The sequence below is a fragment of the Porites lutea genome, chromosome 4 (genome assembly GCF_958299795.1).
Source record: "Porites lutea chromosome 4, jaPorLute2.1, whole genome shotgun sequence".
In the NCBI taxonomy this organism is placed as follows: Eukaryota; Metazoa; Cnidaria; class Anthozoa; order Scleractinia; family Poritidae; genus Porites; species Porites lutea.
The window spans coordinates 27,977,313-28,121,491 of record NC_133204.1 but is presented as its reverse complement, the minus strand read 5'-3'; the positions used below and the strand labels follow the sequence as shown (position 1 = coordinate 28,121,491).

At 38.5% G+C, this 144,179-nt stretch overlaps 7 protein-coding genes across 7 annotated transcripts in view; 3 read left to right on the top strand and 4 right to left on the bottom strand.

The window, feature by feature from the left end:
• Positions 1–23,367: 23,367 nt before the first annotated feature.
• LOC140934493 (neurogenic differentiation factor 4-like) lies at positions 23,368–23,955 on the top strand. The gene has a single exon (XM_073384108.1). The coding sequence runs from the start codon at positions 23,368–23,370 to the stop codon at positions 23,953–23,955; it is 588 nt and encodes a 195-aa protein (XP_073240209.1).
• Positions 23,956–28,810: 4,855 nt separating this feature from the next.
• On the bottom strand, positions 28,811–39,923 carry LOC140933188 (RCC1 domain-containing protein 1-like). Its single transcript, XM_073382700.1, has 7 exons — positions 39,616–39,923; positions 37,407–37,661; positions 36,803–36,989; positions 34,002–34,123; positions 31,944–32,147; positions 31,074–31,103; positions 28,811–29,045 (listed from the first exon to the last, which is right to left on the bottom strand). Exons 1-7 carry the CDS (start codon positions 39,860–39,862, stop codon positions 28,906–28,908), a joined length of 1,185 nt encoding a protein of 394 aa, XP_073238801.1. The 5' UTR covers positions 39,863–39,923; the 3' UTR covers positions 28,811–28,905.
• A 22,220-nt stretch (positions 39,924–62,143) lies between these two features.
• LOC140933186 (uncharacterized) lies at positions 62,144–71,696 on the top strand. The gene is made up of 7 exons (XM_073382698.1): positions 62,144–62,715; positions 63,395–64,738; positions 66,030–66,421; positions 67,419–67,702; positions 68,534–68,722; positions 69,548–69,674; positions 70,152–71,696. Exons 1-7 carry the CDS (start codon positions 62,337–62,339, stop codon positions 70,155–70,157), a joined length of 2,721 nt encoding a protein of 906 aa, XP_073238799.1. The 5' UTR covers positions 62,144–62,336; the 3' UTR covers positions 70,158–71,696.
• Positions 71,697–72,483: 787 nt separating this feature from the next.
• On the bottom strand, positions 72,484–92,937 carry LOC140933185 (uncharacterized). The gene is made up of 11 exons (XM_073382697.1): positions 92,823–92,937; positions 92,301–92,344; positions 88,357–89,688; positions 84,326–84,450; positions 83,016–83,270; positions 81,212–81,637; positions 79,843–80,064; positions 77,921–78,049; positions 76,237–76,323; positions 76,059–76,130; positions 72,484–73,170 (listed from the first exon to the last, which is right to left on the bottom strand). Exons 1-11 carry the CDS (start codon positions 92,858–92,860, stop codon positions 73,027–73,029), a joined length of 2,874 nt encoding a protein of 957 aa, XP_073238798.1. The 5' UTR covers positions 92,861–92,937; the 3' UTR covers positions 72,484–73,026.
• Positions 92,938–97,969: 5,032 nt separating this feature from the next.
• Positions 97,970–144,179, bottom strand: part of LOC140934491 (hemicentin-1-like) — an 89,108-nt gene continuing 42,898 nt past the window's right edge. The window contains exons 9-13 of the mRNA XM_073384107.1: positions 104,317–104,355; positions 103,931–104,221; positions 101,913–102,287; positions 99,428–99,481; positions 97,970–99,286 (exon numbers count right to left, since the gene is read on the bottom strand). Coding sequence (XP_073240208.1) covers positions 99,039–99,286; positions 99,428–99,481; positions 101,913–102,287; positions 103,931–104,221; positions 104,317–104,355 — 1,007 coding nt within the window. The 3' untranslated portion in view covers positions 97,970–99,038. The remainder of the gene's footprint in view (positions 99,287–99,427; positions 99,482–101,912; positions 102,288–103,930; positions 104,222–104,316; positions 104,356–144,179) is intronic.
• Positions 134,042–135,045, top strand: LOC140935243 (uncharacterized). The gene has a single exon (XM_073384785.1). It carries the CDS (start codon positions 134,364–134,366, stop codon positions 135,036–135,038), a length of 675 nt encoding a protein of 224 aa, XP_073240886.1. The 5' UTR covers positions 134,042–134,363; the 3' UTR covers positions 135,039–135,045.
• The window catches only part of LOC140932902 (fibroblast growth factor receptor-like 1), a 16,332-nt gene continuing 8,444 nt past the window's right edge, over positions 136,292–144,179 (bottom strand). The window contains exons 3-6 of the mRNA XM_073382399.1: positions 141,916–142,206; positions 139,135–139,425; positions 137,761–138,135; positions 136,292–136,377 (exon numbers count right to left, since the gene is read on the bottom strand). Of these exons, the coding sequence (XP_073238500.1) occupies positions 136,292–136,377; positions 137,761–138,135; positions 139,135–139,425; positions 141,916–142,206 (1,043 nt within the window). The remainder of the gene's footprint in view (positions 136,378–137,760; positions 138,136–139,134; positions 139,426–141,915; positions 142,207–144,179) is intronic.

Here is a 144,179-nt window from a genome sequence, read left to right as displayed (position 1 = left end):
TGAGGAGATTGAAGTTGATCTGAGGCTCTCCTTTATCAAGCCTTTACACGCGACCTGGCTCATAAACTTGTATAACCATCCCTTCGCGATATGGCGCTTCCCCTCGCGGCTGGTGAGGTGCTGTAGGCATATACCAAATCATTTTTGTGATGAAGTCTTCCACAAACACTATGTTTCCGCGCAATTCAGTTAAACAATGGCTTCAGAGAGAAGTTAAATTAACCGATCCCCCCTAACACTCACACCACGATGCTGGACGAGTGGGCACCTTTCACAGACTCGGTCAATGCTGTAAGAACGGTGGTTGATTTGAAGTTTGATTTGGTGCACGATCTTTATCAAAAGGAAGGATGCATGCTGGATTATCGCTTCTAAAATAAGATAGCTAAATTCTTTATCTACACGCGTTGATCTTATTTTGAAATCTAACGACCAAACAAAGATAGCGACATAAGCTGCGGCTGTGATCAGAATCACACAAGAAAATAGACTTCACCAGTCTTTTGTTTTCTTTACTAGCTGATAACATTAATTGTGGATGTTATTAACTGGGGAAACGGGCGACAAGAAAATGAAAACTGGAAACAACATGGAATATTGGATAATGAAGCTACTGCTGGGGTTTGGGTTTAAGTTAGGGTTATTCTCATTTTTTTATGTTAGAAGATGGCTTAGAACACAACCACATTACGGTTAAAGTTGATAGGTAGAGAAAATTTAAGTTGTTAGGAACTTGGATGAGTGAAGACCTTTTAAAACTGGACAGAACATGTGAATGAGGTCACATCATCATGCTATAACTAAAACTGCTAGTCACTCTGAGGAAGATCAAGAATATGACACCACAAGAGACTACGAAGTATCTTGTTCAAAGCCTCGTGCTATCCAAACCTAACTTTAATGACTCCTTCACTTATCCACTTCCCGCATTTCTGCAGAAAAGGGTACCTACCACGCGTTCAGAATGCTGATGCTGGTTTTGAATTGAATTGCTTCTGCTAAGAAAGGAACGTCCTTGAGCGCGACTGTCTACCTACACTAGAAATTAAAATAGTCAAGTAATCGAGTTCTTTTTAGTGAAGCTTGACCCGAATACTTGCAACTGCCTAGGCACAATCCCCAACGTACTCTGCGCTCTAGTAATACGCCTGTAATAGAAATTTCTTTAGTTAAGGGTACTTTCCATGACTCGTTAGCGACTCTATTCAATCCCCTACCTGTAATTGTAAGGCGGTACCAGTCCAGACTTAAATACTTTTAAAAATAACTGCTTTACAATTTTAAAGAGTAGGGCTAGCATGCGCTTAAGTTGAACCTCATAAGTTGTCCTGACAAGGCTTCTTACTTATGGTTACTCATAGTATTTATAGTATTTTAGATTTTACAGTTTAAAAAGTTTTTAAGTGCATTATAAAAATACGATAGCTTTTTATTAGAATTCATTATGTAAGTACCTTAAAATTCCGAAAATAAGCCCCGGGGCTTATATTGTTCCAAGCCCCTTTTTGAGGGGCTTAGTTTTGGAGGGGGTTATATTCGGAGGGGCTTATCTACGGAGAGAAATCTGCGTTTCGAAATCGATTGGGCTAGCCTTATAGTTGGAAGTAAATTTACCGTTTTTGCTTTGTTTTACTTCGTATTTGAGGGCAATTTTCCAAGTACATACCCCCGGGGGGCTTATATTTGGAGGGGCGATTTAACGGAGGGTCTTTCGCGTTACCGGTTTGGGGGGCTTATATTTGGAGGGGCTTTTTTTCGGAATTTTACAATAACTAGCCTCTAATTAGTATGACGGATGTAAAGCTACAGGAAAAATACGGTCAATAAATCGTTATTATTATTATTATTATTATTATTATTATCATTATTATTATTTTATTATTATCATTATCATTATTATTATATACAATAGTGTAATTAATTAAATTTCAGTTATCATTATTAGTGCAATAAAGCATGAGCTAGATATCCGGAAATATACATGAGCCGATGACAATAGGCCATTTGCACTAAGACGTCATGTGACATCGTTTTTATGAAAATGAAAATTATATGATTTTGCCCTCGAAAAACGATTAGTGGGTCATATCTTAAACAAAATTTTAGTGATTTGGTTTTTCAAACCCGCACCATTTTCTTAAAATGAGTAAGTTCGTAGCTGGTCCGTGATCAAAATGTGATTTTTTTTAAAATTTTGAACTACCTCTTCCTGAACCCAAATTTTGCACTGAAACTTCTAGGAAAATGGTGAAAAGATGATGTGGTAACGTTTACAGCACATCTGAGCGTAACTATAAAACGTTTAACAAGATATAAGCAAAAAGTAGTTTTGGCCGCCATGTTAGAGGGCAAGAGTATGCCCTCCAACATGGTGGCCAATACCAATCATACTTCTTTGTTGAAAAATCAAAGTGCCATAAAATATCTCCCTTAAAGGTGTTTCCTCTCAAATCTCGGGTGTAAGATAATTTTTATGTGTTCTGTCAATTTTTGGCATCAGCAAGATTCCAACTCATTGTTTAAAGGAAGCATTGGTTACGTGACCTTTTAGTGCAAGTGGCCTATTGTCTGATTGATTAATATCATATTAAATTCCCAAATTTCTTGCTCAAAAACCGTATTTGCCATGCGAAATTCTTTGGTTGGCCATTGTTTCAAGAAGGGCCAAAGTAGGTTGTTAGGGATCCTTAATTTGGCTTATTTCCAGCACAAAGGGGAGCAAGATTCAAGACTGGAAACGCAAACAGGCCACAAGACTTTTGAAAAAATCGACATGATCCGCCGAGTGAAGCAGCCCGGCTTAATCCAAATAAACAAAAACAATCAAAACTTTAGTCTGACACAGACATGGCGTAATGGAACACAAGCATCCGATTGGACTCTATTTTGTTGTGAGTTCGATTTTGCTCCATTTTTTTTTCTCAAGACCGAACCTAATTGATTAAAGTCAAACTTCATAGGCTCGATTACGTCGGAGAAACGAATGGTACTGTAGTGAATAGAACCATGACCAATTTTAAGGGGGAATTTCATTTAGAACGGGAAGTTTTCATAGGCCTCTTTTGTCTCCCGTTTCGGGAGATTTATTTGAATGATCACACCATAGGATTTCGTCTGCAGACTCAAAGAGTTAGAACTACATACTAAATAAATAGAACCATGTGAATGTACTGCTGAAGAGGTAGTACCATTAGAAAATACATAACATATATTAGTACATAGACAGATTGTGAAAGCGAGAAACAAGTTATAAGATTTAAGACACGTAAAAACATCAGTAAGTTTTTTTTAAATTGATACTCCGGCATACCAAGAGCCATATTATGGCTCTTGTCCATAGCTGGTTGCAAGACTACTATTTTTGAACATGGTTTAGTAACTGCTTACGTAATGAAACAGTATTTGTATGCGTTAACTATCAAGAAAGAACGACTTGTTCTGTTAATTTACACATTCGACTTGGGACCAAATGTCTGAGACAACCGAAAAGTTGTTATTCAGAGGACATATTATTCGCAAACATGTTCGATCCGAATTTCATTTGCTTTCATCTGTGTTTGGCGGCTGTACCTCTAACCGCTTGGTCTGCTCGAGTGAACTCAACAGTCTCGGATGGGAAAGTGATAATTTCAAGGAATCATAACGAAGCTGTTTTCATCCACGGATAAAAATAACAAAATTGCGGTCACTTTCTAGATTCTCGACACAACAAATATATATTGAACAGAAACATAAAAAGAAAAAAATACTTGGCTATACGGCTTCAACGCTACTCGTATGGTAAGAAAGTTAAATTAGAGTTCGGATTTATAACAATCTGGAATATTTTCTAGATAAGAGCCACTAGGATTTATGATGTTTTCATCGGACATAGACAATTGATATATAAAAATAGTGCCTTTCAAGACGTATTCGTAAAATTACTGTTTATCGAGTATAGACTCTCCAAGAAGATATCCCTTGTATGAGAAAGTGATGAGTGTGTACATTTCAACAAATAGTGGAATTCATCAACAATGTCGAATCCCGGCGGGTGGGGACTCCGCATATGAAAGGGGTGGGAATGCTCGTTGGAAAGTTTGAATTAAACCCCTGAAGGGGACTGATCTGGGCGTGGCCCAACCTTTTTTTGACCCCTAAAAGAGACCATGTTAAAACACAGACAAATGAGAAAACTTGGATTATATGAATGGAGTAAATAAAACAAATTAAAAATGTACATATCAAATAGTTATTTTTATATTTTTTTTGCGTGCAACCCTAAACGAGACCTTCACGGCTAAATATAATGGCGTTTTGCCAAGACCACCCTAAGTGAGACCAAAATCCGAAATTGACACACAGTAAGGGAGACGACGAACATGCCCACCCCTTTCATATGCGGAGTTCCCCCCGGGTTTCGAGTCTATTACAAAGGGAGCAAAGCTCTGTGTATCTTCTTGTAGCGAACAGTTTCTTTAAACCTGTACTAGGGGTTATCCCTCAACCCAATTCTTAAAAAATCTCTGCCCAAATAAGTGAATCAGAATGTACTCCGGCCCCAAAATTAGATATTAATCTTGATAATCATCCAAAACAAAATCCTTCTTTCTTTCCTCTACAGATCACTAATTACCAATTCTCTCCGAGAGGAAATAAGACAAATAAGATGCGACAACGGTGAAATTAATTCATTTTTCTAACGAGAAAAAGAAATATCAATACGGACCAAAACGTTGGAGATTACAACGAATAAAGTGCGGTGAATAAAGACTGTTTGAGGTACATCTAGCCAACGTTTATTCCTCAGTGTTTCAGCTGTCAAATATCCATGGTGCGAATTCAAATTCAACAAACAAAGTGCTAGTCAGACGTGACTACAGTGACAACAATGTCAGTAATCATACATGTGACATTAGAAAATTCACAAGGTTTTGAGATATATATTAGTGACCGGCAAAGGTACGCAATCAAGGCGGCGGAATCATTTTGTTTCAACCGGCCTTGATAAAAGCCCCATCATTAATTATGCTTGTTTATTCAGCAATCTTATACTATTTTATACGAATAGACTTGAAACGTGTATGCATAATAACCGTATTTGGCTGTGCGGAAATTTCGCCAACCCTTTAATTTCTACTTCCGTCACGTTTGTAGGTTCCTTAGTGCCTTTTACACGCTGGCTTTATTGCTTGCACTCAGCCACGGCGGATTGCTTGCATTTCATTGGCCAGAAGAGTAGGATATGAAACATTGAATGAGTATGGATCACAAGTAGGATATCAGGTTAGAGAACATGAACTGAAGCTTGTAGTAGCAGTACTAGCATCTTGTAGTATGATTCAAGCTACGACTAACTTTTCTGGTTAGCTTTTCCTGCCGACACGATAGGATATTTGGTACAGTCATGAACAGCAACGGCACAGAACTAGAAGAAGTCATTCATGCGCATCAAACATCTTACTGGATCGGTCTGATGGTCACTTCATACTTCATACTTTTCCAACTTTTTTCAAAATTTTTAACATTCTCCCTAATTTTTACACATTAAAAACATTCCGCAATCATCCAGAAATTCTCAATAGATTATTGAACGAAGGACTCCGTCTCAATTTAGTAAATTTTTGATTCAATGAAATCTGGCTAGATATTTAAGAAAAAGGGTGGAGATCAACAAAAAACAATGCTTTTAACCAGCCAGCGAATAAATAGTCCCGACCGGTGAGTAATTTTATTACAAACCGACCATTACTTAGAGGGGGGAGGGGAAGGCTTGAGCAAATGGAGGACCTAACTCCTCCTTGTGAAGCACACTTTATTCATATTTTCTTCCCATCTTATCCCTTCCCGGCATCCTTTTGACTATTTTTACAAAAGCAACTAGACTGCCCTCCTCCCGAGCTTTACGTAATTCATTACTGGCACTGACTCACAAATTGAGCCATATTTAAAACTCTGAATTGCACAATTTCATAAAATTCCAGTTTATTTGCTTTAGAAACTGCTGTTGTGCGGCCTTATTTGAATGCAATGCTAACAATCCGAAGGCGACAAGGCAACATTTGCATTTCTGCATTTGCATCTGCATTTCTTTTAGAGGAGAGGATCCTGAAAGGACCAGTAAAATGTCGAATAATGAAGAACTTTACGTGAAGGTAAAATTCATTCCGCGTACATAAGCAGACTTTCAAGTAAAGGGGCATGAGCCCATGGATATGGCGTAATAATAAATGCTTTTATTGTTATTATAATTATTATTATTATAGCAGAGTTCTAAACTGGTTGCTAAAAACTTTTTTCTGACCCAAAATGAAATCTGCTTTGTGTAAAAATTAGTTTTTTTAGCTGCCTTACTGACTTGAACAGAGTAAAACCTCAGGAGGATCAAAAATTCTTTTGTTTTGAATTTGATGACGGCATGTGAATACCAGCAATAAAGAATCTGAAATTTTTTAAGTTAATGCGTGCGTGACGTGGTTAGAGCGGTTCACTCCGATGAAGATGGTAAATTCATTTTATCAGTTTGGTTGATCAACTTTCTTCAGCGATCACTTGGCCTTTTCTCCACGATAATTAGATGAAGTTCGAAAGGACTTAACACGTACAGATTCTAGAGCCATTTTTAACTTTATTCCTGGAATCACTTGAAAGCCTATACATTCAAACTAAGGTGCCCAATCAATTCTCCTGGCTCGTAACACCCTCATAGTAGTCATATTAAGACACTTTAGTCAACTTCTCGGTATAAGTCAAATCACAGGTGCTTTAATTCAATGTTTCAAATTTTCCCAGTGCTGCCTTAAATTCACTGCCAGAGTGTTTCAATTCATGTTCCCTAATTAAACAATTTTAAAAGCACAATTACAATACATTTTTCAATCTTACTGGTATTTTAAACCAAGTAGGTTTTTCTTTTAGGGTTTTCTGAATTTGTTGTATTTATTTTCATTATTCAAGACCTTTACGGATTATCAGGGCTCCAAACTGTGATTCGGCCATACACAAACTTAGATGGTCTAATATAAAATAAGAAACGGGTGAGCACAAACTGTATGATAGTAATCTTCACGGGCGGATCCGGGATTTTTTTTAGGAGGGGGTGCACTCGTCTCTTGCTCTATTTCAACACTAATAAACCACATAGTTTTTTTTTTTGCAGAATACCAGTTGTATTAGAAAACCGCAGGTCACCTCAATGGGGGGGGGGGGGGGGTGCGCACCCCCTGCACCCTCCCCCTAGATCCGCCCCTGATCTTGTTATGTCTATTGCGTACAGCACATGAAGTATGTCTGTTACATACAGAACGTACAGAATGACTATTGATGACTACGTGATTACACACTACGTACAAATAGTAATTAGGTAATCACGAAGTCAAGTTGAGATAATTTATAAACGGAAGAGAAACAAAAAAAGCTGATTTTCAATCTAATTGAGCTGTGCTTGTGAAATTTATACGGGAGATTTTCCTCAACTTTTGATGGAAATTGAGCCCGCACATTAGAACGTTTTCGGCAGGCTATATTTTGTAGCCTAGATATTAATTGAGATTATTTTACGTTTGCCCCCCTTCTTCGATTCTGGCCAATTACTTGCTTATTAGTACAGTTGTATTACGGCAAACAGATACAATACTGGCATATCTAAGCTACACAGCTAGAAGATAGAAATAGAGGCTACGTAATCAAACACAAGACCATAAGTCCATAGGTCATCAGCCTCAATGCGATTTTTACTGATCCTCTTCAGCTTCTTTTGCAGGGTACGCTTTTATGTTTTCAATCTCATGAAAGTCTTCAACTCGGGGTATTTTGCAAAATATACAGTTGGTCAACCACCGAATGTTTTCTTAGGTAAAAATATCTTTTTGTAATGTTCAAGTTTGTTTTGATAAAAGGTGTTTTCTTATTGCGGAAGGCTAGATATTAGTTAATAAGAAAATCATATATAGATTTCGAAATTAAACGCGTTACAAAATCATGCTCTAGTGGAGAATTTGAGTGACTTAGTGGCAGTGGCTGGACCCAGTATTTCTGAGGCACACCGTCCATCCTTGAATCTCTTATATAAAAAGAAATTGATCATAGAACACATCTATTACACATAGGCTAAACTTTAGTTTGATATCAGTTTTAGGGAGATTGGAATAAATGTCACATGATAATGACGTCACACGTCAATTATAGTCAGTGGCAGTTTTTATAGTAAGGACTCATTATCCGTCGAGCAAAACAGTCCTGGCTTGCGTGAGTCGCCGGAGAAAGCGGTTCCGACCCGACGAAAATTGCTCATTATGGTCACCGCTACATCAGTATATAAACGACCAACAACCTCATAAATTCATAAACAATAACTGTCTTTTCCGGCGACGTCCACACAAACCTGCGAGCTGTGATGCCTTTGTTTGGATCCAACGTGGACACGCCACGAGAAAAGAGGTTCTAAGTGGGTTCAAACATTACATGTTTGGCCGCCAACATTTGAATTTTGAGAGGGCGTTTGACATATTCAAGCACAATGTAGGCACACCTGTCACTGTCAAGAATTTTCCCGAAACCGGAAACCTCGCAGAAAAGTCTCTGAAATCCGGGTTAGCTGTTCGCACAGCTAAAGAAAAAGAAAGACGAAATGCAGTTTGAAACTCTCAACAATAATTCTTAAAAGCAAGTGTCCTGTTTCTGAATGAGAAATATTCCTGGAAATGACGAAAAAATATCTTACACATTTGGACAAACAACTTGAAGCCAGCCGCTTTTTAAAGCTTTTTTGCCTTTGGTTTTCACGGTGTGTCAGTATTCAATATTCGTTACTTTAAATGAGGCTACCAGCCTTCAGAAAGTCTCAATCTTTTATCTCAAAGTGAAATTTTGACTCCAATACTGCAATACTTTCTAAATGAAATTCATTCCTAAATATCAATGAGCTGAACCCGGTAATAAAAAACATGTCAACCACTTAAACCTTTGCTATAACAGCTGCCAAACTTCAATTGGCGGCAAAAGATGTCACGTTTACGTGAAATAGACCACGCAGGTCACGGAAACAGACAAAAATAACCTTCGCCGCAAACGCGCGAACTTTGAATAGATTTCAAATAATTATCACAAGGCACAGGGATTCGGTCTCTTAGCTCATTCTCTCTTGTGATAGATTGTAGCACTGAAAACTTCTAAAGAAAGGCTATCAAAAAATTTTGGTTTAATCGATGTTTTCGTGAAAGTAGCCTTAAAAATTACACAAAGAACTACAGCATTGGTTTTTACCCTGATTCACATTTTTTTACGTTTTTTGAAATCGCGCAAGTCTACTTGCGCGCATGCTTTAGCGGTTAGATTAGAAGGGTCACTTGCAAAACGAATGATTGATAAAAACCTTTCGGAAACAGCCGAGAGGAAGCAAATTTTTTCTTATTACTTACTTATTTATTGCTTATTACACCTCTAGTGTTTTCGAGTTGTCAGAGAAAAGTCATTTATCATTCACACGCATCCACTTTTGGATAAATTTGGACAATTTAATCCAATTCTCTTCCCCTTCCATCCCTGACATTTTATGGGCCTCCCCCCGAGCTTCGCGAGGTTCTGCTATACACGTATTTCTAGTTTGCAGAGTGTAAAAGGGTCATTTGCAAAACGAATGAGTGATAAAAACTCTTCGGAAACAGCCAAGAAGAAGACAATTTGTTTATGCATAATTTATAACCTTTTCCTTTTACAGATTTTTTGTGAAACTTCCCACAGCAGACAAGCACTCAAAGTATACGAAGCGTAAAGCATTTCCAAAAATGTTGATAGGGGTTAAAACTCGAGTTAGAGCTAAAACTGACGTAATTGTCACATGATATATATTCCGATCTCCCAAAATAACATCATGATATAGTTTAGTCCATGTGTAATACGTGTGTTATAATGGTTTTACAATAAAGATAAATTTGTTTAAGCATAAGAGATTCAAAGATGGAAGGTGTGCCCACAAAAATACTGGGTGGAGCCACCTTGATCTCTCATTGATACTCAGCATTATGCCAAACAATCGAAAGATCCAGTTCCAATGCACCCTTTATTTATTTTAGTAAGCTTTGGTAACCATTGCAAACGTCACGTGTGAAAGAGGGTGGTGGGGGTCATTGTTTGTACGCATGAAAAAACCTGCAAAGTTATTTTCTGTAGTTGAAAATTCAGTCATAATTTATTAAACAATATCGGTACAATCTAAATCAGGGAAACTAAAATAAATTAAGAGTCACTGTGCAAGAACTAACTTCGAAGTTATTTTCTGTAGTTGATAATCATGTGCATCGTAAAGATCGCTCACGTTGTGGTGGAGGAGTATTGCTAGCCTGTTCTCAGAAAATCAGCAGCATCAGAAGATCGGAGCTTGAAACTGATTGTGAAATTATGTGGTGCGAGATTGTAATTTCAAACCCATATTCTCGTATAATGGTTGGGGTTTTTTACAGACCTCCTTCTACAGATGTTTCGTATTTGCTGGAATTGGAAAAATCGTTATGCCTGTTAGAGAGAAGTGGTAACACCTTAACTACTTTATTACTCGGAGATTTCAATCTACCCAATATTGTCTGGTCCAATCCGTCTTGTCCGGTTGGTTCAGATACGTTATCCTCGACGTTCTGCTCCATATTTCAAGATTATTTTTTCCATCAGATGGTCTTGAATCCTACAAGGGGCAACAATATTTTGGATTTGGTGTTATCTACGGCTCCTGATCTGTTGTTTGACCTTAGTGTTAATGAAGGACTTGGCAGCTCTGATCATAGTTCCATTGAATTTAACTTGAGGCTCAAGATCTTAAGACCTAAGCAAAGTCCTAGGATTGTTTATAACTTTGGCTCTGCCAATTGGAATAATCTACAAGATGATTTCTCAAATATACCTTGGAATACTGCTTTCTTAATGGATGATATAAATGATGTTTGGGATGCTTGGAAAGCTCTGTTCATGGAGGCAGTTGATCGTAATATTCCAACAAAGTCACTGAAGCATAAAAGGAATGCACCATGGTTTAATTCTGAATTAAGAATCCTAGTTTTGAAGAAACGGCGTTTGTGGAGGAAAGCAAAATCCTCAAGGGACCCTGTTAAATGGGCTCAATACAAGTCCTTTAGCAATAAGGTGAAGGATAGTTTGAACAAAGCGTACCGGAATTATGTTGCTAATCTAACAGCATCCTTGCCTTCCAAGCCGAAAAAATTTTGGTCCTTTGTAAAATCACGCACTGGTAATGCTAGTATTCCCAGCTGTGTTCAATATGATGGTCAGTCTGCCTTTACGCCAAAAGGGAAAGCTGATTTGTTCAATAAATTTTTTCATAGTGTATTTAGTGAAAGATTTGGAGAGATGGCTTATGAGGATTTTACACCTTTCACTGAGGACACAGTTGATGTCTTGTTATGTTCGGTGGCTGATGTTTATAAAGTTCTTAGTTCCCTTGATGTAAACAAGGCGATTGGTCCTGATGCAATTTCACCTAGAATTCTGAAGGAATGTGCTGCTGAGTTGGCACCATCAATATCACAGCTGTTCAATTTTTCATTAAATCATGGCAAGTTACCAAGTGTCTGGAAATCTGCCAATGTTGTTCCAATCCATAAATCTGGTGAACGAACTTTGGCTGAAAATTATAGACCAGTTTCTCTTACAAGTATTTTAGTGAAGTGTTTGGAGCGTATCATCCATAAACATATTATGAAGTTCTAAACACATCATGGGCTGCTGAGTGAGAGCCAGCATGGTTTTAGAGAAGCTCGTTCATGTGTCACTCAACTTCTTCAGCTGCTACACTCATGGTACAGTTCTCTTGAGAAAGGTGACTCAGTCGACGTGATCTTTCTGGACTTTGCAAAAGCCTTTGACAAGGTTTCTTACTAAGTTGCAGTGTTATGGCATTCGGGGTCATTTGTTTTCCTGGTTTCATGACTATCTGTCAGACCGTACACAAAGAGTCATTATTGGAGGTCACTCATCAGAATGGATGGAGGTGTCCTCTGGTGTTCCTCAAGGGAGTATATTAGGGCCACTTCTTTTCCTGCTGTATATAAATGACTTCCCCCTTAGTGTAAGCTATAGCACAGAGCTTTTTGCTGATGACAGTGTACTCTATCGTAAGATCGCATCTGTAGATGATTGTGTCGAGTTTCAAGATGACCTCTTGTCTGCCGCCTCCTGGTGTAACTTGTGGAAGATCAAGCTGAAGTCGGAAAAGTGTAAGGCTCTACATGTTACCAAGTCCAATTGTCCTTTAGTTCATCAGTATGTGTTAAATGATAATAATCTGTCGGCTGTTGATAAACATAAGCACTTGGGCATTTGGATTGAATCTTCTTTAAGGTGGGACGCTCATATCAATTACATTGTTGGTAAGGCAAATCGAGTATTGGGTCTAATAAGGAGAACGTTTGGATCTAAGGATCCTGTGCCAATCAAAACAGCTTTTATCGCTTTAGTTCGTCCTATTCTGGAATATACCTGCCCAGTGTGGAATCCATATTTGGTTAAACACATACACAGTATTGAATCCATTCAGCGTCGTGCTACTCGATTGATATGTGGATCTCATAATTCTTACACTGAAAGGCTCACTGAACTAAACTGGTCAACATTGGAGCTAAGAAGAAAATACCTTTGCCTCGTTCAACTTTACAAGATAATTCATGGCTATTCTGATATTGATTATACCACATACGTGGATCTGACTGGCCCGACAAGAACTAGGAGAAACCATGACTTTGAAATCAGGCCTAGAGCAGCAAGGACAAACTATTTTAAATTTTCATTTTTTAATCGTTATGTTAATGACTGGAACTCTTTACCAAACTCCGTCATGTCTGCTTCCAGCTTGAACTCTTTTAAAACTTTATTACTTAATTATCTTTGTAAATAGTCATATCTTTATTATTTCCTACTGAATCTGGATTTTCTTTTTTATTTAATATCTAAGTATTAGTATTTTATTGAATATCTAAGTAGTTTATTAAAGAAAAGGGGAAGGGGAGAGGGAAAAAACAAAAACAAAAACAAAACAACTAAATTTTGTTTTCTTTGTTTGTTTGTTTGTTTTTGTTTTTGTTTTTCTCTTAGTATCACATGATGTATAGTTATGTATAAGTTTTCTATTCTTAATTGTTTTATCTTTTCGTTTTGGAGGGCAGTTTTTATATGGGAATTCAGTTTCCCCCTACTGCTTTCCTTTACCTATTGTACTTTTATATATGTATATATATTTTTATTTTGTACATTGGTAAAAAGAATTATTAAACTTAAACTAAACATAATTCAGTCATAATTTATTAAACAATATCGGTACAATCTAAATCAGAGAAACTGAAATAAATTAAGAGTTACTGTGCAAGAACTAACTTCGAACTACTTTACCGAAGTATGTTTTCGCAAAAAGTTACAAGTTGAAATCTATCAGGCTGGAAATTCACACTGTTTTTATTTTAAACTAAATTACGTTATTACAAAAGAGAGTGTTATAATCATTCTTTCTGGGTTATTATAAAGACTAGCTTCTCCAAGGGAGGGTCTCTGTTTAGCTTCAGTTATCTTCGTGGTACAGGATGGATGACGCATTCTGTTTGGAGAAAAACTAGATAATTTTTTTTTAACGGGGCAACTTAAAACACTGTCTTAAATCTGATTAAAAACCAAGGTGAGGACAAAGCCTGATAAATGAATGTCCCTGACATTTTTCAGGGGTGAAGCCATCAGTGTTCTCTGGAAAAATGAGTTTACAAACGATAGTTGATAATCAAGAGCAGTTTCTTATTACACGTCTAGTGTTTTCAAGTCTAAAAAAAAGTTATTTATTATTCAGTCGCATCCACTTTAAGTTAAACATGGACAGATCCTGCTTGTTTGAATTGTAAAACAAATTGCAGACGGTATACTTTAGAGCAACATTAAATGATAATGCATCATGTGACAATGACAAGTAGCTCTCAAAGTTTCAAAGTAAATAGTTCTGTCTTCCATCACATGTTACAAAAACAAAACACAACCGTGAAGTGGAAAAGAGACACTTCACAACCTTTACTCCGCTAACCTTTTCTTCAGTCTTTTTTTTTTCAGTCAAGAGGGATCGAGATTAACCCATTCTTCCATGCGTTAGTGGAATATCATTGGGTCAAAATCTTTCATGCCTACAGCTACAGACTAATTAACGAATGGGTATTTGTTGAATTCAGGTCTTTATCTCACTGAGCTAGTTATAACTATCTACCTGTAGATGGTAAAGGAAATCCCCATCGAAATGCGAATCGTTGAGACTACTGGCACCTAGAGGCTGTAGAAATCATGGGTTGAGTTTTCAGGACTTTCTGCCTCGGGGCTCATCATCGATCTAGAAAACTGGTGTCTGCTGGAGCTTGATTGGTGAGCACCGATGTGACGTAGTTTGAGTTGGGACGGTGGAAGAGGGGTAACTGGAGACAAAGGTGGGCACGGATACTCTGAAATCCGTTGCCCCAGTTTAGAGGTTCCGTTATCATGATATTCCATTTCAAGGCTCAGCGGGTACATCAGTTGATTCATCGAGGAGTTGTAGCCGCTATTAATGATGCTTTGATGGTGCTTTTTTAGTGTTTGGATGTAGTTTGTAGCTATACGCAACAGCTCCAGTTTCGTTTTAACTCGGGTTTCTTCGTAGTTCGGAATCGTGCTTCGTAATTCTTCGTAGGCGTTGTTCATTTTTTGGACCCTTTCTCTCTCATGGCGATTCGCAAGGAGACGCTTCTCTTTTGACATCTGCCGTTTGCGCGGATTCTTTGCTCGGTCGTCTATAAAAGCTTCCATTACGTACTAAACAGGAAAACGACGAAAAAGTGGTTAATTTTGAGGTGTTTCAGTATTACTCCCAGAAATTGAAAACGGTCTCTTTCAGGAATAGTCACTGCATTGAACAAACTTTTCTTAGATGTAAAGCTTCCGAGGTCAAAAAATAGCTAAAATTCTATCGAATAAGTTGCCTAGTCAGAAAGTCATAAATTGAAGCAAACACAGGGTTCATACAAAAAACTGCAATCATTTTTCAAGGACCTTTCAAGAACTACATTAGATTTTCAAGGACCAGCTACTAGGAATATAATTTCACAGATTGTACAAAAATGCGCATTCCCATCTATACTAATAAGACTTTAAGGCTTGAACTGTTTGCTTCACCATCTTCTCTACATTTTTCAGTTGATTATTCTATAAAACATACAGCACTTTATGTAAATAACCTTTAAATTCTCTGACCTATGATTTATATTCTGTCTTGGACAATCAAAAGGCGTCAAACAAATCTTTCCAGGCCACTACATTCAAAGTTGAAGAAAATTCAAGGACTTTTTAAGGACTTTTGCACAGAAATTTAGGGACTTTTCCAGGAAAAATAGAATTCAAGGACTTTTCAAGGATTTCCCCTAAAATTCAAGGACTTTTCAAGACTGTGCGAGCCCTAAAACAGTTAAGGGTAATCACTGTTATCGTATGTTTAAGTAATGTGCTCTGTCCCTTATCAATATTTCCAATAGGATATGTCATAGACTGATCGGCCAGTTTCTTTGAGGCTAGAAAATGGTCTATTTGCGACGATACAGACAAGTTAATTCCATAGTCCTTTTTCATCTTACCTTTTAAATGTGCTAGATGTCGGTTAAAAGTCTATCAAGAATCCATTACTGGCATACGCTGGGAAACTGTTTGGTAATCTTCAGTCCAGCCGAAGAACTCGTTTGATCAACCTCACTGTTTACGAGCGGCGCCAACCGCTTTTATCTCCCCCGTTCACGTTTTCGCACAGACTTTTTCACGTTCACGTTTTCGCACAGTGCTGTATGCTTTATAAAAAGCATAAAGCACTCAAGATTGAATAAAAGTAATACGAAATCGCCTGACGCCCCAGCTGGTGTTTGCAATTATTTTGAAATACCAAAGGCGGTATTAATAGTGTATTCGAAAATATTTACCTCGCCCGCTTACGATCAGGAGCTACCGTAAAGCCGACATTACCTCACCATTTTTTTTTACATATTACACAGTAATTTTTAGGGAGTTATGATAACTCCAAAAATGAAGTAAAAATTTTAGGTACAGGATAATCGCTTTTTTGGGGGTTACTAATTAACTCCTCAATTAATAACTCCAAATCTGGGGTAATTTTTATTCCTGAAAGAGAGTTCTTCACACTCCTTTTTAGAGTTAAAATAACTAAAAAAAAAACTCCGCTGTAAGGAGTTAATTTAACCCCACTAGAGGAGTTATTATAACTCCTTGAAAATTACTGTGCAGATCTGAGGTACCTACTAGTGCAAAATAGCTACAAGTATTTATCCTATACCGTTCATCGAACTGACATCAGCACTGAAGGACCTCAACATTTGGCTATAACTAATGCGGATTTCTTCGTTTTATTAGGTAGTTTTGCTGTGAGAGGGAGCAATAATTTGATACGGTTAAGTAAAAACATATTTTCCAGATTTTTATCGCTCAAAATAATCATCCTTATCGAAATCTCAGTCTCGGGTTTGTTCTTAAAATATTCTTGAAAATTTTACAAATTTTTGAGCCTCGATTTTCTTATAAAATATGTTCTTATAGAAAAAAAAAGAGGGTATCTTGCTTAGCGTAATAAGGAAACGCCTTTTATCAAAGCAAACTTTCTAAGCAATTCGCCACTTATGCATCTCCCATAATGCACCTTATTTGCCCCCCCAAAATTTTGCATAAGCATTGTTTTCAATTTCTCTTGGGACGACTGTAATACCCAGGAGAAATGAAAAACTGCTATCTGGGTAATCCCAGCTCGCTAATCATTAAGATGGACATTCCTGGTCTCTCCTCTCTATTTATATTCTATTATACTGTCGATGTTGATTTTTTTGTCGGAATTCTCTGTGAAGACTAGTCTGCTACTCCTCCCCACAAAACGACTGCTGAGAATCGAACCACATTCCTTTCCCTTTGTGTTTGTGGTCTAACGAACAAACCAATCATGTATAAGAAATTTGACCATACGAGAGCCACAGGGTGCGAGGAAGGGAACGCGCTTCACAATTTTCGACAAATCAATCTCTCGTCGCTGAATTTGGACGGGCTCTGTGTCTGCTTGTGGGAAGGGACGAAAAAAGAGATGCCCGAAAAACGCCTGCGTAGGAGGCTATGGTCTGTAAAGGTTCATTTGTTTCAAGCGGTTAACAAAGGTTTGATCGGCCTACGAGACTCTTACCAGGATCGGTTGGCTCTTTTTTAAAACGTGCATATGCACGCTGAATTTCAAGTGCCGGATGTGCTCATTGTGTTGCTGTACATGTGAAGACTAAACTCTCAAGGATACTAACTCAAACAAAATACAATCTTACAGCTATGAATTATCGATGAGCGATTCCCGAAACTATACTCGGCAACTCTATAACTTCTAATAAATGATAGACTCAGCGCGGCAAAAGTGAGATTTAGTCAGATTTTAGAATACTCCGTGCATTGCATAACCTAAGTTAAGCAAGGAAAAGAAGGAGAAAGGTAACTCAAAGGTCACGTTTTTAACACTATCACGAGTTTATGAGTTGGTTTAACCTGTCAACACTTTATTTCAAAACTGTTGATTGGTCACTTACCACGCGAATAAAACAATGGGAAAAAAAAAAAGGTTGCTCTCGGTTGAGCAGGCATTTTTAACGAACTTTAAGTTTTATTTCCATTTTTCTTTTAGCCCCTGGAGAAGGTTTGTTTTCAAACCGAAATATTGGGCAATTTGTTTAAATATATATGTATTTTTGTTTTATTTTTTTGTTTACTTCTTCATCGCTTTACCGTAAGGATCAATTTGCCGTTTCATATATTTGTGGAGAGGGACGAAGTACGAGCTCCCCTAAAAACGCCTGCGTGAGAGGCTAAACTATACCCGGCAACTTCTTATGCACATTCATGTTGTACATCGCATTTGCTCGACTTACTTGCTGCTGCTGCTTATCTCATAAATTTTGAATATACTCGACTACGACAACACTACTTTAGCTTATTCCTTGTTTTCACGTGACGGCTTTGATTGTTCTGTCGTTTACATATGGGACACCGATAAAAGCAAAGCTGTGATTGGAGGAATCACCGTACTGCAAACGTCTCGAGAACACTTTCCAGAAAATGGGAGCTGAATTCTAATTGGCCAACCGCAGGAAAGGAACGTGGTTCGATTCTCAGCAGCCGTTTTTGGGGAGGAACATTGCGTGACGACACTACAAACGGCTGTGTAGAAGACTATGTAAAGACGAGCTGAGTTGAATACATTATGAATCTGTGCTTTAGTTGGCGGGAATACTTGGCGGGAACTATAAATTGAATTCGCTTAAACGCTCTAATTCAAAGGAGGTGTTTTTATTTCTCACTCACGTGTAAAAAGTGCTGTTTTACTATTCAAAACAAAGCAACTATCAATTCATTCATCAATTCAAAGCAAACATTAATTCCGGCATCACTAAAGAAAAATAAACAAACGGTTAAAATAACCCCCCCCATCCCCCCCCCAAAAAAAAATAATAAAAAAATAATAATAATTATAATAATAATAATCACGATTGTGTATGTTTAAGACAGAATCTAGGCACTGAGAAAAACGTGCGAGGCAATCGGTAAGTCTTCTAACTTTATAATCGTCAATTTCGTCAGTTTCTGTTTTAGGTTCTTTGCTGGTGCTAAATAATCAATCACCTCCAAGGCGGGAAAGATTTTTTTTCCGCTTTTTTTTGTGCAGTTTCCACCCTCTTATAAATAGGTGTGGACTGTGATTTCGTGGGACACTGATTTTACAGTAGTTATTCTTCCTTGTGTAAATCAACCAATACATCATGGGAAACTGCAACCTTGAGATTCAAGTTCACAATATTTTTTACAAATCAGGTGGCGATCAGATAAAAACTGTGCAAAAAAATGTTAATATTTGTGTGGTTCAGGAAACGACAAGCAAAGGAAAAACGTGAAGGCGTTTGTCGTTGAGTAAACAAAATTCTAAATCTCACTAGCGACCAAACTAAAACACGTGACTTGCGGGACGCTATCTACAGGCCGAGCTTCAATAGCCTCATGTACGACGTGTCCTTTATACGAGGTGATTTCCCACGCGCTGAAGTGTTTCTCTTCTTTGTTAACTCGGACTAACTTACTCGTGATCTGTCTTTGGCGCCGTAAATCAAAGTGTTCACGCTGTGCAAAAACACCGCATTTCGAGGTTGCAAAGGATAAAAATATTTTACCAAAGACACCTTTCACGTTTTCATTCCTCAAACTTAGAATCTTCAAAACATCGAGAATCAAACCAAGCTTGTGTAACCGGCAAGGCTATACCCACCTATCCGCCTGAGCTGGTACGAAGTGTGCAACTCAAAGTACACACATACACCAAGACTGGCGGTAACATAATCAACTTAGGGATAGGAAAAAGAAACTATAGTCGGTGAGGGAATAGTCAGTGAGTTATAAAAACGCCGTCTGAGAATATGTTAATTATTGTCAAAGTCATTGTTAGTTGTTACTGGGAATCTATTTACAGGGATTCTTGAACTTTACAAAAAGATATCTTTATCTTGGAAAACATTCGGCCCTTGATCATGAACTGTATATTTTGCAAAATGCCTCGAGTTGAAGACTTTCATGAGATTGAAAATATAACAGCGTACCCTGCAAAAGAAGCTGAAGAGGATCAGTGAAACTCGCATTGAGGCTGAAGAGTCGGCTGAAGACCTATGGACTTTTAATGGCCTTGTGTTTGATTACGTAGCCTCTATTTCTATTTTGCTAGCTGTACACGTATAACTCAGATATGCCAGTATTATATCTGTATGCCGTACTACAACTGTACTAATAAGAAAGTAATTGGTCAGAATCGAAGAAGGAGGGCAAAGGTAAAATTATCTCATTTAACAACTAGGCTACAAAATAAAGCCCGGAAAAATCAATTTACATAAAAATGAGGCAAATCTCCTGTCTGAATTTCACAAGCATAGCTTAATCAGATTGAAAATTAGCTTATTTTGTTTCCTTTCCCTTTATAAATTATCTCAACTTGACTGTCGTAATTACTATTTACTATTACGGCCTCGACGGATAACACCCTCCTCGATCTCCATAACTCTTCATATGATACTCAGCCTCGTTCATTAATTGTTAATTAATGCACCTTTCCATTGTTTTGAACAGGTTATTATTTTCAATGAATGGAAGGGAAGGTCGCTAACGTGGAACCGGAGGTGATTATTACGAATAATAACCTACTGCTCCATTTTAGTGGCCACAATAATGACCTGCTGCTTCTATTCTTAAGAACGCTTCGGAGCTCAGGCAATATCCTATATTGACCAACTTTGTGTATGGCCCAAGAGAGAAATTACGGTGTTTGTATGAGAATCTAAAGTCGAATAATTTCCGTAAAACGGCTGTTCTCAAAAAAATATCAATTGAAAACTAAAGCTACAAAGCAAAGGATTGTCCTAAAAATTTTTGGAGTCGTACCTGTGCTTTAAGTTCTCCAGAGGCTTGCGTCAGCAGCAAATTCAACAACCTCAAACATAAAGAAAAACCTAGTTGGTTTAAAATACCAATAAGATTAAAAAATGCATTGTAATTGTGCGTTAAATTTGTTTCAGGAGGGAACATAACTTGTTGATGGTTTGACCCTACAGATTATCATTAAGGGCCTGTTTACATGGAGGAGGGGGACCCCAGATAGGTGAGGTAACATGAGTCGGGTCACCCCACCTATCATGTAAACGTGATCAAATTGAAATGAGAGTTTATATTGATAGGCGGGTTACCTCACCTACCTTGGGTCCCCCACCTCTATGTAAACAGGCCCTTAAAACACTAACCTGAGATCAGGCCCAATTTTAGCGGTTCTCATACATTCTCTCTGACGGCTACCGCTAAAATTCGGCCTGATACAAACTCTCTCACGTTTCTGCTCACTGCGACGCTGATTGGCTGGTGGAACAATAGAGCCATTTATACGAGGAAAAATAAGACGCGTCTTAAATAAGACGCGAACTTTCCGTATAAACGGCACATTTCGTCTAAAATAAGACGCGGCTTAGCTAAGACGCGTCTTATTAGAAAAGAAATGCTCGTATAAATGGTACAGTTCGCGTCTTATGTAAGACGCGTCTTATTTTTCCTCGTATAAATGGCCCTAATGCCTCAGGATCTAATTGGCTGTTGAAATCAACGGAAGTTGAAAGCGCTTATTCCTCGCGTGGTTGTTTTCGTGAATGATCCGCTGTCGGCGGCGAGAAAGGTTGATTTTGCTGTCTTTTTCATTGATTTATGGTCTTATGGTAGGAAAATATGCCTTAATATGTGCCATGGAAATTCAGAAAATTCATATGGTTGTTCACATCTTCTCAGGATTTGCTTTATTCACGGAACTATTTGCAAATCAAAATACTATCCATCCTAAAGGTGGTTTCATTTGAAGGTTTAGCCGGGAATGACTTTTCTGAACGGGGTACGCAAGCGGAGGCTCATTACGAAAGAAACCTCAATCGCCAACCGTGACGTAATAGAAGAAAAACATCGCATCGCTGTTCAAGGAATTTTTGTACGCATTATTATAAAAGCTGGTGGCGCTAGTCTTAAGGTAACAGACTTGTTGTTTGCCTTCGCTTTTTGTAAAAAATAAACCAGGAAAACTTGTGTCCTCGCTCGTTGGCTGTTTGCTGTTTGTTATTTTCGATTAATAAATATAGCTAGCAAATTTTTTAGACCTGCAGTAAAACAACACCACAGCTAAAGAGAATTTATATATCCTTTGAAAAAGTTCGCGATATATTTCTGCAAGATTTTTAAAGATTTATGTACTGAAATCGGGGAAAATTACCTTGGAAAATATTAAGACAACAGACAAATAGATATTTCAGTATTTTAAATTCGAGCGAGCCCAGCGAAAATATTAAAACTAGAACATCGTGTAGCCGTCTTTTCGAAAACTTTTTACCTTCTACGCCAACAGAAATAACCTTCGAGATCTCCTTTAATCTCGCAAGAAGTTGAATGTGATTGGGCTGACCCTTATATTTTTAGTTGAAAAATTGAGCTTTTACGCCTGTTTTTTAATAACCAGAGATCAGGCTCTATTTTCGTTTCGCTTTGAAAACAACATTCCATTGGGCAAGGCGAAACGAAAATAGAGCCTGATACAAAGCTTCTACGAAACGTCCTCCGCCCACTTTTTTGATTGATTGACATTTGCCGAATAAGCCAACCAAAATTACTTCCGTTGCTTGTTTTTTAGTATGCAAAATTTTATACGTTGGAAAAATGCAGATTCGCTGACTTTAAAAATAGCTTTTATCTTTTAATTCTAATTGTTCCTTTCCAGTGGTTATGTCTTAACATCTCACTGTTTTCAGTCATACTGTTTTTGCTCTTGCCGTGAATCCCTCACCACCTTATTAAGACATCTTTTCTAGATCATGAAACTGCAATGTGCCAGTTAAACAGACAAACAAACAAACAAAAGGGTAGGCCAAATCTCAAGAACTACAAGATTTATGGAATTCCCTGCCATTTTTTGAAACGTTTTTTTTCTTGTTTTTTCTTATTTAGAATTGGCGCCACAAAAACAAACTCAGATCTACACAGTTATTTTCAAGGTGTTATAAGTCCTCTAGCGGGGTTAATTTAACTCCTTACCGTGGAGTTCTATTTCCCTAAGTGGGCAAGATAAATATTTTCGAATAAACTGTTTATACTGCCTTTCACGGGTATTTCAAAATAATTGGAAAAACCAGCTGGGGCATGAGGCGATTTCCTATTATTTACATTCAGTCTTGAGCGCTTTATGCTTGCGAAAACGTGAACGGGGGAGATAAAAGCAGTTGACGCCGCTCGTGAACAACGAGGTTGATCAAACAAGCCCTTCGGCTGGACTGAAGATTACCAAACAGTTTCCTAGCGTCAGGCGTGTGCCAGTACTTGATTCTCGATAGACTTTTAACGGATATCTAGCACATTCAAAAGGTAAGATGAAAAAGAACCATGGAATTAACTTGTCTGCATCTTCGTAACTCGCAAATACACCAGTTTCTAGTCTCAAGAAACTGGCCGATCAGTCTATAACATATCGTATTGGAAATATTGATAAGGGACAGAGCACATTTCTTAAACATACGATACCAATGATTTCCCTTAACTGTTTGCTTGAAAAATTTATGACCTTCTTAGGCAAGTTAACTTAGTCAATAGAATTTTAGCTGTGCTATGACCTCGGAAACTTTTACATCCAAGAAAAGTTTGTTTAACTGCAGTGACTATTAATGAGAAGAGACCGTTTTCAATTTCTAAGAGTAGAACTGAAACACCTCAAAATTAACCACTTTTCCATCGTTTTCTTGTGTAGTGATGGAAGCTTTTATAGACGACCGAGCAAAGAATCGGCGCAAACGACAGATGTCAAAAGAAAAGCGCCTCCTTGCGAATCGCCATGAGAGAGAAAGGGTCCGAAAAATGAACGACGCCTACGAAGAATTACGAAGCACGATTCCAAACTACGAAGAAACCCGCGTTAAAACGAAATTAGAGCTGTTGCGGATAGCCATAAACTACATCCAAACTCTAAAAGAGCACCTTCAAAACATCATCAAAAGCGGCTACAACTCTTCGATGAATCAACTGATGTGCCAGCCGAGCCTTGGAATAGAATATCATGATAACGGAACCTCTAAACCGGGGCATCGGATTTCAGAGTATCCCTATCCACCTTTGTTTCCAGTCCCCCATCTTTCACCTTCCCAACTCAACCTTGGTCACATCGGTAGTCACCAATCAAGCCCTAGCAGACCCCCGTTTTCTAGATCGATGATGAGCCCCATGGCAGAAAGTCCTGAAAACTCAACGCATGATTTCTGCAGCCTATTTGCCGGTAGTCTCAACGATTCGCATTTTGATGAGGGTTTTCTTTACCATCTACAGGTAGTTACAACTATTTAGTGAGATAAAGACCAATTTAACAAATGCTATACGTTTAGTCTGTTGCTGCTGGCGTGAAAGATTTTGAGCCAATGATATTCCACTAACGCATGGAAGCTGGGAAGGGTCTATCTCTCCCTGTTTTGCTTTTGTGACATGTGATGGAAGAAAGAACTTGACACTTTTATATACTACTGATATGAAAAATAGAGACGTCAGGGAGTGATAAGTGGAGTGGCGTGCGTGATAAGTAATTTGACTGTATGATAATAATAACAGTAATCAGTAGCGGGACCAGACCTTTAGATAAAGGGGAGGGGGGGAGGGCGGTCATCTAGACCCTGAGATAAGGGGGGCCCCGGTCTCAGTTTAGTCTAAAAATAGGGGGGGCTCCCCTGGACCCGTCACTGGTAAAACTACTACTACAAGTGATACTAATAATAATAATGATAATAATAATAATAATAATAATAATAATAATAATAATAATAATAATAATAATAATAATGATGATGATGATAATAATCATAATAATAATCATAATCATAATAATAATTATTAGAGTATTAGAGTTTGATATAATTGTAAATAGGCTTTTAGTAGAGATAACCACATTATGATGGCCTCTTTTAGGTATGAGATAATGAGAGTATAAAAAACTGAATAATTTTCTAAATAGGCTTCTAGTAGAGATAATTATATCATCATGTCTTTGCGTAGGTTTTACAGAGTATAAGAATTTTATAATATTCTAAATTGCCTTTTTAAGTAGAAAGATTCATATCATTATGTATATTAGGATCGTATTAGGTTTCGTACCGACCTTTTTTTACTTCCAAGCATAGCTTCTCAAGTGGTGTAGGTTACAGCATCTGTCCATATTTAACCAAAAGTGTATGAATGCGTGTGATAAATGTTTTTTTCTCAGACGACTTAAAAACACTAGAGGTGCAATAAGAAAACTGCTTGTGATTATAAACTGTCGTTTGTAAACACATTTTTCCAGGGAACACTGATATATTCATGCCGGTACATTAAAACATTTTCTTATCGACCTTTGTCCTCACTTTGGTTTTACATTTAAGACAGTGTTTTAAGTTGTCCCGTTAAAAAAAGATTTATTTTGTTTTTCTCCAAACAGAATGCATCATCCACTCTGTACCACGCAGATAACTGAAGCTGAGCAGAGATCCTCCCTTGGAAAAGCTAGTTTTTATAATAAACAAGTAAGAAAAAAAAAAAAAAACTTTCTCTTGTAACCACGTAATGTAGTTTAAAATAGAAACAGTGTGAATTTCCAAGCCTAATATATATTTCAACTTTTATTTTTTTCGTAAACGTACTTCAATAAAATAGTTCGAAGTTAGTTCTTGGACAGTGATTCTTGTTTTATTTCAGTTTCCCTGGCTTAGATTATATCGATATTATTTAATAAAATTAATTGACTGAATTTTCAACTTCAGAAAATAACATTCCCGCTTTTCTCATACCTACAAAAGATTTGGACATTAAACTTCTTTCGATTTGGCAGTTTTGAATAACCGCCTGCACACACGTAAAGGGGGAGAGGGAGGGGTTTGAGGGGCTACAAACCGTCCGCCTCCCGTACTTCAATCCCCTGCTCCTGCCGCTTTTTTCATGTTGCCTAATTTCCTTCTATTTCTCCCGATTCCCGCCCTTTACGAACGCCCACCTGCCAATCTTTCCTCTCCTATCTTTCGCATCCCTTTCTTCTGCCTATAGGCTCTTTGCGTGACTTGATCACGTGATCAACTTTTGGTAAACACGAAAAATGTTCACTTTGAAAAACTTTGTTAGCTTAAGCTGAAAAATCGTATTAAAATTAGGTAACCTGAGAATTTTCAGCCGTATGTCTTAAAAGCAACGATTGCAACGGCCGCCGAAAGTTGGAAGTACTTGTATGAGAAAAACAACTTTTGCCATCCAGTCACGCTTTCATGGTTTTCCATACAAATCCTTGTAATTTCGAAATTTTCAAAACTTTCATGAAATATTTCCTAAAAGCATTACAGGGCTCGAATCTCCTTTTAATTCATAACAGGCAATTTGAGCCCTTAAACGCGTAAGAGAAAGATTTAACGACAGTTTAAATATTTTAGAATTTACAAGGATCTGTATAGAAAACCATGCAAGCGTGACTGGGTGGCAAAGAGGAAAAGTTTATAAATTATGCACGAACTGAAGACTGAACTTAATGCAGACAAATTTGCTTCTTCTTGGCTGTTTCCGAAAAGTTTTTATCACTCTTTCGTTTTGCAATTGACCCTTCTACACTCTACAAACCGCTGAACGCAAGTAGACTTGCGCGATTTCAATAAAATGTAAAAATGAACGTGAATCAGCCTAACAGTTTTTCAAAGTTCATATTTGTTGTTTGTAACGTTCGATACAATGCTTGGGAAGAATATTTGTGGCGCAAGAGGCTGCGATTTCGTCGTTTACAAGTTATTTCTTCGCTAACGTTAAGTTTGATAGCGCATAAGGAAACGTAATAGAACATTTTATAGTTATGAGCTCAGTACCCAAGCCCCTGAGTGAACGTATGACTGAGGTTGACTTTGTTTTGATAAAAAACCTCTTTCCTTTTCTTACGAAAATCATGCTAAAAAATACTAGTTAGCATAAGAATAACATAAATTAATATAAAAGAGTGTTTTCACTCACGTGGCTAGCATATATGCAAATTTATTGTAACATAAGAAAGCGTTTGCATAGGAAAAGAGTTCAGCTCCCAGGGGACTGGTTTAGGACATCAACATGGCCAGCGTTTCATTGGTTTGGGACACCAATATGGCCGCCGTGACGTCATGTGAAAACACTCTATAAAGCAGGAAGGGTTGTATCAAAACAATGTCAGCTCCAGCCTCGTTTGCACCAGTAACTGTAAAATGTACCTCAGTCAAATCTCCCGTAAGCGACGACCCAAAATGTAAAGACTGAGTGGTCGCTTACGGGAGGTGGTCGTTTACAAGAATTGAACTACAGGGGCCTCTTCCGAGAAGAGGTCCAGGCACATCTACTTTATGGAAGATAATTTATTGCATGTAATGTCCAAGTTAGGATATGTGTAGTTCCACGTTGTCACTAAAGTTCTTCGGCATCTTTAAACAATAGCCACAGAAATCACACGAACAGGAAATTCTACCTAAAAATTTTCAAATCGATCGATCGTTCTCTGCGTCGTACGGGACGCATTTCACGAATTAATTTGCGTCCTTGGGGATCATTATGCATCTGGGACGCAGGACGCAGAGGTAACAAAATCACTGGAAAAATTTTAGTGTTTTGGACTGGCGGTGGATTATGGGAGGTGGTCGCTTACGCGAGGTGGTCGCTTATAGAGGTTCAACTGTATTGGCAATCTTAACAAAATGAACCAGACAGATGTGACACAGCCCCTTTAAGGCAACAGTCCAGAGTTTTTGGAAACTGAAAAGTTTGAATACTCATCATTAGTTTGTTTCTAAAAGCGGCGCTTAAACCGAGATAGCACTAAAATAACGGGAAGGTTGATAAGAGGACAACAAAAACAATAGGCGGCATCATCGAAGCTGTCTGCCCCCTTCCCGATCCGAATTAATAACAATAACAGCAATAATAATCAGCACTAGCGATGTTAAAAACGGTGAAATTAATAACACTCCCGGAGGGTACTCCTGAGATTTCTTGGTGGGGGATGTGTCGCACGGTTTTCCGACCCTATTTCGGGCAAAAAAAAAGAGTCATTTTCCACATACGTTCTCAAACCTAGCCTCTAATTCAGACCTGACATAATTACTTAGATTAGAACGCCAAGAAAATATTTCTAAAACTCCATATTTCTCTCTCTTGAAACGACAAATACGTTCATACACTCCCACTGTTACCTCGAAAACCGTATCCCGTTTCAGACAAAAATGGGGTAAGTCTATGGCATTTTCAGACCAAAACGGTGCAAAAAACACATAACCTTTGAGGCGAAACAAACGTACATGGCTTACATGAAGGGGTTCCCTCCCGGGGTAAGCACTACAGTTTGCTAGTGGGTGCGGCCCAATTCTGTAATTTTAGGCGGCCCTTTTACAAAAAAGGGGGTCCAAGAAAGGGGGCACCAAATCCAAAAAAATCTGAGTGCTTTTTGAGACTTTTTACACTCTACATGGCTCGCTAGACGCTTTGCCGCCACTTTGGAACATTCTGGGCAACCGAAAAAGCCTGGGCTCGAATTACTGCAAAATCCACGAAGTTTGTCTGGTGAAATAATGACTCAAACGAAGGAGAGAAAGGCAATTGAGACATTAAAATGCTATAAACGTTCAAAGTAAGTTATTGAGCGGCCGTCAAATCAGTGTTGTTGTCGGTGATGTTTTCGAATACTTTATTAAAAAAAAAAATAGTACTTATCCTTGGGTCTGTTTTGTTTGCGCCCCATTTAACGCGGTAACGTAAATTTTATGCGGCAATTTTTTTCCAAATTGCGGGAATCCCGCAAGGTCGCGATCTAGAATTAACCCTGGCCAGCTCCTACATATATGTAGCTCAGAAACAAGCCCGCTTTGTCTCGTTAGCTACTTTCAAGGCAACTGATACAGAAAACAACAGAAAGCCTGCAACTTGAATGTAAACCCTGCCTCGTGGCCTGGTACATTTAATTCTGGGCCCGGTTGTTCGAAGGCCGATTAGCGTTTAACCCGGGGTTAAATTTAACCCGGGTTTCTTTTTCTTGTGTCCAAAAGCATTTTCTCGGATAATTTTCTCTGTTATTTTTAAAGCTTCCAATCATCAACTTGTAGACCAAAAGAATTAAGACTTAACTGCTTTTCACGCTTTCAAATCTGAATCTAAATCTCGCACTGACCCTTGGTTATCTTAACCCAGCTTTGAACAACTCGGCCCTGGCTGGCATTTACAACATGTCCCTCAAAAAACTCTCACGTCGCTAAAGTGCTCAGCAAAATGTACAGCTGCAGATCATTTTGCAGTTATCACAAACGTCGACCAATCACCACAACACAGTGTCTTTGCTTTGTGTTTTAATGAGGAGAAGAAATGGACTTGATATGGCGTATATTTGCTCACTGTGTCTCCGTGTCCAAGTTGGCCATAATGCCCTGGAACATAAATGTACCATTCATGTACTCTTTTTTAATTTATCTGGCAACAGCAGAAGCAGTAAGGGGGCGCGATGGGGGCGTGGTTTGGGCGAGCACTCTCCGTTTAAGGAAGGTATAACCAGAAGAAAGTTTAAAAAAGAGCCGGACAAGTCGTGCAGGCCTACCGAACCCCCTTCCCACTAACATTTACTTTATCTTGTTGATGACCGTCAGTTAACTCGTAATTAAAACAAGCTGGGCTGACAAGTCGCGGCAAAAGCCCCGCGCTGTTGTACAGTACTTTTGTCGTACCCTGGAATACGGCAACCCATCCTGATCGCTTGTCTAACGAGTCGTTTCGCTAATGTTCAGTTTGCTTTCCCGCTAGGTCGTTTATCACCAAAGTGTTATGTCGTGACTTCATGCACGACACGCTTAGTGGCGGGAATAATATGCATATTAGGTATTGTCATGTAACGTGTGAGTTAACGCTAGAACGAACGCAGTAACAAACGGACGTTAGTGGTAGCTTTAGGAATTGTAAAGCATATAAGATGTAAACCCGACATTAAACAAAGTCAGAAACTCATAAGGGGTTGAAACGTGTAACTCTCATATGTTTGCTTTGTCCGATGCTCGTGATTATTCATTTTCGAAAGTACCATATTTGGAACAAGAAGAAGAGATAACTGACCAATCAAACTTCGTAAACAACGTGACGTAATTTTCCTTCAGGTTCCCGCGCCCGCTTAAAAAAATGGCCGACAAACGGGGGAAAAACTCCCGAAAGCCGAGAAAGCTTTCAAAGGTTGACACCAGGAATATTACCGAAACACTGAGCAGGATATTATTGCCTTACCACCCGGGCCAAACGTAACATTATGAAACCCACTGACGGCCTCGCAACTTCTGGAAGTTGTCACTTCAAAAAACGATGCCTCGTTGACCCTCTGCATAGTAAACTTATACTGCAAATAGGCTGTTAAAATTCTTATGTTAAAAGTCTAGAATAAACAGTGAAAAATATTTTCGAATAAAATTCATTAGCTGCGTATCGAAAAGTGTCCAAAACCTGAACCTGACATCTTCGCAAAAAGTGATGCTTGTAATGAATGTGAGAAGTATTTTAAAAGCTTAAATTAAACTTAGATGTTGTAGTCACGATCGTGTTTTGAGCTAATTTTCTGAATGAATAAACTCGAGACAATAGACAGAGAAGCCGTTTCTTGAAATTTTTATTCAAAGTCCAAAAAGTTAATCCTTTAAAGCAATTCGGAAAATACTATCTGGATCGTGGATCCCTTCACGCAAGTGACATTGGCTAAGCACATGGCAAAATTCAACACAAAATCCATCTCAAATCAGGGCACATTTTGTAATTTTTCTTTAGCGCCGAAGAGAAAAATTTATAAAACGTCTATGAAACATTTTAAAAAACATAAATTCCTTTTCAAAAACGCAATTGTTTTGGCCATAGAGTGCAAAATGTACCTGAAAATTCAGCAAAGACTTCCCTGAATTGGTTGGATTTCAGACCATGAGCTCCGCCGTGAAGAAAACAAGGTTGAATTCCTCGAAGGACGATTTCTTGATGAAAAGCTTCCCTTTCTCCACAAAAAGAAAGCTGAGCATTCTTTTGAACTTTCTCTTTCCATTTTTAGTCTTTCAACGGTGTATTTTTAACCTTGAAATGCAGAACTCTTGTCTTAAAATATCTGCATGGTGATCGCGCAGCAGCCATTTTGTTGAAAATGGATATCCGTCACTAAGATTTCCAAATATGGTCAAAATGAATATTCACGAGCATTGAACGCGAGTTACACGTTTCAACCCCTTATGGGTTTCTGACAAAGTACAGTTGACCTTTTGCCAGCGGAATCTCAATCAGCGGACTGGGGCCCTCTTTTTAATGTCTGTAAAAGCTACTCAAAAACATATCAAGACTAAATTTCACTTCAAATACATCCTTATCATAGGAGATTCTTTTTGCATCCCTTTTATCTGAGAGCGGAAGGGAAGTAAAAAATAAAACTGATGAAATCTTACCCCATCCCCAGGTCCATACACTTCCATCACCTGAAAAAGAAAAGGAAGTTGGTAAAAACGTTGTAGCATCATACTGTACGGTGCATACAGTCGACTCACGATAACTCAAACCCTCGCTAACTCGAACCTCGCGCTAACTCGAACCAAAATCGATTTCCCCTGGATTTCCGTCATACATTCACTGTAATTTTACCCCCGGTAACTCGAAACCTCGATAACTCGAACCAATCTTCGTTTCCCCTCAGGTCATTTTCCATATAATTTTACCCTCGATAACTCGAACCATGTTTTGAGCCCTTAAAAAGTCGGGAAAAAAGCCGTCTTCTGGCGTCCGAAACATTGAATTTTGGATTTCCCATTGACGTGTTGTAGGAGTATAGTTTACTAGTGGAGGCTGATGTTGATTGTCAGAGGCTACGGTGAAGCAGCTTAATTATTTTCTTCTCAAAACAGTAAAACGCATGCTCTATTTAGGCTATGTCTTGTTACGTTACGTTCTGATTTATAATCTAGAAGTATCTTTTAAAATTCACTTGACATTTCTACAACCAAATGTGATAAAAATGTTCAATGTGCAGTAAAAACTGTTTTTTACGTTACTCTCGGCTATTTTCTTCAAACTCCCGATAACTCGAACTTTTTTCGATTTCCCTTGAAGGTTCGAGTTATCGGGAGTCGACTGTACATTTTACACGAATTAGCCTACTGCATGTAGCAGATGCTTAACAGGGATATGGGCTCAAGAAAAAATGGACGTGCAAGGTAAACGTCCCTTCGCAGGTCCCCTTTTTTTGAGCCCATGATTATTCCTTTCAAACACACGCACACACAAAAAAACTAAGAAATGGAAATGATATTTGCTTGATGTACCAGCTATTGCAGCAGTGTGTCTTGATCCACAGCTAACTGTCATAACATCTAAATCACCAGGAAGGTCCATAGGGACAGGGAAGGTCTGACATGGAACTTTTCCACTGGTTGCTGTCTGCCTGTCATCATCAGTGTCATCATGATTGACAGACAAACCCAGCTGTCCTGTCTCGTTCCATCCCCACATGTAAAGATCACCACATTCTATTAAATAGTAGATCAATAAACAAAACACAATGTGAATGAAGCATGTGTTGAGCCTTTACAGTGTATGTGACAATTTTTTTTTAATATGCTAGATAGAATCTTAACACGGTGTACTGATAAGGAAATATTTTCTGACCAACCAAAAACGCGAAATTTCACTTCCAGTGGGGTACAAACGATACAATCTCTCTCCATATCACATTTTGGGAATGACTGCAACGTCATTTCAGGACATTCTGTTTCACGGCAAGCAGATTTCCCAAGCAGTGTGTGGAGATTTTTATCGTTGTCCCTGACCTCTTTCAGTTAAAAACAGCACAAATCAAAGGAAAGTAGCTAAAGCTTGAATGTAAACATCTGTAGATAAAACAAGAATAATGAGTTCTGAAAGTGATACGAGACATTCAGACATGGAATCGATCCGACCTCACACACACAGTCATTACTGTATTTGCCAGACAGATCTGGATGAAGATGAAGATCAAATTTACTATTCAGATATTTATTTTTTATGTCTTTGATTTGTCTTATTTTATCATTTCTTAGTGCCTTTAATAGTAAGGGGTAACAGTAAGGGGCCGACCATAAAAAACTTTGAGGGTGGGGTGGGAAAGGAGGAAAGACTGGGTGATTTAGTTTAACAGACTTTAAAGAGAACATTTTGACAGACAGTTTAAGTTTTCTCAGAAGCTAAAAATCTGCATTTAAACAGCTGCTTTGATACCATTGCTCTAGTCATAAACAAGTCATCCTCATAGAAATACATGTTTAAGGAAACTAAAAATTACAACAAAGAGAGATAACGGAGAAGGACCTAAGGAACAGGTAATGTTACAATGTAGGTAGAATACAAATATAGAATAATGGGAATTTGGAACCCAACAATAAGAATTTGTTACTCCATTCAAAATAATGTTCTCTGATGGTTGAAATCCAGTCTAAAATAACCCAAACCATGAGTGTGGGACCAGGGGCGGATCTAGCGGGTGGGCGCAGGGGGTGCGCACCCCCCCTGAGATGACCTTTCGGTGTTTTAATACAACTGGTATTCTGCCAAAAAAAAAAAAAACTATGTGGTTTATTGGTGTTGAAGTAGAGCAAGAGACGAGTGCACCCCCTCCTAAAAAAAATCCTGGATCCGCCCCTGGGGACTGCTGTATATGTACAACCATGCAAATAGAGTGGAATGGCTATGAAGTCTGTCAGACTTCTTTGTTATTGTATTTGTGGACCTGATGATGCGCAACGTTCAATAGCATCCCTATCATTTTGGTATTATCGCAGCTTGTGAACAAGCTCTCTAGGGCGTTCTGGCGGTGGGGTGGGAAAAGGAAGGAGAGCTTGCAACTACTTACTGGTCTCTGGAATTTGCCTATCTGCATCGAAAAAGTTGATGTCAAATGCTGATTGGATGACATTGGTAACGACGTCATTACCCTTGGCAAGTGGTTTTCAATGTTTGTTTACATTCGCGCTCATTTTCACTTCGCGTTCATTTTCGCTTCGCGCTGATTGGCGGAAATCTGACAGCTCAGTCGACGGGGAGCCACAGGGGAATTGGAGGTGGAATTCAAATTCCAGAGACACAGTTGCAAGTTCTCCTTCCTTTTCCTGCCCCACTGCCAGAGCGCCCTGGAGAGCTTGCTCCCACGCTAATTTTATTGACCAATTAAAATGTCGCATCAGTTCATTCAGTCACAATTTGTTGTTTGCCACCTTTCATAACCAGTCTCCTCGATCTACTAACTACGGTACGACCAGTAATCCCTGACTGAAATATTAAATAGATATAAATAACTGCGCAATTAAGGGAAGAAAATATTTGAAAAAATTAATAAAATGCACTCTTACCACTTACTGCTGCAGAATGCCAACCACCTGCAGCTATAAACTGAATCTTGATTCCCTCCAGGGCTGGAATAACTGCAGCATTTTGTTCTTCAACTATTAAACCACGTCCAAGTTGTCCTCTACTGTGTGAGAATAATGTATATTAGCAGGGCAAAAAACTTTCACTCGTCCGCTAAACTGAGACAAATAGGTTTTGGCCTCAGATGACTCAAACTCATAAAGCACTCATCCAACTGGACAAGTGAAATTTATCGTGAGTCGATAGCTTGAATAGAATAAAGTACTGAAAAGTAACTTGAATTGTCACAGCAGTGCTCGATTCAAATCTTGGGGCCAGCTGACGCCCATTGCTTTATTTTTGGTCACCAGAACAAGTATTCTTGTTGCCAAAAATTATATTAAAGAATAAATGAAATACGGGAAACTAAATGTCTTTTACTTAGCTTTAACAGAAAAAGAATGCTCAAGTCAGTAATTTAACATTATTTTGTAAGATCTTAAAACCAACAACTTCCTTTCCAGCGGTTTTCGCCAGGCTGTTTTATTAACAATGTCCATTCTTAAATTCATAACATCTCTCGAAGAACTCACATACTATGGCGGCATCTCGAATTTCTCGTAAATATATATAATTGTGAGGCATAAATCTCCTCAAACAGGTATTTAAGCTTCAGGAAATGCAGTTGAACAAACACATGTAGTTAAACAAACTTTAGGAATCACAGACTGAAAAACTTATTAGGGTTCAGAAAGAAAAAAAAAATCTGCAAACATTTGTTTTGCGTCTCATATTTGCATTGATGTTCAGAAATTGCCTAGCACATGATCAAAAGTCTCCTCCACAAAGAAGAAAACGTTGCTGATATTTACGGGCAAAGAAGTTGATTTGGTGAGAAGTCTGTCTGACAAACAGCCTCACTTCCAGGGGTGTCTTCAACAGTATGTTACTGGAAGTCAATAAAATACAGCAGAGCTTTAATTTGGGTCTTCACAACACGCTTTACGCGATGGGCTTAAAGTTGTTTACAAGAAGTTCAAGAAATATTAAAGTGCCAAGATATAGACAACAATCCTTCTCAATTATTTTTCTGTAATTTTTTATAAGAACATTGTAAATTGGCAATCGATTGTGCAATCAAGATAGACAAACCGTTTGGGCAAAACTTTTGAAAGTTAGAAAAGCCATTTGCTATCTGTTAGTTTTCTAACAAATAACGGATCATCATTAGTATACGTTTTCCCAAAGAAGGTAACATAATTATCTTGGGGGCCAGGTTGGCAACCAGGAGTGAAAAGTTGGTTGCCACTTAGGAAAATTTAAAAAACTAGTCGCATTGGTAAACCCACGGGTTGCAAATGTCGAAACCTGTTTTGGCAGCATTTTATTTTCTTTGGACGAAGAAAGAAAAGTTTTTGCCCTGATAAGAGCAAGTGGATTACTTAAGAACATCATCAGGCTGAAAATTGGCCAATAAATAAAAGCTCACCATATATTATATTTTAAAGAACCAATCCAGCCTGATAAAGTGAAACATGTTCTTACAAAATAAGAAAGAAGATGCCGGAACTTAATCAGCCTGAAGCCCAAAATCACTGATAGGTTCTAACTGTATATGCAGGTGTTTACTGCTGTTGTTTGTGACAAAGTCTGTAAAAGACCAATATTCATTATAGTAATAATTTTCAGTAGCTTCACTAGGGTAAAAATTAAAAAAAAAACACACACAAACAAACAAAAACAAAAACAGAAAACAAAAGAAACAAAACAGAGATGCACACTCGTAAAGATTAAAATTCCCACTCACCAAACACAAGTGACAGAATACCTACACTGTACTAGGCACTAAATCTCCAGAACAGTGTACTGCACAACTCCCTCACTATACCAGGGCTTCTGATATTTCGCGCGGTCGCGGACCCGCGAAATTCAGGTATTTCCGCGAAATCCCACGAAATTCCCCCAAAAACGCGAAATACCGCGAAATCCGCCAGAAATATTTCCAAATACTTGTCGGCAAAACATATTTAATACTTATCTTCGCCATAACACCTGTTTTATTCACCCCAAACGCACAAATTTATCTTGAAACTTCATCACTGCAAGGAGTAAACAACGTCCCAAAACTACCAGGCGTTCTTAGATTAATGTTGCGAAAAACTGGGCACTAACCATAATGTTAATAGCTTTAGCATTCGCTCATTTCTCGAGCAAACTGTTGTTGAAAGAGCAAATGATTATCCCTGTTAAATTTGCCAAACAAATCCAGCGAAATCGGCTGTTTTTCACTGATTGTTTCTTGGCGAAGTTTCCCCCCGAAAGTTCCCGCGAAATCGGCCGATGTTCCCGCGAAGTTTGACTTTGTTCCCGCGAAATCGGCCGATTTTTCCGCGAATTTGCCCCTGAAAATCCCGCGAAATGTTGCTTTTTTCCCGCGAAATATCAGAAGCCCTGCTATACGGTTTTGAAATGATGAATAAATTAAGGGGTAGCTGGTCTTAATTCCACAACAAATAATCTCTCCATGAAATGAAACTCATTGCATCATTGAAACAAAACTGAAAATACTTCTATACCCATTTCCACAAAATCATGCTATCACCAGAGTACAGTAGGCCAGTTTTAACAAGAGCATAAAACGTCCAAAGCATTCATTCTTTTTTTCCCCAAGCCATTAAAGAAAGGGGAACATTTTCTGGCATCCACTTTAGGCCGACTAATGACCAAAAATTTTAAATGTGTATTACTTTGTCAGATAGAGCCTGTATTGAAAAGTCAGTCAATTTCAGACCCCACCATATACCTTCCATTGCCAAGACTGTAAACTTCTCCTGATGAAGATAAAAGCAGTGCATGTTCCTTGCCACAAGCAACTGATATCATCTGTTTCATCAGGTCCATTGGTCTAAAGATCATTGAAGCTGATTTGTTTAAATCTTTGGTGGCATTCTGGTCTTGTTCATGTAGTACATAACCAGGTTGGCCATCATCTATGCAAAAGAAATGCCTAATTTGAGACAGTTTGCAGATGGATGAGGTATAATGTATAATACATGTAAAATCAAAAGGACACAGTAACCAGAACAATAATATTGCCATTCAGGGTTGAACTGATTAAAGAAAGGTGACTTGTGCATTTTCTAAAGGTGCTCCTTCAGATGTGAAAGGCATTTAAGTTAACTGATAAAAGCATTATGGAATTATTCTGTAATAAGGGATTACAATCATGCATGGCAAAATTTATAGTAATACACCACCATATATGGGTAGGCACTTGACCAGGTAACTTAAAATGAGCAAAATAACTTGTATTGATGGCAGTCTGATTTCTGTACAATATGTATGTCTCCAGGTATTTCAGAGAATGATCCTTATCCTTGATATTTTAAGCATGAAGTAAAACTTGCCTGTTAGAAGTATGCAGCTCGATTCTAAGCATCCTGCAGCCTTAAATTTTCTGTTACTGGCCTCAACTTTTCTTGGATGCAGCTGTCCATTGGTGTAGTCACTCCAAAGAACACATTCGCCATCACTCGTCAGAAATGCAAGTCGTCTCCAACTACAGCATGCATCTGTGACAAAATAATCTGGGAGGAGATTCTCTACTTCACCACCTTCTTTAACTCCAGGAATCCACCCCATGGTTTGGACTGTCCCATTTTCTTATAGATAATAGATCATAGTTTTTGAAATTAGATGGTATTCTGGCAACCATGTGGAACTAAAGATAATTATTTTGACACATCTCGTAGTATACATTGAGATTAATTCCGTTGAGTCCAGTCAAGTCACTAACAGAGTTATAGATCTCACTTAGATGCAAGCTGTGTAACTTTGAGTTAAAGAGCTTTAAATATGTATATTTTTCGCACTTAATGTATGATAAAGTGAGGAAAGGTCTCAATCAGTTTGTGCCATTTTGAGGTGTAAGATCATTTTCTGGTGACATGATTATAAACCTGTTAGTTCTATGCCGCCAAACAGCTAAAGTGGCCACGTTACAGGTCAAAGTTATAATCAGGTTTAAATGTTTTAACCAAGGTTGATTCTTAATTTCCTTTGTCTTCTAGCCCTAACTGTTCATGAAATAGAGATAGGAGACAAACAAAACTAAGAATCAACCTAGGTCCAAAAATTTTAGCCTGAATTTAATTTTGACCTGTTACAGCTATGTTCAGCTAACATTATTATGTTATCAAAAGGACTTTGAACTTGACACTACCACAGACAGGGTACATATGAGGCAAACAATTTCCAAGAACAGTCTATTTTCCTAACATTTTCTATACTTCAACCTTGTGATTGTCATAAATGATGTGTACAGTATGATAATTGACGTTTAACTAGTTTTAGGGAAGACAAATGCTAATCCCACTTGAAGTCATACACAGCAACTGTAAAATTTTTATGCAGTGACAAAGGTTCGAGAAGCTCATTTAATACACAAAGGGAACACATTATTTCCTCTATGAATAAATAGACGTGATGAGGCTCACTGATATATGATACCACCTAGTCTCCTAGACCAATAACAATCCATTGTTTTTACTGTCACTTTTTCAAATTCTTATTTGCAATGAATTTTTAGTTTTATTTCCATTTTTCTCTTGGTCCCTGAAGAAGGTTTGTTTTCAAACCGAAATATTGGGCAATTTGTTTAAATATATGTTTTTTGTTTTATTTTTTTGTTCACTTCTTCATCGCCTTGCCGTAAGGATCAGTTTGCTGTTTCATATTTTTGACCACAGTTACCCCAGGCTCACTGTGTCACATACGGGTTTCATAATATGAGTAAATACAGAGGACATATGGGGCAAAGTTTAAACTTCGCCCTATATGTTCTCCATATTTTCTCATGTTACGAAACCCGTACGTGAAACAAACAGTGAACCTGGGTTACCTGTGGTCTGACATCCTGAATTTGCATTTTATTGGACAAAACCAGGGCCCGGTTGTTCGAAGGCCGATTAACACTTAACCCGGGTTTCTTTTTCTCGTGTTCAAAAGCATTTTCTGGGATAATTTTCTCTGTTATATTTAGAGCTTTCAATCATCAACTTGCAGAAAAAAAAAATTAAAACTGAACTTCTTATTAAGCTTTCAAATCTGAATTCAAATCTCGCACTAACCCTGGGTTATCTTAACCTGGCTTTGAACAACTTGGTCCAGAGGGGGAAAAAAAAACCTACAACAACTTCTCTATTCAACCCCTGGAAGTCTAATATTTTTAGTGCCCCTTGGGCTACAGTAGCCTGCGAAGCACAAACGTATTCCTGGTCCTCACCTCTCTCCCTTCATGCGAGGGGAGCGATGACCGCAAATAGGTCTGCGCTTTGCGGGCTAGGACTATAGCAGCTTATTGAAATGAAAGAAAAATGATTCAACTATTATTTTAAAAAAAGGGTTGTGTTAAACTTGCGGCCCAGTAAGAAATCTGTTGGCTATAAATAGAGGAACTACAGTGCCCTGTGTATATAGGACACTGCTGTTTCTTTTCGGCTAAAATAGATACTAAAATAACACGCATGTGACTTTTATTATCAAAACTTGAGTGGTATATTATGAGTAGTGGAACACACTTTCCAGACAAACGACCAAATAAAACTGCGTACCTACCTTTTACAAAAACGGTGCTAGACCAGGATGCCACTATACTACTAACACGGGGGACATTCAAAGCCAAGGGATATAATAATGACGACTTAGAAATACAATAAGAAGAGTTCTGTGGAGGCTCTTGGTCACCTTCAAAAATATGCCCACCTAGTTGCTTAAAACCATTGTATCCAAATCCATATACTTCGAAGCTCCCCTCGGAGTTTATTTTGCGCTTTAATGAAGCGTTTCCTTCTGTTTCAGCCATGAAAATGTTTGACAATTCCCTCCCTGTTTTCTTTCCCGCTTTCCGCCATTTTGTTTGCGAAGCGCCCTCGCCTCATTTATGCAGGCCTGGATACAAAGCATACATATTGTTGGCGTTTGATTCGTGACATGGTTACTAGGCCAATTTAATTTTCAGAGGTGAATTTGTGTTCTTAGTTAGTAAATTTGCTTGTATCGCCAAATCAAAACTTTTGAAAACGAAAATGACTGAACTTATACATATCCAAAATCGAGAATTATCCGGCCACTTCTGACGCGACGCGAGCACGTTAGAAAAATACTAAAATTGGATCATAATTAAGTTGGAGTCACCTTAAACGTACCCAGAAGGAAGACAATTTCCAAATTTGGGTCATCACAAAAATTTTGGATAGCGCTCTTAGCCTCATATCACCTTCTTCTAATCCATTTCTTTACTGTTCCTTGCCTACGGCAGCATTTCTATTCTTAAGGTATACTACTTTTAGGAAAAGGTTTTTTTTTTTAACAGGAGGGGATACCTTAATCTAAGAAAATGTTTAACAGAACGAATCTTTTAATTTATATAAGCAAGTTTTTGGTTATCGTTTTCCTTAATGTATGTAGAGTTGAATGTGAGACTCAGTGCCCGCTAAATTTTTGCACTACTTTCAGCATAGTGGTCATTAAACTGCTTATGTGATCATTGAACTACTGGCGTGGTTATTGAACTGTTGTGTGGTCATTGAACTACTGGCGTGGATATTGAACTGTTGTGTGGTCATTGAACTACTGGCGTGGTACTTGAACTGTTGTGTGGTCATTGAACTACTGGCGGGGTTCTTGAACTGTTGTGTGGTCATTGAACTACTGGCGGGGTTCTTGAACTGTTGTGTGGTCATTGAACTACTGGCGGGGTTCTTGAACTGTTGTGTGGTCATTGAACTACTGGCGGGGTTCTTGAACTGTTGTGTGGTCATTGAACTACTGGCGGGGTTCTTGAACTGTTGTGTGGTCATTGAACTACTGGCGGGGTTCTTGAACTGTTGTGTGGTCATTGAACTACTGGCGGGGTTCTTGAACTGTTGTGTGGTCATTGAACTACTGGCGGGGTTCTTGAACTGTTGTGTGGTCATTGAACTGGTTGTCTTTTCTGAGCTGTGCACACAAAACACCAAAAACCGAAAGAAAAAAAAGGATTCCGGTGCCCTAAAGACGAGCCCCCGCTAAAAGGAGAATGTTGTAAGTCATTTTCATGGTTTATTCGATACCAGACGATTAATGGAGAAAACACGGAACACCCACTGCCTCTGTATTGAAGTACTTATATATGGGTTAATTGAATTCGGTGCGGCAATAACAGTAAACCGGGCCGGGGCCCGCTAAATTGACCAATCCCAGCAACAACTTAAAAAATGGCTCAACTGCATGTAACTGATAAGCAATGATTCTCCAGCAACATTTGAGTGCAGACCATAATAGGTAAGTAATGTGCAAGGAAATTGTTCTACTATGCATATTGTTCACGTCGAAGACATCTAGTGCAGGTCATATATAGGCTTTATTGATGTTATTTGATTCACAGCAAATAGAAACCAGCTCACATATAACACTGTTGTTTGTATCTAACCTTTGTTTACATATTTCCATCTTTATAACTAGCTGGTCAAAGGCAAAATCCCTTTGCATGTGAAAAAGCCTTCTCTGGTAAACATGTTTGTGGTTTGTGGAAAGGACGCGTCCATGTCCTCACGCTTTATCTGGAAAAACCAAACGACCAAAAAAAACACTGCCGATTTAAACACAGTTTTATTCCAGTTTTACCTAATACCTCAAAATCGTTGAATTGATTCCTGTTGAGCAGTTAACTGCCATTTTGATCATCTGAAATGCCGTGCTTTAGGTCTTACGACTCTATTTGCTTTTTTTTTTTTTTAAATAGACGGGCCTCTTTTTTGTTTTGTTCTGGTTATGAGGTAGCCATGGGACGTATTTCTGTATATTTCTGGTAAACTTGTATTTTTCTCTTTAAAAGCTGAACTGCGCTTCCTTGACAAACATGATTGCCTGAGATTTGAACGTCATTTAAACTGTTAAATTATATTTCTCAAAGGTACAAATCTACAACAATAATCATGCAGTTTATATATATATATATATATAAATAAATGACGTTACTTGACCAAAGCATTTTTATTAATTTTAATGTTTTTTTTTCTGTTTTTGGTTCCAGTGCAAGACTGAAAAGCTGCAAAGCAAAAATGTAAGAGCAAAATGGCTCAAGTCAAACCAAGTTTACGGTGGCACCGGTCAGGCCTAAAGGGTGGATAAGATTTGCCTCGTTCTTACATCACAACAAATCGATCATTTTCCTCTTAGACCCGATGATGTCACGAGCAAGCAATAACTCATTCACCAGCCTCCTGCTTGTTTAATTAACTACAATTGCCAGGAGTAAAATGATACCGGAAAGATGACCAAATCCAAACAGTACAACATTATTAATATCGTACTTTGGTTTTCCCAGACCCATGAAAAACTTGTTAAATGTTTCCATAAATTATATACTATATCCTATACCAGCTTAGCACTTGAATTTATACTGCAATGAAATATTATAGATTATTGCAGATTAAAAGTGCTGTTTATATGTCGCGCTAGAACCTTATGAAATGTGCTGTCAAGCCCAATGATGGTAGCATTAAAAAAAAAAAATGATGTTCTCATCTTACATCAGTAAGTTAAATGCGGTTACATGCTAACCATGCCTTACCATCATGCTTGCCTCTAGAAAAATATCTACCAGAAAGACCTGAATGACTCTGTTACAGGTTTTAGCGCAACAAGCTTGAGTTAATCATACTAGGCGATAAAATAGACATAAAATTAATGTACATATAATAATGTTTAAAGTTGTCAAGCATAAAACTATTTCTCGACCAAACTAAGAAAATCGTACTACAGATAAATACTCTTTATAACTAAGCAATTTTACTCTCCCTATATGCAAAACTTTCCCAGGAAGTAATACTGAATTATTTAAAATCCTGACGGGAAAAGCACAAGAGTAGTAACATTTGCTTCACCCGTCTTTTGAACTACTGTAAACTTCGTTTCCTTGCAAACACAATTGTTTGGAAGTTCTTTGTCATTTAAAACTTCCACAATCATCAGTAAACTTAACTACAACACTCAAGGCTACAATCCTACAACGGGTGTTTCTGATTGGTTTGTATAACGAAGCAACTGATAGTTTCTGATTATAAATACGTCTTTTGACGTATTTCAGTCGTTCCTTTCTCTTCGTCTGAGTATGTTCTTTTCTGTTTTACTTTTTGTTGAAGCTTTTTATCCCATTAAAATGCCTATATAGGAAAAAAAATAACTTTCACAGTTTCCGAGCCGAAATTCGAATCTCACCTGGGAAACCTAATGAAGAAAAAAAAAAACAACAAAAAAAAACACTTCCTTGAGGTAAGCACAACGATCCAGTTAAAATAAGAACACTACTAGTGAAAAGGAATTTTGGAAAATAAAAGGAATTAATTTAGGGTCTATTGTCGGTCCATAGAAAGTTGGATACAGGTTTTGTACTCTGGTTTGAGAAACCCTAAACGAAAGACCCCGACAAATTCTCCTTAAGCAAAAGACGTTAGTGAATCAACTTATGCATTTGGAGAATTATAAATTCTGTTGTAAACAAGTTAAGCTAAGAAAGCGGGTACTTGAAAGGTGATCGGTTGTCATTTCTCTATTCATTGTTTTGGACAGCCATTATATTGTCACTGCCGCATTATGAGAACCTAAAGTGATTTGTCCTCTGCTATGAGGTACGTTCTGCAGGAAAATTGTCAAATTAAGATTCAGGTGTTTCGAATGTCGTTCTGTACAACAAGACTACACTTAAGTCTGTAAGTCTCAAATCTTATGTATCTACACTCATCTCACTAAGCTTAAAACCACCTAATTTCATTTGAACTGATCAACGAAAACTATTAGTACAGTCCAACCTGTATGTGCGACCACCGTTTCGCAAGCGATCAGCTCCCATAAACGACCAATTATCCAAAACACCAAAATTTTCCCATTCAAAGCCTTTTAGTTGGAACTTTTCGTAAGAGAACGCAATCAATTTTTAGCATGACAGTTTAAGAGTTTTCCACTGTTCTTAACCTGTTTAAGCAACTGCTAACTGATACAATGGTCTGATCTTTGTGTTCCCTGTATGTACTACGCTACTCAGAATATGAGCAGAAGTTTTAGAGAAAAAAAATAACATGGATTTACATATACTATAACCTTAAAATGCAGTGCAATATATTCTTTGAAAAAATTAGATGTATCCGAACTTCTCAGTCCTGTCAAAAGACCTCCTTTGACTCTCATAACTGACCGCACCATGGAAGCGACCACTTATTCTTCGCAATTTAGGGGGTCACTTACGGGAGGTTCGATTGTATAGGTTAAATTAGAGTTAGTTAAGACCCCTTACCATTATCAATAAATTATTCTGTTAAATATTTTGTACAACTTGGATAAGTTGCAACTTGGAACCAAGGTTGCTGTCAGTAAGAGGAAATATCACTAGTCATAACATTTACTGACTCAAACGAGAGAATGATTTCAATCCTAATTCATGATTCTATACCTTACTTTACCTAATGCTAGATAATCTATTTTTATCCTTCTTTAAGGAGAAAGAAGACGTAGTGGAACTTCATTTTTAACTCGTCAGACACGTTTTCACACTTAGGGTCGGTCATTTAAAGGAGTCTAATTTAGGCCGCAGTTTAGAAAAGCTTTATCCCTCCAAGCAGATATCTTCCTCAGTGGGTTATTTTAAGAAAATGAGTTCTTTTCCAGTGCGCACCTCATGATCATGCTTTCAAGAAACCTTTCACGATAAAAAGTGTTGAGATAAAAGCGTTGGGCAAGCTGAAAATTGATGAGAACACGGTTTTCTTAAACACTGGCTAAACAACAGTTTCTCTTTCAATTGTCAAAAGGCCCTGTTCAATGGTTTTCTCGTCAGTTGTTGCCTCCTCTTGTTCTCGTTCTGCACGATCTTCAAGAGTAACATCAACTGCCCCACTCTCCCTTAAAGTACTAGCAATCGTTGGCATCTCGAATTTACCAGTTTGCAGTTGCTGCTTTAGTATGTTCGTGCCAGTTAATCCACTTATCTCTCCTTGTAGTTGATTAAGAGGCAATAGCAAGGCCAGGCAGCAGGATAATGACCACTTTGGATTCTTGCGCCATTCTTTTACAAAGTGGTAAATATACGCCAGATATTGCACTGAAACAAAATAAACACTCGTTCAAATTAAGACTTGGCCTTTATAGATTCAATTTATAGCAACCTTTCATCACAGAGAAAAGACCTGAAGGCGGTAACTTGCACGAGAATAGTACAATGGTGATAATGAGTTTAAAAAACTATCTGTTTTGACAAAAAGCCTTGAAAGAACTGATTTAACAGTTAAAGGTAAATACCCGAAGTGCTAAAGAAGTAACATAATATTGCAACGCACCCTCGTGGAATAATTGTTAATTATTAAAAACGCCCACAAAATCTCGTTGAATCTCCCCGACTAGAACAAACCGGAAAAGACAAGGGACTTCCGCTATTCAGATGTCACACGTCTATCAAAACTTTCAACGCGCGAACGGACTCGCCTGGACTGCATGAATGAAAAATCAAAACATTGTAGCGATGAACATTAGTTTTTTGAAAACTCATCGGGATTCTACGATTTTACAGAGCAGAACAGCTAAAAAACCTGGCAGATAATGTGAAGGAAAATAATTTTTATGTGACAGCCGTCGAAATTACTGTGAATTTGAATTTTCGGTGCAGTTACAAAAGTAAGAACAACGGAGAAAAACTATTACCACGGTCGCTTGTTATGAAGTTGTTTGAAGCCACAAGCTGGTTTTGCTGAACGAGAAAAGAAGCTATACTGCTGCCTCGATTGCTCTAGTGAATGGCTGCATAACCTGTATTTGTAGCTGGTTACTTGTGATTTATATTCTTGATGTCGGATAAACAAGCCGCAGTTATCTATCGGCGAGTGACTCGATCGGCAAATGGCTTCGCAATCAGCTACGAAAGAAGACAATTGTTGTTTCTCCATGGTCAAGGTACTTTAGTTTCATGTGCTAACATGTGTTTTTCGACAAACTTTCAAACAAGCTCTTGTGGCTTTTTTGTTTATTTTTGTCTTTTTGCTTTAGATGAAATTACATTTCTAGTATTCTAAGAAATGAATTAAAACGATTTGCTTCGGGCGGCGTTCTATCCTACGCGAAAAAAAATCTTAGCTATTGTAGCTTCCAATTTTAAACTGACGCGTACACAACACAACCTCGTTCCCAGGGTTCTCTCCTACCCGCCCTACGGAGCGAGAGAGGGGGAGAGATTTTACCTTCAAAAAATTAACTCGCTTGTGTGTAACTCAAGATCGTAGATTTCTAGCGATTAGTGTCATCGGTTAAACCGGCGACAACGCTAGTTTTTGATTCCTTCTCTGGTAATTCACTTGTTTATCTGATAGTTTTGTTTAGGCAGAAATTTCCTTTAGTTTCAGTTATAGTTGTAGTAACACCGCGGCAAAACGCACTGCGCATGAGCACAAAATTTAACATCCGGTCAGCTTTTTATTTCCGGTCTAGTATATAAACCAATTGCGTAAGCATAACATTGCCGTCGTGCCAAGTTTGAAAGCAAAAAGGGAGAAACAGACAAAAAAGGGGGCGAAAAAAATCACTTCATTCGAAAGCTTATATATTTTTCTAGCGTCAAACTTTTGCACCACATGGTTATCTGTTTGCACCAACGGTGAAAATGATGTTTGAAGTTTGCAGGTCGCGAGCGCTCGACAAGACGAATTTGTTTTTACTGGCTTTCTTGCATGCTACTGGTTCGGCAGAAGTTGTGGGAGAAGGCGACAACTAAGAATAGAATAACAATACTTATGAAAGAAACCAAGATAAAGACGTCATCATTATCATTAACATTAAAACCAGGAAATAAAATTTTAGTCCCGGTTTAATAATTTTTTTATTATCGGAGAAAACAAGAGCTCAAAACAAGACATGGGCGGGATTTAACAACAACTTCGACTTTCATGACTGCAGTCACGAACACCCGGAGTTTTCAGTGCCGGGAAACTAAACAGTATAAATGACTTTCATTCAAGAAAATGCCTATTTAATTCTTTTACATGGTTGTTCTTTGGTTGAAGACTTCAATAATTTCAGACTGTGCGGCTCGGCTGCATCTCATGCAAACACGAAACTTCCAGCTGCTAAATACATGGCATGAAAAGTTCGACTTCTAAAAGCCATCGAACCAGCTTTCGCTCTCCCATTCTGAGAATGAAAAAAATTAATACACACAAGCTTGTAATGATAACATTTTATGTCTCAGTTTCAGCCAGGTTAAGTAAAAAATAACAGTCAAAAACTTTGTTTTCGTGAATGAAAATCAGTTTAACTGACGCTCTAGCGAAAATTACACACTGAGTTATTATCATCTTACCTTTTCTGAATCTATACGACTAATTGTTTCAGTGATCTGTGCCTGGTTATCCACAAAAGCAATTTCAATAACTACAAAATAGTCAAAAACACGAGCAGCGTGAATCAGAACAACTGAACCACAAGCTGCACAGAAGTCGAGAGCGCGCGGGAGACGTTGATCTGACTGGAAAGTGTGACTGAAAAAGAGACCGGAAATGCTCAACCTGGCGCATGCGTAGACGTTTTGCCGCGGTGTTAGTTGTAGTAGGGTTAGCAAATCTATCCTGCTGTTGTGATCACTGCGTGAACGTCGCGAGTAAACCAGACAAAAAAATGTGAGAAAAAGGACTCCTCCCTCAGAAATAATTGTTCTGGAGCCACGTGACCAGCGTTTTCCAGGGTCTCGTAGGGCGGGTAGGAGAGAACCCTGGGAACGAGGTTGTGTACGCGTCAGTTTAAAATTGGAAGCTATTTAATTTTTTTTTTGACGCGTACACCGACTATATATGGAGAGCATGGTATAAATACCTCTTATTAGCCGAGTTCTCGGTCCGTACTGTAAAATACGGATCCTCGTTGTTTTTCCATCGATTTATGCGCGGGCCATAAATCGATGGAAAAAAAACGAGGATCCGTAATTTACCGTACGGACCGAAATATGGCTTCTTCCTGTTTGGGGGACCAGAAACAAGTGCAGGACGCACGATTTGACAGTCATTTGACAGGTGTCAAAAAAGAAAGTTTTTATTGGCGCACGAAAACAATAGCACATAACAAAGGCTTTCTAAGAAAGTAAAAACAAATTCGCCATGCTAAAAGGCTTTAATCGGTCAAAACTAAGAGCACTGTAAGTTTTAGCTCTTTAATGTAACGCTGGTGTATTTTGGAAACCGGACATTGTGTCTGTCTGGAAGTCGTTTCCATCTTTCCTCCGTTTGTTTTTGTGAAAAAACACTGCAAAAGGCAAAGAAGCTTTTCAAGGTAAGTTTGTTGTCATTGTCGAAGGATTCGCTCGTTAATTGTTTTTGGGAAAACCTCTCTTTCTGCCAGTTTATTCTCGTCTTCAATTGTCATAATAGTGATCTGCGTTAAAATTTTCAAACACTGACTAGAAGTCTCTTCCTCCGTAAGGTTACGATTCAGTTTCTACAACAGTTTCGTACTCATTAAAAACAAAGCTACGTTAAAATTTGGAAAGGCAAAGTCAACATCCCAGTCCTCAGAGTTTACATACATATTTCAAAGTTCATTCGGTGGAAACTAAGAGCACTATTAAGTATTCACTCGTTAATGTGACGCTGGAGTCTTTTGAAAACTGGACATTATGTGTCTGGCTCGAACTCGCTTCTATCTTTCTTTCGCTGGTCTTTGAAAAAACACTGCAAATGGCAAAGAAGCTTGTCAAGATGATCGGGTGCAGGTATGTTTGTTAGCATATTTGTTGAAGGAATTACTCATTTTCTCTTAGGCAAAGAATCTCGAATCTCTGCCAGTCGATTTTCGTCTTCTAAACTGTGTACTACGATAAAATTTTCAAACACTGACTAGAATCCTCTTCGATAACATTACGAGTTAGTTTATTCTTCATCGCCTTCGTTCACAAATAAACAGAGTTTAAAATGTTGAAGGCCAAAGTCAACATCCAAGTCCTCAAGGTTGACAGGCGTCTTATAACTTTATTTAAACATTTTTTCCGAGGTAAAGAGATTTAGACCTCCGAAATGAGCATTTTCTTTAAAAATTTTGGACTGTATAGCAAGTTACGGACCGCAAATGGACCAATCGCATGGCGAAGACAGACTCAGCCATATAATAATAGCTCATATACCATAACTCGAACTCCCGCTAACTCGAACCAATCATCGTTTCCCCTCAGGTCATTTTCTATAAAATTTTACCCTCGATAACTCGAACCATGTTTTGAGCCCTTTTAAAAAAAAGTCGAGAAAAAGCCGTCTTCTCGCGTCCGAAACATTAAATTTGGGATTTCCCATTGACGTGTTGTAGGAGTATAGTTTACTAGTGGAGGCTGATGTTGATTGTCAGAGGCTACGGTAAAGCAGCTTAATTTTCTTCTCAAAACAGTAAAACGCATGCTCTATATATTTAGGCTATGTTTTGTTACGTTACGTTCTGATTTATAATCTAGAAGTATCTTTTAATTTTCACTTGACATTTCTACAATTAAATGTGATAAAAATGTTCACTGTGCAGTAAAAACTGTTTTTTACCTTACTCTCGGCTATTTTCTTCGAACTCCCGATGACTCGAACCTTTTTTCGATTTCCCTTGAAGGTTCGAGTTATCGGGAGTCGACTGTACATTCTACTCGAATTAGCCTACTGTACAGCTGTATGTAGCAGGTACTTACAGGGATATGGGCTCAAGAAAAAATGGACGTGCAAGGTAAACGTCCCCTCGCAGGTCCCCTTTTTTGAGCCCATGATTATTCCTTTCAAACACACACACACACACACACACACACACACACACACACACACACACACACACACACACACACACACACACACACACACACAAAACTAAGAAATGGAAATGATATTTGCTTGATGTACCAGCTATTGCAGCAGTGTGTCTTGATCCACAGCTAACTGTCATAACATCTAAATCACCAGGAAAGTCCACAGGGACAGGGAAGGTCTGACATGGAACTTTTCCACTAGTTGCTGTCTGCCTGTCATCATCAGTGTCATCATGATTGACAGACAAACCCAGCTGTCCTGTCTCGTTCCATCCCCACATGTAAAGATCACCACTTTCTATTAAACAGTAGATCAATAAACAAAACACAATGTGAATGAAACATGTGTTGGGCCTTTAAAGTGTATGTGACAATTTTTTTTATTTGGTGATAGAATCTTAACATGTTGTACTGATAAGGAAATATTGTCTGACCAACCAAAAACGCGAAATTTCACTTCCAGTGGGGTACAAACGATACAATCTCTCTCCATATCACATTTTGGGAATGATTGCAACGTCATTTCAGGACATTCCGTTTCACGGCAAGCAGATTTCCCAAGCAGTGTGTGGAGATTTTTTTGAGTTTTCCCTGACCTCTTTGAGTTAAAAAAGCACAAATCAAAGGAAAGTAGCTAAAGCTTGAATGTAAACATCTCAAGATAAAACAAGAATAATGAGTTCTGAAAGTGATACAAGACATTCAGACACGGAGTCTCACGATCACACGCACACAGTCACTAGTGTATTTTGCCAGTAAGATCTGGATGAAGATGAAGATCAAATTCACTATTCAGATATTTATTTTTTATGTCTTTGATTTGTCTTATTTTATTATTTCTTAGTACCTTTAATAGTAAGGGGTAACAGTAAGAAGCCGACCATAAAAAGTTTGAGGGTGGGGTGGGAAAAGACGAAAGACTGGGTGATTTTAAAGTGAACATTTCGACAAACAGTTTAAGTTTTCTCAGAGGCTAAAAAGCTGCATTTAAACAGCTGCTTTGATACCATTGCTCTAGTCATAAACAAGTCATCCTCATAGAAATACATGTTTAAGGAAACTAAAAAATACAACAAAGAGATATAAAGAAGAAAGGCCTAAGGAACAGGCAATGTTACAATGTAAGTAGAATACAAATTAGAATAATGGGAATTTGGAACCCAACAATAAGAATTTGTTACTCCATTCAAAATAATGTTCTCTGATAGTTGAAACCCAGTCTAAAATAATCCAAACCATGAGTGTGGGACTGCTCTACATGTACAACCATGTAAATGGAGTGGAATGGCTATGAAGCCAGTCAGACCTCTTTGTTATTGCATTTGTGGACCTGATGATGCACAATGTTCAAAAGCATCCCTATCATTTTGGTATTATCGCAGCTTGTGAACAAGCTCTCTAGGGCACTCTGGCGGTGAGGTGGGAAAAGGAAGGAGAGCTTGCAACTACTTACTGGTCTCTGGAATTTGACTATCTGCATCGAAAAAGTTGATGCGAAATGCTGATTGGATGACATTTGTGATGACGTCATTACCCTTGGCAAGTGGTTTTAAATGTTTGTTTACATTCGCGCTCGTTCTCACTTCGCACTGATTGGAGGAAATCTGACAGCTCAGTCGACGGGGAGCCACAGGGGAATTGGAGGTGGAATTCAAATTCCAGAGATATAGTTGCAAGCTCTCCTTCCTTTTCCTGCCACACTGCCAGAGCGCCCTGGAGAGCTTGCTCCCAGGCTAATTTTATTGACCAATTAAAATGTCGCATCAGTTCATTCAGTCACAATTTGTGAACAGACAACAAAAGATCAAGGAAACTGCAGCACCGTTGTTTCTATCTTTGTTGTTTGCCACCTTTCATAACCAGTCTCCTCGATCTACTAACTACGGTATGACCAGTAATCCCTGACTGAAATATTAAATAGATATAAATAACTGCGCAATTAAGAGAAGAAAACATTTGAAAAAATTAATGAAATCCACTCTTACCACTTATTGCTGCAGAATGCCAACCACCTGCAGATATAAACTGAATCTTGATTCCCTCCAGGGCTTGAATAACTGCAGCACTTTGCTCTTCAACGATTAAACCACGTCCAAGTTGTCCCCTACTGTGTGTAAATATTTTAAGTACAGTGAACACCGGCATATAAGAGCAAGTGGATTAAGAACATCAGGCTGAAAATTGGCCAATAAATAAAAGCTGACCATAATAATTGATTATATAAATGTATAATTATACATGAATATTAAATAACAAAGAATTCAGCCTGATAAAATAAAACATGTTGAGGTACAAAATAAGAAAGAAGATGCCAAAACTTAATCAGCCTGATGCCCAAAATCATGGTTGTGATATGCGGGTGTTTACTTTAGTCGTTTGTAACAAAGTATGTAAAAGACAACTTAAAACAAATCCAAATAATTAATTTATTACACCAGTGATAATTTGCAGTAGCTTAACTTGGATAAAAATTAAAAAAACAAAACAAAAAAGAGACGCACTGAATGTCCACACTGGAAAAGATTAAAATCCCGACTCACAAAAACAAGTGACTGCAAATACAACTGCAAACAGTTTTATACCCACACACAAAATTATACCATCACCAGAGTACAGTAGGCCTGTTTTTACAAGAGCATTTAAAATGTACAAAGCATTCTTTTCTTTCCTATGGTATTAAAGAAAGGGGAAATTTTCTGGCAACCACTTTATGCCAACTGGCGACCAAAAAATTTTATTACACAGTACATTGTCAGATGGCCCCTGTATTGAAAAGACAATTTCAGACCCTAGCTATCTACCTTCCATTGCCAAGACTGTAAACTTCCCCTGATGAAGACAAAAGCAGTTCATGTTCCTTCCCACAAGCAATTGATGTCATCTGTTTCAACAGGTCCATTGGTTTAAAGATCATTGAAGCTGATTTGTTTAAATCTTTGGTGGCATTCTGGTCTTGTTCATGTAATACATAACCAGCTTGGCCATCATCTGTACAACAGATATGTCTAATTTGAGACGGGAAAAACTTTGCAGATTGAAGAAGTACAATGTACAATACATGTACAATCAAAAGGACACACCCACCGCAAAAATAATATTGTCATTCAGGGTTGAACTGATTAAAAAAAGGTGAGTTGTGCATTTTCTAAAGGAGTTCCTTCAGGTGCTACACGATGTTAGTTAATTGATAAAAGCATATGCAATTATTCTGTAATAAGGGATTAAAATCATGCATGGCAAAATCTACAGTAATATATACTGGTAGACACTTGAACAGGTAACTTAAAATGAGCAAAAAACATTGTATTGATGGCAGTCTGATTTCTGTACAATATGTATGTTTCCAGGTATTTCAGAGAATGATCCTTATCCTTGATATTCTAAGCGTGAAGTAAAACTTGCCTGATAGAAGTATGCAGCTCGATTCTAAGCATCCTGCAGCCTTAAATTTTCTGTTACCGGCCTCAAATTTTCTTGGATGTGACTGTTCATTGGTGTAGTCACTCCAAAGAACACATTCGCCCTCACTTGTCAGAAATGCAAGTCGTCTCCAACTACAGCATGCATCTGTGACAAAATAATCTGGGAGGAGATTCTCTACTTCACCACCTTCTTTTGTTCCAGGAATCCACCCCATAGTTTGGACTGTCCTATTTTCTTATAGATAATAGATTATAATTTTTGAAATTAGATGGTATTCTGGCAACCATGTGAAACTAAAGATAATTATTTTGACACATCTCGTAGTATACATTGAGATTAATTCTGTTGAGTCCAGTCAAGTCACAGAGTTATAGATCTCACTTAGATGCAAGCTGTGTTACTTTGAGTTAAAGAGCTTTAAATATGTATATTTGTCGCGCTTAATGTATGATAAAGTGAGGAAAGGTCTCAATCAGTTTGTGCCGTTTTGAGCGTGTAAGATCATTTTCTGGTGACATGATTATAAACCTGTTAGTTCTATGCTGCCAAACAGCTAAAGTGGCCACGTTGCAGGTCAAAACTATGATCAGCTTTAAATGTTTCAACCTAGGTTGATTCTTAATTTCCTTTGTCTTCTAGCCCTAATTGTTCATGAAATAGGGATAGGAGAATCAACCTTGCTCAAAAAATTTTAACCTGAATTTAATTTTGCCCTCTAACAGCTATATTCAGCTAACATTATCAACATTATCAAAAGGACTTTGAACTTGACAATGCCACAGACAGGGTATATAAGTGGCAAACAATTTCCAAGAACAGTCTATTTTCCTGACATTCTCTATACTTCAACCTTGCAATTGTCATCTTAAATGATGTGTACAGTATGATTATTGACCGTTAACTAGTTTTAGGGAAGACAAATGCTGTATTTATAGCCAAAACCATGGGATCACACAGTTCTTTAGGGGGTTAGGGGGGAGGGGTAAGTACTCAGGGCACTACTGACTGAAGGCTCTGACCACAGGTGACCCAGGTTCACTGTTTTTGTCACATATGGGTTTCATGGGGCGAAGTTTAGGTCTGGAGATTTGCTAGAAAATGGAAATAAGAATCGATGAAACTTACCATGTGGCAAATTGTTGTTGTCCTCAATATATACATGTACATGAAGTTTCGGCAAAAAATAATCTCCTTCATCATTCCTTTACTATGTAGACCTAAACTTCGCCCCATATGTTCTCTACATTTACTCATGTTATGAAACCCATACTTGAAACAAACAGTGAGCCTGGGTAACCTGTGGTCTGACACCCTGAATTTGCATTTTATAGGACAAAACCAGAGGGAAAAAAAACCTACTGCAACTCCTCTACTTAGCCGCTAGGAGACTAATATTTTTAGTGCCCCTGGACTAAACAAGTCTGCGAAGCACACACGTATCTCCTGTCCTCGCTTCTCTCCCTCTAAGGGAGCGAAGCAACAGACGACCGGAAATACATCTGCGCTTCGCGGGAAAGGACTATACTGGCTAGCCTGTGAGATTGTCTGTCTTTTTCTGCTCAAGTTTCTAGTTTCACTTGCTGAGAAAAACCGTTCCTTCTAGGCGGGTGAAACTAGAAACTTGAGCCGAAAAAACCAGATGCTCTCGCAGGCTATATAGTGGCTTATTGAAATGAAAGAATGGTGAGTCAACTATTATTTTAAAGAGGGTTGTGTTAAACAGGTGGCCCAGTAAGAAAACTGTAGGCTATAAATAAAGGAACTACAGTGCCCTGTGTATATAGGACACTGCTGTTTCTTTTCGGGTAAAATAGATACTAAAATAACACGCAAGTGACTTATCATCAAACCTTGACACTCTAAAACCTGTATTTTTCAATTAAGGAGAGGCTGCTTAATTTAATGACGCTTTATTTCTTATTTTAAGAAAACTGAACTTATTTTAAGGGGGTTGTTTTGGATTTAAGTTTCTATCATCTTAATTTAAGAGCACGTATCATCGTTCTTAAATCAAAATTTTAAAACAAGAAATGGATTCTCATTTCAAGATAAACCCAAGTTCTTATTTTAACCATTTTGGATAAAACTTAAAAATGTCGCTTTACAGTAGCCGAAATGACCAAAATTTGTACACTTTTGGAGCTTAGTTTAGTGGTTAAGAAGTCTTACTGCGATTTAGAATTAAAATCCTCACAGCAGTATTTCAATATGATCACAGCTCGTCGTTTCACTGCGTTTCATAAACCACTCCCTCATCGTATTCATTGTTGGTCTTTTCCTCGCCTGCAACGACAATGGCAAGTTTTCCTCCTGCTACTAATACACTGCAAAGAGCGTCAAACGATTGTACTATTCTTTCGAAGCGACCATTTTATTGATTCGACAACTCCTCCGCCATATTTTTTGTTTGTTGTTGGCTGCGATTCATGAGAACATGTCACGTGGTTCCCCTTTGAGCCAATCAGAGAAAGTATGAAATTTCCGTTGCACTTCAAATATTCAGGTGCGCAGTCGACATGAGAGCTCGAGGACTTGACTGGTGTGATTTCTAATGGCAAAAAAAAACCTTTTGGCTTTGGTGCATGTGAAATCTTCTCTTCACTCATGTGGCCTGTATTTTTTCCAAGAAACGGACTGGAGAACAGTAATAAATTGAAATCATATATGTGAGAAAAAGGTGAGGTCTAGGAAAGTGTAGCTTGAATGAGAATTGTCAGCTAAATTGTTTCTCACAGGATGATCCTGATCGATCTTTGTTTCTTTGTTTCCTTTCACAGCTTCTTAATAAGCTTAAGTTATGTATTTTGTATTAACATGCATACTGTTTTATACATTTACTACTTATCATGGAATAAGCAAAAGGCAATATTTTGCTATGAGCAGTGAGGCTGTGAGTTTGAGAGGTTGTGAGGCTGTAAAGCTGTGACATTAGGTAGTGAGACCTTGAGGTTGTGAGGCTGTAAGGCTGCGAGGCTGTGATATTGTGAGGTTGTCAGGCTGTAAGGATGTCAGACGTAGTTAATCCATAAACTGATAATAGATAGTAATCGATATCAATCATCTCTAAATATCGATTTCCGATATCAATCAATAGAATTCGATAAAGAACAAAAGTTGTGACTTTGATTAATATCAATTAGAAATCGATAGTGATTTTTTATTGATATATTTTAAATTGTTATCAATTACTGTCAATTTCTATCAATTGTTATCGATTTTGTTAATCGATAATAATCGATAAATTATTTTTTCTGTGACTTTGATTTCTATCGATTTCTGATATCAATTGATATTAATCGGCGGATTAAATCGATTAATATCGATCATATTGATTGATTTCTGGTATTGATTTTTATTGATTAACTATGTCTGGAAGGATGTGAGGTTGTGAGGCTGTGCAGGGTTGCGAGACTGTAAGTGTGTCAGGTTGTGAGGCTGTGAAGTTGTGAGGCTGAGTGGTTTCCAGGCTTTGAGACTGACAGGCTGTGAGTTTGCATTTTGAGATTGTGATGTTGTGTGGAACTGTAAGGTTAGGAGGTTGTGAGGCTGAGAGGTTGTCAGGCTGTGAGACTATGAGACTGTGAGACTATGATATGATGCTATTAGGCTTTGAATCTTTAGGGGGGGCTGCGTTTTCTCTTATTCCATCTTTTACCTTCCCCTCATTTAAGAACTCTCAAATAACCCCTGATAACCTAGCATGGTCAGCAATTAGAAGGGATTTGACTTCACAGAGGGAGAGAAGGGTGGAGGTTAAAGGAAAATGTTTATGAGCAGGGAAAGGACTGGTGTAAAATAACCATCACATAGTTGGTTACCATGACAACAAGAAGGATCTGGAGCAAGCTTCTACATCACCAAGGGCCATTACAGTAATTTTGTAAGCTTGATGAAAATTGTTGAGACTTTGTAAGGGTGTCAGGCCTGACAAAAAACCCATCTTTCATGTAAAAATGTATTGTAAATCATGCCTGGTATGATCCCTTAAAACAATGTTGTTAAGATAAGAAACATACTTAATTAAATCTTCATGTGAATTGATTAACATCAAACTAAAAAGTCAAAAGTATGTTTAAAAAGTTAAATAATAAACTAAAAGCAAGTTTTTTAGATGATTTATTTATGTAAAAAGGCCCTTCGCATTAGTTGATTACGTGATCAACTTTCGGTAAACACAAAAACAGTTCGCTTTTGAAAACTTTTGTTTGCACGAGCTGAAAGAGCATATTAAAATTAGGTACAGTGGAACCCCGCCCTATGGACACCTGCTTAATACGGACACCCGGATATAATGAACGGTTTCGTTTGTTGTGGCGAAAAAGAAGCTCATATATTTTCTTTAAAATTAATCCACTTAATACGGACACTGTGGCATGTCCCATTGATGTCCATATTAACAGGGTTCCACTGTAGCCTGTAAATCTTCAACCGTATATCTCAAAAGTGGCAATTGCAATGGCCACGGTAAATTAGAAGGATTTGTATGCGAAAAACTCTTTTTGCCACCCAGCTGTTTTCATGTTTACTGAAAGTTGACCACGTGATCAACTAATGTAAAAGGCCTATTTGTTTTAGAGTGGTTTTCGTTTGAGTGTCGTAAAACCAAAACCAAAGTAATTACTCTGGCCAATCACATAGGACACAGACAATACATTGAACCAATCAAAACTCGAAGTAATTACATGTGGCTGACGCAAAGCGCGGGAAAATGCATGCGAGCACGTCACAATTGGCTTTGGTTTTACTTCTGATTGGATGAAAAGGTGGCGCGAATCTTTTAAGCCAATCGCATCGTGTAGAAAGTGCAAAACCAATTACTTTTCGACACTCAAATGAAAACCGCTCTAACTTGTTAAAACAAACACTCATGACTGGAAAAGAATTGATTAAGACATCAAGGTCTCTACTTGCATAACTCACCACTATGACAGGCTTATATTATGACAAATGACTACTATTTAAAAAAGATACACAAAAATGTAGTCATTTGATATTATATATTATTTTACCCATTTTCAATCCTCACCTGCGAATACATTTTTACAGTGTAACAACCTTTCTGTTACATCTGGACATTTGAACATTGCTGATGAAGTTCATCAGCCTGTATTAGCTGTGAGTTGTACACAATAGGAGACCTCTTATCAACAAATTCCATGTAGTAAATATAAATTTGCATCTCTACATAAAATATGTGAACTAGCTAAAAGTTCTTTCGAATTGAGTGTGTGAGTTTAAAGGAGCTGTGTCACGAAATTCAGCCAAATTAGGTAATTATAAAATGCCCGTTAAATTAAGAGAAACAAAAAAATAACCGCTTAAAACATTAAACAGATGTCATGGATGGGCAAAACTGAAGAAGATTGAAACAGATTGAAATTAGGGTTTTTGAAAACTGTTCAGCCTTACAGTTTTTCAAAGCTGATCCCTGCTGCTTGCAACTTCAAAATAATGCTCAGGAGACATATTAATTTTGTTTGTCTCGAATCTCTGATTTTGTCATTTCCATGTAATTTCTTTGTTTACTTTAATTTCCATAGCGATTGAGGGCGAGTAATAGGCAAAATTAAACAAAATGAACTGGATCACTGCCGTGACACAGCCCCTTTAAAGTTTATTTCAAGGTTCAAACTGGGCAAGGTCAGGTCCTAGCTCTTGAGATTAGAAGAGGGTCGTAGACTTTAAGTTATAAAGATTCTAGAGGGGATCGTATGTCTTAGTTGTTCTTGATATTTGGGGGGAGTGATCTTAGATCTTACTTTTTGAGACTGTGAGGTTTCTCAGGTTTGGCCAGTTGTTCAAGAGCAGGTTGTTACTAACCTGGAGATAATATAATGTGGAACTTAGTTTCTGTTTCTCTTTTTCAAACGTTTTCCATTGTAAAATTTAACCAGTCATTTCAGAGCATCCAAACATATCCTTAATATAGTTTTAAAAGGATTTAGAAGAGGAATTAATGTTCCATGGATGTTCAGATTTGAATTTCAAAGTTCACTCTAACTGCCTTACCCTGCTTTGAACAACCTGCTTATCTATTAAAGGCTTCAAGGGAGAGGAAAACAGTCACAGCCTTGTGTTATGCACATCTTTTGACAAAGCAAAAAATAATAGAACTTTATATTTATCAGTTAGGTGAAATTTGAGTTCAAAATTTAGCAAAAGCTAATCCAAAAGGAAAGTGAAAATAAACATTATTTTGAGTTTAGGAACATTGGAATGTTATCTGTCAAAAGTCTAAAAGATTAAATTCCATCTGATGGAATAACATCCAAGAACGACTTTTTCCTACTGATGGCTTTAGGAGTGCTGATTTGAATTAAGCATCATTTACAGCTGTACATGCTTACAATACAATAATACTCTTTGTTTTCCCTATATTTTCATGATTTTGTCTGAGTTTTATACTGATGCCTGATTTGTATTTGATGGTGTACATGTGCCACCTCGCATTCAGAGGAGCATGTTTTTACTGTATAGACATTAGCTAAGAATTTAATGGTGATTTTTAGTAGTAAGAGTAGGTGAGGTAGAATCTCAGGTGTAAGTGGCACATCATGCCGGAGTTAATCCCAGTTTCCATAGCTTGAAGTGACTAGGAAAATTTCTCTCCCCCTCCGTGGGCAGACAGGGTAATTGGTTGGTGTCTGCCATTTTTGACATTATTTCAAGGGTCACTTGGGTGAAGGCATTAGGCAGCAGTAATTAATGATGTTATCTCTCTAAACATTTTGTTACTTCATTAGTAAAGGTAGAAATGTGGTTGTTTATTTGTGACTTATGATGATCAATGTTGTTAGTCAGTGCTACTGGTTTCTACTACAAAAACTGTGCTTGAAAACTCTGTTTCAAGTTATTATGATGTACTGTTCCATACAATTATTGTATGGAACAGTACATCGTCTAAATAGTCTCCTAGCCACAGAAAACTGAAGAAAAGTATTGAGGAAGTGGGCACAGACTTCTTACTGCTGCCTAATGGGCACAGACTTCTTAGTTTATCTAGTACTTCCTTTGAAACACCACTTGTAAATGGTTTGTTGAATAAGTTGCCATTACTATATTGCTACTCACTGACTAGTGCATTCATTAGCCAATCAGATTGCAGAATTTGAGACAATGAGCTTTTGTTTCTTTAATAACTGAAGTGAAGCACTCCCTGCAACCACTCTTGTAACTGACCAGCTCTAGTTACAACCACCATTGTGAAACCCTGTTTGAAAAGCTAGGTCTTGTAAGCGACCAGAAGCGACTGCAACCACTTTTGGGCCATAACCCAACTGGACTTTTCCTTTGTTTTTAGGTTCTCGTAAGCTACCACTCAGAGTTTTATTTATATAAATGAACATTAATAAATGAAACTGCACTCTGTGCTAATGGTTCTTGTACAGTGTAGTATTGTATTATTTTGTCAAAGAACAAGGTCATTTCCTTAGTGATCACTTAGACATTAAGTTTAGCCGTGGCTATATCAGATGTAAAGATACTAATTAAACATTGATTTCTTTATTTTTCTTTATGAATTATTAATGAGTTTTTGAAGCTCTCGTATAAGCGACCACCCTCTATTGTTTTAACATGCAGTCGCTTACGATCTGATAAGCAAGCAGCTCTATACATAGTCACAACCACTTTCTCAAATTTCCAAGGTGGTCACTTTCGAGAGCTTCTACTGTAGTCAGTAAAAATAGCTATCTAGAATAATTAAGTTTATTTAGTTCAGATGTTCTATTCCGAGTTCAATCTTCATTGTAATAAAAGTTAGTTTTGTAGTAATATTGCTTATCCTGTGGCAGGTGGTTGTTTTTTTGTGAAAAAATATATTTATTTTGTTTTACAATGCCCAAAATGGGATTACCATTCTTTCCTTTTTAGTCCTATTTTTTTTCCCAAAAACAAAACAAACAGAATCAAAGATGGTGTGATATGCCCATCAATCATGAGCAACCACAATACAAGGTTTTAGTGGTCTTGTAACTATGTCAAACTTCAAGTGTGGAGAAATAAAAGAGAACATTGATTTGGTGTATATTAAACAATGTTGTCACAAGTTTAGTAGTTTGATGTTTGAACAGGGCCTTTGATCGGCTCTGAGCTTTCAGAATCCTTTTTCTTGAAACACGGACTGGTTTTTCTTCTTGAAAAAAGAAATTTTTTCTTAAAAGCAGAAGTTTAACTTAAGAAAATTAAATTCCTAAATAGTTTTTGAATTTAAGAAAATACCTGCTCATAATAAGAATTATTTTTCTTAAATTAAGATTTAGAATGCTTTTACTTAAAATAAGGCCTGTTTCTTATTTCAATAATTTTCCCTTGAAATAAGATTTTTTTTCTTAAAATAAGAAATTTCATTTCAGAAAAAAAAACTCTTAATCTGAAGTTTAATTTGAGAAATTTTGTTCTTAAAATAAGATTTTCAGGTTTTAGAGTGTGAGAGGTATATTATAAATAATGGAACACACTTTCCAGGCTCACGACCAAATAAAACTGCGTACCTACCTTTTACAAAAAAGGTGGTAGACCAGGATGCCACTATACTAACACGGGGGACATTCAAAGCCAAGGGATATAATAATGACGACTTGGAAATAAGCTTACAATAAGAAGAGTTCTGTGGAGGCTCTTGGTCACCTTCAAAAATATGCCCACCTAGTTGCATAAAACCATTGTATCCAAATCCATATACTTCGAAGCTCCCCTCGGAGTTTATTTTGCGCTTTAGCGAAGCGTTTCCTTCTGTTTCAGTCGTGAAAATGTCTGACTTTTCTTTCCTGCTTTCGGCCATTTTGTTTGTGAAGCGTCCTCGCTTCATTTATGCAGGCCTGGCTACAAAGTATATCCATGGAAAATGTAAATGATGACATACGGTCAGGGTATTTGAACGGTCGATATCTTTTTTGTTTTGGTGTGAAATTTCCACATGTTGAAAAGGTATTTTTGTCCATTTTTAGCGCATTTGGGATTTCGGTGGCTGGTTTCATCAAGCTAAATGGGTTTTTTGTGGTCATCTGCGTTAAATTTAACAGAAGAAGAGTTTAAATATATAGCATGATGTGAATGCTCGGTCAGTTGAATGAAACCTAACGGTTTTACAGAGAAATACAGAGTTGTAAGTGTTTCTACAAAACACGAAAATATGGCTAGCAAAAGAACACTTGTGAAACAAAAGGTGACTTATGGATTCGTGGGAGATGAGAATTTACACGACAGTGACGATGACTTATCTGGAAAAAGATCCATAACAAAGCGCGTGTCGTTTGAAAGTCATGAGCTTAGTGACTCGGATTCTGACGCCGAAAACTCCCTTGGAAGGATAAATCGTCGCACTGCGCGAGCGAGAGATTCCCTTGATGGGTTGTTTAGAGAAACAAGCATAAAAGAAGGGGAAGACCATGCGGGTTTGATCAAAGGAATTTTAGGAGAAAGCCAGTCTTCGACCTCAAAAGACAAAGGTACAGTGTATACAGCATAGAAATTAAGTTTAACTAGACACATGCACGAGTCAAGGATGACTGTCCTTGTTATCACCAATTAGAAGTAATAAAAGCTTACACGATTCGCCTTCAGACGGAGACGGTCTTAATTTGGAAGAAGTAGCTTGGGTAATAATATTTAAATATAGTCATAATAATATAGTTTGTTTAAAAAACAGAGTGATCAAATTCAAACGCAGGGCGCCCACAAAAACTGATTGACCGTTAAAGGAAATGTATTGGAATGTAATAAGGTTCACATTATCATGGTATAATGCGATGAATTCTTATTTATATTAAAGATAAAATATGTCTTTTTACAGTGAAATGTTGTGTATTGTTGTTCGTGCGTTTGAAAATGGCAAATTATAGCAATTTGAAGGGTTTAACAATCTATGTTTACCTGAGAGTATTTGCTGCCTTCAGCCGTGAAAGTGACAATACACAACATTTCAGGTTAAAAGACCTTTATTTTAATCTCATATTTAAGAATTCATTTCATTATACCACAACAATATGAACCTTATTATATTCACAAACATTTCCTTTAAGTTCAAACATCAAAACAATCTCCCAGTTTGTGTGGGCCTCCTTGCTGTGAATTCAAATACTGAAATGAGCTTTTTGCTTACATGTACTATCCTTTTACTCCATCTAGGAGAGCCAAAACCTGTTGCCAGATCTCGATCTCGTCCACCAATTTCACCTCGGCGAACTCATTTTGAAGCAAGTCATTCGGTAGCTACATCACAAGTGTCCTCAGATGAAGATAATGTGACTTCTGGAAAATGGCCTGCCAGAGCAAAAGAAAAAAGTCCTGTTGCTCCTCCTAGGACATCACCACGGCAGTTACAAGAAAAGAGCTTGTCATCTGACATGTATTCTTCTCAAGGTGTACCAAAAACAAGGCCTCCCTTGTCATCTAGGAAGGGAGAAATGAAGTCATCTGATGGAGATCACGAATATGATGAATACAAAACAGGAAAGGTTTCTAAGGATGATCATGAATTTCGATATGATAGGAGTAAAAATGTAGCAGAAAAACCCATGGTTCCCATCAGGAGAAAGAAGACAATCGAAGTAGACTCTGAGGGAGATGTTGAAGTTTATGACACTGAACGAAAGAAAAATTTAAGTGAAGAAAAACCGACAGCTCCTTCAAGGAGGAAAATGACTCTTGAAGAAACACAGGAGAGCTACGTAGTGGAAGACAACAGAGATTATGACTATCAAAGGACTAAAAACATACCAGAAAAACCAAAAGCCCCTCAAAGGAGGAAAAAACCTTTCGATGAAACAAGTGAAATACAATATTCTAGACCACAGATTCCCATGATTAAAACTTCAACGTTTGAGGATGAAAGCCCCTATACAGAAAATGATAGAATAGCTGTTGACTATGATGGAAATTTAAGAATGCCTAAGAAATTAAATGGTCGATCCATTGTTTCACGAATTAGGGTAGATTCTTCTGAAGAAATTGAGGAAGAAGTGGACTCAGGAAAAGTTTTGTACAGAAAAGAATCCTATGGTAGTGAAAACTATGCTAATGATTATGATTTAATACGTGGTAAAGCAGTGGAAAAAGTGACTGAAAAGTCTGCAAGTACACCACCAAAGCCATCACCTCACATTCGTTCAAATGTTAAAAGCTCTACGTCAAGGCAGCCTCAGTTAGAAGAAGAAGTTAAGCAGGCAAAGCGACCAAGAAGTGCACCTGCAATCAAAAAGGCATCCAGTCTTGAAACTCTCTCCTCACAGCAGGATTCAAGGAGGGGATCCTCTGGGGTACAAGAACAAGAGGCCCGAAAGGTGCAGTTAAAAAAGAGCCTTACCCCTCAGAGGCCCACTAGTGGAAAGAAAAGCTCTTTGCTGGCTCAGCTGCGGCAAAAGGCTAGAGCTGACATAACAGATACATTTGAGGAACATGTTCCTTCAAAAGAAAATATTTTTGAGACTGGCTCAGGTCATGGTGACTTTTACAGTACAAGGGGTGATACAGGTAATACTAAGAAGACGAAATGACAATTATAGTAAATTTAAAGGAAGATGTGACAGTTAAAATTGTAAATTATTGCATTTACAAAGTTAGTGTTACTGCGGCACTACACAGATGCCATGGGTTTGAATCGGTGGGGGCGGGGGAGGAGGTTGGTAAGGGGGCTGGGGGGGCTTAGTTTGCAATAATTGCAGATTGTAAGTTGTGATTACAACTGTAACTGTCATTATCTTCATTTGAATTTGTATTTCTGCAGTTCATGTAATCTTCATTCTGGACTAAATTTGTACAGGAAAGGTTACTTTTAATTAACTTAAATTAATCATTAATAGAGCACATTTCCACACCTACATAAAGTTTGGTTAAACTCATCAACGGAGATACACTGTAAGTAAGGGGGGAAGTGCCTTTGAGGCTGGTAGAGCCCTGAACTGTACCTGAGTGCGATGTGTAACCATGATGACCCTGAGAGTGGCATCCACCCAGGCAATGCCAGGTGCTTACTAGCCCGGGGGGGGTACTCCCATACATTACCTATACGGGTATGTGCCGCCCAACGGGGTCGTGAATTTGGAGCTCCTGATTTAGAACGGGGTATCCATTTCAGAGGCGTTTTCTAGAACGGGGTATAATATTTAGAACGCGCGAAAGCTCCAGTTTTGTAAGCAGCCATTTGAAATTATTCAAGGACAGATTGCTTTTAAAAATACGGTTCAATGCGTTAACAAGCAAATTGTTGTACTCTTGTTGCACCCTAGAACGGAGTATTAAAAATTGGCCCATTTCTAGAAGGGGGTATCAGTTTCAGGGCGAATTCTAGAACGGGGTATAAAAAATTGGCCCATTTGTAGAACGGGGTATCAATTTTAGGGGGAATTTTTTTTAGAACGGGGTGCCAATTTTGAGTCCCGGGCGGCACATACCCACCCAAAAAATACCCAAGTGCCCCCCCCGGGCTTACTAGTGGAACCTACATGCAACAAACTAAACATACACTCGTCGTACAAGTAAGGGGTAGAGTAGGGAACAGTAAAAACACTTTACAAACTCAAGCCATGACACTGGCAGTGACACACAGACGTAGTGGCCCGACCTCAAGAGAAAGGCAGTAAAAAAATAATTATTATAACAAAACAAAGCGAAAACAACAACAACAACAACAAACCATGAGCCCCTGAAAAGCGATTAAGGCACCCCTGCATATCTCCAACAAGAGACTACTGACTAGCCATGTCTTGAGCGTTCATTTAGTAACATTAACATGTAACAGAAATTTTCATATCATTGATTGCAGTTGATTCTAGAGCCTGGGAAACACCAAAGCCTCAAAGGTCAGGACCATTGAAAGCCAACCATGGTATTGATATGATAACCAGATCACAACAGCACAAAGAGATACAACACACAGACCACACAAAAGGAGGTTCACGCAGAGGGTCTGTTACACCAAAGAGATCCTCTTCCATGACAAATTTGAGGGACACCAGCCCTGAGCCATGGGGTGGAGACAGTGCAAGAAGCTCACAGTATGGCGAATTAATGGACACTGCATCAATACGCCAGGCAGTGTTTGATGAGTGGCAGAGAAGAAAAAGTGCAAAGCTGAAGGAACATATGGTTAGCAGGTCTTCTGAGAAAAAGAAGCAAGAAGAAAAGGAAAAGGAAGAACGTGAGCGGAAAAAACTGGTAAAGTTCTTAGCCTTTAGCAGTCTTACTGTAATTATGTGTATTTGCTGTTAGTCAGGCTGAACCAAGTCAGTTTGTTGGCCAGTCATAATCATTCTGAGAGACTAAACAGTGTATTAAACCAATCGAAAATTGAATCCAGTGTCTTGCGCTAGGCCTATAATATGCACAACAGTCTCTATAATGGCTATCCTTCAGATTCGCCCCATGAAAGGGAATACCTATTCCGGGGAAATTTTGCTTGTGGAATCCGAAATAATGAAAAAAATTGCTTGGTGGAATGCAGAATCCTGGGCTTTGGAATCCAGAATACAGCTCAAGGACTGATCCGGAATCCCAATTACGATTGGAATCCATACTCAAAGTTCCACTGGCAGAGAATATGAAATCAGTGGGTGAGTGGCACCCAGAATCCGGAATCCATGGCGTGGAATCCACAATCCCAGACTGTCTTGGATTCCTTTAGATGGGGAGATTCAGATCCTTTAGAGTCTGCATCCTTTCAAATGAGGTGACTCACCGTACTGAACTGTAGTGTAATAATTATAGTCAACATACAGTTGCCTGTGCTCAATCATTTCTTCGTTCAAAAGTGACAAAAGGCACATGGACGGGGCTAATGGGTTACCACATTGCAAAATGGTGCTTTTTTCTCATTGGCATGTACAATCCGCCCATTGTATTTGTCTGACTCCACCAGATTTTTCAAATTCATTTAACAATTTATGAAACGAATAGAGAATAACGACCATGAAGGCAGTAAATGTAAGAATGGCTCCACCATAACTGCGCATTTCTTGAAATATCAAGAACTAAGTGTGATTGAACTGAGAAGATACATATACGTGTATAGTGGTGTCTAAAGAAGGTTTTGCCTCTGCGTCCAGGCCGGGAAGTATGGTTGCGAAAACGTTTCTGTGCTAATGGCCTATTCTTTTTTATCCTCTTTTTTTCGTACGCAAGAAAACTGAAAATAACATTGTTGCCTTTTCATCAGGCAAAAAGAGCATTCGAATCCTGGAATGAAATGAAACAAGAAAAGAGCAAAGAGGAAAATGCGAAGAAAAAGGAGGTAATGAAAAAAGAACTTGAAAAACAAACCGAGAAGAATCTGAAAGCTAGGGATGCCAAGAAGTACTTTGAGTCGTGGAAAGCAAAGAAAGATGAAGAACTTAAAGAACAGCATCATAAGAAAACAAAGGAAGAAAGAGAAAAGAAGAGGAAAGGGGAAGAGGAGAAGACAGATAAAAGTAAAATTGCACAGAAAAGTTTTGACAATTGGTAAGTGCCCGATTTTAACCTAAAGAAGTTTCAGCGTTGAAATTATTAACGCGCGCATACACAGGATAAAGTTGTACGAGATGTTTGGATGGGGCCTTGCATGTCTGTGCAACCCCTTTACCCCATTCTCTGGCCTTCTCAACTCAGCTTATACAGCTGTACTTTGTGTTTGAGATGCATGTAGATGTACTTCCCCTTCCTTCATTGTATTTGAGTGGAACGTTGTTTATTCTTAAAGAAATTCATCATTCAGGCTGGAAAGTAGTCGAAATTAATGCGTGAATTCGGAGCATATTAGAGCGGTTTTCACTTGACTGTCGTAAAACCAAAACCACAAGTAAATACACTAGCCAACCAAAGGGCGTAGTAAAACCAAAACCAAACCAATTCCTCAATTACTTTCGACAGTCAAGTGAAAACCGCTCTATTGTGTGCAAGAACAGAAAAACAATTATTATTATGGTCCGATTGGGAAGCAAGTGAAATGCATGTACAGGTAGTTGGGCAAAAAAGCGATAAGTTTGAAAGATCGATACATTAAGGAAAGCATACACATCAGAGCGAACGCACCAACCATGAAGAGGGATGAGGGAGCATATATGTACCAATTATCTTCTAAGGACCTTTATGTGGACCCAAATGATCTCCAGCCCCCAACAAGTGGGTGTGGGGCCGTCGACACAGGCTTAGCACGCTGAATGAGGCCACCACTAGTTTTGAGAAAGATGGCTGACGGCACATATTAAAACTGTCAACATCTGTAAAGAACAAATAAATTTTGGCTCTGTTCAAAGAATCTGTCTATTCAATCTTTTACGTTGTTTATCGCAGGAAAAAGAACAAAGATGGGAAAATCAAAGAGGAGTCGAAGAAAAAGAGGAAAGAGGAGAAAGAGAGTACTTTAAAGCAAGAAGATGAGAATTACGAGAGAAGCATTCAGTCCGCAGAGTGCTATCAGGAATGGGTGGAAAAAAAGGGAAAGCCAAGGAGAGGTCCCCCGCCACCCACATTGACTCAAAGGTATCATCCATACATGCACAGTGTATGTGCACACTCTGCAGGCTGTTTACCCTGACCTTGACCAAATCAGTCTATAGTACTGAAAAAAAAAACCGTTGCCAAAGACTGAAACAGATACCGTAAAATGCCGAAAATAAGCCCTGGGGCTTGTTTTTCAAAGGCCCGTTATGAGGGGCTTATTTTTGGAGGGGCTTATCTACGGAGGGAAATTTGCGTTTTAAAATCAATTGGGCTAGCTTATAGTTCAAAGGAAATTTACCGTTTTTGCTTTGTTTTACTTTGTATTAGAGGGCACTTTCCAAGTACAAGCCCCTGGGGGGGGGGGGGGGGAGGGGGCTTATATTTGGAGGGGTGATTTATGGGTGGGTGTTTTGCGTTACAAGTTTGGGGGGCTTATAAATGGAGGGGCCTATTTTCGGAATTTTACGGTAATTATATCAGGAGAGGATTGACGAAAGTTTAATTCATTGTACTCTAATTTAAATGCTTGGAACATTCTGACCGAGATAAGAGGACTGCACTTGTTTAGCCGGTTCCAGGCTCTCATATAGTAGGCATAACGCGTTAAGTGAAAGGCACGCTTAAAATTATGAGCCCTAGATCTGGGAAAAGGGGGCCGGGCGGTGGCGGGAAAAATTTCCACTGGGACGACCCGAAAAGTCGTGTTCCATTTACTTTCCAATCGGAATTTCTGGAACGTTTCGTTAACTCATTTTAGGTTGATCGAGCGTTCACTTAAGACAAAGAATATGGGTACTTGTCTTAACTATGACAAATACCGTACAATGCCCATGCATAATTCAATGTTTATCATATTCGCTACAGGAGCTGGTGTCCGAGTGGTAGAAATTCAGGCAATTGCATTCCAGGCAAAGTTGGTGCTGTGATTCAGGCGCCCGCTCCAAACAGATCGCGAACCATGTCAGGATCATACTACTTTAAGACAAATAAGGTACTTCTGTCTAACTACTTTAATAGCCGTGTGGCGGGTGCTAATAACGAATACTTAGCTTCTTCCGCTTCACGCAAGCTAGAAAACCCCCTTTGCGTACCTTTTGTGAAACTGACTTTGTCTCGATTGGGGCGTGTCACAAAGGCAAGCGAAGAAAAACGTATTTGGGGAGATATCGAGCCTAGGTTTGGGGGAGGGGGGGTCAATAAAGAGGTCCTTTTCCTCTTTCTCATTATTAGACACGTAATTCAGATAGTGCCATTTTTGGGATAACCATCGACTGGGATTTAGACCCCGATCGTCGGGACACTCATACTAAACAAGCATAACAGCGCTTGAAGTCAGCCGAGGGGGAACATTCTGAGTTTCCATAGTCTCACGTGTTTTGTAAAGGGTTAGCCGAGGTTGTATGAAAGTAAAATAAGAATGTCTCTGTATCCTTTACGTCATTGTAAAATCCATTTCGTTGTTTTTCAGTTTTAAAATACGATTCACGTTAACAAGAAGGACATTGGATAGCTGGACAGCATGTGTGCTACGGATATCTCCTGAGTTCGTGCAATTTCATTGTTTTTGAAGACGAACTATAGTGATATCTTAATAATTTCTCCCCACCTGTAGTGTAAAAACCCACATATAAGAATCTAGAATTTTCGAGGTCAGGCTGAACAGGTTCTTATATTTTAGGGTAGTTTTTTACAGTTCAGGCTGATTAGGTTCTTAAAAGGTTCTTATTTTTCAGAGGTTGTCATAGGGTAGCCATTGGCAAAAAGATTAGAAATATTGTACTACTGAATACATAATGGCAAACAATCAAGGTCCAAGAAGAACATCAACACATTTCTATATTTTTTAAAATAAGATATTAAGATTTTAAATCGTCTATATTGCAAGGTAGCTTTTTGGAAAACATACTTCTAGTGAAAATCCAAAAAAATGTAAATCAAAGAAAACATAACCTTTTGTCAAAAGTTTCTTACACAATTAAAATCGAGAGTTTGTTTTGTATAAGAATCTATTTTTCTTGCCAGTTTGATCACGTTCTTATAATTTTTGGGTATGTAAATGCCAAATTTCAGCCTGTAGGTTCTTAAATCACTAGGCTCTTATATTAAGGTTTTCACTGTAATAGTGAATTTTACGGCCTTAAAGGAGAGGACAAAAAAGGTTTAGTTTTAGGTTGCTTTTTATAATACACTATACAATGTAGGTCGTGCTATACCCGATATGGACAATAGCTATTTCAGAAACAAAGTTCCCATAATAAGGATTCCCAAGCTCATTTTTATTTATTTATTTTGTTTAAAAATTGTGTTCAACTGTACATAGCAAATAACTCTTAACGTGAAACTTACTAAGTCCTACATTCGTAATAGGTAAATTTCCCGCGAAACGTAATTTTTATATGTTGGAGTGTTTAATTAACTTCAGAAAGATTAAAAATAATTCCATTTTAGATTCTTGATAATGATGTTGAATAACGTTACTTTTAATTTTTCTCAGAGTAGATTTGTTCTCTCAACCCTACACCTCTATTATGAATTAGCATTTGTGGAAACTTTAACTATATAAACGAAAACTTTCCTGCTCTTTCGAAACACCAAATTGCCGCATTAAAATGATACACGTAAACATATACATGAAATTTAAAATATTTACTATAAGTATAATATATGATAACATTGTAATGGATATTTACCTCTTTAGTCTTTTTACAATTGATCACCGCTAATACTTTTTGTAACAAAACAAGGAAATACAATACTATATGTCTTTGGTCGTTTAATCATTGAAAGACGGTAAAAATTATATTTGAATTGACAGAGAAAACCAACCTCGTTCCAGGGTTCTCTCCTATCTGTGCATAGGAGACGGGTAGTAGAGAGAACCTCGGAACGAGGTTGTGAGAAAACACGATGTTTGGCTGCATTTTGGAAAAATCAGCAGCATAGGACAATAATAAACTTGCATTAATTGCCCACGTTGGATATGTTAAAATTCTATTATGACTCCGAGGCTTAAGGGACAAAATTGCAAATTTTCACGACTCCATTGTCTCGCAATTCCCAGAAGAGACTTGAGCATAAAGAAATCCAAACCTCAGGGTGAAATGTAGAAAAATGACCAGAAAGCCTCGGAGTCATCTTAGTTTCCACCGTTGCATCAAAATAAAGGCCCCCTTACACCCCGGCACGTTTTCGTCCAACTTGCAAACAAAGTCCCAATCAAATATTTCCTATAACACGAGAAAAATGCGGCGTTCTGGCAACCGTTGCCAAAAGAAGAAATTGGGTTATCGTGTCGTGTAAACGAAAACGCAGCAAGAGGCGTTGTTGAAACTTTTCATGCAATCAGGGCCCAACAAAACTGCGAGACAAGTACGGCGAGAGGAGGCTACTGTCAAAAACGAAGTCTTCAAAGCTACGGTAAAACGGGTAACGTGCAACTTCTTTTGCAAAATTGATACGAAACAAGTTGAAATAGTACGTTGGGCCCTTTACCACCTCTGTCTTGCAACAAATCAGGTTGCTGCAATTTGCGCGAATACGGACTTTTGATTGGATAAAATTACGCAATTGTAACGTCACTTGCTAAAAAACAAGTTTGCCTTGGGCCGGTAAACGCGCAACATGTACAGATTTTAATGCAAAAAAAAGACCTGTACTTTCTGCAACAACCTTATTAATTTTATTGCAAGACAAGTTTGATTGATGAGTGGTGAAACGCGCAACGCTGCTTTTAACTGCCCACCTACCCCTCCCCTAAGCCAACATTAACACTTACTTCTCGTTTACGGCAAAATGTTGGCTTAGGGGAGGGGTAGGCGAGTAGTTTCCCAGAAACCTAAACTGATCCAAAACCTCCACCCTGCGAGCAGAGCCTCCTTTTGTCTTCTTGAGTGAGAAGAAGAAAAGGATGCTCCGCCTGAATAACCTTTGAAGTCGCCCCAGCCCGAACTTTTTCACTAGTCAATCTTGTTCTCTTTCGTCAAATTGTTTTTTTCGAGTGTGTGCATCCGTTTATTGATAAACCGATGGTCGTAACCGAGCTAGTCAGTTCTGGCCCATCTCTTTAAGTCACGCAACGTCGGGATTGCGTGACATAGAGAGACAGGGGCCGGAACTGGACTTAAACCGAGCCCGCTGAAGCAAGCACATGGCTATTAGGCCTGGGTTTGAAACTATCTCCTAGCAACATGCAGCGCATGCTCAACAAAGGTCTAATGCGATTTATGCAGAGTCTTTCTCGAGTACGCCAGAATTGAACAAACCAAAGAAGGCCCCGCTGGCAACGTGAAAAACAACAACAAGAACAAAGCAAAAAGAAAAATGCAATACAATCATATTTAGCGCTAATTTTCCGGGCCACAATCCATCATATCCTGTTCTCCTACAGCATTCTCCTCCTCTTCGTTGCCAAATTTCTCCTCCCTGTCTTTAAGTAATTCTATTTCCAAGTTAGAGCTCTCGTACTCAAAATAACTGGCTATGTGGTGCTGTCAAATGAAACACGAATGATTAGATCGATGAAGGAAGTGAAAAAAAGCAAATAAAATGAGAGAAGGAAACGATCATTTGCCCGCGAACCAAAGTCGGGTCAATAGCGAGCTTTTTCCTGTTCATGACAAAGCCTTATCGGGTGACAGCATTTTACTGTGCAATAATGGCTGTGCTACAGTAGACGGCAAAAACAATCCACACGACAAATTTTTACTACCTTGGCAACAAATGGGTTACGCAGAGTACTGTTTTTGATAAATGAGCGACTTTTGAGTGTTTCCACGTCAGTGTAATAATGGCTAGATGTGAGTGTGAGGTGTCCAGATTGAAGATGATAATGTCCTGTATTAATTCTTTAGTATTCCGTTCCAGTAAAAGGTTCATTTTTGTACTATGTCCATGTCTGTGTAAGTGAGTCAGTCTGTCCGTCCGTCCGTAAAGATATTTCTTTTGTCCTCCCAGCGAAAGGCGTTAAAGCTTAACCTTCGGATCCGAAGGTACCGGGTTCGATAACTGCTACCACCCTTTTTTCCCCGACGAATTTAATAGACTTTTTTTTATAAGCCTAACAATTTAATATTATAAAAGTACATTAATCATTTCGAAGATAAATCGATTAAAAGAAATAAATTTGTAAGAAGTTAGTTAGTCACAGTCAAGATCAGCGTTCGATCGATACTCGATGGCGCCTTTTCTTTTCGAGAATTTTGCTAAAGCTGCAGAGACTGAGAGAGTTGGGGGGAGTAAAAAAATTATCCCAAGGGACAGGGAAGGGAAACATTGGCATAGAGTGTCTGCGACGCAGACTAGCTCTGCAGAGTAACGAAGACATTAATTCATCCGTGCTATAACGTTTCTACCACGGCTTCATCCTCATAAAGGCCCATTTCATTTGACCCCACAGGCAGTGGAGAGGTTCGATGGGTATAAAAAAATACACCTTATTCACGATACCCGCGATCTTTGCATTGCACGCGTATACGGACTAATGGGATAAAAGAATTGTCGCTTGGTGGGAGGGGGGTGGTGGAAGTGGTCATTGTTATTTTACATGATCTCATAGTGAGCAATAATGACTTGTCGAACCTCGAACTGTCCTTTTTGCAAAAACTAACAATTGTCGTTGTCACGTTTTGATGGAACAAACAAACTCGACCACGTTTACTCGTTTGACAAATTTTAACCGTCGTTTGCACCCTTGAATACCACGTGACATCGCTTTTATCCCTTCATCCCGAAGGCGCGTGCCAAGTTGGCGAGCATCGCAGGGAATCCACTCGCTAGTAGCTTAACTCGGATTTGAGGCCTGAAGCAATTCCTGAGATGCTACTAAATGTCACTGGTGCTAAAACACGAGAGTTTGACTTCGCATGCTAACTCCTTCCCACCCTCTTGCGCTATGTCACTGATATATATTTTTATTATATGCATACTGAGAAATACTCACCAAAAAGCTATGTCGTAAATTTTCGTACGCAAATTAGTTCTAGCCAATCAGAGGAGCCAACGATGGTTTTCACACGTGAAAAAAATAATACGTCCAATCAGAATCGCGAACGATGTTTTTTCACGTGTGACAAAAATGACACGTCCAATCAGAAGCCACAGACGTGTGTGAGTTTCGCGCCAAAATTCCCGCCTTTTATTGCAGCTTGCAGCGCTACTTCACACACATTCAACGAGAAAAGTTTTACTCAAAGAGATTTTCAAGCTAAAAAAGTGAAAAACATTTCGGAAATGGAGTGGAATAGTTTCGTTTGTTTCACTGTCGATAAAGAAAACGGTAGAGAGCAAGCGAAAAAACAGCGGAAAGGGAAAAAGAGAACGAGACGTAAGCTTTTGTTGTGCTTTTTGTCGGAGCTACTTTGCCTTTCATTTAAGCTTCAGGTTATATTGAAACCGGCCATTTTACTTAAATTCACTCATTTTCAGTTGTGCATTGAGAACAAACAGTTAAGATTACTTATAATTCTTGGATTACCTCATATCCTTACCGTCATTTATGTTTTTAACAAACGTTTTTACTAAAAAGCTGATACTTCGTTTTCGTTGTTATTTTGCGGTAAGTGTGTAGCGGCAAATTTTAGCATTTTGAAATATTTAAAATAAAAAGGCCGCCAAAGTGATGAATGTCTCGGTATGTGTATGATAAACACAATACCACATGGAACGTGCTTTGTACGGTATTTACGCACGAGTTGTTGACGTATCAGAAATCTTACTCGTTCGCTGCCCTCACTCGTTCGATTTCTGATACGTCAACAACTCGTGCGTAAATACCGTACGCCAGCACTTTCCATGAAGTATTCTCTATATACACCATACGTCCTGGACAGGCCAGATTTGAACCCTGAACTACAGATGGCTAGTCCAAAGAGAAAAGGGAGCGCTGCTATTACTTAGATTCTTTGCTTGTAGCTCCACTGAGCGAGGGTCCCGTGAATTCCCTGTATTTTGGTTTCAGTATTAATTGCAGCGGGTGGGGATAGACGTAACACTGATACTAAGACTCGAACATTACACAACTTAGGCGCCGAATCTTAGTTGCTAAGGTTTTATTCCGAAGGGACGATCGATTTGGGCGATCAAACCCACCCTAAAAGAATACCAGTCGGTGCAAAATGCCGTGAACTGTCGGAAGAAGTGACAACCTTTATCTATTTTAACGTTGGGAACAAACTGATTAAAACGCCACTTGTCTGCCGTATTAGCCTTCGGTCAGTACCCTTTTGATTTTTGTGATTTTTTTTTACTTACTATGTACATACGTGAATGTCGACATGAGGTGAGATCGAGTGGAAAGACGTTTCTACAAGAAGACGTACTTATTTTTAAGTTAGAAAAAGGGAATAAGGATCTTATTTTAAAAGTTCGGGCTACATACCTCTCTTGATGGTTTAATACACTGCGCCATGTAAGCCAGTCGAAGAAGTGTCCTCACTAAGAGATCTTTCACCTGAAGAAATAACAGAGTTTATGGGTGACGTTTTCCACGAAGAAACATATTAAGTAATAATACAGGATGCATGTTTTCTTTCTCTCTTACTTTAGTGCTACTTTACCTTGGTTCTGTTCATGAATGCGGCCCTCGGATCTTTGATGTCTCCATTCAATGACCTTAGCTTGTTCGTTAACTTCTCAAGTGGTGCCTTTACGTGGGAAAAAATAACAGTGAATTGTATTAATAGACTTTTCCACGGTTTTTTCAACTTTTGCCATGAGCAAGGTAGGGTAAACCCGTCAACACCACCTTAAAGAGCGTCTTAAAATTAGTAAGACTGTCAAGTTTAAAAGTGATACGTCTTAAGAGAGTGAAGATATAGCTTCGCATAGTTGCGAAATTTACAGACGTTTGTATGGTGGGCGCAAGTTTGCCCCTCCCCCCCCCCCCCCCTCCCCACCACCACCATACAAACGTCCGTAAAATTTCGCGACTTTGAGAAGTTACATCTTCGTAAGTTTGCCACAAATCAATTTCAAACTTGGTAATCGTATTAATTTAAAGGCGCTCTTTCCAGTGGAGTCGACGGATTTTCCCTAACTTAACCATGTGAAGAGCTGGGAAAAAAAAACCGTGCAAGGGTCTATTCATCAAATCAGAGGTTATCTTTGTGGTTGCTATCCTGGATTCCACAATCCTGACGTCCATAAGAGCCGACAGAAAGCCGAATATTTTTCGAAGTTGAAGTTTTGTAAGTGGATTCCCAACTCGTAAGCGGTTTGTAACAGGTGTTAAAACGACATCTTGTATAGAGCAAATGTTACAAAAACGACGGATTATGCTCGGATATTATTCGAGTTGCATTTGACAATGATTACTAACACTTTGCTTCCTTTCCTAAACAGATCCCATTTACGCGCGTCAACTCACGCAGCGTATTATTGAGTCAGTCTGCATTCAAAAATGGAGATTTCTACATTGTAGCACTTTACTAAGCAAAAAAAAAATATATAGTTAAGAATGTCATTTTTTCAACCGTTTAAGCTCATATCTTCTCTCAATCTAAAACTACGTTTAACTTTTTAAATAGCCTAATTCCAGTAGCTTCAAAGAAGTAATGCCGATAGTAGGGATTTGTAGCTGAAAAGGGTAACTACTATAATGCGAACGCAGCGGTTGTTCCAGTTGTCGCTAATCTAGTAACATTTCGGGCGGAGAGAAGCGACACCCAGAAATACGTCTGCGCTTAGAAGGCTAAGTGTATAAGTAGAAAAAAAGCTGTAGCCACATCCACTCGCTCAGGTAGCTATCTTTGACGTAAACGCTACAACTTCCATGATAGGAGTTTACAAATAATATTTAAGTTCTTAGGGTGACGAGCGCGCTCAATGTATTGTTGTACAATCCTTTTATTTATACGGGTAGTTACTGGTTTTACCCTTCGCGATCAAGCTGTACTGAGAGAAAGAGGGAGTGAACGAATCACTTAGCAATGAAAAAGTATACATCACCATATACTAGAAATGACAGGATGAAAAGAAATTCACAATAAAGAGACTGTGGAAGACAAAAGGAACAGGACAGGAGAGGGAGAAGGGGTTCCGCCTCACATTTACCCTCCCTCAATCATCCCGCTCGTCTTAATGCCCCCCCCCCCCCCCCCCCCCCCGCTTTGGATGGCTCCACCAGCCTCTCCACTAGGCCAACATTTTTCTCTAAGTGAAAAGTAAGTGTAAATGTTGGCCTAGGGGAGGGGTAGCTTGGCAGTTTCCCAGAAATGTATAATGATCCGAAATGGCCATTACCCTCTCCTTTGGTGGTAGGTCTTCACTTCCCACTGCAAGGCTCAACAGTGAAATGATGGTGTGCAACAGAAAATAGTCTGAATTCTCCTTCGGTTTTATTTGTTCTACAAGTTTTACAAGGCTTGAAACCTGCATCAAAATAGACAAATAATAACCTATATCAGTACAACATTACCCTGGCAGTGCAATCATCAATTTACTAGCAGTAGTTGTACTAGCACTCTCACCTTGGCCAACTACATGTACTTTCTAACAGTGCTATGGCTAGTCGCACAAAAGGGTCCAAGAGACCTTTCCGTCAATGGCAGATGTTCACCTTAGTATACCCAATGTTACAAGTAGCAGTCAGGCTACATGTACCTTACACGCTGTACATCACGCTTACTGGAACATTTTCCAGCCCTGGTGAGATGAATTTAAATCTAAAAAATTGCTTGCCTTTGTACAAGCTGTTGCTGAAGTTTCCCTTTTTCATTAACACTGACATTTACTTGACATCGGCAATAATTTCTCGCAAAGCGAGGGCACGACGCAGCCTCGCGTACGCGAGTTTGTAATCTTGTCGCGCACGAAGCGCGCGAGAAGCGCGTGGGCCCCGCATGGTCTTAGCGGCATGCAAAGTCGGTCGTCTATCGGTAAATAACCAGCAATTTTGCTTAAATGGGGCCGAGTTGTTCAAAGCTGGGTTAAGATAACCCAGGATTAGTGCGAGATTTAAATTCAGATATGAAAGCTTAAAAATCATTTCAGTTTTAATTCTTTTTGTCGACAAGTTGCTTATTGAAAACTTTAAAAATAACAGAGAAAATTATTCGAGAAAATGCTTTCAAACACAAGAAAAAGAAACTCGGGTTAAATTTAACCTCGGGTTAAGCGTTAATCGGCCTTCGAACAACTGGGCCCAGAACAGCAAACGCAACAACTCTGGATTCAACAAGTGGTTGCAAATCCGTGACGGGGAAGATTTACCACCGACACTCTTCTGGAGCAAGAACGCCAAACTGAAATTCACTGTAAGCAACGAAGAAGACGATGACAGCAAGAAACCCCGCGGCAGAGAGAATATCGCTTTGCACAGCGAAGAAGAAGCCGTCAACAAGAGACAGAGGACACTTACAGACAGCTAGTGTACAGGGCAGCGACAAAATACCGCAATTACAATGCCACCGTTCGCAAAGAAAGCGATCAGGAGAGGCAATGCTTACTGGAGGTTTACAGTCAAAATTAAGCAACGATAGGTAGCAAAAATTACACGATTTGTTAAATACACGTGAGCGATATCTTGCCAACGGACTGAGCTGAGGATAGACGATCAGCCATTACACCATGACCAACAATGGGTTCAAAAAGTGATCCTTTACAGTAAGCTTACTACACTCTTTTTTTAATCATAATATTATAATTATAAGAATCTTGTTTTTCGGACCCAGGCTGAATATTCTTATTTTCCTGTCGATTTTAGGTTGGAAATATTCTTAAATTATTCTAAATTCTAAATTATAGCTAATGGCATTTCGGCTTTACAATAAATAGGGGTCTCATTGACCAGTGTTCTTGCCGTTTAGTGAAAGGAATAATTTTCTACGGTTGACTTAAAAACATAAATTTTACTGTATTTACAGATTTTCAAACACAAAATTGAGTCCTTTTCAAATTCTCAGCCTCAGGTTTATTCTTAAAAATTAATATTCTTAAAATTTTATTAATTTCAGCCTCAATATCCTTATAAAATAATTCTTATCGGAAAAAGAAGTATATAGACAGTCTAGAGGTTCTCGTGAGGATCTTCGATACACACATTTCTAGTATAATAATTATTATTGCTGCCCCCCTAAAGCGTCTATCAGGCAGCACTTTCCCCATGCTCTCCAGCACCTTTTAGGTCCCTACATTATCAGTTTTACTACACCCTTTATTTTTACCTCAACAGTGTCTGGTACAGCTACATCACATCTTTCATCATCAGTGCGTCTACCAGTTTCTTGTTGTTGACCAAATTTCGGCACAAGCCAATGTAGCAGAGTCACGCCCAGAAGACGTTGAAGTTGGATGCCGCGGACTGAAGGAGGCTGGATTTGCACAAGGTGCAACAGGTTTCTATGGTCTGTACTCAGTTTTGCCATGACTCTGCACAATTCTTTAATCTGAAAGTTGTAACATGTACTAAGATAATATACGAGTGCAAGTAGTTTCCTCTATTCTCCGACACAAACAAACTATTCTGCCATGACCACTTCGGGGCCCTGAGCTTAAATCTTATACAACATTTGTAAATTAATATTGTAGCCCACTTGATTACTTTCTGCCAGTTGGGTTTCCTAACTTTCTCTTCCCGACTTAAATATAGATTTTTGTTTTTGCTATTGTTTTTGTGTTAACTCTTGTGTTTTATCAAACCGAAGTTGAAATTATCACAAAATATCTCAAATTAGGTAGTAGTTGTGATTCACTGGCAAGAGAACTTTTGAAACGTCCAATTCAATCAGTAATCATGTATAATTAAACAAATCAGACTCTTGCTATGCTATCATCTAATTTTGTTTAATCACTCAAAGGAATGCTAACTGAATCGAATTTTCAATTCACTCAGTCCTGTGACCATTATAAACAATGAAGAGGCTTAACCCTTTAAGCCTCAACAGTGATCAGCACGAAATTTCTCCCTGTAATACCAAAGCTATATGAAACAGAGTGGTCATGAGAATTGAGGACATGATCACAGTAGATGAATCGAATTGTTGCTTCAGCAAATTCTCCCCACTACTTCTATTGAAAACGTATAAGGGCTGGTCATTTATTACCATCTTGCGGAGGGTCATTTAAAAAATTTTGGTTGGTTTTGGAGTCATTTTCAGAAAAGGAAGCATTATATGGGGGGAAGGTCCTTTAAACACATTTCAGGAAAGTAGTGCAAAGCAGTAATGAGTGTGGAAAAAAATTGAAATTGAATGTAACAGCCGTAAATAAGACGGATCTTTATATAAATACTGTAGATAAAGTATGTGGCTAACTTCGGTACGATTTGTAGTTAGAATATTTCTAGTTTCCACAGCAATCAGATGGGAGGGGCGGGGGGAGCACTTTCACAACATGTTAAATTTATGTGGGGCATTTCTAAAAATCTACAATAACATGAATTGGGGGATATTGGTTTAAAAATCTTCTAAGCATTTTCAAAATGGCCTGCCCCCATCACAGGTACATTGTAATAAACAACCAGCCCCACAGGGACAACAAAATTAAATTCAAATTTGAATTTTGATACTAGGGTGTAAAGGCTTAATGTCAAACCTCATCAGGCCACTGCATCTCTCCAAAACAGTTCAGCACAGCTGCCAGGCACATCTCAATATCAAACACCACTGTCTGAAGCCTAACATCCAATGCTAAACGACACAACAACACTGCAAGGTTTTGCAGCTCCTGGACTACATAACAACGAGGACACTTTTGAAGACAATGTGTGAGAAACTGCACAAGATGCATTATGTTCACAAGAGGAAAGCGTTCAGTCTGGGGTTTGCCACTGCCAGTCACGTCTTCCATGTCTTCAGAGGGTGAATCTGACAAAATTTCCTTGATGTTTAGTTGGGTAACAAGATCTCCAGGAAAGAGTCTAGGGACCCTTGCACCTAATGAAAGTAATTCTTTTATAACTTTCTTGATACTTGGCACCCATAATGAGCCTCTTGGGTCTTGGGGAATATCTTCTCGGTTCTGAAAGTGCAGATTCACAGTTAGCCTGTGCCACAGATGAAACTAAACTCTGGTTAAGAGAAATAGTGCCAAAATCCCTGTCCTGGGTCTTTACCTGTATACCAGGATTTGAGTACATGCCATGATTGGCCTGTTTAAAATGCCATTGTCAAATTTGCCATTTAAGGTGAAAGGAAATTCAAAATGCTCTCCTGGTAATTCGTTGAGTCCGCTGGGGGCCTAGAACTAGGATATTGGCCCTGCTTTGCAGACGTTACTAACCGAGGTTAAATAACGTTTGCGATGCAGGCTAACAGTTTGATGATGATGAAACGGCAGATATTAATGAAATCAATTAAACCTCTTATACTCTTGGACCTTTTCAGAAAATTTTTTTTTTAACTCAAATCTGTTCTTACCCACAGTTTAACCCTTGAAGTTTTAACATCCTGTAAACAAACCCCTGTCACTGAGTCTTACAGTAAGGAAACAATTATCGGTGGAGATAATGTCTTGTTATTGGATCAAGTATTAAAGGACTTAAAATCCTCATTGTCAACATGCTATTTAAACTAAAACCTTTTTTTATTAATCAGTAACTCACACAGTGTGGTCTTTAGATTTTCATCCACTGATTATTCTTACCTTGCTTACATGCACATTCAGGACCCATCCATCACATTGGCCAGTAATTAACCATGCAATAAGTAAATTGATAAATAAAGAATTGAAATTTTATTTTAGGGATGGTTTGTCATCCACACACAGTAGTGTTGTTATCTGCCATTCATGATCAAATCAGTATTTGCCAAAAATAATTATTTCTAATTAACAGTGTGATAGTGATTATTGTTGTTGTTGTTAATGTTAATGTTAACGTCTTTGGTATTGTTGTTGTTGTTGTTTTTTATGGAAAGTTGAAAACCAGAGCAGGGACGGATCTAGGAGGAAGGGTGCAGGGGGTGTGCACCCCCCCCCCCCCCTGAAATGACCTGCGGTTTTCTAATACAACTGGTATTCTGCAAAAAAAAAATGTGGTTTATTGGTGTTGAAGTAGAGCAAGAGACGAGTGCACCCCCTCCTGAAAAAAATCCTGGATCCGCCCCTGCAGAGTACCTGGGGAAAAAAACCCTTAGAGGAGGGGCAAGAACTAACAGCAAACTCAACCCATGGAAAAAAAATTGCATTGCTTCTGTGATTCAAACTCAGGTCATGTTAGTCGGAGACAAGTGCTTAACCACCATACCACTATTGCTCCCAAAAATGGTACCATCAACCTTGGTATAAACACTACATGAATTCTACAGCCTCGGCATGCAGCATACTTTTGGTTAAATCTCAAGATTATTTAAGTAGCCTAACTGACCTTTAAATACGACACGATCAAACACGAACTTACCTCAGTAGCTGTTTCAACCATCACCCACATGACTTGAAAAGTTGAACTAATCACATGCTGATCTTGGTGTCGGCACATGACCTGAAACAACCACTCAGATACCTCTGATGGACAGGGCCAGTCTAGATAATGTTGCAATATCCATCCTCCACAGATTAACTCTTGCAGATCAGCATCTGAGCCAGACACCACCTTTGCTTCAAAAGAGGAATTCTCAGGATGAGGGAGCATTGATAGATGAGGAAAGTCTTGTGACTGAAAAACAAAAGAACATCTATTAAGATAACAAAATTGCATGTACAGTATAAATTGCCCGGACATACATGTACATTGTACTGTGTGCATGTGACACTCAGATTTTATCGCCAGCCCAAGCAGTACATATCCGTAGCCAGTGAAGTGTGTGTGATTGGCAAGCTAATCCTCCATAGCACCAGAATTGTAATACCTAACAAGTTGAGACCATGAGTCCTTACGCTGGCTCATGAATGGCATTCCGGTATCGTCAGTATGAAGCAGAGGTTGTGATCAAAAGTACAGTGGCTCGGGACAGACAAAGAGACAGAAAGATCCTGCTCACCCTGAGCCAATCGGGTCAACCCCCTTACCACAAGGTCCACGGCAAGACTTGGCTCTGGATTTATTAGGTCCTTTTCCCGTCAGGTGTCTCCGTGTAAGCTGTGGTTAACTATTTCAGCATGCGTTCCACGACATCTGATAAGATCATTGAGAGACTGGAGAGAATCTTCATGATTCATGTTTTACCACCATCAGTAACCAGTGACAATGGGCCTCAGTTTGTTTCAAGTATGTTCGAAAGATATTTGGAAGAATGTGGTATCGAGCACAGCAAGACCATGCCTTTATGGCCCCAAACAAATGGTGAGATGGAAAGGAAGAACAGTTCTTCATTTCCATGATCCTTTCCATGATCCTTTTCCTTTTCCATGTTCTTCCTTTACTGATCTCTTTTGAAAAGGTTGGGGAGTGCACAAGCTGAGGGCAAACAGTGGAAGGAAGACATTCGCAAATACTTGATAGCATACAGATCAACTCCTAACACCACCACCCGAGTGAGTCCAGCTGAACTTCTGTTTGGAAGGAAAAGCCGGACCAACTTACCTGAATTCCATGAAGACCGTTTACTGAGTGGAGGGGGGCTTAATAAACGGAGGGGGAGGTTTTTTGACTTTCTTCCCCTGAAAAGTGGGGGGGGGAGGCTTAACAGAGAGGGGGGGGGCTTAATAGAGTATTTAAGGTATAAACTGCACATCATCCCTTCAATTTTTTTTTTATTTTAAAGACCTTACTGTGACATAAGGATGAAACATTGGAAAGATGTCCTCCCCTGGTAGGTCCTCAGTAAAGTCATGAACATCCACCAGAAACTTCTTGATGTCTTTTGGTAAAGTGCAGTCCTTGAGGTCTCGTCCATCTAAATAAATTCAAAATTGAAAATTTCTCAATGTTCTCACACAAATGACATGACTACAGTTGTTGTCTGACTGTTAATAGAGAGCTTAAGCAACAACAATGATGACAGCAGCAAACTTTTTAAAAAAAAAAAAGTGACCTCATACTGTTTCAACATTCATCCCATCTTATTCTATGTCATTCAATTTGTCAAATATTGGGCAAGTGTTCTGGATTTTAATTCTAAAGGACTGACTAAGTTTAAAAATGAATGAACAAGGAAATTGTTGTCTTGTGATCACATCCTCTACAAAACATGAAATTAATGAGGAAGTTCCCTGTTGTGATCATGCAACAATGGCAAAGAAATGTACAAAAAAGCATGACGCAAGGTGCAAAGTGTTGTTTTGCTAATCTAAACTTATTGCCTTTTTGCCATTCCTGTTGATGTTGTCATCCTTTTTGCTTAACTTCCTTATGACTGCTAAATATTGATGTTGTCAAGAGGGGCACAGGGGATTTGGTTCAACACAGGCAGTAATGGGTGGCTGAGGTATGAATAGATTAGACACTATGTTATTTTATATAATAACTAAGATAGTACGTGTGCTCTGATTGGACCAGAGGGATGTTTGCATGAGAGTATGTAAACTAAAAGGGGCATCAAGATGTTTTGCTTTTCGTGCACTAATCACGCAAGCATGATTTGAGTAGAAAGCTCGACAAGTTTACTTTACTAATTTACCCAGTCCCTCGTCATCTGAAACTTGGAAAGTCTTTACAAAACATGCCGTGTCATTTTTTTTTTGCTTAAGCTGACATTTTAAGTAAGAAAAATCCGTATTTTGGAAAGCCTCTTTTTTGCAAAACAAGAACTGATTACGCAAGCAAGACTTTGAGTACAACATTTCACGACTGGTGAGAATTTCTCCTTTAATTAGTCCCATAACAAAGAGTTTTGCATTTTTTCTTGGGAAAGTTAATATATAAAAGCAATAGAAAATTTTTTTCCTATATTTGCATAGCCTGATATAAACACTCGAGGGGTTGGGAGAATTCTCAACTGTTATGCAAACCCTTGACTTTGTCTCGGGATTACATAACTGTCAAGAATTCTCCAAACCCCTTGAGTGTTTATATCAAGCGACGTAAACATGCAATACATTTTCTATTGCTTAAGCATAGTGCTCCTTTGGCATGGACCCTTTATACCAATATTTTTTATACAAATAATCTTTAACCCAATTGCACCTGAACTACCCTTTAACTCATCCCTTGTAGAATGTTCCCATGGTCATTGACAACCTTAACACCTAATTTGCAGCGTTCCAGCCAGAGTGCGCCATTGTGTGAACCTCACAAAAGAGCGAGAGATGACCCCCACCAAAAGCGTTCAAGGGCAGTTATGGCCCTTTCCTCCTTTAATTCCCTGGGCTTAAAAATGTCTCTGTTACTTCAACTACAATAATTTTCCAATAAAACACAATTTTTAATCTATAGAACAACGACTCCGTACCGTTATACACAACATGAAAATCAATTGATGAATCTTCTTGAGTTTACCTGATTTACCGTGAGTGGTCTGGAGACCACTGAGCCTCGACTTGGCTTTTGTTATATCACAGGAGCTGATGGGTATCCATCATGGCGTCTCGAAAAAGGACGAACCTGACAAACGCATTTTCGAGGTCTATCGAAAGTTTTTTCTCCGTAAGTAACAAAAAAGTGGATAGAGGCGAAGCAGTTCAGAAGAAGCAAAAGGAAGCAGATCTTGACAGCGAAGTGGAAAATGAGGTGAAAAAAATTACTAACTATTTTTATTGCATACATTCTGATTATACTCTTTGCTTTATTACCGAGGATTTCCTCTATTGTGCATGAAGTTTAAATTTGAGTTTGGGAGCACTTGTGCTACCAGATGTAAATTTTTACGTGCACTGCCGAAATTTTAGGCGTACAGCTGAAAATTTAAGGAGCACAGCTTATAATGTTGGGAGCGTCTATTTCAAAAGAAAAAGTAAAAAGCTTAACAGTGCCACGTTTATTTGTCATCTTCAGTTTGTTACTTTTACTTCAGTCCTGTGATTGATAAAACACAGCCGATTTGCAATGAAGTAATACTTTGTGATTTTTAACACTAATTTCTCTTTTTGAAAAACAATTCAAAACTGACAACGAGTGTGTCGAACGAGAATGAAAATTAATCTTTAACCCATTCGCTCCTGGAGATTTTGCCGAAAAACACGTTTTGAAGCTAGTCGAGTGGTTTTCTGGTCACTGTCGTGCTATAAAGAGCTAAAACTTACCACAAACCGGTTTACAGGTCGTACACTTGGCGGCCTTCTGATCCAGATGCAAAACACCAGCTTGCAAAGTTCGGGCATGCGCAGAAAGCAAAATTTTGAGATAGTTTTTGGGTTTAAAAGTGACACAGTAGGTCTTGACTTATACTTTTCTCTTTTTCTCCTCCCTTCTTTTTTCGCTTTTTTTGCCTCTTTTTTTTTTTCTCTTGCTGGGCATTTAGTAGGCTTCATTTTGGTGGGAAGAGTTTTTAGGAAAGCTTTTAGGATCTTAGGATTAGGTGAGAGGAAAGGTAGGTGGGTAATGGAACAAGATTTTCATGGAGATTTTCAGGTCAATGTCACATGGTTTTTTGCTTCTTTCTCCGGTGTCCTTGACTGAATTGTATTCATTCTGGTATGGTTTGAAAGATCTCTTCACTCTACACAAGTTAGCGAAGAAAGTTGTCCTTGATCGTTAAAACTGATGACGTCACAAAGGGTAGAAAGGACCTGGATCCGCACGGGCGGTTACAGTTGGTTCAGGGGCAAATGGGTTAATGAATTTGTTAAATGCGCAATGACTTACATGTAACTGGAAAACGACTTAGAAAACTTTCTTACCTGGAAAAAAAGGCTCTTAATCTGCACTGTTTTTGTTTTGATGGGCGTTAAAACTGAACGTTCGACATGATTGTCCATTGCGCAAAAAGTACGTGTTTCGTTCGTAGCATATATTTTCATGTGTCAGCGGTGTTTATTACAAAACAGAAGAGTCTGGGATGGAGTAAAACATCGAAATGAAAAAGAACATTCAAGTTTGTTGAATCCATTGGGAGAAAAGACCAATTAAACATACACGGTCTTTCTAGTTCGAGTTCGTAAGTATAGTCGGATGTAAGTCAGTCGCACTGTGCTTTGGGTTTTACAGCACACAGGTGCGATTACACATGAATTTTGAGGTGCACAACCAAAAATCCAGTCGCATATGCGACCAGTTAGTCGCTAACTTTGAGCCCTGAAGGTATATATAAACAGACATAAAAACAGGCGAAAATCATGGAAAGGAACTCAGCAACGTGTGAATGAATTTTTCACCAACTGGCGGCCAAAAACCTGAATGTCAATGCAGTACAATGATCTATTGCCAGCATAATTTGGTATTCCATAGGCAAAAAAAAATTATGTATTCATTATTTCACTGGCCAAAAGCGGGGTTTGTTCGGGCTAAAAAATATTTGGCCAGTCACCATGACCGGCAACCTGCTGTCTGTTATTTTGAGCCCTGCAATAATGTCCAGCAAAAAAACAAAAACAAAAAACAAACAAAAAAATGGGAGAAGAAAAGCAACCTAAACAGGAAGTAGACAAAGTGAAAAAGGTATTAGTAGAGGAGGTGTGGCAGTGTCACTTTTAAACCAAAAAACTATGTTGAAGTTTCACCTAAAGCTGTGAAAGTCCCAAAAGCACAGAGGCCACAATTTAGGATCAGGAGGAGAAGGCTCCATTATTTAAACAAGAGCACTATTTGGGCAGTTTTGGATCTTTGGTGACTGGAAAAAAGCTGTGCTAGCTTCAAATGGTGTTTTTCAGAAATATATCCTAGGGCAAATGACAAAACATAATTATGAATATGTACTGGTCTTTACCATCAGTGAGTTCCTCCTCCGATTCAATATCACTAAATGAGCTCGGTACTTGCATTTGAGCAATGCCCCCTTTCTCTAGTCCTCTCTGCAACTCTGCTTCCATTTCAGCAAGCTCGGCATCTTTCTCTTTTCGTTTTACCTTCTCCTTTATTAGCTTTTCAAAGGAAAGTTTGTATTTGGTTTTATCTTCTTTTACTACATCCTTGATGACTGGGGATGGAGTAGAAAATGCCGGCACAATACCCTTTTCTGGTGTCCTGACATTTGGTTTCAATTGTAGTTTTTCATATAGAAATCTTGGAGGAGTTAAAAGATCATCATCAGACTCAGAGCCTTCAGAAATATCGCCATCACTTGTGGGTACATCACTATCCAAGCGTATCTTATTAAATGGCTTGCTAATATGGTTGCATTCCTTTTCATATTCCTCTTTTTGTAAAAAATCACTATTTTCGTCTTCCTTGCAATCACTTGAAGAATAAGATGCTTCAGGAAGAACACCATAAATGCCGCAAGGCTTGTTGATCTGATTACAACTCTTATCAGATTCTTCCCTTTTTAAATCATGACAATCGTGAACTTGCTCATCCTCCATAACACTGTCACAACTACTTCTCCGGTCTTTGTCAAGATCTTCATTTTCTGACTGTTCTGATGTATTAACATCTGATTCTTCAACCTTTAACATTAATAGATTGTCTATCTGGGCTACAGTTTCATTGCATTCTTTGTTATCAACACCATTGCTACTTTCACCTTTCTGTAACTTGTCAGTCGTTGATTCCTTATGCACATTAGATTCTTTGATTCTCTTCAAGCTGGCATCTAAAAAATCTCCTTTGCTTGTGGCATTGTGTTGGGCTGCGAATGATAGATCTGTTAAACTTTCATGACATGTATCATAATGTGAAATATCAACTTCTTCAGTTGCTGAAAGGAAGGTTTCATCACAGTCCATACCACTGACATCCGCAAGATCACTCCTTGGTAACTGGGTATTGCAATTAATCAAAGCATTCTTACAAATGGCAACATCCCCAATGGGTGTAGAGTTTTGTACCCTCTTTTGGTTACTCAAAGCTGGATTGCTACCATACCCAGCTTTATTTTTGTCTGGACTAGAATGACATGTTTGATTTATTGGTGAGGCTGAGTTGCAGCTTTTTCCTTTGTCATTTTCTGCATTGTCCTTTGACAAAGCATTACATGTACTGTCTTTAGAACTTGTTTTGGAAGTTTGAAATTTCTCAAATAGTGATGTTCTGAATTCCTCTTCCTTTGTAGTTTTCATTTTCACAGGGTTATCCACTGAGGGGTGACTTTGTTTTGTGCCTGAAATAAAATAAACTAAAGTAAGAACAGTAGTCTTTACACTAGAGCCTAAATAAACTAAGAAATATTTCAAGACAAGTATAGTTTAAATTCTTCAAGTAAAAGGAAGCTTAAAACACAACCTATCTTTGTTACTTCAGGTTAACTTAAGGCTATTTTCCCACACAACATAATTAAGGTTGATTGGCATGCTTCGCCTTTCTCAAAGCTCAAGAAACCACAGGTTCGCAAAGTCTGTTTTAAGGATGGTTTTGAAGTCACTTGAAACTTTTCTTGAATCGTTTCAATTTTCTGTTTTAATGAGATGCAAAGTAAAATAACTTAAGATTTTTATTTAGGCCTTCACACATGTGTCTTGGTTAAGTAAAACTTAGCAGCTCTTAAGTGTTACTCAACGGCCTAGTGTAAAGACAACCAATGATGATACCATCAGGGTTTGAGCTACATATTCATTGCTAAGGGCCCTTTAGCCTGCAAAGCAAGCATTCCAAATTGAGTTATTGCGAGAAAGTTGGTGAAGACCAAACAAAAATTCATAAATCAGACTACTTAAAACAGGGCTCAAAGTGTAATTTGAGTTTGGTAGCACCTGTGTTACCAGATATAAATTTTTAGGTACACTGCCAAAATTTTAGGCACACAACTGAAATTTTTAGGAGCACAGCTTATAATGTTGGGAGCATCTAGTTCAAAAGAAAAAGTAAAAAGCGCTTAACAGTGCCACGTTTATATGTCATTTTCAGTTTCTTTTATTTTAGTCCCATGATTGACCATTGTGATTTTTAATACTTACATGTATTTCTCTTTTTGACAGTACAGTTGTGACTAAAGAAAACTTACACTTAAAAAAAATTGAAAACTGACAACAATGAGTATGTCGAACGAGAATGAAAATTAATCTTTAATGAATCTGTTAAATGCGCGTTGACTTCAGGGTGCAAAGAAAATCAGTTTTACAGCCTGCCATTCGGGCAAGCTGAAGCTCGCATGTACTAGCCAACAAGTCATTCTTACTAGCCCAAAAACCCTTTTTGACTAGCAGGATTGATTACAATCCTTCTGTAATTTGAATTTCCCCCCAAAACAGCACTTGCCCGTCTGGCAAGTTAAGAACAAAAGTCACTAGCCCGACAGCAAAACCCACTAGCCCTGGGCTATCGGACACGACAATCTTTGCACGCTGGACTTACATGTAACTGGGATATGACTTAAAAACTTTCTTACTTGGAAAAAAGCCTTAAAACTAAACGTTCGACATGATCATCCACAGCGCAAAAAGCACGTGTTTCATTTGTAGCATATTTGCATGTGTCAGCGGCATTTATTACAAAACAGAAGAGTCTGGGATGGAGTCAACATCGACACGGAAATGAATATTAGAGTTTGTGGAATCCATTGCATTGGGAGAAAGGACAAATTAAACATACACAGATGAAAAAAAAAAACAATGTAACTTCATTGTATAGAGCCTGGTTGTGCTATTACTTTAGACTGCTTGCAGTCCGCCTTTTCTCTTAAAATCCGTATAGTTCTTATCTCATCCAGCGAGATTGCAAACCACGACGTTATTATTACAATAAGGGATAAGACCAGACGAGAAAAGACGGACTGCTGACTCTTTTGTAATAAACAAACCCTCCATCAGCCCAGAAACAGAGTAACCGATTGGTCAATTGCACAGCTGTTGACAGATAATTGACTGGTCTGTGGTGAGATTGCAAGCAACAAAAATTGTCACACGTCGCAACCAACTGCAAACAATACTGCGAACCAAGCAGTAATTTCAATAATAAATTTTTTAAGGATATCTTTCAGAAGGAAACTGCTGTGAATTTCCTCAAGGGAAACGAATTCATGGCAATCTTACCGGATTTAAAGAAAGTGTAATTTTTTCAGTTGTTTCTTCTCGGGCTTACGCCCTCATTTCTCGTGGCTCGCGGCTTTGCCTATCGTGTGCCTAGGTTTCACGTGCAGTAACTTTGCAAAGAAAAATAAGAGACTGCTTGCAGCATTACTTTTACTTTCATTGCTTGAAGCTACTGTTTAAAGTCCTACTAGTTCCAGTACGTAAGTATGGTCAGGTTAGAAAGTAGCGAGGGAAGCAAGTCATTTGCACCGTGCTTTGGATTTTATGGTGCACAGGTGCAAGTACACATGAATTTTTAGGCGCACAACCAAAACTCTAGTTGCGTATGGGACTAGTAAGTCGTTAACTTTGAGTCCTGTTAAAAGTGAAGCAAAATGTTTCGTTTACTTTACTTTCGAGAAACGTTGATCAGTAGACATGGTGTTAAAATGCTTTTAAAGTTTAGTCCTTTAAACCTTAAGAAATCAATTTCATACCTAAAACCCAATGCAAAAACCCCTTTAAAAAGTAAATAAACCATTGCAGTGAATTTTTAACGCTATCTAAGTTTAAGCTCTGCTTTTTGTTTGACTAATCTTGGGTCTTGTTCTTGGAAGTATTCATGAAAATATCCCCCCCCCCCCCCCCCCCCCCACTCTAACCCAATTTTGGCAACAACAAAAACAATAACAATAACAATAATAATAATAATAATAATAATAGCAATAATAATGGTAATCATAATTCAGTTACTTAACTCACTTACCTTGAGGAGTTAATGCCTTGAAAAATTTGGTTATTGCTTGACTGCTAATAGGATAAACATATAATGACTCAATGAAGTATGCTTAGCTTAATTTGCTCTATCCAGCTTTATCCACTTGCGTGCAGTACAGCTCTTTAATTAGAACACTACAGAATTTCAGCTTGGCAAAACTTCACTGATAAGAATTCTACGTATGTGAATTATCGAAATAGATACAATAAAACCATGTCTGAAAGTATCACGATCTACATTCAGTGCTCTTACTGTTTCCGTAAACTTATGCTAGACCCTACCACAAAAATACAACTTACAATTATAAAACTTAAAACTTACGCTTAGCGGAGACCGGAACCTGGTAAACTTCGGTAGAACGAAGTGAAAACAAATAATAATACTTAAGTTATTAACCTGACTGTCTATCCTATCCTGTTTGATCTGTTGTTTTTCTAAGTAAGATTACGACTTCTCCTTATCATAATCGAGATGCTTAAGTTTTACGAAAAGGCACCGTTTAAGTCTTACCCCTTCCCCTTCTGTGAAGAGGACAGCTTTCTTTTCATTTTCTACAAGAGAACTTCAGCAGCTCACACTTGCCGCCATGTTGTTTCTTCCGAGCGCCAAATGCACCTTGTTGTGCGCTTGCGTCAGATATTTTTACGCTGACCAAAGGTCGGATGATATTGCGTACACATTCACCTATATCGCGCGCTAGGCTAGGCTTCGGATTTTTCGGGGACGTTCACACTAGGTGCTCTAGACTTGCCTACAAGTCGAGCTAAAATCACGAGCGCGAAGCGCGAGCGGTAGATTGTTTATTTACATTTTTATGTTTTCTGTGGCAAAAGCGAGCGAGAGATCTCACTGGGGCCAACGACCGGAACCGGAAATGAGAAGCGAAGGACTTCATGAGAGGACACAGAGGCTTTTTACTGGAAGTACCATCCCACGCAGTGATGTTTTCTCCGCGGGCAGCTAATCCGACTTAATCCCATTTAATATGTCGCGCTCCTCGAAAGTGCGAAAATTTTCTTGTCGTGTATTAGATTTCAGATGCATTTTCTTAATCTTCATTTCGCGCCAGAATAAATTAGTTTGCGCGCAAAGGGCTCCTAAAAAATCACAAGGTTTGTCCCACCTCGAGTCCACCTTCTGGAGATACGCCGGCTTGGTAGCTGGAATACATTGCCGAGGCGAAGATCTGGCATTTTTTCCTCCTCGTCGTATTTTCTTCACGGCAAATGTTTATATTTGTAGTGAGAATGCAGCGCATATCGGTGGATTTTACTTCATGCGGCTTGCTACTTCTGAAAGAAGAGTGCCGGATTTCATCGTTTTGTTCATGTTTATTAGTGTTGGCAAATGTAAGGTAAATGAACCGACAACTGTAAGGTAAGAATTGAAGTTTTAAATTTGTTACTCGGCGAAAAATCGTGGAATGGGAATTCGTGAAACTCGTGAGTATTACCTCAGTTACCTAATGTCATGCGATGACTCCTCGCTTTTTCGATGCGTAACACGGATACAAGCGATAAATTTCTTTCGCAAAGTGAAGTATAATTTACTTAACGAGACCATTTGACGACTATTTCTTGTTACATGCTTTATTCATATTTGCTTGGCTTATTCAGGCTACATGCCAGGAGTTTGATGACAATGTTTGTGTGCTATAATTATGCTGATAAGTTTTTGCACCTTTGTATTGAAACTCATGAGCCAAACGTTTGTAAACTCTAGCAAAACACTCTTCTATTATGGAGGAACTTTTAACGTCTTTCGGGGCCCTAATATGGTGTCAAATTTTTAGGGGAAACAAAGCTTGATTTTTGGCCAAACAGACTATAGCTTTTTTGTCTTTGAAGAGAGCGCGAGGCAAACGTCCGTGAGTACAGTGTAAGCCAGTGATTCTTTAGGTAGGGCTAACAAAGTTAACGTAGGCTGCACTTTAGGTGGCACACCCATGGGTGCAGTGTAACCCAGTGATTCTTTAGGTAGAGCTAACAAACATAGGCTGCACTTTAGGTGGCACACCCATGGGTGCAGTGTAACCCAGTGATTCTTTAGGTAGAGCTAACAAACATAGGCTGCACTTTAGGTGGCACACCCATGGGTGCAGTGTAACCCAGTGATTCTTTAGGTAGAGCTAACAAACATAGGCTGTACTTTAGGTGGCACACCCATGGGTGCAGTGTAACCCAGTGATGCTTTAGGTAGAGCTAACAAACATAGGCTGCACTTTAGGTGGCACACCCATGGGTGCAGTGTAATCAAGTGATTCGTTAGGTAGAGCTAACAAACATAGGCTGCACTTTAGGTGGCACACTCGTGGGTGCAGTGTAACTCAGTGATTCTTTAGGCAGAGCTTACAAACATAGACTATACAGGTGTACATAGATAGACGTACATAGAGCTAACAAACATAGGCTGTACTTTAGGTGGCACACCCATGGGTGCAGTGTAACCCAGTGATGCTTTAGGTAGAGCTAACAAACATAGGCTGCACTTTAGGTGGCACACCCATGGGTGCAGTGTAATCAAGTGATTCGTTAGGTAGAGCTAACAAACATAGGCTGCACTTTAGGTGGCACACTCGTGGGTGCAGTGTAACTCAGTGATTCTTTAGGCAGAGCTTACAAACATAGACTATACAGGTGTACATCAGATGGCAACAAGTTTTCCAGTTAAAACTTTGTCATAAAGTGCTACACCATGGCACTTCGACTATTTCATTATCGCGCTTGTTTTGACGCACAATTGATAGTCAGGAGAAGTCGTATTGTCTAAAACCATAGCAAAAGACAAATTTACACACATAACAGCGTTAAGGTAAGGCAATACACGGCATTTCCTTCAGGTACATTTACATTTTCTGTTAGGTTATAAGCGATTAAATCGCATGCAGGACGAACAAAACGCGAAGCCGTCAGATATTCTAGAACCGTGTTATCTACAGTGCTGTGCATTATTATTGCTTAACTAACTAACTACGCGCTGATGGAAATAAGTTTCGGCCGCTTTAAATTTTGAAACAATTCACTGGTACTGTATAGTCATAATACTTATTGGAGCGGAAAGTTAGCACGCGAGCAGGGCGATTCTGCTGTGGTTTCTGTAATGTAGAAGATATTACGGCAATGAGGCTCCCGAGGTCCGTTCTGGAAATCACAACTACATGTAGGATGAAATGCATTCTGCGTGCAGACGTCTCTTTTTCCAGGTTAGGTTAAATAAACCGTACCAACGGTTTGTTTGACAAAGCTCCCGCGAGACGGTTTCTTGGTGATTTTATTAATTTTTCCGATCCATTTTTTTTTTTCAGCTCTATTTTCGCGGCTTTTGCGATACAAACTAAATTCATTTTTAGTTGTGATGGCATTACACTGCTTAATCATGACGGCTTTGGAAGAAACTGAATATATTGCGCTTCGCGATTTTGCAAAATCGCTGCGGGAATTAAAAAAATTTTCTTCCAAAAAAGCGTTTTCACGCTTCTTTCTCTAGTCAATTATCTCGTTTGCCTCGTTTTCTAAAGGTCCTTGAGAACAGAATAAGACAATATTTTATTACCGACAACCTAAAAACCTTATTTTTGACCAGATCGAAACAAAACTGACCTCTGAAATGGAAGAAGAAAAGCCTTTTATTTTTGCCGGCTTCCGTCGGCCCGCCGACGCGATCGTGTCTGTTTTGCTTTCATATGATGACGTTTTCCTGACATAAGGGTGTCGGGAGAAACACCTCGCGCTGATCATACGTGACAAAATCCGCCGCGCCTAAACTAATTAAGAAAAGTCTCCTCGAAAGCTCCATACAATTCCTTATAACAAAATTATAAGGAATTGTATGGAGCTCTCCGGGATACTTACAGTGCAAGCCCTTTGTGTCCCCTCATGTTTAGAAAGTCTCTAAGTGCCCGAACATGAACAGTAGCATTTAAAGGCGTTGTGTTCACTTCTTAAGTACCCCTTATGTAGTTGTGAACATAATTAATTTTAATGTTTTTGCCTCGTCTGACGGTCTCGAAAACACCGGGCACCGTGCCCAAATTCTGCCAAGGTTACGTAAAAAACAGTGTCTTTTACGTTAGAGTAGCGTATCACTGCCTTATCCCAAGGGGTGCTGGAGGAAGGACAAAACATGGACCCTGGGTCTAAGGCCCCTGTTTTGGACCGTGCGTGGACCTGGCTAATTTTATTAACCCGAAAAACAGATCAAGAAGAAATTATAGGTAATAAAGTAGAAATAAACAATGCGGCAGCGAAAAGGAAAATCTCTCGAAGACACTATAGTGAGACCCACAGCTATTAAAAAAGAAATGTTTATTGACAGGTGTCTTGTTTGCCTGTCAACACCTTTTGAAAATTATTTCATTATTCATTTATCTTAGTTCATAATTATGTCAAATTATGTTTTTTTTGTTCTTTCTTACCCTTGGCACGTGTTTTTCAATGTTTGTTTACATTTGCGCTCGTTTCCGCTTCGTGCTGATTGGCGGAAATCTGACAGCTAAGTCGACGTTGAGCTACGGGGGAATTGGACGTGGTGAATTCAAATTCCAGAGACGTAGTTGCAAGCTCTCCTTCCTTTACCCGCCCTGCCGCCAGAGCGCCCCGGAGAGCTTGGTCGCAGGCTAACGATTTTGACCTATGTAAGGCCTGTAAGGTAATCCGGAATCTGGAATCCTAGCCTGTGCTTTGGAATCCGTAATTAAGCTCAAGGCATCCGACTGGAACTTGGAATCTAAGTTCCACTGACAAGGAGTGCTAGAGTCCAGTTTATCATGAAATCCGGAATCCACAGCAAAGTTTCCAGTGTCCAAGACTGTCTTTGATTACCTTGCAAGGGGTGACACGGTCCCTTGGCAGTTCTTAACTTTAACACCTCGGGGACAGAAGAAAAAGGCCGTTTTAGAGAGGTGGCCATTCTAGAGAGGTTTAAAGACTCCAAATAAGAGTCATTATTATTCATTCAAAATGTTTCCCCGATTCTGATTGGCTAAAAGCCTGATAATTCACCATACCCAGCTACTGATAACCAAATTTGGAAGAATTAATGAACCGATAACGTCAACAGTGCACCTTCAAGGAAGGTTAATGCACCGTTAACCGAGAAGACTTGGGGACGAGGTTGAGTTTTTTTCATTGTGAAAACAAAAATGGCGGACATTTCACTGGTTTCAATAACAAGAACTAGGCAAAATAATAGCTAAAAACATGGCAAAAACAGCAAGAAGACAACTTGAAGAACGACATCTGCTATTTGGAGAATATTTGCGGAGCTGACTAACCCTAAACGTGCACTACCGAAGATGAACTTAACATTTATGGAGCTAAGCATGTTTTAGCTATGTTTTTAAACTAGAAATTATTTTAAATGAATAATAAAAAAATTATTGAATTCGGCTTTCGTATCAAATGAACAATTAATGGAGATAATTCTTCATGAGATACACAGCCTCATTCATTAAATAAATTGTTAAATGTATTGACTGTCCGCCTGAAAAAGTGGCCGTTGTGGAGAAGTGACCGTTAGTGGAGGTTCAACTGTATTTCAAACACATTTTTGAGAGAATTATAAAGAGAAATCAAGCATCAAGAGGGAGAAATAAGGGTCATTTTTGTAAAGGGTACTAGGTCTAATGATATAAAGATTTACTTTCAAATGAAAAGGTGTATTTTCATATTTTATTTTATTACAGTGTAACAAGGGTGATTGGTGTGTTACAAGCCAGCCTTGCTAAATACTACGCTGTAAATTAAACTTGCAGATCTGTTTCAGCACAGGGCGTCTATACTCACAAGAGCCTACTGGAAGCCAAGTTAAAAGGATTTGTATGGAAATTTATCGTAAGATCAATAGAACGGTTAAAATAATGTACATAGACAGCTAATAAAGTATACATACCTTATAAAGAATGGTTTCTGTGTTGTTTTCTTACTGTTTCCTGCTCTTAGCTATAAACGCCACTAGTTAGCAAGTTAATAGCTTTTTACAGTATGTGCATTTTAACCTTTTTATCAATCTTACGATAAATTCCCATACAAATGGACTTATCATTTGGTATCTGTCCAGTGGGCTGTTGTGAGTCTGGGTACCCTGTGGTACAGTCGCCAAAACTAAAAGCCAGTTTTAATAACCTGCAGGTCTCAGTCTAACTTAGTCTCTTCTGGAGCCATTTAAATTTGAGCACAGTTCACCAAAAAAGCCCCATCACATGTCAATTCCGGTCGACGCTAGGGCTCATTTCACCCCTTGGGTGTAAAATCAGTCCTAAGTAATTGGACTGCATTGGCAGCTGCATATTGGCCCTTATTAAGGGAGCCAGCCACAATAATGGTTGGGTATTTTACTCAACGAAACGACCTCAATAATTTTTAGGGCTAAAAACGATCTTTTTTATTTACAGTGTTTAGTGAGGACAGTAGTCAATGAAAAAAGAGGTGCAGTAACTACAGATGAGCATCGTTAAAATTGCGTTTACCCAACTAATATCAGGGGCGCAACAACTATTTCTGTAAAATAACTGTTCGAAGCAGCAAGTATTGCCCAAAAAGTTACGAGGGATTTTGGGAGGTTCTATTTTCAAAGACCTCCTTACAATTTAGATATTACGACAAAGGGGTGTCCTAGAATCTTCTAACAAAGTACATTCGGCTAGTCCATGTGTTCGAACTTCCCACTAATATATTGCGGGATGCACAACTGTAACTGTAACTGTGAATCTTCATAATTAATTGAATTTCATTTGAAAGCTGGAACAACGACGTACTCATTCCGCGCGTCGTATCGTGGTCGAAGCGAGGCTATAGCAGGTGGCGATGAGGCCCGAGTTTTCTTAAGCTTCCAGCAAAACCAAACAGGAACGGTGATAACAGTGATAATCACAGTTACCAAAAGTCCAATCAAGAGCCAGGGGTATCTTAAACCATCAATCCAACTTTTCTTCTCTGCAGGCCTCTCTCTTTTCTGACCACCAGCTTCGTTCGAATCTGTTCAAGACAGAAAATAGAACTTATAAGGACTTCAATACTTTTTCATCTCAACGGAGGTTATGCATGCATGTTTATTTGCTTGTGACCTACAATGGGTACCATAATGGCACCATTTCGACTCTTTTGAATTCAGCTAACCTGAGTTCGCTGCTAAGGTCGTGGAGGTACTTCCGTCTTCGCCACGGATTTCGTCTGCATGGAAAACAAACAATTTCTTAGTGCCCTCACGCATTACGTATTGATCTAATTTGCAGCATTGACTAGCTAATGGCCTAGCTATTCCGGTCATAAATAATAATAATAGTAATTAATAATAATAAGTAATAATAAGACCGGCCTTAAGCGGGAGTTGAAACGGATCTGGAAATTGCGCAGAGTAACTATGGTGCCAGTCATAATTGGTGCAATAATAACTGCAATAGAAACTGTCTCGAAAGGCATAGACAAGTGGTTAGCAGAGATTGGTGTCACCTGTCTTTTAGAATCATTGCAGAGAGCGTGCTTAATTACTGGGTACAGCCAGAATCCTTCGCAAAGTCTTAGACACCTAAGGTCACGGGCAGTGACTTGATGCTTAAGGGAGACTTCAGCTAGACATCCAGAAGCTGCGTTTAATGAGTTATCATCATCATCATCAATATCGTGATCATGATAATGATCATTATCATTATTACTATTATTATTATTATTATTGACGTCGAAGCTGTTGAAGGAGCCATTCAATCGGACTAGTTATGTGTTTCCTTACTTTTAAATGGCAAATATTCGTCATTAACACATTGTGAACGCTATTTAATTACCCCCTTTTTTAGTGATTTGTTTTTAGTGATTGTCTTCGTAAGAATGCAATTGACCTTGAAAATAGTTTCGTCTTTTTCTAATCGAAATGAATTGTTTTAATTCAAGTGAAATGTTCTTAATTTTGAATAATTTTTGTTTAATGTAATGAATTTTTTTCTAATCAAAACTAAGTGTTTTTTTGACGAAAGGAATTGACTGTAAATAGTCTTTCGACGAAATAGTTTTTTTTAAGTGAATTAATTGTAAATAAGATTTTAATACTTAAGATTGTTATCAATAGAATTATTATTATTATTGAATTATTATTATCATTATTATCATCATTATAAACTATAACGATATAAAAGGAGGGAGAGATGCTGGGATATTGAAAAAGACCCTCAACTAATTAATTTGGTATAGACTAACGAGAGTTGGGTAGATTACAATGGAACCTCCCTATTAAGAGGACCTTTAAGGTTCAGAACCTTAGAGGTTCACGTTATTGCTAGAAAACTGAAAACTGTTCCCCCAACAGCGCTCTTGCTCTCATCAAACAATAAAAATCACTAACTTCTGACCGGGCAATATTGCCCAAAGACTATGACGTTAGACGAGAAAGGTGAGTTTCCACTGCCGCGTAATTTTTACCGCGTAAATAAAATAGAGGCAATGTATTCAAGGTCGCGCTTAAATGTAAAAGTTGAATGACCTTCCATACATTGCCTCTACAGTGGAAATCCACCCTTGTGTTGGGTTTTATAAATTTGCACTCTGACGTAGAAGTTTTTCTTTGTTGGCTACAGCTTTTTCAAACAAACGATGTCGGAAGAAGAGCAGCTAGAAAACCTGTAAGTCATGAGTAGTAGTAGTACTGGTGGATAGTTTCAATCCTTCTTTCGCCAGTAAAACTGAAATCACTCCACTAACTTCGCGACGCCACCGTTTGTGTACTTGAGAAATGCCGTCTGAGGAACAGAAATATCTGTAGAAATTCCATACTGTTGACGTATCATTAGCCAGAATTGGGTGTTGCTTTTGATTGGTCATGCGGGGGGAAAATTTTCTTCAACTAATCAGAAGCGCCATTACACAGATCTGCATAGGTAGTGATACGTCACAAGTGTGGAATTTCTGTCCTCGTTTCTCCGACGTAATTTCGCGAGCAAACCTGTTTTCCCAGGCTAACCGATGACTATATATGGTTTACTAGATGTAAGACTGTTTTGTTTTGCTTCCGACGTTTAACGTTTATCAAAATAGCTGTATAATTATGATAAATAACTTAATCTCAGTGATTTTGCTTCTGTTTTCAATGCAATTTTTGTGCAGAAAAATACGAAAAATTCACTTTTTGCTGAAAATAGCTCTGTGGCTAGACCTCATGTCACCAATAACGGCTATCTCGTAACCATGGCAACAGGGTGTCATTGACGAGTGTGAAAATTCTGTCTTACTCTCTATGAAAATATCTGTCTGTTCAAAAGTAAATTTTAATACTCATTTTCAAAATTAAATGATTATGCTTTACGCCTTGCTTTGCCAAGAGAGTATCTCGAAACTCAGGCCGTACAGGAGCCCATCGTAGGCTACTAGCCGTATATGAATGTATACTGAGAAGAAAATAGCATATAGTTAGAGCGTTCTTTAAAAGAGTTACAGTAAGAATTAATTTCATGAAGTTATCCTATTTGTTTTTAATGAGAAGCCATTACTAAATTCACACGACGGAGCTAGGCCCGTCGGGAGTTGAATTGCTGCTGGGGAAGGATTAGATAGATTAAGTTTCGCTTGTTTGACGGTTTTTTTTTTTTCATAATTACGATTACGGACAACCACTTACCAATCTTTTCGCGAACTATTATGTAAGCGTTCCCCATAGAATAACCAAAAATGTTGCTCGCACTGCAAGTGTACTTTCCTTCACTTTTCTTTGTAACGTTTTCCAAAGTCAAAGTGACTTCATGGAAAGCTTGCCTGTTTTTCTTAGTGGGAAGGCTATTAATGGAAGCTTGCTGGTTCTGTTTTATGACTTCATACTGAAATTTGTTGCCTTCAGTGCTGTTACCAGAGCTGTTGAAATGCAATGGAAACCATCGTAGCCACTGGAAATGAGGCATAGCATGACTATATACCCTGCATAGCAACGTGGCCCTTTCGCCAACAAAAGCAGTTGCGTTTATCATCGGAACGAAAACTGGCTTGGCACGGATTCGTTCTATGTTTACGAAAGAGAAAAAAAAAATGGTCATACTATGAGAGTATCGTTGAAGTAATGACAAGCTGAATGACTACATGTGTATATATGCACAATAGACTCGACTGAAGGAGTGTCCAAAATGAAACGCCCAGATTTTTCTTCCAATTCGCCATGGGCTGTAAATGCTTGTGAATCTGAATTACACAATCATGTAAAAGTGAAGTCATTTTGCAGACACATGCCCTTTTTTTCACAAAATCGAATTGCTTCAATTTTGAAGTGTTAATTTTACATTGTTTTTAAGTAAGTAAGTAAGTAAGTAAGTAAGTAAGTAAGTAAGTAAGTAAGTAAGTAAGTAAGTAAGTAAGTAAGTAAGTAAGTAAGTAAGTAAGTAAGTAAGTAAGTAAGTAAGTAAGTAAGTAAGTAAGTAAGTAAGTAAGTAAGTAAGTAAGTAAGTAAGTAAGTAAGTAAGTAAGTAAGTAAGTAAGTAAGTAAGTAAGTAAGTAAGTAAGTAAGTAAGTAAGTAAGTAAGTAAGTAAGTAAGTAAGTAAGTAAGTAAGTAAGTAAGTAAGTAAGTAAGTAAGTAAGTAAGTAAGTAAGTAAGTAAGTAAGTAAGTAAGTAAGTAAGTAAGTAAGTAAGTAAGTAAGTAAGTAAGTAAGTAAGTAAGTAAGTAAGTAAGTAAGTAAGTAAGTAAGTAAGTAAGTAAGTAAGTAAGTAAGTAAGTAAGTAAGTAAGTAAGTAAGTAAGTAAGTAAGTAAGTAAGTAAGTAAGTAAGTAAGTAAGTAAGTAAGTAAGTAAGTAAGTAAGTAAGTAAGTAAGTAAGTAAGTAAGTAAGTAAGTAAGTAAGTAAGTAAGTAAGTAAGTAAGTAAGTAAGTAAGTAAGTAAGTAAGTAAGTAAGTAAGTAAGTAAGTAAGTAAGTAAGTAAGTAAGTAAGTAAGTAAGTAAGTAAGTAAGTAAGTAAGTAAGTAAGTAAGTAAGTAAGTAAGTAAGTAAGTAAGTAAGTAAGTAAGTAAGTAAGTAAGTAAGTAAGTAAGTAAGTAAGTAAGTAAGTAAGTAAGTAAGTAAGTAAGTAAGTAAGTAAGTAAGTAAGTAAGTAAGTAAGTAAGTAAGTAAGTAAGTAAGTAAGTAAGTAAGTAAGTAAGTAAGTAAGTAAGTAAGTAAGTAAGTAAGTAAGTAAGTAAGTAAGTAAATAAGTAAGTAAGTAAGTAAGTAAGTAAGAACTTTATTATAATGTCGAGGTCGCCAGCATATATAGACAGGGCTGTCAATAAGGGCCGGTAGCCGGACAAAACCGCCGGCTAGTTAACCATCCTTGGCCTGCTGCCATCATCTCCTTCTACCATAACTGCTAGAGTATGACTCTCCTGCCCTCTCCTGTAGGCAGGAGAGTCATGTTAAATGCTCCCTCCTCTCGTACCTTGCATTCCCGGCTCCAGCCGCCTTTTTGGCTTCCTCCCTTTAGCCGTTTTTCTTTTCGATTGCGAAATATAAAGCATCACTGCATAGTTCCTCCCTAATTCTCCCGCTTCCCACACTTATAGAACTCCCAACTCCTGCCCTTTCCTCTCTCGCCTCCCCTATCTCTCCCTCCCCAAGCAATGAAGCTTCTGACAAGAGGGGTTGTGGCTGTAGTTCATGCGAGTCAAAGCAATACCTTACCATGCACGTCAACATAGTATGAATGGTTGATCCACCCAAGATGGTTACTGACGTTACAGGTGTATCTTCCAGTATCTGACGGTACCACGTCCTTTAAACGCAACACATACTTTCCATCCAAGTATAGGAAACGACCTCTTCTCTCGTTAAAGGGGTTTCCGTTCTTGTACCATGCTATCGTGGGGTGAGGATATCCTTTAGCGGAACAGTCAAGTTTTACTGAGTTACCGACCGGTAGGGCTAACAGTTCCTTTTGTAGCCTGAGTTTTGACACAGTAAACCTCGGGGCCGCTGTAAGAAGAAAGCGAAGGGTGTTTGTGTTAAAAGAGAAACCATTGCCTGCTTGTTAAGCTATAAGGAAGTGCCCTACTCGTTGCTATTCTTACCTGATGTTAAATTCCTGTTCACTGTAGGTGTAGGCAGCACTTTAAACAACAACAACAATTAAACAAAAAAGAATAATCATAGTCAGAAACTTCAAAACAATTTCAAAGAGTCAAAGCGACTAACAAAACTGCCATCACAATACTAGAACCGACGCAAGCAGCCGGCAGCGCAAGATCTTGTCTGTATTTTAATTACAACGACAACAACTCCAGCATTTTGTTGGACAAATTACTCTCAGTCGTTTTTGGGAAGAAATAACGTACCAAAACTACCGAGAGTTGCTTGCGTTTGAGAGCTAAAAGATTTCCTCCTGTATATATGGCTGCGGGGAAGAGGGGAGATCGTAGGCTTCGCCTCGTCTTTGCCAACAGTGTGGCATAGACGAGTTCAAACACCATATTGCATTTAAGGTTTATCGGCATTCATCATGCCCTCCCATAAAGTATATGCAAATAAGGCATAAGCTAAGCCAAAACTTACAGTGCGGGGGCTTTCCATTCAACCCAAAATTCCGGACATTTTGGTTTGGTTCGACTGGAATATTCGGGTGAACCTCTTTGACCTTTCTGGTCATTTCAGTCGGTGGGACCGAAAAGTCCCTTTCCATTTGACAAAATTGTTGTCCCCTGTACCGCTCTGTGGCATCCTGTTGACAAGAACAATAACAAAACGCGCGGTGGCTTGGGTCGGGTCTTTGCAACCGGAATGTACCGTTCCATTGGGCCCGTGGAATTTCCGAAATTTGAAACTGAAATTTTTGCTCAATGGAAAGCGACCTGCGACTACTCTAACCGGGGCCACTTAGACAAAGTTGACCAATTGGATTACAGGAAAATAACAATACATTCCGAGAAAGTTAGTTGTCAGTAATAATTACCAGGAAACGAAATAAACAACATGGATCGAAATCAACCAGTCAAAACATCAGGGGCACCCAACGAGGATATAGTTCAAAACCATTTAACATAGCATTGTTGAACGTATTTCAGTATTTAAACGGTAGATATAGGCATATTTTTATCCCCTAAAAACTTTTCATCTGTTCGGATTTCCTAGCTGAAAGTCTAGTGATCCGAAAATTATAGGGATCAAAACTTACCTTTTCGAAAATTTCAGCCAGGAAAAGGCTCCCGAACATTCTAGGTGGCCTTTTTTAGGGTAAATATCCGTTTAAAATGGGTAATTATACCATTTTGAAGATCTTCGAAAATCCTAGGAGAGGCAGGCAAGCAAGAAATTTTACAACAAATGTTCCGAAAATTCTAGTTCTCAAATCGTCTTCCGAACAGATATTTTCCCGAAAATTGCCGTTGGGTGCCCCTGAAACATGAACTTTTGAACGCGCTGAACAAAGCCGGTGTCTCCTGAGAGGTCTGTTAGAGTGATGAGGGAGGCGAAAAGCGTAAACGTTACTAATAATTTTGGCTTGACCTCCCATGTAGTTTTAAAGCACGGCAATGGTAGCAAAGAAATTGCTAGTAGATCACGAAATAACAGCTTGTGTCAAACAAGTAATGTCTTCTAAGTGCTTAGGGGGCAGTCTGGTTAAAGCCGTTATTTCTGGTTGATTTCTACCCTTTCTCTTAACATTAAATATCTAGCCAAGATTTGATTCAATCAAAAAGTGACTCAATTAAGTTACAGTCCTTAGTTCAATAATTATTTATGAATTTTTTGATGTTTTTAATGTCTAAAATTTAGAGGAGAGGGGGGGATGTTTGAAATTTGGAGAAAAAGGGAAGATATTGGATTTGGGGGTTGTTAAAAATTGAAATATGAAACAAATAATTAGTAGCAGACAATTACCAGATTGGTCAACTAAGTCTAAGTGCCCGTGTTACAGTAGTCACACTGTAAAGCAAGGTGGCTCACCTGATATACTTGATATAAATATGCCCTGATAACCTGGACTGAATAATGAGGAAAACAAGAATACCTTGTCATTCCCCACCCCACCAAAACAAACAGCCAACCCACAAACACACGCTTGGTAAAATTTGGAATATCAGTACTTTTCGTTTAAACTATATTATGTCTGAGTGTAGATATCAGATGGTTTACGCGAGGGTTTTTCTGTGTCAGTCCGGGCTTTTACTTGATTTAAGCGACCGGGATCTCGGAGCCCCCACCCCACCCCCCTCTGTTACTTGAAAAGCGCTCATGATATGGCCACTAAAACTCTATAATGTACTCGAGAATAATGTACTCATCATCTCTAAGATCTAGGAATAACTTGATGGCCACAGCAAAAAACAAAAATTGATGTCATTATGATCCCACGTTTTTTTTTAAATTTTTGACAGAACCCAAATTTCATCGATTTACCGTTAAAGTGACCTTAAAAGGAAAAATACTTCGTGATAAGGTGGCTGATAAAATTAAGAAGTTAGCTAACACATTATTACCAAAAATATCATGACGCCGATATTTGCTATAAAAGAAATAACTGGAACTTTGCTTAAAATGCGTAAAAATAGAGGTTATCCTGATAGAAAATTTGATATGTGTATTCAAGAAAAAGGAACTAGAAATTTGAAATTACACTTTGGTCATTTTAAATTCATGTTTCGATCTGTTTTTCACAAATTATTCACTAAAAAACGAAACAAAACCAAATCTTTTTTTAAAGAGAAAAGCAGATTTTGAAAAATAGGCTGTCAAAATTCAGTTGCTATGTTAACATCAATTTTGACGTATACGTCACGACGGTTCTCGATAAATTTGAGGAAAACTCACTCAGTTTGGCGGTCGTAACTTGAACGGTTTTGAAGTTATTCAAATTTAAAGCGAGGGTGTCCTCTAAAGCGTCCCCCCTCCCCAGCAACGGTTTGAATAGGGTTTTGAGGTACACTACATACCGTACTTACATTCCCGGATATACAGGCGAATGTGAACAACGTTCCTCCCTCCACACTTGTTCAGAACAATAAACGAGTAAAGACCAGCGTCGTCTCTCTTGACATTCTTTATTTTTAACCATCGCCGCCTGATAGTCAATCGTTTATCGTCGGCTGCTCGGAGTGTTTTATTGTCCTTCTCCCAGTGCACTTGGTACACTTCTTGACCTTTTCGTCGGATGTTACAGGAAAACTTTACATCGGACTTTTCGCTAGCATAAAAAGAACCATTGCTATTTGGCTTCACACGGATTTCAGGAGCTGAAAAAAGATAATTTCCTCAAGTAACCGGCCTGGTATTGTAAACGTGGCGCTAGCTGCAACGGCAGTGAGGGTAAGGACCGTTTTAGTGTGAATTCATTCGCAGCAAACTCGTATAGCAGTCGTCGCATTCGCCCTCTCATGGTAATAAATAACATCAGTTTTCACAAGGAAGTTTTTGCTCTCACAACTTCACTTTGAAACTGATAGTTTTACGAACCATGAAATGGCCTATTGATACTTGAAGTTGAAAAAACAACAACACCAACAACAACAAAAACTTCCAGTGAACAATGCAACGGCTATACGCCAATCAGGCTAAAAATGAATCCACTCCCTTAACCCTTTGCTGCACTAATCAAGATAACTGATATGCCGACTCAAGAAATGTAATATCTGACGTTTGAGAGACATGGGAACGAATAAGTCAGAAACTAATATTCTGACGGCACAGTTAAGAGGTGCCCTGGGGTTTGTATTCTCTCCTCGCTTCTCACCATTCACAGGCTGATTATTGTGTCCAAGCAATTGTGAATAAAATGGTTGAATTAAATAAATATGAGTCTCGTTTACTGTGTTGTTCAATCCATTTTCCACGTTCACCATCTGGCGAGGTTCCTTTTGTTGACTGGAACTAGAAGGGTAATCTCTGATATGAAACCGGGTTTTCATCAATCGCATCTCCAAGGTAAACCCACATGTTCGCCACCACTTCCTACCGACGGTTGCTGTTAGTTTAGCAAAGTTTATTTTCCAGTGGATCTTATATTCTTTCGAGTTCGGAATAACCGTGTTTGGGTACTGGTTTAGGTATTTAGGCATTTGATCCTGTGCTCCTTTGGAACTAGTTCTTTTTGGACCGGACTATATTGTAATAAAGTATTTCGCCTTCTATGTTTTGGCTTCAGTTCTTTCCCCGGGGTTCCGTAGCACTGCATTAGTAGAGGAATACGTTTTCACAGATTTTCTGGCCACTTCTCAAAGCTTCTCAAGGGTGGTTTTTAGTGGTTCTTTCGTATCTGGCGTGTCACATGTTCTAGCTTAGAACATATGATAGTGTTTGGCTACAGCTATGGCATTGGTGTAACTTAACTTGGATACACCTAATGGTAACGGAGGGCTGACTGAAGCATCCTAAATAAACTTTTCACTTTGAATGTCTCTTGTTAGTGAAGTCAGAATCCATATCGAATGAAGATGGAGCTTTTGTTTACATCTAAAAACGGGGACTTCGGCGACACTGCGTTGTTCTAACGGGTCTACACATATCAGATAGGTTTTTGTGCCACATTTCTTTGGCAATGAACAGGGGTTCTCACAGGCCGGAGTATTTTTCATAACGACAAGCTAGTAATACAAGACAAATGGCAAGCAGCAATGCATATCTAGCTCTTGGAAGAATAAACTTAAAGATGAAATTTGTGTTTGTTTCTATTCATAATATCATGGGTGATAAATTACTTCTTAATTTTGCGCGCGAAAATTCAGTGTTTAATTAGTATAAATTAACGTTTGTTGGAGTCTATGAGACAAAAATCACAACCTCTAATGACAATACAACACGCCCGAGCATACCAAGCTACGTATTTGAATTTGTGCCTACACCTTTGGCTTCGTGGGGTGTTGTCCTATTTATTGATGAATTACTGTATTACAAGTTCATAGAAACGTCCTCTAATGAGGCATTCCAATCTTTGTGGATCGAAATATTTTTCTCCACTAACAAAAATATAATACGTGGAATCATTTACCGTCACCACAACTCCCCTGACGTTTTTCCGACAGATTTCGAAGAAACTATTGAAAAGTTTTCTTTGACTAATAAAGCCTTATATATAATGGGCGACTTCAATATAGACCTGCTTAAATGTGAAACATTCCACTTCAGTCACAACTTATTATTACACCTACAGAGTTGCTATCTCATTCCAACAGTTGATAAGCTATACGAGTTCACAGAGCCTTAGCCATCCTAACTGATAACATTTTCGTTGATTGCCAAAATAAAATTCTTGGTAGTGGTAATATTGTTACGGATGTTAGCGACCATTTTTCACAGGTATGTGTCAAAATCAGCGATAGATAAATCTAGATAAATACAAGCAAGGTAAAACTATTAAACTTCGCGACTACTCACAATTTTCTGTTGGTCGTTTCAACGATGATCTTTCCAAAGTTTACTGGGATGACAGTCTTAGTAGCCGTAAAAATAATGCGGACCTGTTGTTTTCTTCTTTTTATAACAAGTTTAACACAATTGTTAATAAACATGCTCCTTGACAAAATTATCTAGTCGCCAAAGAAAAGTGTTTTCCAAGCCTTGGATTACCACTGGATTAAAGGTATCTACAAGGATGAACAACAAACTCTACGCATCGGGCGATGAAGTAAGGTATATAACTGTTATAGAAATAAAATTTTAAGTCTAAGACGTATCAGCAAGAAGTATTACAGTGATTACTTTGAAGCCAACATGTCAAATATAAAAAAAAACGTGGACAGGTATTAATGAGGTATCGTTTCGCCGTAAGAAAAAGCTCAACACTGTTATTGCAATGAAGGACCCTATCTGTAAGAATAAACTCGTCAAGGATTTTTCACATATTCGTAATATTGCCGATGAAGATTTTGCGTCTGTTGGGAGTAATCACGCAAGTAAGATTCCTTCTTTCCAACAACATTGGTTGTCTTTACACTAGGCTGTTAAGTAAGACTTAAGAAGCCCTGACTGTAAATATCGAGAATCCGCCGACAGTTTCAAAATTTCATAATTTATTTTATTCTACCCAAAAGACCCTTTTGGTGAACTATTTTCAAAAATGGAAATAAAAAGTTCCATCGCGCTTTGCTTTTTCTGAAAAATCCAAAAGTTCAAATTACGCTGAGGCGGCGCCCGACGCCCCGGAAAAACAATGAAAAATTCGGAAACTACGCTAACTCCGTACGCGACAAGGCGTTGAATTCCCGGTTTGCTCTTTTGGATATTGGTAAAAGAACCCTTTGTCTTTTAAAAAATGTAAACTTCATGTAATTTTGTCAAGTTTAAGACAACACAAAAACCCGTTGAAATAACCCACTTTCAATCTTTTAGGTTGAGGTGAGATAAAGGCCAACTTTAAAGGCCTATAAAAATCCTAGTATATAAATTTACGTGTCATATTGTACATCAGGTGAAAGCTTTATCCTCGTAGGTCATTATCTCCAACTGTTGTTTTTGGCCCGCAAAAATTAGCACATCCAGTTCGAAAAGACTTCGGGCTATTTTGACCAAAAATTCGATGCAAATTTCTGAGCGGATGTCACGCAAGAGGTCACGGCCAATCCTTCAGTTTGCAAATAATGCATCTTTTTTCTCTTCTGATTGAAAATGTCAGCAAAGAGCGCCTTGAAGTACTTCAGTAACCTTTCATTATATTCAACGATCATAAAAGCACGCCTCATATCATTTTATTAATCTTAGATCTAAACGAAGGTAACGGTCGTCGATCGCGTTGATGCGTAGTCCAATAAATTGACATAAAATTTTATTCACATACACAACGAAACGTATCACAAAGTTGAAGAGAATAGGGTAGATGGCTGTTACTCTTGTTTTAGAATAACGCGATGTAATCTCAGGAGCTCCCTATCTTACTCAATTTTTCACAGAAAAGGTCAACGAAACAGACTGACAAAACAAATGATCAATGAAGAAGTGTGTCCTTGCAGTTCTTGCTTACCGCAATTCGTTCATAAATGATAAAGTCAATCACTCAAACATTTTTTTTGCCTGTAGAAAAAAAAATTGAAAAAAAAAAAAGAAACCAATCAAGAGTAAAAGCAAAACTTACGACCTTTTTCACCAAAAAACCGCATTCCAAAACGAATGTCACGCAAAAGAGTTGCACATTCCATGACATTCTGACAACATTGTTGTCTCGTTGTTGTAAGGTGCTTTCTTTTTTTCAACGTTTTCAGCAGGATTTTTCGCTTAAGAATTCTCTTTTAACCATGAACAGCACTGTTACGAAAAGGCACTAGTACCATGCATTGCGTCGAGTAAAATATTACAAACATGTCAAATCTGATTTGTGTTATAACGTCACGTGACGTAACTGTCCTAGAGAACAGCAATTGAACAGATGGATGTTCAGTTCCAGCAGAGACTACAGGACATGTTTAAGTCCTCTACAACTAAAGGGGACTGGGGAATTAGTAGCAGTGACTCAACTTTCTTCTTATCAACCATCGAAACCCTTTCTTCTATTTGGGCATGGTAGTAAACCCCTTTCAAAGTATACCCGGGTACATCGGCTCTGGGATACTCCTAAACGAAGGACTCTTTTGAAAATTTTGGATAACCCGGACAGACTTCAAGCGACGGAAGTGATCCAAAAGAATTGCAATCAATCGATCATACTTGTCACTTGAAAAACCGAAATGCCCCGAAATATATATTCATGACAAAAGGATATTGAAGTTAAAATTGCTTTGATCACTGACAGATATCGGTATTGGGGTTTGCGTTAAATCTCAGAATAGAGGCGTAGAAAGCGGTGTATTACATTTGCAGACTGCAGACCGCAGACTGCAGAACGCAGACTGCAGACTGCATGAGGCAGCAAGACTGTTAATTGAATGAAACCAAAAACATCGTAAATAAAGGTGGGGCCCCCACCTGTGTACTAGGACTTGAGTATGAGCAATGATTTTCCTATTTAGAAATTCAAAATGCAGTTCTGGTAATTCGTCGAGTCCAGGTGGGATCTGTTCGTTTTAGATTATTTGGCATATCCCTAAATACTGCTAAAATGAAATACGTCATTTAAAAGGTGTTAAATGTCCTTGATCTATCCCAGCTGTTTTCGTCTACGTAACCGTAGTGTGCACGAAATGCTCGCAATCTAAAAACTTTTTTTTTACAGAAGACTACTATTTAGACAGGCATTAGTGGGCATTGCTACTTGTCATTATCAATTCACAATAATCAAAGAAGAATAAAGAATCAACGCAATTAGTGATATGCCCAGTGAGTTGAGAAAGGGTCGAAGAAGAATAGCCAACAACATCTTGGGAATGAGGCCACTGTAACTTTGCGCAAAAATATCAACCTTGTTCCCAGGCTACTTTCTCACTTTCACACGATGTTATATTTTTGATGACGTCACCTTTATTAGGAAGATTTTCGGTGTCATTTAATTTTAATCTGCACTCTGTGATCTGCAGTCTGCAGTCTGCAGTCTGCAGTCTGCACTCGGCAGTCTGCAGTCTGCAGTCTACAGTCTGCGGTCTGCGGTCTGCAGTCTGCAGTCTGCAGTCTGCAGTCTACAGTCTGCAAATGTCATACACCGCGTAGAAAGAAGGTAGCTTACCGTACGTGGCCGTACCCTTCTCCCAGGGGGAAAAAACCAAAGCGGCGGAGGGTACAGTTACACCTTGGCAAAGGGTAGGCTCAAGCGAGCTATTCTCTTCAAGCAGTGAGCGATGCGAGCCAGCAAAGAGCGCTAAACCGGAGCGACCGCACCCCAGTCATTTCGCGTTTCTCTTTCTGGTGCCCCTCGCCTCTCTCCTTTGCAGAGGCTCCCGCTTGGTATTCTAGTAATAATAACAATAATTAAAAAGAAAAAAATGGTAAGAGTGTTGTGAACGTTCGTTCCATCTCTCGCCCGCATTTCGTGCCTCTAGGACACAAACATGCTTCTACGGAGGAGACATGCGAGTGAGCACCAGAAAGAGACGCGAGATGGCCGGGACGGGGTCGCCCTAGCCTGCCACTTACGCGCTCTGTCTTGGCTCGCGTGCGTTGCTCTCCGCTCGAAGAGGTAGCTTGCTCGATGCTATCCCATCCTATTGCTTGGAAATGAAGATCTGGGGATGGGTAGAAAACGACAACATCAGCCCCAAGACCCAAAAACGAAAATCAACTCGAAACGGCTATCCTGATCAGTGTAAGAAACATCAAGATCATAAATTATCAATGAATCTGATCAATTTCTTCATTTTCTTCAAAACCCCACCTAAAGTAAAAAAGGAAGACCCCGTCAAAATCCCCTTCAAATCGCTGGAAGCTCGCATGAAATAGGACTCTCGACTGAAGCAAAAGCAAGATGCAGCAACTAGAAGGTATGCAATTAACAAGACGAATAGACGCAATTCACATGTTGCCAGGGTCCCTGCCTCCAGTTCCGTAAAACGGGCTGTAAGATATATCTTTGGAGCCTCTATTCTCACCAATACACCTTGTCACGGTTTTCGACGCCAACTTGACGAGTAGGCAAACGCGTGAGAAATTACAGTGTTTGTATGAGAATCTAATGTCGGATAGTTTCCGTAAAACGGCTGTTCTGAAAAAAATATCAATTATAAACTAAAGCTACAGTGCAAAGGATTGTCCTAAAGAATTTTGGAGGCTTACCTGTGCTTAAATTTTTCCAGAGGCTTGCTTTACATTTTCCATATATTTGTCTGTAATTTTCCCGAAACTTTCTTACAGACAAATGTATAGGAATTTAAAAAGTGGTTCTAGGTCTTCTAGTGAACGTAACGCCCTCATATTTTTTTAGTAGAATCCTTAGGAGTGAAGCCTTAGTTTAAAAATCATATTTTTTTCAGAACAGTCGTTTTACGGAAATTATTCGAAATTAGATTCTCATACAATCACTGTAATTTCTCACGCTTTTGCCTACTCGTCAAGATGGCGTCGAAAGCCGTGACAAGGTCTATCTAATCACAGTTTATCTTTATGTTAAAAAAAGACCGTTCACAAAGGCGGAAACACAATTTACATGTTGTCACACATATATCAAGTTAGTGCTTTTTAGAAGTGGGTGTTCGTTTTTTCGGTGTTTTTTTTTTAATATTATTATTATTAGAAGACGAAGACCCGCAAAACCTTCGTAGCGGGCGGCGAGGAAAGGAGAAATGGCTGTCATTCAGATTCATTGATATTGGAGATCTTACACGTATCATGCCGTTTAGAGTTGAGTCCAAGTGACTTTGACTTTGACTTTCGGAGGGGTCTTGTAGAAAATCGGAAAGCCTGGTCAAATTCATTGACCAATACTAGGATCGAGATAGCCATTTCGAGATGTTTTCAGAACCGGATTTTGAGGAGAGTTACGCGAACATCTGGTCCTTGCTGTTCTGCAGACAAATCCGTACTCTTTTGGTTACGTCACGTGAAGTATTATTATCACGCAAATCAAATATGACATCTTTGTAATAATTTACTCGACGCGATGGTACAAGTGCCTTATGGTAGCTGTTTTTCATGGTTAAAAAAGAATTCTCAAACGTTGAGAGAAGAAAGAACCTTAAAACAGCCCATGGTGAACAACGAGACGATAATGTTGTCAGAAAGGGCTACTCCTTTGCGTGACATTCATTTTTTTTTCTTCATTTCTTTTCTTCTACAGGCAAGAAAAAGACGTAAGCAATTGGCATTATCAGCAGTTTAAAATGTATGAGCGAATTACGGTAAGCAAAAACTGTAAGGACGCACATCTCCATTGATCATTTTGTCTTCAGTCTGTTTTGTTGACTTCATCGGTGAAAAATTGAGTAAGATAGGGAGCGCCTAGGATTACATCGCGTTATTCTAAAACAAGAGTAACAACAGTTAGTAAGTCTACCCTATTCTCTTGAACTTTGTAATAACTAAATAAGTTTCGCTGTGTATGTGAATCAAATTTTAGGTCAATTTATTGGACTACGCATCAACGCGATCGACGACCGTTATCGTTCGGTTAGATCTAAGATTAATAAAATGATGTGTGGCGTACTTGTATGATCGTTAAATATAATGAAAGGTCATTAAAGTACTTCAAGGCGCTCTTTGCTGACATTTTCAGTTAAAAGAGAAAAAAGATGCATTATTTGCAAACTGAAGGATTGGCCGTGACCTCTTGCGTGACATCCGCTCAGCAATTTGCATTGAATTCTTGGTCAAAATAGCCCGAACTCTTTCCAAACTGGATGGGCCAAAAACGACAGTCGGAGCTAATGACCTACGAGGATAAAGCTTTCACCTGATGTACAATATGACACGTAAATTTATATACTACGATTTTTATAGGCCTTTAAAGCTGGCTTTTATTTCACCTCAACCCAAAAGATTGAAAGTGGGTTATTTCAACGGGTTTTTATGTTGTCTTAAACTTGACAAAATTACATGAAGTTTACATTTTTTAAAAGACAAAGGGTTCTTTTACCAATATCCAAAAGAGCAAACCGGGAATTCAACGCCTTGTCGCGTACGGAGTTAGCGAAGTTGCAGAGTTTTTCATTGTTTTTCCGGGGGGTCGGGCGCCGCCTCAGCGTAATTTGAACTTTTGGATTTTTCGGAAAAAGCAAAGCGCGATGGAACTTTTTATTTCCATTTTTGAAAATAGTTCACCAAAAGGGTCTTTTGGGTAGAATAAAATAAATTATGAAATTTTGAAACTGTAGGCGGATTCTCGATATTTACAGTCAGGGCCTCTTAAGAGCTGCTAAGTTTTACTTAACCAAAAAATACGAGTGAAGGCCTAAGTAAAATCTCAAGTAATTTTTCTTTGCATCTCATTAAAGTCGGAAAGTTGAAACGATTCAAGAAAGTTTCAAGTGACTTGAAAACCATCCTTGAAACCGACTTAGCGAACTTGCGGTTTCTAAGCTTTGAGGAAGGCGAAGCATGTCAATCAATCTTAATTATGTTGTGTGGGAAAATATGCTTAAGTAAACCTAGGCAAAAAAAAAAAGGTTGTTTGTGAAGCTTTCTTTTACTTGAAGAATTTAAAATTTACTTGTCTTGAAATATTTCTTAGCTTATTTAGGCTCTAGTGTAAAGACTACCATTATCTCGACTTTGTTAACAAAACTATGTCTCCAATACCATCTTTGCTTTTTCAACCAATAACATATGATTGCCCGAAGACTGAGATATTACCTCTGCCTAGTAAAACATCACACGGTTTATACTCCTCTCCGACAAAGCTACTAAAATGCTCAATTGGCATCATAGCCCTTGTTCTTTCGGAACTATTTATTATTTCTATCAGCCTAGGGAGATACCCTACAAAATTGAAATTGTCCAAAAATGTGCTTGTTTTTAAATCTGATCACGAGAAGGACCCAAATAATTATAGACCTATGTCTTCATTGTCAAACTTCAACAGAATATTTAAAAGGCTTATGTATACTAGAATGATGAATTACATTGAGAAACACAATTCAACTTTCTCTTCCCAGTGTGGCTTTCGCAAAGGACATTCTACTTAACATGCTATATAAGACATCGTTAATGCAATCCAAGCCAATATGAATCAAGGTCTATACTCTTGTGGAGTGTTTATTAACCTCAATAAAGCTTTTGACACCACTGATCATAATATTCTACTTCGGATAAACTCAACTTCTACCGCTTTTGTGGATTAGCCAACCAATGGTTTTCCTCATATCTCAAAAACCGCACCCTAACCACTCAAATTGCTGATCAGATAAGTTGTGAATCCATACATTGCGTTACGCTCGTTGCTTTTTGGTTAATCCGCTAATTTTTTTTACCAGTTTTGACATTTATCATTATTATCACAGTTGACTAGCCTCAGAGTTTTACCAGATCTCATCGGAGAATACACGAAGTTTTTTACGGAGTTATTTCATTTCAATTTTTGCTATTTTGTCGTTCTTTTCTTTTCTACGCTTGGAGGAACAATAACTTCTCACCATATGCTTCTACGATTTTACAATAAACGAAACTTAATCAATCGCCGAGCGTCAGGTTGAACACTGCGAACTCCACCCGTGGGAGCGCGACACAGATCAAATAAAGCCACACTCAGCTTTGGAGTTCCTCAAGTTTCCGTTTTAGGCCTTCTTCTCATTTTTCTGTATGTTAATGATTTCCACCAGTGTTCTACTAAACTTCGCTGACCATACCAATATAATTTTTGCTCAAAAAATTGAAAGTTCTTAAAACGGTTGTCAATACTGAATTGGGCAAACTCTACGACTGGTTAACATCTAATAAGCTGACTCTTAATATTTTTTAGTAAATGCAATTCTGTAATCTTTCATCCTAAACGAAAAAAGCCTAATTATCAGCCTAATATATGTTTATTTGATGACGGGAAAAATGAATATGCTACTCTTGAATGCAAGAAAAATATTAAATATCTTGGCATTTTGATTAATAAAAAACTTATCTACTACCTGGAAACATCATATTGATAATCAGCAAAACGGCTGGCTTACTTGCGAAATTGGGTCATTTTGTACCCCGGCAAATTCTTCTTAAAATTTATAAATCACTTATTTACCCGTATATTACATATCGACTTGCTGCTTAAGGCCTAGCAGCAAAGACACATCTATGTATTTACTTTCGGCGGAGCTAAACGTAGTGGCAGTGACAGAGAATGTAAATACTTTCCTATTGGTATTAACGCACGTGAGCCACTATGGCGTTAATTGACTCTATTGTTATTAGGTATATAAGGTTTTGACAGTTGTTATGTGTTCATCTCAGCTCTCGAACTATCAACTTTTATTTTTATATCTTACTTTATTCATCTATCAATTGATTTTTTACCTTTAACCCCCAGAGGTTGTGCGACCGCATCGGTTGGGGAATACGTTCTCAATTTTTTCCCATTGGGTTTTTGGGTTTTCGTATCAGGCGGCGCACGTGAATAGTTTAGCCTGCGTGACTTTATTTAGGAATATTTGTATACCATTCTTTAGTTATGATGTTGAACTTTGTATGTTATTTGGACGGCATTAAACACTCAGGCTCCATAGTTCGAGCTGCACACCCATTCCCGTCTTTTAGTCGTGAATATAAATAGGAACAATTCAAGAAAACCGTATTGCTACAAAAAAGAGCTCTTCGGATAATAGACTTCTCGGACAGACGCGAACACACAATATCTCACTTCATTGACGCCAACGTTTTACCCTTGAATTTTTTATATTATCAGACTATATCTAATTTTATACATGGTGTCCATAACAATGAGGTACCTTCTGGCATTCTAAATCTATTTAAAGAAAAAAACAAGTACTTGCCACTCTTACCAATGCAAGAGCATCGGCTTCAGGAAATTTTTTATGTTCACAGTTCCGATCTAGAATCATATAAACTGTCTTTATTTCGCTTTGGAGCAAAGCTGTGGAATGAAATAACCTGTCACATCCGACATCTCTCGAACAATAAATTCAAAAAAACACTCCGCAAGTTACTTTTTGACATTTTAAATTCAGAATAGGTCTATATTGATACGCCCACCTTAATTAAAAAGGTAAAATTAGCCAAAAATGTCGAAAAATAAATTCTTCCATATTAACCAGTAGTTTCTTCTTTTTACAATTTATTTATTTAATTCTTTCTTCTTTATCGTGTTATCTAGTCTTCATCTATATTACGATTTTTATTTCATCTATTTGTAACCTGTAACCGTTAGTCTTAATTTCATATTTTGCACGCATTGTCCCGCCACGAATAGCCTTGCTAACTGCGGGAAATGCTTCTATAATATAATCTGTTTATTAGTAAAGTTTGTTGTTGTTTTTACAGTTTTAATGAAGTTAAATTCTTCATATAGATAACTTGTTTACTACAAAAAGATATTAAAAGTAAAAAGAAGTAAGTGAGTAAGTAATCGGTTTAATAACAGGGTTTCCACATCGTGGCTCTTCATGCCATCTGTTCCTTATAACTAAAAATATAAAATATATATATATATGTATCAAATATTTACAATAAACAATATACTATGAAAAAAATAATAGACCAAAAAACGATTTAAACACAAAGTGTTTACAATGAACGTATGAATAAAACTTAAACTACAATTAAGATAAGCTGGCCTGTGCCCGGTTCTTTAGGAATTTACGAAATGCGCGAACTAAATGGCTTAAAATTCGTCACACTTCTCTTTAAGATTATCAGGATCGAAGGCTATTAAAAAGGGTAGCCGCAGTGTCCTGGACATAGAGACCGAAGAGCGCAAACTTCTAGACATTTATTGTGAAGTCATACTTCAACACTCTTTTGCGTTACGTGTTATCAGTGACATTCTGTGGAGCAGTTGTTTCAGTGAAAGTTATGGACCAAAATTTTATCGACACTCGTTAAGCGCAGAAGAAGTTATAAGGTGCGTATAACTGTGTATGTACTAGGAGTAATCGGAGATTAGAAGATTGCGTTCGATATGTTTGTAAGGCGTACAGGTAGGAGTTGAGGAGGAAGGGTGGATGGTTATTGCGATAGATTAAGCCCGGTTTCCATATGATCGCTACGATCGCTGTGATCACTGCGTGAGTTAGTTCGTCAAAGTGAGGCAAAACGTAAGCAAGCGCTTCAAAGCGAGGCAAATGTGTGTCGACGACGACGACAAATGCAATCTTTATTAATTAAACAGGGAACCCAATAATGCACAGAACACCCAACACAAATTAGGGGTTACGTTCTCGTACCTCGAACGCAATAAACACTGGGAGAGTTTGCCAGACACGAGTTCACAAATCTTTCATTGGAAACCTTGTCAGACACTCTTTCTCTCTCTTTGACCGGAATAACACTTAGCCCCAAACAAGCAAGACGAGTGAACAACGGCTAGCTTCTCACTAGCAGAATGATGGACGATTACAGAAATTCGCCGACAATCAAATTCTGTGCTGACTTGTTCCCTGCTCACAGGTGTCCTTCCGCTACAAAGTTTAAAATAAGACTAGAATGCGCGAGTGTGAATTGCTGGTTTTCAGTGTCACGCCATTCAAAGTAGATCAAAATAAAAATCAAAACCGTTCAATAGATAAAGTCAAGAATCTGGGAAATGAAAGGAGGTTCATATACAAAGACCCTCGCCAAGATTCAGGTCAGAGGAATATTTCGTATACGAGATATCCGAGGAAATGTTTTACCCAAACTTATAGAGATTTGTACGGAGACGCTATGCTGGTGCTCACCTGGATGAGTTCCAACATGGCGGACGGAAACCAAGAGAAACATCTGTTACCGAGGTTTGCTACAAAAGCGTGAATTTATTCTTCAAGAAACTAATAAACATTAAAGTAATACTTTTTCTAATACTTGAACTGTTTAGATGGCAAAATTTCCTGATATAAGTCATTTTTTTAGAAATAGCGAAAAATTCAACTTCTTATTAAATCTTTTCCTATGGTTTAGAATAAACTATTCTAGAAACTGAGAATGTTTTGATCAAAGCTGTGTAAATCGACCTGAAACTGTGCAAGAAAACCTTGCGTTTCCTGTATTTATCTCACCTGTTGTATGAAATATGTGTGAAAATCTTCCTCATGAATCAGTATATTTCAAAGAGCTACACAACGAGCCGACAATATACAGGCGGGGGCAGCTGTAGTGTCAACTGTTACTAGTTTATTTTTGTATAAAACGCTGAAACTCAGACTCTGGTCCTTGCCTGAATCTGCAAGAGCTATTTGGAGTACTGTATTCCATTCGTTCAATCAGATCAGATTAGACTGAGACAATACCTGAGCAATTCAGTCGTTGTAAAAAACAACCTAACCTGAAATAATTCCGTACGAGCTTGACCGAGAATTAAAACATTGCGATGACGGGACGCACTTCTCTATCCATTAAGCTAATCAAGAAAACTGGAGAGCTAGCCATGCGAGTTCGTAATATGCCCGTTGGTGGAAATGAGATGAACCAAAATATATAAAAAGAATCATATTTTGAACTGCAGATAAAGATATGCCCGTCGGGAGATATGAAACGGTAAACATGATCTTCGCAGTAAAATGAGCAACATACCTACCTGAGCAAGTTGTGCAGAATGATTCTTTAACCGGTATCAAAGCCATAAGAGCTGCTAAAAACACCCTCTGTAACGGCATAAACATGGTGCAAGCTAAGGTTTTGTTCCTTAACTTCTCACCTTGATACAGCCAGACAACACTAACCTGCAAATAAACACGGAAAGTTACGTGAGTGGCAGCCATGATTCAAGATTTCTACAATCATGCAAAGGAGACGCGTCACTCTTGATTGCTTCTGTAGTTTTAGGTGATGAAAAAGTGGAACAACATGCAAGTTTTTTTTAGCCACTGCTCACTTAATTGCCGACCTCATCTTGCTGAAAATCAGGGGCGCGATTTAGCTCAGTGTTTTAGGTGTGACCTCGTCTGCGTTTCCGTCGGAGTTCAGCACCTAAAACACTGAGATACCCTCCAGAATGAACACGTACTTTAAGAAGGAGAGTGCTTTTCTAAACAGCTACTGATACTAAATGTAGTCAGAAATTACCTATGATAGGTCGGGGTAAGCTCTAGTCTTGCAACTTACGTGCCGTGATCTTGAATACCAAGATAAAGAGTATATTAAACACAGGATGTTGTTTCAGGCACCGGAAGTGACGAGGCCTCTAAAGAGGAAATTGAATATTATTATCTCCTGTGACCCTAGTGTATTTTTTTTTCACTTTTGCCTCAATTTTGTCACAAACTTGTTTAGTTCCTTTTTACGTAGGATGCGTAACCTTCAAAATAGGGAGTTTTAGATAACCTGGCATATGTTCAACTCACTCAATTTGTCAAATGAAAGTGAACTCTCCCGGGGTTACACAACGAAGAATCATATCCAAGTTCCGAAGGAGAAAGAAAAATTAAGTGGCCGTTTGTTTGCTTTCCCCTTAAACCTCACATCGGAGTCGTGCAGAGAAAGAAAAAAGTATAGTAAAAATCTTAATACACGTGCAGAGTTGTTGTTTTGTTGAAAATAGCCATGAATGAATGCTGAAATACCTTTGACTACTTTTAAGTGTTTTAATTTCCGGCACTAACAGCCACAACTTGATATTCTAATTGTTCTCAATCAAAACAAATATTAAATTTTGAACTTGTAACTTTACTAAATGTTTATTAAACTTTGAATGGACAATTCATGATAACAAATTGATAACGAAGGGTAAAGTGACAGAAATTTGAACTCCGTCACGTGCGTTTAAACTCCTCTTTAAAGGGCAACTCTCGGGAAAATCACCCCTGTTTTTTAAGTTCTCTATGGTTTCCTAATGGCATGTAATGTCTGTCTTTGGTGAAATTTCGGATATATCTGCGAAACTTATTTTTTTATAATTTTTCGAAAACTCGATTTTTGCCGCCACTTTGAAAACATTCGGATTTCAGGTTAGTCACGTGATTTTACGTCACACGTGTGGAACACGGATTGCCAAGTGAAGATTATAAGAGAAAAACGCACCAAATTTCTCTTGCCAATAAAGGAGAAATAGAGCCTCTACTGTCATATTAACGTTCAGGAAAAGCATTTCGATGATGGTTCCAATTTTTAAATTTACACGGGCATCAGATGCGGGTAATTTAGATTTTTTTCTGAATTTTTTTTGTTAGGGTATTTTTGAAGTCGCGGCGTGAGACATTTATCGACCCGAGGTCAATAATTGTAAACAGCTAAGCTCCTAATCTGCTACGTATAATACAAAGAACATCTTTCCTAAAGCAGATTTAAAATTCTGATACAACCATTAATGTTACCCGATGGATGTTGATGCCCTTCATTCCTCGAAAACGACTTAATTTTTTCCCGGGAAATACTCGCATCTTTGAAGAGGACTCCGTCACAGACCGCCGTACCGGCCTGATTCTATACCGCCTTTTGTGTTTTCACTTAAGTGTGTTGTTCTCTTGTCTGAAATCGGCAGGTTCCATCCATTTACCTTTGCTTCTAAACACGCGAAATAAAACTCACTTCTCGCCGAAAATTGCGATTTTATGATCATCATTTTGAATGTAGTTATTCGAGATGTGCTCTCGAGATTGTAGCGTCATTCCATGCAAAACCTGCACACACGCTAAAATTACATGTAATGGGCCTTTTAAGGATGGAAAGAAATGAAAACAGTTCAAAAAAAGTTGATTAAAATAGAATTGCTTCATTATCTTTAGTGGTAATTTGTACCCGTCCTACCCGCGAACATTATAAAACTGCCTTGATAGCCACGCGTGTCACGCTTCTTTTGCAATACTTCCCTTTCGGAAAAAAGAAATTATTAAACCCGTTTTTAAATCCCCGACGCAGTACTTTTGGAAAATTCCAAGGAGAAAAATGCGATCCATAATGGGAGTGAAAAAGGAGAAAGAATTAGGCAAGGTTCCTGAGGTACGAACCTTTTTATTGAAGGTTATGGCTCAAGAACCATTACTGAAAGTCTTTGCTGGCTATTAAGAAAATTCAAGGGCTTTAAAAAACTACATGTTGAACCTGCAACTGAATGCCCCTGCACTACTTGCTGCATCCTAGAGGGGCCCAACAGAGATAAGGCAATGGGTTCTTTCGTTAGCAGATAAAATCTTTCCAGCCTAGTCAACTAAAGAAAGCTAAAGAAGGACTACAATGCCCTGCAATGTTTTGATTCTTTGTAGTTTAGGCTAAGCTAGGTCACTACTGCAATTAGTGACTTAGATGATCATGCACTGTATGGTCCACTTTAACTGTGACCGGTTTTGTATATTATTATTGCCTTATCAATTAAAATATGCAAGATGGAAACAATCCATTTGTGAATTCTAATTTAAAAAATGAGGATTTCCCATTATAACCTAAAGATATACAGCAATGAACAATAAAATACCATTTTATTATTAAGATATAAAGTTTCAACTTGTACATTATTTCCCAGTTAACAATCACACCTGCTGGAAAAAAAAGGGTGACATGTTATTAGTCAAACACTAATCCGCCATTATTATTCAAAAACTGTGAGCAAATAGTCGAGAAGAATTATGTATTTCCCACACACTGACACCATTGGACTTTAAAAGACCATGTAGTCCTATATATTTTTTAGTTCCAACAATTATTGTTGACATTGTTTGCTGGGTAGCAATCATTTTAATGGCAACAAAGTTGCTCTAGCCCAGTCTTGCAGTGGTGAGTGAGAAAATTGCATCATATTTTATATACAGTAGGGTTATTTGCAATACATGGTATATTTATTCATCTGGGCCCAGTTGTTCGAAGGCTGGTTAGCGTTTAACCCGGAGTTAAATTTAACCCTGGTTTCTTTTTCTTGTGTTCAAAAGCATTTTCTCGGATAATTTTCTCTCTTATTTTTAGAGCTTCCAATCATCAACTTGTGGACAAAAAGAAGTAAAACTGAATTGCTTTTTAAGCTTTCAAATCTTAATTCAAATCTTGCACTAACCCTGGGTTATCTTAACCCAGCTTTGAACAACTCGGCCCAGCACAATGGAATCCTGTGAACTCCATCTCATCCTCCAACCTTTCAGGTTCCTGGAAATGAGGTCGTATGCACTTATCTGCACAGGAATCAAGGACGGTAATGTACCTCCTGTGTCCCTGCCAAGAGAGCCCCTGTATCACCTTACCAATTGCCTGCAGGCAATGTGCCTCCTTTTTTTATGATCTGATTCTTCATATGCCACCATGCTGCTGCTTGTATTGCCATGCAGCTCGTAACACCCAGTAATTCAGACAAACTGCCTGGAATCCTGGGTGTTCCACTATGCTCCTCTAGGAGGCTTCTCCATATTTTTAACTTCAACTGCCTCCAAATATTTACGTTTTACAACAGCCACCTCTTGGAAGCAGATATTTTCCCCCCATCACATAGTAATTATTTTCTTTAGTCATGAATATTGAATGTCGGTTTATAATGGAGGGCAACAGAACAAGTGTTGAATATTGACCTTTTCATTCTGCACCCAGAAAATTATCAAACTGCCATAAGTCAAGACAGAGAATATTATTTCAATTTTGAGCTTATTCACTCTTTAACGTTTATGGCTTCATCATACTATCTCCTGCCCATAACCACAAAATAGTTTCAAATATGTACACGTTTTCAATACTGGGTGTATTATAATAGAAGTTCCTGCAGTTATATCTCATCGAACGCAATATTATTGTAGTTAACATAACCATTGTTGTGCTCCAGACAAAAACTTCAGTGAATACGACATGTCCCAACCTCGAAAATTATATACTGGGGAGCAGAAACGTTTTATGCAAGCAGTTAGTTCACATGGGTATGGAGGTGTATCTCATCCCAACTTTAAATTGTCTTAATAATAACATCCGGATACACAGAAGCTAGAATAACAACTTCTGAACCAAATTCATTAACAGAGCAAGACACAGTAAAAGTAAGTGAACGACTTGTAGGAAAACAACTGTACAGCGCCTTTCAGTTATTATGTATAACAATCTGTATAACAACAAAAGAGACAAATTTTAAAGTGCAAGCACTCCACGAGTCGAGCATGAGCGGCTGTCAAGGGGCAAAGATATGGAAATTTATTTGCGTTGCAGTCAACGAATTACGAGAGCGTAGTTATTGCTTCCGATATAAATCACTGCTTTTTGTAAAACCAGGATTAAAGCGGAAATTTAAAAAAAACTACACTGAGACAACTTGCCCAGATTATCATTTGATTTCCAGTAGTCGTTAGAAGGGGAAGGTACGCTTTCGACTACTTGTACACATGAAAACAATGATCTAAAATTATAAACGCTCAGTATACAATAAAAATGCGTGTTTAATTAGTCCTTTTCCTTTTACAATTTGAAGCATTCATAGCATTGATGAAATCAAGCGATTTACGGATCGCACTGTACACAAGAATTGTTCAAAACCATCTAGGCACTCACCATTCTTCACTATCGAGATCGCAGCGGGCGAGTGGTAGGCTCGATGTTTTCTGGCGACGCACGAACGTCATCAGCTTCGGACAATCTTCCAGGCGGCTCAAAACGCCGGGGTTGAATTTCCGTGAAGGGCTTCCCTATACTTCGCATTCTAAAAGTTTTTCTAGAACCGAATAATCGGACAAAGAGGTAGCGCTATCACTTGAAGAACTACAGTCAGCCATATTCAAGATCATCTGTTGTTCCACACCTGTGACGTCACGTCACGTGATAGGCAAAATCGAAGCGTTAATGGCGGAAGTTCGAGCAAGCGGCAAATTTAACACTTTGAATCTCGATTTCTGAGCCAAATAGATCGCTGAAGATATATTTCTTGATGGTATTACAATGAGAAAAACATTTGCAAGGTTTTTCTGAAAAATGTTGTCCTACGCGAGAGTTGCCCTTTAACTACATGTATGTAAGGGATAAGAAATAAATCTGATATTGCCAAAGACTTAATGATTTATTTTTAAAATAGTCAATTAATTAATAGAATAAACGGGGCTACAACTGACGTGGCTTGAGTATGACTTGTAAACAATGAAATAATGAGGGATTTTTTTCCAATATCTTATACATATACATATTTTATTTTTCATTTTTCATCCATTCGTATATCCTTAATGTCTTCAGAGTGACCCAGCATGTGTACAATCACCCCCCCCCCCTACCCCCTACCCCCTCCCCTGTCTAAAGGAGTCCTGGAAACACAAAAACATTAATCAAAATTAAAATAAAAAAACATTAATAATAAAAACTTTAATTTTTAAAGACCGATTCAGGCACATTCCTAGTTTAAAAATCGTAAAAAAAGCGCCACATACTGAGACAATCATTATTTTGGCGGCCTTTTTATTTCAAATCTTTCCAAAATGCTAAAATTTCCCGCAACACACCGCGAAATGAAAACGAAATCGTAGTATGAGCTTATTAGGAAAAACGTTTGTAGATAGTATTACATTATGAGGCAAAGTACCTCCGATAAAGAGCACAACTTAAGCTTAAGTCTCGTTCTGTTTTTCCCCTTTCGGCTGTTACTTAGCTGGCTCTCTGCATATCTCTTCATCGACAGAGAAATACAGGAAACTATTCCACTCCAATTTCCGGGATGTTTTTCAGTTTTTTTTTACGAGAAATACTCTTCGAGAAAACTTTTTCTTGTTGAATGTCTGCGAAGCTCTCGCAAAGCGAAAGCGCTGCAATCTGCAAGCGCCTATATATAAGGCCTGAATTTTGGCACGAATGTCACTCTTGACTTGTGATTGGACGTAACATTTTTCTTACACCTGAAAAAACATCTTTCGCTCCTCTAATTGGCCAGAACTCATTTGCGTATGAAAAACCTATATAATAAAGTTAAATAGCCATCTCTGCGAGCAGTTATATGTGTGTTTTGTTTTCCCAATTCAGACCACGTGATGTTCTCTAGGGAATTTGCTTTATGTATTTCCATAAATTATGTTCAAATATGCGCATGGATAGGACGAAGTTTGAAAAAATTCTCCGGGGCACGATCACGTGATCTGATAGAACAAACAAGACAAATAGAGCGGTTTTCACTTGACTGTCGTAAAACCAAAACCAAAGTAAATACACTAGCCAACCAAAGGACGTAGTAAAACCAAAACCAAAGCCAAAACCAATCCCAATTCGACAGTCAAGTGAAAACCGCTCTAAGCTGAAAAGGACTATTTGACATAGGGTTCTGGGAATCGAAGTGGATTTCTGCAATTTGAATGGTCTGTGCTGCTGTGTTGAATGAGAGTGAAACACCTTTAAAAAGGAATCCAGTATTTACTATTTATATTTCTTCAAGTAATGCGATTCTTCTACTTCTCTCCAGCTGGTTTACCACTGTAGCGGGTCCTTCTCTAGCCTGTAGGCATCCGCCTATCACGCTCCTTCAAAAAAAGGGAAGAGGAGGAGAAGATGGAGGCAGGAAGGAGGAGGGAGGAGGAGGACAAGTAGGAGGAGGAGAAGGGGGGGAGGAGGAGAGAACAATAGAAATTTGGTGGTGTTTGTTTTGTTGAGAGAATACTATGATTTTGGCGGAAAAAAGAAAAAAGAGAAGAAGAGGGGCGAAAAAACTGAATTGTGAAGGCATAAGAAGAAAAGAGAGGGGTAAGTAAACTGTTTGTTTAAATAAATATCTACTTTACCTTCGCTCTTATCAATATGCAAAATTTGTAGTGACCCGGAACAGGACCATCTCCATTTTTTCATTGGAGAAAGGGGACAGGGAATAGGATTTTCATAATTACGTTACGGTGTGTGATTTTAAGTGACAGACGACAGCGATGCCAAATAACGAAGAGGCGCACACGGCTTAATTACTATGTCAAAATGGATATTAAACCCGTCGAACCGGTTAAACCACCCAAAAATAGCATGTGACGTTATCTTAATGAATGGGATTCCCCCGGTTTTCGTTTTGTTCACGGTTTTGGGCTGGGCCCCTCGAAAAGTGGTAGTTACACCCAAGATTGTGACAGACGCTAAGATCTTGATCTTGTACTCGAAAACACCGGGTACCGTGCCCAAATTCTGCCAAGGTTACGTAAAAACAGTGTCTTTTACATTAGAGTAGCGTATGATTGCCTTATCCAGCAAGGGGTGCTGGAGGAAGGACAAAACATGGACCCTGGGTCTAAGGCCCCTGCTTTGGAACGTCCGTGGACCTAGCTAATTTTATTAACCCGAAAAACAGATCAAGAAGAAATGATAGGTAATAAAGTAGAAATAAACATCGCGGCAGCGAAAACGAAAATCTCTCGAAGACACTATAATAAGATCCAAAGCTATAAAAAAAGAAATGGTTATTGACAGGTGTCTTGCTTGCTTGTCAACACCTTTTGAAAATTATTTCATTATTCATTTATCTTATTTCATAATTGAGTCCAATCATGTTTTTTTGTTCTTTCTTACCCTTGGCACGTGTTTTTCAATGTTTGTTTACATTTGCGCTCGTTTCCGCTTCGTGCTGATTGGCGGAAATCTGACATCTAAGTCGACGTTGAGCTACGGGTGAATTGGACGGGGTGAATTCACATTCCAGAGACATAGTTGCAAGCTCTCCTTCCTTTACCCACCCTGCCGCCAGAGCGCCCCGGAGAGCTTGCTCGCACGCTAACGATTTTGCCCTATGTAAGGCCTGTAAGGTAATCCGGAATCTGGAATCCTGGTCTTAGGAATCTAAGTTCCCCTTACAAGGAGTCTAGAGTTCAGTTCATGAAATCCGGAATCCACAGCAAAGTTTCCATATCCAAAACTGTCTTTGATTACCTTGCAAATGGGTGACACGGTGCCTTGGGAGTTCTTAACTTTGTTTACAGTTGAACCTCTCAACAACGGCCACCTTGGAAACAGAAGAAAGTGGCCGCTGCAGAGAGGTGGCCATTCTAGAGAGGTTTAAAGACTCTATATAAGAGTCATTATTATTCATTCAAAATATTTCCCCGATTCTGATTGGCTAAAAGCACACGCATAATTCACTATACCCAGCTACTGATGACCAAATTTGGAAGAATTTTGCGATTAATGAACCGATGACGTCAAACGAGCAGCCTCCTTGCAGGTTAATGCATCTTTAACCGAGAAGACCTGGGCACGATGTTGAGTTGTTTTAATTGTGAAAAAAAAAAGGCAGACATTTCAGTCGTTTCAAGAATAAGAACTAGGCGAAATAATAGCTAAAAACATGGCAAAAACAGCAAGAAGACAATTCGAAGAACGACATCTGCTATTTGGAGAATATTTGCGGAGCTGACCAGCCCTAAACGTGCAATATCGAAGATGAACTTAACATTTATGGAGCTAAGCATGTTTTAGCTATGTTTTTAAACTAGGAATTATTTTGAAAGAATAATAAAACAATGAATTTGGCTTTCGTATCATATGAACAATTAATGGAGATAATTCTTCATGAGATACTCAGCCTCATTCATTAAATAAATGGTTAAATGCACCGTAATTTTTAGAGAGTTATTATAACTCCAAAAATGGAGTAAACATTTTAGGTACAGGATAACCCCCTTTTGGGGGTTACTTTAACTCCTAATTTAACTCCGAATTTGGGGTCAAAAGAGTTATTTTTACTCCCAGTCTGGAGTTAAAATAACTCCGAAATGGGGTTATTTTTACTCCTTACAGGGGTTGTTTTTACTCTTTTTGGAATTAATTTAACTCTGAAAGTGGAGTAAAACTTTTAGGTACAGGATAACTCCTTTTTTGGGTTTATTTTAACTCCTCAATATCTGGGGGCACTTTTACTCCTGAGAAAGTGTTCTTTAAACTCCTTTTTGGAGTCCACTGTAAGGAGTTAAATCAGCCCCACTAGAATAGATATTATAACTCCTTGAAAATTACTGTGCGTATGGACTTTTCGCCTGAAAATTTCAAATTAAGTTTTGAGATAATTATAAAGAGAAATCAAGCATCAAGAGAGAGAAATAAGGGTCATTTTTATAAAGGGTACCAGGTCTAATTATATAAAGATTTACTTTCAAATCAAAAGGTGTATTTTCATACTTTATCTTAGTACAGTGTAATAAGGGTGATTGGTGTGTTTCAAGCCAGTCTTGCTAAATAATACGCTGAAAAATTAAAAAGATCTGTTTCAGCACAGGGCGTCCACACTCACAAGAGGCTACTGGAAGCCAAATTATAAGGATTTGTTTGGAAATTTAGTTAAGATCAATAGAACGGTTAAAATAATGTACATAAACAGCTACTAAAGTATACATACCTTATAAAGAATTGTTCCTGTGTTGTTTTCTTACTGTTTCCTGCTCTTAGCTATAAACGCTATTTTAGCAAGTTAATGGCTTTTTACGGTATGTGCATTTTAACCTTTTTATCAATTTTACGATAAATTCCCATACAAATGGACTTATCGTTTGGCTTCTGTCTAGTGGGCTGTTGTGAGTCTGGGTACCCTGTGGTACAGTCGCCAAAACTAAAAGCCAGTTTAATAACCCTGCACGCTTCAGTCTATTTAGTCTCTTCTGGAGCCATTTAAATTTGAGCACAGTTCACCAAAAAAGCCCCATCAAATGTCAATTCCGGTCGACGCCAGGGCTCATTTCTAAAATCAATCTTAAGTAATTGGACTGCGTTGGCCCTTATTAAGGGAGCCAACTCCAAAAATGGTTCTGTTTTTCACTCAACGAAACAACCTCAATCATTTTTAGGGCTAAAAACGATCTTTTTTATTTACAGTGTTTAGTGAGGACAGTAGTCAATGAAAAAAGAGGTGCAGTAACTACAGCTGAGCATCGTTAAAATTGCGTTTACCCAACTAATATCAGGGGCGCAACAACTATTTCTGTAAAAATAACTGTTCGAAGCAGCAAGTATTGCCCAAAAAGATTTTGGGATGTTGTGTTTTCAAAGACCTCCTTACGATTTAGATATTACGACAAAGGCGTGTCCTAGAATCTTCTAACGAAAGTACGTACGGCTACTCCATGTGTTCGAACTTTCGACTAATATATTGCGGGAGGCACAATGTCTCAAAAATCGTTGTCCAGATGAACGCATATGAATCTTCATAATTAATTGATTTCATTTGAAATCTGGAACAACGACGTACTCATTCCGGGCGTCGTATCGTGGTCTAAGCAAAGCAATAGCAGGTGGCGATGAGGCCCGAGTTTTTTTAAGCTTCCAGCAAAACCAAGCAGGAACGGTGATAACAGTGATAATCACAGTTGCCAAAAGTCCAATCAAGAGCCAGGGGTATCTTAAACTATCAATCCAACTTTTCTTCTCTGCAGGCCTCTCTCTTTTCTGACCACCAGCTTCGTTCGAATCTGTTCAAGACAGAAAATAGAACTAAGAACGACTTCAATACTTTTTCATCTCAACGGAGGTTATGCATGCATGTTTATTTGCTTGTGACCTACAATAGGTACCATAATGGCACCATTTCGACTCTTGTAAATTCACCTAACCCACCTTCTTTTTTTTTAAATGGAAAGATATGAAATGACTCATACCTGATTTTGAACTGCGGATAAAGATATGAAAATAAAAAGATCCTCACGGTTAAATTAAATAAACAACCTGTAGTAAGTGGTTGACAAAGTCAGGCCTGACCGGGAAATGAACCCTGATCTTTGCAGTGCCAGATCCACACCTTGAGATAAGGGAAAGGGGGGGGGGGGGGGGAAGGGGGCTCAGTTTGGTCTAAATATAAGGGGCGGCCCCCCGGCCCCCCCTTTGGATCCGCCACTGCTTTACGATGACCGGACGCAACGCTCTATCCATTGGACTAATCAAGCGAACAGGGGAGCAGGCAATTGTGCCGAGTTCGTTAAGCCCAGTTCAAACTTCGATCTTTTCATGTACCGAACCTAATCCCCAATCGACGTTTGAATCAATTGAGTTTGACATACCTTAAAATTCCGTAAAATAAGCCCCGGGACATATATTTTTCAAAGGCCCTTTTGAGAGGCTTATTTTTGGAGGGTCTTATATTCGGAGGGCCTTCCATACGGAGGGAAATTTGTGTTTCAAAATCGGCTAGGCTTATACTGCGAGGGAAATTTGCGCCTCAAAATCGATTGGGCTAGCTTATAGTTGGAACGGAATTTACGTCAGTAATTTGCAGAAAGATTTTACTAAAACTCGCGATCGCCTTGAGGACGTAGATCTTTCTAAACTTCAGCTCTACAAGTACTTTTTCTATATGGACCGAGGAAATTAAAGCCTAGAGTGAAGAATGAACTACGCAAACAGCACTACTGAATCATTACTGTGACAATGTTTGACTGCACAAGTAATAATTCTTTGGCAAATGCAAAAATTTCTGAGTAACTGCTCACAGTTTTTGCTAACTTTAATTTGAATCTGACGGCAATTTCCATCCCAATTCCCGTATATTACGAACTCGCACTGGGATAACGTTTTCTCGGTACCGCAGAAGTTGTGATGACGTTGCAAATAGACAAAAATTCACTCACAGTGGTACTAAATATCTCATTGGCTTTAACCTATTCTTACCATTTAGAGGCGAAATTGTTGCTGAGGTCGTGGAGGTACTTCCGTCTTCCCTACGGATTTCGTCTGCATGGAAAACAAACAATGTCTTAGTGCCCTCACGCATTATGTATTGATCTAATTTGTAGCGTTGACTAGCTAATGGCCTAGCTTATCCGGCCATAAATAATAATAATAGTAATGAATAATAATAATAATAATAATAATAATAATAATAATGACAGAGGGATACCGGTTATCCAAGCCTATGGGAGTCAAAGTCACCGATCTCCTGTATATCGACGACCTCAAGGTTTTTGCTGCCTCCGAGAGCAAGCTGAACCGAGTGCTGAAAGAGACTAGAGGAGCGATGCAGGACTTCGGCCTCCACTGGAATCAGAAAAAGTGCTCAGTGGTACACGTGAAGAGGGGAGCCCAAGTGCTAGACGAGTCTGGTATGAGGATGGACGAGACAACTACCATCACGGCTCTTGGGGAAGGAAAACACTACAAATTCCTGGGGGTGCTAGAGAACGTTCGACAGGATGAACGGCTGGCCTTAGCTTGTGCGGCTAAAGAGTATCTACGCAGGATATCTATTAAATGGTCCAGCCCCCTCTCTGATTGTAACCGTGTGCAGGCAACTAATCAGTATGCACTTCCGGTCCTGCCGTACTTAATGTGGACACAGCATTGGCCTCTATCAGAGTTAAGAGAAGTGGACAGAGCAGCTCGGAAGATCATAGTTGTGAACGATAGCAAGCACCCAGCTAGCCTGACTTCTTTGTTATACCTACCGCGGGAGAACGGGGGTAGAGGCCTGCGATCAGTCGAACACGAGTACAAGATAACTAAAATCAAATCGCTACTGAAATTGTATCAGAACCCGGACCAGACTGTGGAAGCAGTTAGAGAATTTGAAGAACACGCCATGGCATCAGGCCACCAGTCGCTCGTAAAGGAAGCAGCTAAGTAAGCTGAAGAACTCAACATCACACTTCAGCTTGATACCCTAAATCCCGTGTGTGTTACAACAGAAGGAAAGGTGGTAGCTGCAGCAGGAGCTGGGAATCTGTTGAAGCAATGTCAAGAGAAGCAGTTCTTGGAGATCGCTAAAGACAAAAAGTGGCAAGGAAAGTTATTCCGTATCAGATGGGAAGATGAGAGCCTAAGCATAACCAGCTGCTTTGCATGGTTAAAAGGTTGGGCTACATGCCCTACATATACCATCGCGGGCATGTATGAATTGTATGAGCAGTTGTTACCTACGAAGCTCTACACAAAGGAGAAGACGCAAACCTCCACCGACGGCGAAGTTTTATGCAGGTTATGTGGGAAGGTAGCTGAGAGCGTTGCACATGTATTGGCTGGATGTTCCTCCCTGGCACAAACCAAGTACCTATACAGGCATAATGCAGCTTTGAAGATTCTGTTTTTTGAGCTCCTGCGAGAGCATGGGTTAATAGAAGAGGTTCCACCATGGTACTCACCGGTGATGCCAAAACCAGCTTACCAGAACACCACGACTGAGGCGTTTTGGGATATTCCCATCTATGCAGAGCACAACGAAGTTAGAGCAAATCGGATCGACGCGCGACTTGTCAGCCACGAGAGGAAAGAAGTCTGCACAATTGAAATGAGCTGCCCCTGGATTGAGAGTAGAGCTAAGAAAGATGAGGAAAAGACACTCAAGTATGGACCCATAATGTGGGAGCTGAAGCAGAGATACAATTGTTACAGGGTTGAACAGTACAACGTAATAATTGACTTACTGGGTGGTTACTCTAAACACCTAGAGAAGTCGGTGAGGAAGCTACTTGGAGCGAGAGCACGGAGCGTACTTGAGCGGATGCAGAAGTCGGTCATCTCAAACACTTTAAACATTGCCAGAACATTTAAGATAAATACTTAGTTAGGGCTCTAAGGACTTCAGTTTTTGGGTTTTGTTTTTTCCCTAGAAATCTAGAAACACAAGCTTGCTGACGTTTTTACTTAGATTTTTTAGAACATTAGAGTTTTATATTATTATAAGTAAGCTTTTAGTAGAGATAACGAAGGTTTTACAGAGTATCAGAATTTAATATTTAATATTCTAAATTGGCTTTTAAGTAGAGAGATTCATATCACTATGTATTTTAGGATCGTATTAGGTTTCGTATCGACCTTTTTTCGCTTCTAAGTATAGCTTCTCAAGTGGTGTAGGTTAAGCTATGCGCCCTATACTACTCATAATGTGGACAGCATTCCAAAGTTTCATACTGCGACATAATAATAATAAGACCGGCCTTAACTAAGCGGGAGTTGAAACGGATCTTGAAATTGCGCAGAGTGACTATGGTGCTAGTCATAACTGGCCCAATAATAACTACAATAGAAACTGTCTCGAAAGGCATAGACAAGTGTTTAGCAGAGATTGGTGTCACCTGTCTTTCAGAATCATTACAGAGAGCGTGCTCAATTACTGGGTACAGCCAGAATCCTTCGCAAAGTCTTAGACACCTAAAGTCACGGGCAATGACTTAATGTTTAAGAGAGACTCCAGCAAGCCATCCAGAAGCTGTGTTTAATGAGTTATCATCAGCATCATTAATATCATCATCATCATCATCATCATCATCATCATTATCATTATTATCATTATCATTATTATTATTATTATTATTGACGTCGAAGTTGTTGAAGGAGCCATTTAATCGGACTAGTGATTTGTTTTCTTACTTTTAAATGGCAAATATTCGTCATTAACACATTGTGAACGCTATTTAATTTTCCCCTTTTTCAGTGATTTTTTTCAGTGATTGTCTTAATTTGAATAATTTTTGTTTTAATAATGTAATCAATTTTTTTCTAATCAAAACTAAGTGTTTTTTTTAACGAAAGGAATCGTAAATAGTCTTTTGACAAAATAGTTTATTTTAAGTGAATTAATTGTAAATAGGATTTTAATAGTTATCATTGTTATCAAAAAAATTATTATTATTATTATTATTAGCGAATTATTATTATCATTATTATTATCATTAGAAACTATACCGATATAAAAGAAGAGAGAGATGTTGGGATATTGAAAAAGATCCTCAACTAATTAATTTGGTATAGACTAACGAGAGTTGGGTAGATTACAATGGAACTTCCCTATTAAGAGGACCTTTAAGGTTCAGAACCTTAGAGGTTCACCTTACTGCTAAAAAACTGCATCTGTTCCTCCAACAGTGCTCCTGCTCTCATCAAACAATAAGAATCACTAACTTCTGAACGGGCAACATTACCCAAAGACTATGACGTTAGACGATAAAGGTGAGTTTCCCCTGCCCCGTAATTTTTACCAGCGTAAATAAAATAGAGGCAATGTATTCAAGGTCGCGCTTAAATGTAAAAGTTGAATGACCTTCCATATATTGCCTCTATTTTATTTACGCGCGTACGCTCGTAAAAATGTTCGCGACAGTGGAAATCCACCCTTGTGTTGGGTTTCATAAATTTGCACTCTGACGTAGAAGTATTTCTTCGTTGGCTACAGCTTTTTCAAACGAAGGTTGTCGGACGAAAAGCAGCTAGAAAACCTGTAAATCATGAGAAGTAGTAGTACTGGTGTATAGTTTCAATGCTTCTTTCGCCAGTAAAACTGAAATCCCTCCACTAACCGTTTACAGTAATACATAGTCATTAGTTAGCCTGAGAGTACATGACAGTCGTAACTTCGCGACGCCACCGTTTGTGTACTTGAGAAAAGCCGTCCGAAGAACAGAAATATCTGTAGAAATTCCATACTGATGACGTATCAGTAGCCAGAATTGGGTGTTGCTTTTGATTGGTCATGCGCGGGGGAAATTTTCTTCAACTGATCAGAAACGCCACTACACAGATCTCCATAGGTAGTGATACGTCACCATTATGGAATTTCCGTGCTCGTTTCTCCGACGTAATTCTGCGAGCAAACCAATGGTGGCGTCTCAAAATTTCGGCTGTTTTACCAGGCTAACTGATGACTATATTTGGTTTAATAGATGTAAGACTGTTTTCTTTTCCTTCAGACGTTTAACGTTTATTAAAATAGCTGTATAATTATGATAAATAACTTACTCTCAGTGATTTTGCTTCTGTTTTCAATGCCATTTTTGTGCAGAAAAGTACGAAAAATTTACTTTTGCTGAAAAATAGCTCTGTGGCTAGACCTCATGTCACTAATGACGTCTATCTCGTAACCAAGGCAACAGGGTGTCATTGACGAGTGTGACAATTCTGTCCTACCTCTCTCCGAAAATATCTGTCGGTTCACAAGTAAATTTTAAAACTCATTTTCAAAACTAAATGATTAGGCTTTACGCCTTGCTTTGCCAAGAGAGTATCTCGAGACTCAGGCCCTATAGGAGCCCATCGTAGGCTCCTGGGCCGTATGAATGTATATTGAGAAGAAAATAGCATATCGTAAGAGCGTTCTTCAAAAGAGCTACAGTAAGAATTAATTTCATGAAGTTATCCTATTTGTTTTTAATGAGAAGCCATTACTAAATTCACACGACGGAGCTAGGCCCGTCGGGCGTTGAATTGCTGCTGGGGAAGGATTAGATAGATTAAGTTTCGCTTGTTTGACGGTTTTTTTTCCATAATTACGATTACGGGCAACCACTTACCAATCTTTTCGCGAACTATTATGTAAGCGTTCCGCACAGAATAACCAAGAGCGTTTGCCACAATGCAAGTGTACTTTCCTTCACTTTTCTTTGTAACGTTATCCAAAGTCAAAGCGTCTTCATGGAAAGCGTGCCTGCTATTGCTAGTGCGAAGGCGATTAATGGAAGCTTGTTGGTTCTGTTTTATGACTTCATACTGAAATTTGCTGCCTTCAGTGCTGTTACCAGAGCTGTTGGAATGCATTGGAAACCATCGTAGCCACTGGAAATGAGGCATAGCATCACTAAATACCCTGCAAAGCAACGTGGCACTTCCGCCAACAAAAGCAGTTGCGTTTATCATCTGAAGGACAACTGGCTTGGCACGGCTTCTTTCTATGTGTACGAGAGAGAGAGAAAAAAAGATGGTCATACTATGAGAGTATCGTTGAAGTAATGACAAGCTGGAGGACTACATGTATATATATGTGCAATAGACTCGACTAAAGGAGTGTCCAAAATGAAACGGCCAGATTTTTTTTTCCAATTCGCCATGGACTGTAAATGTTTGTGAATCTGAATTACACAATCATGTAAAAGTGAAGTCATTTTGCAGACAAAAGCACTTTTTGTCACAAAATCGAATTGCTTCAGCTTTGAAGTGTTAAGTTTAGATGTTTTTAAGTAAGTAAGTAAGTAAGTAAGTAAGTAAGTAAGTAAGTAAGTATGTATGTATGTAAGTAAGTAAGTAAGTAAGTAAGTAAGTAAGTAAGTAAGTAAGTAAGTAGGTAAGTAAGTAAGTAAGTAAGTAAGTAAGTAAGTAAGTAAGTATGTATGTAAGTAAGTAAGTAAGTAAGTAAGTAGGTAAGTAAGTAAGTAAGTAAGTAAGTAAGTAAGTAAGTAAGTAAGTAAGTAAGTAAGTAAGTAAGTAAGTAAGTAATTATAAGTAAGTAAGTAAGTGAGTAAGTAAGTAGGTAAGTAAGTAAGTAAGTAAGTAAGTAAGTAAGTAAGTAAGTAAGTAAGTAAGAACTTTATTATATTGTTGAGGTCTCTAGCAAACACGGGGCTGTTAATAAGGGCCGCTAACTGGCAAAAACCGCCGGCTAGTAAGCCCTCCTTGGCGGGAGAGTCATGTTAAATGCTCACTCCTCTCGTACCTTGCATTCCCGGCTCCAGCCCCCTTTTTGGTTCCTCCCTTTAGCCTTTTTTATCGATTGCGAGATATAAAACATTACTGCATAGTTCCTCCCTATTTCTCCTGCTTCCCACACTTATAGAACTACCAGCTCCTGCCCTTACCTCTCTCGCCTCCCCTATCTCTCCCTCCCCAGGCAATGAAGCTTTTGATAAGAGGGGTTGTGGCTGTAGTTCGTGCGAGTCAAAGCAATACCTTACCATGCACGTCAACATAGTATGAATGGTTGATCCATCCAAGATGGTTACTGACGTTACAGGTGTATGTTCCAGTATCTGACGGTACCATGCCCTTTAAACCCAACACATACTTTCGATCCAAGTATAGCAAGCGACCTTTTCTCTCGTTAAAGGGTTTTCCGTTCTTGTACCATGCTATCGTGGGGCGAGGATATCCTTCAGCGGAACAGTCAAGTTTTACTGAGTTACCGACCGGTAGGGCTATCAGATTTTGTTGTAGCTTGCGTTTTGGCACAGTAAACCTCGGGGCCGCTATAAGAAGAAAGCGAAGGGTGTTTTTGTTAAAAGAAAAACTATTGCCTGCTTGGTAAGCTATAAGGAAGTGCCCTACTTGTTGCTATTCTTACCTGATGTTAAATTCCCGTTCACTGTAGTTGTAGGCAGCGATTTAAACAACAGCAACAATAAAAAAAATAATAATCACAGGCAGAAACTTTAGAACAATTACAAAGAGTCAAAGGCGACTAACAAAACTGCCACACGAGACTAGAACCGAGGCAAGCAGTGGGCAACGCAAAATCTCGTCTGTATTTTAATTACAACAACAACAACAAGCACAACATTTTGTTGGACAAATTACTCTGACTTAGTCTTTTTTGGGAAGAAATAACGTACCAAAAATTCCAAGAGTTGCTTGCGTCTGAGAGCTAAAATATTTCCTCCTGTATATATGGCTGCGGGGAAGAGGGGAGATCGTAGACTTCGCCTCGTCTTTGCCAACAGTGTGGCATAGACGAGTTTAAATACCATATTTCATTTAAGGTTTATCGGTACTATCATGCCTTCCCAACAGTCACATAAAGTATAGGCAAATAAGGCATAAGCTAAGCCAAAACTTACAGTGCGGGGGCTTTAATTCCATTCAACCCAAAATTCCGGACATTTAGGCTGGTACATTAAACGGAACGGACCATTTCGGTTTGGTTCGACCGGAATATTCGGCACTAGCTTTGAAGGTGAACCTCTTTGACCATTCTGGTCATTTTTGTTGATCGGACCAAAAAATGTCCCTTTGCATTTGCAAAATTGTTGTCCCCTGCACCGCTCTTTTGCATCCTGCTTACAAGAACAATAACCAAACGCGCGGTGGCTTGGGTCGGGTCTTTAACAGGAATGTACCGTTCCATTGGGCACGTGAAATCTCCGAAATTTCAAACCGGAATGTTGTTGAATGGAAAGCGACCTGCGACTACTCTAACCGAGGCCACTTAGACAAAGTTGGCCAATTGGATTACAGGAAAATAACAATACATTCCGGGAAAGTTAGTTGTCAGTCATAATTACCACGAAACGAATAAGCAATATGGATCGAAATCAACCAGACACAACCTACAGACGTGAACTTTTGAACGCGCTGAAGAGCCCTTGTTTCCTGAGAGGCCCGTTAGAATGATGACGGAGGCGAAAAGCGAAACGTTACTTATAATTTTGGGTTGACGTCGCATGTTATTTTAAAGCGCGGCAATGGTAGCAAAGAAATTGCTGGTAGATGACAAAAAAACAGCTTGCGTGAAACAAGTAATGTCTTCTGGGTGTTAAATGTAAAGTTACGAATAGAAAAACATTGTCTGGGGAAACAGTTTGTTTGCTTGAAAAACGTTTGCTATTGATATTTCTTCGAGCAACTTATTGTTTTTCACGACCTGCTGATTGGCCCACAATTAACTTTCTTGGAATGTATTGCTATTTTCCTGTAATCCATTTGGTCAGCTATGCCTAAGTGCCCGGGTTACAGTAGTCACACTGTAAAGCAAGCTGGCTCACCTGATATAAATATGCTCTGATAACCTGGACTGAATAATGATAAAAACAGGAATACCCTGTCATTCCTCACCCCACCAAAACAAGCAGCCAAGCCACACACACACGCTTGGTAAAATTTGGCATATTAGTAGTTTTCGTTTAAACTATATTATGTCTGAGTGTAGATATCAGATGGTTTACGCGAAGGTTTTTCTGTGTCAGTCCGGGCTTTTCCTTGATTTAAGCGACCGGGGATCTTGGAGCCCCCACCCCACCCCCTCTATTACTTCAAAAGAGCTCATGATATGGCCACCAATAATCTAGAGAATAATGTACTCATCATCTCTAAGATCTAGGAATAACTCGATGGACACATCAGAAAAACAAAAATTGATGTCATTGTGATCCCATGTTTTTTTTTTAAATTTTTTGACAGAACCCAAATTTCATCAATTTACCGTTAAAGTGACCTTAAAAGGAAAAATACTTCATGATAAGGTGGCTGATAAAATTAAGAAGTTAGCTAACACATTATTAGCAAAAATATCATGATGCCGATATTTGTTATAAAAGAAATAACTGGAACTTTGCTTAAAATCCGTAAAAATAGAAGTTATCCTGATAGAAAATTTGAAATGTGTATTAGAAAAAAGGAAGTAGAAATCTGAAATTACACTTTGGTCATTGTAAATTCATGTTTCGATCTGTTTTTCACAAATTATTCACTAAAAAAAGAAACAAAACCAAACCTTTTTTTTAAAGAGAAAAGCAGATTTTGAAAAATAGGCTGTCAAAATTCGGTTGTTACGTTAACAGCAATTTTGACGTATACGTCATGACGACTTTAAAATGTTCTCAGATAAATTTGAGGAAAACTCACTCAGTTTGGGGGTCATAACTTATTCAAATTTAAAGCGAGGATGACCTCTACAGCCCCCCCGCCCCCCCCCCACTAACGGTTTGAATAGGGTTTTGAGGTACACAACATACTGTACTTACATTCTCGGATATACAGGCGAATGTGAACAACGCTACTCCCTCCACACTTGTTCAGAACAATACACGAGTAAAGACCAGCGTCGCCTCTCTTGACATTCTTTATCTTTAACCATCGCTGCACGATAGTCACTCGTTTATGGTCGGCTGCTCGGAGTGTTTTATTGTCCTTCTCCCAGTGCACTTCGTACACTTCTCGACCGTTTCGTCTGATCTTACAGGAAAACTTTACATCTGTCTTTTCGCTAGCATAAAAAGAACCATTGCTATTTGGCTTCACACGGATTGCAGGAACTGAAAAAAGATAATTTCCTCAAGTAACCGGCCTGGTATTGTAGACGTGGCGCTAGCTGCAACGGCAGTGAGGGTGTGAACTGTTTTAGTGTGAATTCATTCGCAGCAAATTCCTATAGCAGTCGTCGCATTCGCCCTCTCGTGCTAATAAATGTCATCAGATTTCACAAGAAAGTTTTTGTTCTCAAAACCTTTCTTGAAAGTGATAGTTTTACGAACCATGAAATGGCCTATTGATACTTGAAGTTGAAAAAAACAAAACAAAAAAAAAAACAACAACGACAACAACAACAACAAAAACTTCCAGTGAACAATGTAACGGCTATACGCCAATCAGGCTAAAAATGAATCCACGCCCTTAACCTCTTTGCTGTACTAATCAAGATAGCTGATATGCCGACTCAAGAAATGTAATATTTGACGTTTGAGAGACATGGGAACGAATTAGTCAGAAACTAATATTCTGACGGCACGGTTAACAGGTGCGCTGGGGTTTGTATTCTCTCCTCGCTTCTCGCCATTCACAGGCTGATTATTGTGTCCTAGCAGCTGTGAATAAAATCGTTGAATTAAATAAACATGAGTCTTGTTTACTGTGTTGTTCAATCCATTTTCCACTTTCACCATCCGGCGAGGTTCCTTTTGTTGACTGGAACTAGAAGGGCCTTCTGTGACATGAAAGCCGGGTTTTCATCTATCGCATCTCCAAGGTAAACCCACATGTTCGCCAGCACTTCCTAACCGACTGTTACCGCTAGTTTAGTAAAGTTTATTTTCCAGTGGATCTCATATTCTTTCGAGTTCGGAATAATCGTATTTGGGTACTGGTTTAGGTATTTAGGCATTTGATCCTGTGCTCCTTTGGAATTAGTTCTTTTTGGACTGGCCTATATTGTAATAAAGTATTTCGCCTTTGATGAATTACTGGATTACAAGTTCATAGAAAAGTCTTCTAATGAGGCATTCCAATCTTTGTGGATCGAAATATTTTTCTCCGCTAACTAAAGTATAATAGGTGGAATCATTTATCGTCATCGAAACTCCCCTGACGTTTTGCCGACAGATTTCGAAGAAACTATTGAAAAGTTTTCTTTGACTAATAAAGCCTTATATATAATGGGCGACTTCAATATAGACCTGCTTAAATGTGAAAGATTCCACTTCAGTCATAACTTATTATTACACCTACAGAGTTGTTATCTCATTCCAACAGTTGATAAGCTATACGAGTTCACAGAGCCTTAGCCATCCTAACTGATAACATTTTCGTTAATTACCCAAATAAAATTCTTGGTTGTGGTAATATTGTTACGGATGTTGGCGACCATTTTTCACAGGTATGTGTCATAAAATCAGCGATAGATAAATCTAGATAAATACAAGCAAGGTAAAACTATTAAACTTCGCGACTACTCACAATTCTCTGCTGTTCGTTTCAATGATGATCTTTCCAAAGTTCACTGGGATGACAGTCTTAGTAGCCGTAAAAATAATGCCGACCTGTTGTTTTCTTCTTTTTATAACAAGTTCAACACAATTGTTAATAAACATACTTCTTGACAAAATCATCTGGTCGCCAAAGAAAAGTGCTTTCCAAGGCTTGGATTACCACTGGATTAAAGGTATCTACAAGGATGAGAAGCAAACTCTACGCATCGGGCGATGAAGTAAGGTATAAATATTATAGAAATAAATTTTAAGTCTAATACGTATCAGCAAGAAGTATTACAGTGATTACTTTGAAGCCAACATGTCAAATATAAAAAAAAAAAACGTGGACAGGTATTAATGAGGTATCGTTTCGCCGTAAGAAAAAGCTCTACACTGTTATTGCAATTAAGGACCCCATCTGAAAAAATAAACTCGTCAAAGATTTTTCACATATTCCTAGTATTGCCGATGAACATTTTGCGTCTGATGGGAGTAAACGCGTAAGTGAGATTCCTTCTTCCCAACAACATTGGTTGTCTTTA

Coding starts and splice junctions, on each gene's coding strand:
- LOC140934493 (XM_073384108.1), top strand. CDS start 23,368: ATGGAAGCTTTTATAGACGACCGAGCAAAGAATCGGCGCAAACGACAG.
- LOC140933188 (XM_073382700.1), bottom strand. CDS start 39,862: ATGGCTGAAACAGAAGGAAACGCTTCATTAAAGCGCAAAATAAACTCC. Junction 36,990..37,406: donor GAGCTGCATACTTCTAACAG/GCAAGTTTTACT, acceptor TCTTTTGCATAG/ATGATGGCCAACCTGGTTAT. Junction 29,046..31,073: donor TGTATGGACCTGGGGATGGG/GTAAGATTTCAT, acceptor TTTATGTTCCAG/GGCATTATGGCCAACTTGGA.
- LOC140933186 (XM_073382698.1), top strand. CDS start 62,337: ATGAAACCTAACGGTTTTACAGAGAAATACAGAGTTGTAAGTGTTTCT. Junction 64,739..66,029: donor CAGTACAAGGGGTGATACAG/GTAATACTAAGA, acceptor CATTGATTGCAG/TTGATTCTAGAGCCTGGGAA. Junction 67,703..68,533: donor CAGAAAAGTTTTGACAATTG/GTAAGTGCCCGA, acceptor TGTTTATCGCAG/GAAAAAGAACAAAGATGGGA.
- LOC140933185 (XM_073382697.1), bottom strand. CDS start 92,860: ATGAAAAGAAAGCTGTCCTCTTCACAGAAGGGGAAGGG. Junction 92,345..92,822: donor TCTTCACAGAAGGGGAAGGG/GTAAGACTTAAA, acceptor TTATCCTATTAG/CAGTCAAGCAATAACCAAAT. Junction 80,065..81,211: donor AGATGCAGTGGCCTGATGAG/GTTTGACATTAA, acceptor TACAACTTTCAG/ATTAAAGAATTGTGCAGAGT.
- LOC140935243 (XM_073384785.1), top strand. CDS start 134,364: ATGTATGAATTGTATGAGCAGTTGTTACCTACGAAGCTCTACACAAAG.